General features: G+C 34.2%; 10 protein-coding genes across 13 annotated transcripts in view; 5 read left to right on the forward strand and 5 right to left on the reverse strand.

Annotated features, from left to right (window-relative positions):
• The window catches only part of LOC140859975 (beta-amyrin synthase 2), a 5,049-nt gene extending 2,015 nt beyond the window's left edge, over window positions 1-3,034 (reverse strand). The window contains exons 1-9 of one of the 2 annotated variants that reach the window (XM_073262679.1): window positions 2,827-3,034; window positions 2,100-2,332; window positions 1,516-1,701; window positions 1,297-1,386; window positions 978-1,175; window positions 790-874; window positions 507-673; window positions 112-414; window positions 1-14 (exon numbers count right to left, since the gene is read on the reverse strand). The exon at window positions 1-14 is cut by the window's left edge and continues 106 nt beyond it. In XM_073262679.1, the coding sequence (XP_073118780.1) occupies window positions 1-14; window positions 112-414; window positions 507-673; window positions 790-874; window positions 978-1,175; window positions 1,297-1,386; window positions 1,516-1,701; window positions 2,100-2,300 (1,244 nt within the window). In that variant the 5' untranslated portion in view covers window positions 2,301-2,332; window positions 2,827-3,034. Of the gene's footprint in view, window positions 15-111; window positions 415-506; window positions 674-789; window positions 875-977; window positions 1,176-1,296; window positions 1,387-1,515; window positions 1,702-2,099; window positions 2,480-2,826 lie in introns of those variants that run through there. The other variant, XM_073262678.1, reaches the window with a different exon arrangement.
• A 19,236-nt stretch (window positions 3,035-22,270) lies between these two features.
• On the forward strand, window positions 22,271-40,136 carry LOC140865342 (protein REDUCED CHLOROPLAST COVERAGE 1). Of its 2 annotated transcripts, XM_073269949.1 has the most exons (25): window positions 22,271-22,406; window positions 22,925-23,000; window positions 23,168-23,229; window positions 23,889-23,981; window positions 24,725-24,797; window positions 25,770-26,141; window positions 26,607-26,671; window positions 26,744-26,875; window positions 27,341-27,382; window positions 27,495-28,019; window positions 28,128-28,285; window positions 29,679-30,207; window positions 30,296-30,358; window positions 30,444-30,545; window positions 31,363-31,674; window positions 32,162-32,254; window positions 32,346-32,447; window positions 32,718-32,822; window positions 32,972-33,105; window positions 34,413-34,596; window positions 35,000-35,131; window positions 35,423-35,535; window positions 36,180-36,270; window positions 36,569-38,891; window positions 39,751-40,136. In XM_073269949.1, the coding sequence occupies exons 2-24, from the start codon at window positions 22,940-22,942 to the stop codon at window positions 38,753-38,755; spliced, it is 5,730 nt and encodes a 1,909-aa protein (XP_073126050.1). In that variant the 5' UTR covers window positions 22,271-22,406; window positions 22,925-22,939; the 3' UTR covers window positions 38,756-38,891; window positions 39,751-40,136. The 2 variants fall into 2 exon arrangements, with proteins under 2 accessions (XP_073126050.1, XP_073126051.1); XM_073269950.1 differs by lacking the exons at window positions 22,271-22,406; window positions 22,925-23,000; window positions 23,168-23,229; ... (2 more) ...; window positions 25,770-26,141; window positions 26,607-26,671 and adding an exon at window positions 26,967-27,020 and having other exon boundaries at window positions 26,792-26,875.
• Window positions 40,137-40,600: 464 nt separating this feature from the next.
• On the reverse strand, window positions 40,601-41,601 carry LOC140865343 (uncharacterized). The gene has a single exon (XM_073269951.1). It carries the CDS (start codon window positions 41,433-41,435, stop codon window positions 40,863-40,865), a length of 573 nt encoding a protein of 190 aa, XP_073126052.1. The 5' UTR covers window positions 41,436-41,601; the 3' UTR covers window positions 40,601-40,862.
• Window positions 41,602-55,701: 14,100 nt separating this feature from the next.
• Window positions 55,702-57,964, forward strand: LOC140865532 (uncharacterized). Of its 2 annotated transcripts, XM_073270200.1 has the most exons (3): window positions 55,702-56,588; window positions 57,634-57,723; window positions 57,823-57,938. In XM_073270200.1, exons 1-3 carry the CDS (start codon window positions 55,923-55,925, stop codon window positions 57,901-57,903), a joined length of 837 nt encoding a protein of 278 aa, XP_073126301.1. In that variant the 5' UTR covers window positions 55,702-55,922; the 3' UTR covers window positions 57,904-57,938. The 2 variants fall into 2 exon arrangements, with proteins under 2 accessions (XP_073126301.1, XP_073126302.1); XM_073270201.1 differs by having other exon boundaries at window positions 55,704-56,588; window positions 57,634-57,964.
• A 1,479-nt stretch (window positions 57,965-59,443) lies between these two features.
• On the forward strand, window positions 59,444-62,551 carry LOC140894564 (phosphatidylinositol 4-kinase gamma 4). Its single transcript, XM_073303115.1, has 3 exons — window positions 59,444-59,670; window positions 59,787-61,242; window positions 61,904-62,551. Exons 2-3 carry the CDS (start codon window positions 59,902-59,904, stop codon window positions 62,276-62,278), a joined length of 1,716 nt encoding a protein of 571 aa, XP_073159216.1. The 5' UTR covers window positions 59,444-59,670; window positions 59,787-59,901; the 3' UTR covers window positions 62,279-62,551.
• A 4,564-nt stretch (window positions 62,552-67,115) lies between these two features.
• Window positions 67,116-67,751, forward strand: LOC140860517 (uncharacterized). Its single transcript, XM_073263526.1, has one exon. The coding sequence runs from the start codon at window positions 67,116-67,118 to the stop codon at window positions 67,749-67,751; it is 636 nt and encodes a 211-aa protein (XP_073119627.1).
• Window positions 67,752-67,856: 105 nt separating this feature from the next.
• Window positions 67,857-69,547, reverse strand: LOC140894566 (E3 ubiquitin-protein ligase SINAT3-like). Its single transcript, XM_073303116.1, has 3 exons — window positions 69,262-69,547; window positions 68,479-68,865; window positions 67,857-68,389 (listed from the first exon to the last, which is right to left on the reverse strand). The coding sequence occupies exons 1-3, from the start codon at window positions 69,400-69,402 to the stop codon at window positions 68,048-68,050; spliced, it is 870 nt and encodes a 289-aa protein (XP_073159217.1). The 5' UTR covers window positions 69,403-69,547; the 3' UTR covers window positions 67,857-68,047.
• Window positions 69,548-92,474: 22,927 nt separating this feature from the next.
• Window positions 92,475-94,232, reverse strand: LOC140865531 (aspartyl protease family protein 2-like). Its single transcript, XM_073270199.1, has one exon. The coding sequence runs from the start codon at window positions 94,190-94,192 to the stop codon at window positions 92,672-92,674; it is 1,521 nt and encodes a 506-aa protein (XP_073126300.1). The 5' UTR covers window positions 94,193-94,232; the 3' UTR covers window positions 92,475-92,671.
• Window positions 94,233-98,938: 4,706 nt separating this feature from the next.
• LOC140867720 (uncharacterized) lies at window positions 98,939-110,754 on the forward strand. The gene is made up of 4 exons (XM_073272769.1): window positions 98,939-99,421; window positions 99,652-99,754; window positions 108,894-108,984; window positions 109,321-110,754. The coding sequence occupies exons 1-4, from the start codon at window positions 99,068-99,070 to the stop codon at window positions 110,492-110,494; spliced, it is 1,722 nt and encodes a 573-aa protein (XP_073128870.1). The 5' UTR covers window positions 98,939-99,067; the 3' UTR covers window positions 110,495-110,754.
• An 11,670-nt stretch (window positions 110,755-122,424) lies between these two features.
• LOC140860083 (transcription factor MTB1-like) lies at window positions 122,425-124,907 on the reverse strand. Its single transcript, XM_073262848.1, has one exon. The coding sequence runs from the start codon at window positions 124,463-124,465 to the stop codon at window positions 122,651-122,653; it is 1,815 nt and encodes a 604-aa protein (XP_073118949.1). The 5' UTR covers window positions 124,466-124,907; the 3' UTR covers window positions 122,425-122,650.
• Between the last annotated feature and the right edge of the window lie 19,272 nt (window positions 124,908-144,179).

Raw genomic sequence — 144,179 nt, forward strand, 5'->3', positions numbered from 1 at the left:
TGACTTCCAAAACTCTGTATTTCAAATCACAATTTTCCCTTTTCAAATATATATCCATCCATTTAAATCTTGAAAATGTCATGTTTGGTGCCTAGAAAATTACTGAATTACCTGCATTTTCATGCCATCTTCAGCAACCCAAATATAGTCAGGGATTCTAGCAAGATGTTTCTTGAAATAGTCTCCATTTGGATCCTCAACCCAACAAGCCAACATACACAACACCTTTTCGACACATCCGATTGTGATGTATCTGCTATTTTCATCTTCATAATGGATGTGCTTCATAGTCACTTGGAGAGCCTTTTCTCTTAACTTGTTGAATGGCCAGCGAGTCAAGAAAGGCTCGGTTAATACGTAGCAGCTGTCCCATATCAGATCTTGTATTAACGGGTGAGGATAATACAGATCCTCCTGCATTAAGGTTTAAAATTTAGAAACTTGCTTTCAAGTAAAAGGCCTAGCTAGAAGTAAGAAAGAAGATGCATGAGTGATCAATGATTTACCTTTGCACAGCGATGCCGTACGCTTCTCCAGTTGATTTGTTCATAGGGCTGATCATATAATTCTTCTCTTAACTCTAAAATGAGGGGAGTGATAGGTCCTACAAATCTCTTGCCGTATAAATAAGACATTGGCATGTATACCATTCGGCAATAGCACCACATATTCGCTGCATTTTAGTTGAGAAAAGGCATACAATAATCACATAATGAGTACTACGGAACGCGCATATACGTATGTATGTTTGTACATGTTTATATATTTGTGTATATTGTATGTCCATACCTGGATGCATAGGGAGAAAAGAAGGGAGAAGCCAAAACTCAGGCGGCATTGGATTGCTTCCAGACCAGTCAAATAATCCTAGTATCTACACGAAAGAATAATAAAACGTTATTTCGATCCTAATTAAGAATATGTAAGTCAATCTAGAAAGACACAAGTTATTGCAACATTAGAGTAATGTAACATACAGAAAGCCATGTTTTTCCCCAAGAAGGTATAGCCGTAACGGTTCCATGATCGAGTATCCATTTTCTTGCTTTTGCACACGCTTTGTTTTCCCCACCATCTGGTCCTTCTCCGAGTATACGCATACAAATGTAACTAAGTGCAGTGCAGAACATCGTGCTGTGGCCTTCTATGTGTAGACCCCAGCCACCATCTACATTCTGCAGATTGGAATTAATTACATGGAGACCATTAATTTAACTATCAAGAAAATGAATTTATAATTTCGTTAGTTGAGTTACTGTTTCATTGTATAGAGAAGATAATAATAATAATTCAGACCTGGTGACAATATATGTAACGTAGAATTTCTTTACGATGTTCTAATGGGAAAACAGAGTTGAGATGGCCGGTAATATAAAGGATCATGACCTGCATATCAACATTTTACCAACTAGTCTTTAATACAAATTATATGTTTTGCAAGAAATATATGTACATATATATATATGGTACTCTTGATCTGCATGTGACCAAATTAACATGTGACAGGAGACTTACAAGAGGTGGAAGAAAGAACAAGGGACCGGCATTTTCGGCCGGCCAGTGACCGTCGCTGGCTTGCAACGCTGAGAAGAAGTGGACGGCTCTACGCAGCGTGTCGGTGGTCGCCTCGTAAGTTATGTCTTCATCATCTCCTACCTTCACTTGGGGAATTTGTTGTTTGAAATTCTTCTCATGCAGGAACTGATGAACAAAATTTGATGATTAAACAAAAGTATTATCTATTTTTTGTTTTTTTGAAATTCTTCTCATGCAGGAACTGATTGATGAACAAAATTTGATGATTAAACAAAAGTATTATAATAAAATAGATGTGAACAATTTGCCGAATATGTTGTTTGAAATTCTTTTCACGCAGGCTCTAATTGACTTCTTTTTTTATTTAGTTTACTAGAACGTGGAAAATTAAATTAAAGCGCATTTCATATATATTATCATGAGTTGTGGAATCTAGTCATGGCTCTGTTTTTTCTCTGGAAAATTGAATATGAAATTTCAATTAAATCAACACACGCAATATACAAGGTGCATGTACTTGCTAGCTACTAGCATGCATCAATGAACAAGAATTCGGGTTGAACCTGAATCCTCCACAAGAGATCACTGCTAGGCTTGACCTTATCCCGGTTGTCCCAAAACTGCCGACGGGCATCCTCCGCTTCTCGCCGGAGCTCCGGTGACCCGTAATTCGGGTCGAACTCCCACGTCTGCCGGCCCACATAATTGTTGGTGCTGTAAAGGTAAGGACTGTCAACTCCTTCAGCAATCTTGAGTCTCCACATGATATTTCACTTTTTTAATTATTATCCCTAACCTGCAAAAGTTAAAGTTACTTGATCAGAAATACTAATTAATAACATTGCATGTTTTATAGCTGAAATTTATATGGAAAAAAGATGGTGCTTTGGCTTGATTTAATATTAGTTCAATTTTTACATGATGTTTTTTTTTTTTACACAATGTTTCGGACGTTTCATTTTTTCACCGTTTTAAGCAAAGCACGTAGCGTAGAATGTATTTTGCGTGGAGTTTAGTTACTGAAGTTGACAAGCACAAGGAACTAAACAAATTGTTAGCAACGGCACATACATGATCTAGCAAGTTTCATTCATGCTCATGCATGCCTTGGATCGATGAGCCATATATACCCATATTTCCAAATATGTTCTTATCTTTAGCAGCACTCGATTTTGCAAATATTCGCAACTTTTCATGTGAAAAAAATATATATGCATCAAATAATTAAAAGGTAATTTTCGAATGCAACGTATGAATTAACCAAGTTGAACAATAATTAGTGATATATACCTGGTGCTGAAAATTGGCTTGGATGTGAAGTTGTTCTTGTGTATAAAGAAGTGAAGCCACAGATTTGGAGGAGAATTCAGTTGATTTGGCTCCAAAGTGGGGAGTTTTTTGGTACGTTGACAAAAGACTAAAATTTGGGTGCTTTCACTCCTCTAAAAGCTTTGTGGGTTTGGCAAAAATTATATGCTTATGATGTCTTTGTTGAAAGAATATGGTGTGTTATATATAGGAGATTTGGGGTCCTAAACTATGTATTTAATATAAAGTTGATTGTATTAATATTAAATTAGAAGTATGCATGTGTTAGTATTGTATAATTATATATATATATATATATATATATATATATATATATATATATATATATATATATGCCATTTCTTGTAGTCTTTTGGAAGAGTCAGCGTATTCCAATACCAAAAATGGGTGGGAGTCAAAAATTGAGGTTAAAATTAATAATAATGTTCGGGTCAATATTGGACACCATGCACTAGAATGAGAAAAGGTGCTTTTCCTGCGCGTTTAGTCTCCATGAATATTTTTATTTAGTTTTTGCATTTTATGTACACGTGCCACATAAATTGTCAGTTTTAAATTAACTATTGATTTTTATTTATTTTGTTTATTTTGTAAGATTCAAAATGGATGATTTGTAATGATCAAAAAATAAATAAAATGAAGATATTTACGATGAGTAATACCTTCAAATTAAAGAATCTAATCACTTCTGTTCGTAGATTCCATTAATTGTCAGTAACATGTATCATTAATGGTAGATTAATTTTTGTCCGCTGTAACTCGTAAGATTCCTGAAACAAACACCACTCGTGTAGTCGTGTATTTCAAGTGAATAAAGTTTACATACAACGTAGGGGTTGATCACGTTACATGTTTGTTTTTTAAATTATAAAATTATTTTAAATATATTTTAATATATTAATTAAAATAATTTTATAATTTTAAAAATAAGATATAACGCTATGTCTAATTTTATTGTACGTGTACATATATTTTTATATATATATATATTATATATATATATTAGTATTCTCGTGCATGCGTTGCGTGATTATAAAGTCAGTATTTTTTTAAGAAAAAACAAAGAAAAATTGTATAATTAAAAATACAAAACATATAGTGTTTTCATAAATAAATAGTCACTAAAACGCAACAAATACTGATCAATTTTACCGGAGTGTTGCATTTTCGTAAATAAAAACCAAAGTTTACAAATTTAATATCATTTTGATTAATAAGAAAAAATATAATGGCTAAGAAAATATAAGGTTATATAAAATGACTAATTTGTTTTATAAATTTGATTTTGTTGTGAATTAATTTAGGATATAATGATAATTTTATCTCAAACTTCACCAATTAATTTAAATTTGGTTAATTAAAAATTCGATAATATAATAATATAATAATAAGATATGATGAGATATTTATTGATTACTAACTCTCATTCATCTCGCTCAATGGATATTATATAATTAATGAATTATATATACTCCACAACTAGCTTGTATCTTTTCGGTTCTTTTTTTTTTTTTTTTTCAAAAAATGTATCTTTCCGTTTTTAAGATCACTTATACCACACATCTACATCCTTCTAATATCTCATAAAACTTACCACAAAAAGGCATAAATTTCTATATCTTAGGAGTGAAATTTGTTGTGCCGATATAAAATAATGTATCTTTGTGTTGTTATATTAATCGGTAGCCTAGATTAATAAATAATATTTTTAAATTTTAACTATTTAAACGATAATTTAGTATATTTGTTCATCATTTATATCTCACGAAGATGATGAATATGTTATGTCATAGATTTTGAGTTTAAATTCGATACAGATGATTATTGGATATAAATATATGGAGATGAACAAAAAATGAGATATTAGACTAAAAAAATAACCACCTAGACACTTAAGCGATGTGATCGTATGCTATTTTCTACGGCTTTTTAAAACATTAATAGTAAATGTCTTTATCTAGACGCTTAAGGCGTGGATAAAATCTGCTACCTAATGTGACTTATTGCGTCAATGTATAGAAATTCATTAACTTAGAAAAAAGTGAACTCCTAGTGGAAATGCATGTTTTCCACGCCGGGGTCACCACATGATTTAGTGGAAGTTGCATTGTAACCATATATCAGTAATAATGAATACGTGTGGTGGGTGTGTAAGTTAGTTTTTCAAACATATATAATATATTTTAGTGTTCTTTTTTTTAATGGTATTTGTAGATATTATGTTAAAATCAACAGACTCTAGATATGCTTTTGATAATTTTTGTTTTTTTGCGAAAATTCATTAGAATAAATTGTCTAAGTAGGACATTAATTTTTTGTTACTCTAGTTTTTCAAACTAAATTTTTTGGGAATTTTTAGCTTATTAGATGTAATACTGAGTTATTGTTATCATTCCATAATCATGGTCGATCGTTGTTGTACACCATTTTCATTGTAGTAATTTGTACATCAATCATGCATGGGGTTAGGTTTTGTCTTCCCGTTGGAAGGATCCGTCTAAATATTAATGTGTGTGTACTCTTCATACGTATTAAGAATATTATTGGAAAGTTCAAATTTAGAAGAAAAAAAATCCGATTTCACCTTTATTCAATGGATTATCAATGTTTTAATAGGAAAAAAAATTGTTGAAATTAGTTAATATATTTAATGATAAAGATAGGAAGAACAAATAAAATAATAACAAACGAAAACTTGATTAAATACTTGGGACGAATGAAAAAAATGTAGCATTTATATTGTGGGACACGTATTTATTTTTTTGTAACCCGGATGCACCTGACTAATCCTGAGGGAGGTGCAAAATATGCAATTTATGGAAACCATTAAAATATAGTCGGATGCATGCAAATGGGGTTTGTTTTTTAGTACATGGACCTATTTACTTAGGGCTGAAATGCAGGCGTTGAGATTATTCCATTAGTTTCATGGGCTTGGGTCCAATCCAACCCAACAATTAAAAGTTTGGTTTTATTTTATGATTTTTTTAAAATAAATATTACTACCATCTTATTATTATAAAAATTCACAAAGAACACGAGTTTTTATTTATAATAACGAATAATGCCACCCACAGTGAAATTTGAAAGATTTTAAATGCATACTAAAGACAAAAGCTGGCCATGGGCCGGGGCTTGCTAGACAAGGGTACTGGGTACCAGATCAAGTGCCAGTGCTATATTGCAACCAGGTGTTGGGTTTAGTACATGTCATCCGCAGGGTGACGTGTAATCCCATGATTAATTAAAATTAATGAATTTCACGTAGGGCTCACTAATTTTAGCCAATCATGAACCGTTACGTTACCCGCAGGACACTATCATGCGGGTAGCATCGACTCAACGTGTTGTGTTGGTGCTTAAATTAATTGTCATACACGGTTTAAAAAAAAAAAAAAAGAATTTAATAGGACAATTAAAAACTGAAAGTTCTATTTTACTTGTCTTGGTTTTAGGTCAATTAACAAGTTAGACATGTAAATTCGGACCAAATTCGTCACTAATGGGAGCCAAGTTTCATTAAATAGCATAGTGTATATACAAATTTTAGAAAACTCATTTTCTCATAACTAACCTACTAAAACAATAAAACTCCATGAACAAATTAAACCAAGCATATCTTTCAGACCGTGCAAAACGAGTGACAAATATATAATCATATAATACTGTATAACCATTTGGTTTGAGTGATAGGATAACTAATACATAGATAAGTAATATAAAGTAATTAAAAATAAAAAATAAAAAATAATTAATATATTATTTGATTTGATGGATAGATTATAGTTTATTTAATTTAATTGATATAAAATTAATAATTAATAAATAGATAAATAATATGACGAGAATAATGCGATATTGAATGAGATAAGTTATACATAAATTAATAATACACCAAATCAAGCATAATTTAATCCTGGAAAAAAGATTTTTTTTTTTTAAAAAAAAAAGTAAATTATAACTAAGTTTCTAAGCAGGCCACGTGTATTTTTTATTTTTTTTTCCCATATGACGAAACTCGTGAGCTCATCAAAAAATTGCATTACGACATAATTAGATCAACATTTGAGACATTATCTCAACGACAGAGTCGTTTGTAAATTGTAACATCAAATCTTAGCATATTGATTAGTTTAATGAAGGGCGGTTACCCTTAATCTTGAATTCAACGATAATTAATCCTAAAAGACTTTGTAGGGATTGGTTTAAATTATCCAATCAGGGCCTTTGCATTTAATCCTAGTACATTTTTTTCTTTAATTAAGACACATTAAATTCTAAGGGTGATGTTACATGTACACAGATACTTACACGTTGGGTTACACATTGTACTTGAAATTACATAAATATCCTCAATTTATTTTGGAAAGAATTTTTTTCAAATAAAATTGAGGGATAATTTTTTTTAATTTTATGTGCAGTGTGTAACTCAATGTGTAACTCAATGTGCACATGTAGCATTTTCCTTACAAAAGGGTGATGTAGCATTTTTCTTTACAAAATAAATTGAAGATATTTATGTAATTTCATGTGCAATGTGTAACTCAACATATAAACCTTTGTGTACATGTAGCATCACCCTTGGAGTAAACATATATCATACAAATATATTTCCACGCACCCCCAAGATAAGTGTATTCTGTATGAAGAACATCAATCAATATTGAGTGAGCAAGGTATATAATGTAGAATGATATCCACAAACGATGTCCGAGTTAATAGAGTAGTTAATTTAATATATAGTGCGATTCTTCTTAATTACCAACACCTTAGCTTCTCGATGAGTTTATTCAACTAATGAACTCAATTTGGATAAAATACCATTTTACTATTTTTAAAGTTTCGTGTCTGATGCAATATTGTAAATAGGGTTTGGCAATAAGGGTGTCGAAACGTGTCTGATACCTTTAGTAATGGGCACTGGACAAAACACATTATAGTATATATATGACAAATGAAACGCAAATCTTGGTTAAAAAAACACGATGCATGGTTCATATATGTTGAATGTGACACAATTATTCTAGCTACCATTAATTAATTTGACTTCAAATTATTCATTATATATTACCTAGCGATCGATGGCTTTATTATAATTAAGATTGATACCAGCGAAATTTCAGGCAAAAATTTATTATCTAATTCAATATTTTAATTTATACCAGCGTTCTTGTGAACTTATATCAGCGATGTTTTGGATCATTGTACGTCCTGAGTTATCGATTTTTAAATAAAACAATAAACAATTATACTAGAAAAGGAAAATCACAATTTCATTTCGTGCATTTGTCTTTTTATAATTTTGATATTTTTATGTAGTTTTAGAGCTTCTAGATTTAATATTTTTTTTGACATTTTTAATCATTTTTGGTCGAGGTACTTGTGTGGCACTGCAATGAGCTAGTAATGTTTTACTTCTTTGAAGAAATAATGATGCAATTTGAGTGAATAATGTGCGAATTCTTAGCAATTGTCTTAAATATATATGTAATTCATTTTGTGAGATATATATGGTATTATATGTGGTCTTTTGAAAGTTAATTTGTTTAGTATGATATCATAGGAGTACTATTATCGTCATTTAACAAATAGTCATATACATCATGTAGTAAAAAAAAATACTTTCACATCAAAAACAATAATTTTATGAGTTTGGTCAGATCGAATATTTGTCTCAAAAAATTATTTCGTGAAACAAACTCACATGAGTTTTTGTGATACAGCAAGAGTTCACGTTTATCGAACAAATTCGGAATTTCATAACTTGAACCAGAACTATTGAATACAAATAAATGAGATTAAACATGTTATGATATGTCAAAATAAAAAAAATGTAATATTAATATTACATAATAATAAAAAAAAAATTAATAATAATAATAATAATAATTTACCTTCAAAAATAATAATAATAATAATAATAATAATAATAATAATAATAATAATAATAATAATAATAATAATAATAATAATAATAATAATAATAATAATAATAATAATAATAATAATAATAATAATAATAATAATGAATTATAAATTTAGAAAAAAAACAGGTGGGCGAGAAGTGGTGGATGAAAACAATCTTGTAGGATAATTTCGAGTTGGTTCCAGCAAGAAATTAAGAAGCTACTTAAATGAATTTGTCTTTTTTCATGGAATTCGTTGCTTGCAATTTAGGGTTTATTTATCAATATGTCAATATTTTGAAATTTTTGGCACTGTTCAATATTGGGTGGTGCAGAATTAAGTAGCCTCGAGGCATCGTTTTCATTAAAATATGAATGTGTCATGCATAATTCATATGACTCCAATTTGCAGTTTTTCATTAGTAGGTGGCCTGATAGCTTCATGTCACCAAAACTATATGTTTTGTGATTTTGGAAACCCCACCCACCCCCAACTTCAACCTATATTTTAACTATTTTTAAAAAATTAGATGAAACGGTCTCACTTGATCAATTTTGTAAGACAAATCTCCGACTCGATTTGAATATTTTTGGGTCAAAAATATTACTCGTTGTTGATATGGATCCGGTCTCACGTATCTATTTTATATTTAAATAGTTAATATTATTATAGTTTACAGATTTAAAACAAACAAATTAATAATTCTAATAAATTAATAATAAAACATATTAATTATTATGAATTTTTCTCACAGATATAGATCAATGAAATCGTTTCACAAGAAACGTGCTTCACTCCTCATTTATTTAAACATATATAATACGGCTTAATGAACAAAAGAGTACTTAGAAAAACAATGTTGTGAGTTAGCTTAATTTTAGCCCAAAGGTATTTGCATTAATTGTCTGATTGTATATTTGTATTGTAATACAAATATATCATTTTTTTTGTTAGGGTACAATATTCTATAAGAAAAAAATTTCCATACTTTTAAAAAATTAGGAAAAGACACGTGCGAAGCACGTGAGAATATCTTTTATTATCGATAAGGGTTATTAAATAATGAATTAAGATGAGAAGATAAGAGAATAGATTAACGTGCAATAATTAATAGTTTTCATTCTATTTTAGTCCATAGTAAAATTAAATGTAATATAATATGTATAACATGTATTATAAAATGAGTGCGAACAATCTTTGTTAAAAATTTTTATGTGTTATAAATCTAATTGAATCTATTGAAAATAATGGTTTTAATAAATATTATAATTTTGTATAAATTAGACATTGAGAAAATATAGAATTTGATGTATTGAAATATTTAATAAAATAAAATTTAAGATAAAATATAATAATAATACATAGTGTTGAAAAATTATTTTACCACTACTGATTATGTGGAAATATAGATAATGCATTACATTACTGTGTCTTTTCTTTTTTTATATAACCAATTTTTTTCTTTCACGATTTTTTCGTTTGTCATCCGTTTTTTATTCTTTATAAAAAAAATCTTGTGATGTTACTTCATCAATTATTTGTATTTTTATATATTTATTATTTGATTCTTTTGTTGGAAAACCTCTTTTTATTTATTTATTTTTTATGCAGAAAATATTTCTTTGCAAGAATATAAATATTGTCATTGTCTGCAATATTCATTCTTGTGTTATTGTATTATATTGTTTGTAAGTTAATATCGTTAATGATCAATGATATCATTGGACGTTTTCTTTTATTTTTAATTTCATATTAAGTTGTTCGAAATATACTTTTGAAATGATTTTGTTGCTAAATTTTTTGCTTTAATTTTTAATGCTTTCGATTAAACATGTTAACATTCGGTCTTTTATTGCAACCGTATTGTCTATTTTGAGAAAAAAAATTATTGTATATTTTTTTTTATTCAGTGTATCTAAAAGCTTATAGCATATTGAAGTGTTGTGGTCATATGAATAAAATAGATTTTATTAATAATTGGTAACAATATATATACTCTTTGAAAAAAATTTATTTACATATCTTAGTGATAACATCAATATAATTTTCCACGTTGCAACTATAAAAATATTTGCAACATTTTCGAACAATGTAACCCTTACAATTTCAATGTTCATCATTAGTTTATATCTATATTAATAGTTTAAAATAAGACATTTTTAATAACTCATGTAAGTTTATAGATATAATGTTTAATATATAGTTTTATCTAGTTGGCGCAATATTGATATTGAAGCATATTGTAGGACCGAGCGTTTGCCGTTTTACCAAAAACTATAGCTGGTGGTAATGGTGCAACTCAAATATTTTAAATCGCACAGCAGCCCAAACGTCATGGTTCGACTGCTCTACCAACAGAGACAATTATTACACCCCAACAATCTCTCTCCCAATAATTGCACCTCCTTGCAATCAATGAGAATCGAACTCATGATCTTGGCTCTGATATCAATTGTAGGACCGAACGCTTGCCACTTTACCAAAAGTTATAGCTAGTGATAATGATAATGGTGCAACTCAAATATTTTAAACCGCACAGTAGCTCAAGCGTCATGGTTCGATCGCTCCAACCAACTGAGATAATTATTGCACTCCCACACATTTCGAATTATTCCATCCTAAATTAGATTATATACAATTTAGGGGTTTGAATAAAATGTAAAAAAATAATAATATTTCAAAATTTATTTTATATTAATATTTTGTAATGAATATTAATTTAGTTAAAATTAACATGATATGAAATAAGTTAAATTTTAAATAAATTCGGTATTGATATGATTTCATATCCATTCTCAAAATCATTTATACAAATCATGTTTCTTCTTATATAACTAATTATAAATATTAAACAATTTTAAAAGAAAAATTAGACATTTTTAATAATATTATTTTAAATAATAGTAATATTTATTATTAATCCAACCTAATTTGATAACAATGGTTTAAACATATTTATTTTCTTAGTAATAATAGTAATAGTAAGACCATAACCACAACAATTAAGAAAAGGATAATTAAGACTATTTAAAAAACAAACTCGCATATTTATAGATAGTAGTATAGAACAAATCACGTTTCTTCTTACATAATTAATTATAAATATTAAACAATTTTAAAATAACAATTAGACATATTTTAATAATAATAATAATAGTAATGATTATTATTAATCCAATCTAATTTCAAAAAAATGGTATAGACATATTTATTTTGTTAGTAATAATAGTAATAGTAAGACCATAATCAATGCAACAATGAATAATTAAATTAGTTTTATACCCCCTTGACTTTTCACTATACAAATGAAACAACAATTAAGAAAAGAACAATTAAGATTATTCACAAATTAAACAAATTAACTCATATATTTATAGATAAAAAAAATAATGAGTAGTGAGTACTATAGAAGTATAGATATAGATATAGATATGGATATATGTATATGTATAAAAGCTTCCACACTCTTCTCTCTATACAAATTAATTTCCTTTAAATATCACATATCTACTAATAAAAGTGTTTTTAGTTATATTTTATGTTGAATAAAAATATAATATTTGTCGATGTTTGTATTCTATATGATATCAATGTTCTAAACTTAAGATGAAAAAGAAACTCGACCCATTTGAGGTGGGTATGACCAAGTTAGAAATAATTTTATTATGTTATGATATATTTAATATGAAAATATATGATTATGATTTTCTTTTGTATGAGTTGACTATATTGTTTTGTTCCCAACAATTGTTAATACAAGATTGGAAAATAACTTGGATGATTAATTTATTTTTTAAACATTTTTTTATTATATAAAAACTAAATTAAAAAATATATAATATATATCTACCAAGTCCAACTCGAATTAGATCCACCAAATTTTAAGTGGATTTTGAGTTTTGGCCTAACCCAACCAGGTCCGCTCCGTCCCCGTCGCTGCTCGTTATTCCATAAAAAAATAAAATAATAATAATAATAATATTTAAGATACATGAGTGGCACCGATCGCTTATATATTATTATTATATATATATATTATAAATTTTAAGTATATTAATTAATTATATAAAACATGCATACGCGAATTAAACAACGAACAAGTGTGGTGGTCCCAATTCGGTCCTGCAACCTGCAAAACGGGCATCTGCTGCCTTCTCAGTCCTATCACAACATCGTTGCATTGACATTTTCAAAACTTATAAATCTCTTTTACTTTGTTGCTTTTCAAATATAAATAATAATTACCGTCGTATTCATTTACATATATATATATATATATATTATATTTAGGCTCCGTTTAGTAGGAATGATAGGATAAATAAAATATAGATAAGTAATGTAATGTAATAAAAAATAAATAAGAAGTGATAGTGAATATAGTAATAGATTTAATTGATATATTATAGTTTATTTGATTTGATTAGTTAAATTTTATATAAAAATACAAAATTACTATTTTGTCCTTTTTAATAATAAATAAAATATGAATAACATTATTTATAAGTGGTAATATAGTAATTTAAATTCGATGATTTGATTGATGTAAGATAAATAATTAATGATTTGATTGATGTAAAATAAATACTTAATAGAAGGATAAATAATATGGTGAGAAAAACGTAAGATTATACAAGATAAATTATACATGGATTAATAAAAATCCTACCAAACGGAGCCTTAATAAATTAACATGCATGAATATTCACATATATTAATTAAGTAGCTTGTCCAGTCTTTTTGCTCATCTATACAGAATACTGGGCGCGTATATGTATATTAATCAAGTATATATATATCCAAACTGTCTCTTAGGATATTTGAGTAGATGGTATTGATGCATAAGCGGCTTCAGAGGAATGCCGTCTAGGGTCTCTCCTCAGCGGGGATTTCAATATTTTTCAATTTTTTTTATTATTATTGTTTTTTTTGTTTCTCTATTTAAAAATTTGGAGAGTCTCTTAATTATTGTGTTAAAAATTTGAAATTGTGTCATTTTTTTGTATCTTTTTTCTTTCTTACCAAAAAAACCTCTTTCTTTAAAAAAAATTTGATTTTTACTATGATATTTGATTGATTAAAGTTATGTGCTGCTCCACACAGGTAAATTAGGTTGTTCAAATTAGGTCAATTTTTTTTTAATCGTCGTAAAAGAAAAAAATAATAAGAATTACGTATCCAAAACTTATATCGGGGCATCGAATTTTGTACTCTATAATAGAAACACTTTTTAATGAATAAAAAAACTAAACATGCATGGAATAAATATTATATAGTTGAAGGAATTACGGGATTTTTAAAAATAAATATTACAAATAAAAAATTTTAAAAGAATATAACAACTTTTAATTTTATAAAAATTTCTAATAAAGCGAGGTCGGAGATAAGGATGTTCATCGGTTGGTTCGGTTTTAATTTTTACAAATTCGGTTCGATTTTTCGGTTTATGAAAAATGTAATCTGAAATCAAACCATTTTACTTCGGTTTGGTTTTTTACTATAATTTATCGGTTTATACGTTTCGGTTTGGTCGATTTGATCGATAATATATAACACAATAAAATGTAGAAGTGTTCATAGACCCGTTCGATTCCGTTCTCGGTTTTTTATGTCGTTTTTTTCGGTTTTAGTTTTAGAAATATATAAACCGATATCCGAATCATTTTTCTTCGATCTCGTTCAGTTTTATACCAAAATGGTTCGATTATTTCGATCGGTTATTTCGGTTTTTGATACAATTATTAAAATTAATAATATAAATATATTTTAAAATATAATATTTTATCTTTTTAAATGATTTCTTAGTAAAACTTTAAAAAATAAATTTTAAATGAATTACATGAACAAAAATCAACTTAAAATTACATTCAACAATTTCATCAATTAATCAACTATGAATTACAAAAACAATCATGAGTTACATAAACAATAATCAACTGAGAATTATTCAAAATGATTATTAATTCACTAAATATCATCTCATATATAACATATATAATATACAAATACGATATAAATAAAATTATTGATTTAATAAAATTTTGGTTTTTTCGTCGGTTCGGTTTTGAGATATATAATTCAAAATCGAACCAAATAAACTTCGATTTTAAGATTTATATCCGAATTACTAAATATATACGTTTTTCGGTTTGGTTCGATGTTTTTTTTTTTGGGATTTGGATTTACAATTTTTTCGATTTTATACAAAATTTGAAAGTCGGAGACCTTGTCTTCTTTCTCATATTATAACGAGTAGGCAAGACCTTTTCTCTCATATGAAAAAGCGAAGAACCCAATCTTAAACTTTTATTATTCCGGTCTATTTTTTTTACAGTAAAAAATAAAATGATATATTTTTATAATATATTTTTTATTGAATAAATGTAATAAATTTTTTTATTGAGATATATATAATTTAATATAAGATGTGAAAAGTTGAAATGTAATATATTTTTTCTTTAATAAATATAATATTTTTTTTATTGAGATAAATATAGTTTTTAATATAAAATGTTGAAATTTGAAATGACATATATTTTTTATTGAATAAATGTAATCTTAGAAAATGTTAAAAGTTTAAATGTATATATTTTTTATTGGGATAATGAAATATTTGATAGAGTTTTTAAAAATTCAATTGTACAAGTTTTTTTATAAAAAAAATTAATTTTTTTAAAAAACAAGGGTTGACCAGGACCCGGAACCGTCGGTTAACCGAACCGAAATCGGCGATTCACCAATCCGGACCGGAACCGGCCATGGGTGGGCCGGTTAAGGGTTGGTAAAATACCAACCCGGCCCCGGAACCGGCCCGTGGCCAGGTCTACCTAGGACCAGCTTTTCCCGCTTCTAAAAAAACTTGTGAGATTACAATTTTGGAGGCTCGTTCAGATGTGAGTCAAAACAGGCTAAAGGTCGAGGCAGAGCGTGTTCTGCCAATATATATTTTTTGAAGTAAAAAAAAATCTGCCAATTTTTTTTTAAAAATTATTATATTATTTTGTAATAGTATAATGAGTAGTTTTTAAAATTTTTATATTATTTAAAATATTTTGTGTATAATTGATGAATTTTGAATGATTTATATTATTTATATATCTTTGATTAATTTTGAAACATTGCAAATTTAAGGAGAAATACATAAATCATTTCAAATAACATATATAAATACTTCGAAATTCATTAATCGTCATGAACCATTGAAAATATAATAATTTTTTTCAAAAAATAAATTGGCAACTCAACCCGTCAGCCTTAATCCACTAACTAAATGAACCAATCTGTTTTGACTTCTTAATAAAGGGGTTGACCCGAAGGGGACCCCATTCCATATGAGTTAGAGGCTCATTGGCTCATGCGGAGGATAAATCGAGGGATGTGCACGAGCGGCAGAGACCTGAAGGAGGGAGCACATGACTCAATCCCCAAAGCATACCCCCACGATATAATTTGTTTTGACTTCTTGCTATTTTAGGAGGTGGCCAAAGTCTAGCTCAACGGGTAGATCTAGTTCAATGGATTTAACCCAAATTAACAATAACATTAATATAAACTTATTTATGATTTTCAAATTTTGTAGTAAAATTACGTTTTATTTGAAAAGATATTAAAAATGGATTGAAAAAATTTAAAATTTAAAATTGAGTTTTGTTTTATTTTTATATATAGTAGCGTCTTGCACACGCAATACGATTGTTTATCAAATTACTTTATTAAAAAATAATTTATAAATAAAACTTGTTAATCTTTTTTTTAAAAAAATAGAAACCAACTCAAGCAGGTAAACATATATGAGAGTTAATTTTTGAATTTTGAAATTAAAATATGTTAAACTTGAAACATGAAATGGTGGAAAAATTGTATGAAATTAAATTGAAATTGTTAAATAGAATTTTATTTATTTATTAGACGGGGTTAATTTTGGAAGTTCACATAAACATACTAAAAAGAAGTTACTATGACACCCCGTTGCTTCATTAAATAGTATACATATATATATTATAATATCATGTTTTCCAAATTTTAGTGTGCATGGAGTATTGTCGTGAATTTTTTGATACATTCGCTATTCATAAATTTATATTAATAATAATAATAATAATAATAATACTAATTTATTATTATTATTAATTATCTTAATTAGAATAATATAACTATTTTTTAACATGATATAAAAATAACTAAAATTTTTAATAAAATTTATTCATCATATTAATGACAATGATTTTGACATTTTGAGAAATATTTATTTTTTAAATTTTTTATAGAGCCAATAATATTATTTTTATAATATTTTTTTCTTATTTTTGTTAGTAACGTTTTCGTGCAGCCAAAATACCAAATACAACTGTAAAAAAAAGTCAAATTTACCATAAAAGATTGTTATCATCATTTAAATATTATGTCAAATGACATATAGTAATTAATAACACCGGTGAGATATTAGTTTATTAAAAAAAAAACTTGAGAATTACACGGCACACCAAAATGGTCATTGTTTATCAGCACCAATCAAAAATCAAATTAATATCCCATCATATTAGCGTATATTAGACATAAGATTATTCTATGCTACATCTGGAGTACTTTTCCCCCCATGATGTGGTCAAATATCAATCATTGGATCATCAACACATATGTCAATTTTTATAAAAATATATGGGTCTCACGTGATCTAATGGTATTGAAATAGGGGGATAAACACTCCCGGTGTAGCATAGACTAACCCATTAGACATGTCAAGGTAATTGAGGAATTGAAGTTTTGATCATGTAATAACTTTTTATTACTTCCTTAATTTTTTTTTATTTACACGAATTTTAATCATGTAATTTGCTCAAGATTTTTCTTTTTTAGTCACATGCATCATCGATCAATCGACAGTACTAATATACTTATTTGATGTTTTTTTAATTTAGTTTATTTTTTACTCGAATGATGATGTATTGTCAGACATGACAACAATGTCCGGTACCACGCCGAAAAATATTGATGACACATATTGTCATTTTTCAGTGTCATGTCAATTCTCTGAAATTGAGAAAAAAAGACATGAAAATTAATAGACTGATAATTGATTAACCGACATCGTATAGCTAAAATATAAATATGTAGTGACCCGACCCGGATCACCTATTAGTCAGAACTTAAACATACAATTAACATAATAGATAATAATAATCAGAGTAAACTGCATAAACTTAAACCAAATATACAATGCAAACCGATGGAAAAAAATCAGCAATTAAAACTGAAAACCCAAATAAATCAATAATACAACTCAATCGATCGAATAAATAAAATACCAAAAATATTCTTAAACTAAACCACCGACAACATCCGTTTCCAAGCCCTGGTCATTGACCAAATGCTGAACCTAACCCTGGTCAACCTGTAAACCTATCTCATCGAATGTGGTTTAGAGATAACAAAAAGACGTGAGTATTAGCGTCCAGTACTGTAAGGCCTCGATTCTAATCATCTAATTAGTAATAATCTATACTAAAAACAATGGAAGAATCAAGATGGGAAAACAATAAATTTTTTTTTTTAAAAGTGAACAGTGCCCGCTCGATCGGTTAATTCTTACCGATCGAGCGACCAAGGATTTTCGAGTCACTGCCCAGGAAAAAGGGGTGCTCGCTCGATCGGTATAATTCCACCGATCGAGCGAGACACTCTGCACCAGAAAAATCTAGTTCCTCTTCTTTTTCTTTCAATCCAATCTCAACTCAATCGATTCGACAATAAGATAAATTCCATTCAACATGATATATAAGTATTCAAATCTAAGTTCATACACTTCTTCAAAATATATCTAGCATGCATTCAATCTAGTTTGAACTTATACAAGATACAAAAAGGAGTTCGAAAACGTAAACGACTCCTAAACATCAAAGCCTCACTTCTATCATCTCAACCACCTAGTCATGCTGCCTCTGACTTGGTCCTGTCCCCCCTGTTGCCAAGTACACATACAAACAAAGACAACAACCGGATAATCCGGTGAGAATACAATTTCCAGTAAAAGAAACAACATGTTATATCAAATAAACATATCAAACATAAGATGCATCAATTCACCTCGTATATCAACTTCAATATAATTCAAGTAATTCATTCAAGTACTGAATTAAAATGATATGCATGTCTGTAAAACTTCTGGATTATCAGACTCAGATAATCAGATGAAATTCTTCTTTCTTTTTTTCTTTGGTTTGGGATCCCGAGGTTAAAACATCCACCAATCACACCGACTACCCTCTCGAGGTGGACGAGACATATTTTAATCCTCTAGACTCCGGAGCATTATAGAGAGTTATTTCCGCACATGTAGTAATTTGCCTACAAGGCCACTCAACTATAATTACCAGATCGTCTAATTCAAAACGAATAATCATTCGGCTCAATATGAATGCATATGTCATCTCATGCATTCAATCATAAATTCAATAACCAATTCAAATAAGCATTCAATCATGATTTCAACTAAGCAATTAATCATACAAGTATGTGATTTCTTTGAAATACTCGAATCCAGTCTAATTCGTGTTAATCGTTCCATTCAAATCTAAGTCGTCTTTTACCTTATTCGCTTCGAAGGTACTGAAATCTGAAAAATCAATAATAAGGATAATAATCAATATCCAATCAAATTCATTCGAAACACAATCAAACTTCTTCGATTGATATATAAGAAAATCGATATTGTACCAACTTCAATCTTCCAAACTGGCCAAAGCTCCTATCTCGCAACTCTGTTGACTTCACTTCAATCTAACAGAAGAAGTCATAAGGATCAATATCGACATCAAAAGCTCAAACAAACTCGATACGATCAAAGCATCGCAACGATATCCAAAACTCAAACTGACGGCATAACGACTATATTCTGATCAAATCGGAAACGCAGACAGCAATTCAACAATCCAATATACTCATAATCATCTCAATAACATCAAAACAATTCAAATCCTTCAAATCTAAAAGCTCCATTTTCGAAATTTCACAACAAAAATCATAACAATTCCAATCGTCGTTATTTCTTCGAATCGTCTTAGATGTACTATCACAGCTATCTCATAATCATCCTTTCCGAATATAAATCAATTCTAAAGACATCCAAAAATTCAAACCTCTCAGAAATAAGATAAACTTACTTCCAAACGGAGCACTCGTCGCTGTGATCGTAGATATCAACTTCAGATCAAATTCCAACGGACAGATCGAGCTAAAATGGAAATCCCAAAGCTTGGAAAATGAAAGGGGCGATTCCATGGTGGGAGGCGAGATGGAGGAAGGTGATGAAGTGAAGAATTAGTCAAATACATGCTTAAATATCTAATAAATCCATTTATTGTGTTTTAGTCCCTGAAAATTCCAAAAATTGCATTCTAGTCCCTGATCAAAATCGAATCGGCCCTCGACTTTTAAAATATCTGATTATCTCAAATAAAGTCCATTAAGATAATTTCGGGGCGTTACAAGTACGTAAATATGACTATATATGTTTTATGCAATGCATGAAATCATGATACATGAAAGAACTGGAAAACAAAGATAAAACTTTGGAATATCATGCTCAGAACGTAGGCGTCTGCAATATACGCACGCTGCTCCGAAGATCTGGTCAGTGGGTGTTACACATACTGAACTCGATCTTGAACTAACACCGTCTTGGGAAAACCACACACGCTGCTCCGTCGATCCCGTTAGTGTCACATGGTACCGGATCGTACAAGGAAAGACTAGGGCTAAGGGACCCTAGACACAAATTGAAATCTCCAAAAGATAACATGATCAACATGATATGCAAGTGCTGCATACATAACCATGAACAATAAACACATGCATCATATGACAAGAGTAATAGTGCAACATGTAATAATGCAACACATAAATATGCATACTCGGTTTGTTATCTCAGTCTGTACTTACGTACCTCAACGTATTGGTCTAATATTACAACTGTCTACAATCCAAGCTTAGAAGTCAAGTGAATATCATATCACTATAACTTATCTAAAAATCTTAACTCGATTAATAGCTACTCCCAAAAGCAATTGAGAATACATACTTATACCTGCGTCCGCCATTAGTCCGCTTTTGTCGAGAGCCCACAACTTGACAACTCCGTTACAAGCTTGGTAGCCTCCCACTTAGAGCTGTCAGACGGGCCAACCCATGGCTGGGCGGGCCGGCCCACCAAAGACCCAACTTTTGGCGGGCTGAGGGCGGGCCTACCCACCATCCCGGCGGGCTGAAAATCCTCAACTTAACCCAATCCAATCCAAGGTGGGTTGCGGGTTAGGCGGGTCGGCCCACGGGTTGGCCCACTTAAATTGTGTAGCGGATCGGGCCGACCCGGCGGGCCTAACCCACTAGTGTCCGACCCTAAAAAATATGGCTAAAACACTCGCAAATATCTAAATTTGAAATCCACACACACAAAACACACCTTAAGATATGAAATCTCGAGGTCTATTTATAGAGCACGATTGAACGCTCCAATTTTTGGTTTGGACCTTTCGAACTCGCACGATTTTAATGTGTCAAAAAGAATTTCAACAACTCATGGGACATATGAGTTCGGACGATCTGATCTGGACTTCGGAAGCTCAGAACTTTTATGTGTCCACATCTTCTTGACACTTCATTATCTGCATGGCCTAACTATTGATCTGAAGCTCCGATCTCACGTTCGGATGCTTCGATCCTACCCTCTGATTTTGAACTTGCTCATGACTAGTTCGAACTATATTTCAGACTTTCCGAACTCTTTGGTGGTTCCGAAGTCCATACTTTTGTTCTGAACTTGATTAAAGACTTGCTTAGTTCAAATAATGATCTCTTAATAATCTTTACCATTAATTCTAGCAAAACAGAACTCATGTTACTACAAAAAAACATTCAAGTTACATGCCTATATATATATATATATAACTTCCCTTTGACTAATTTTCACGAACTTGTTTCTACTTGATAACCTCTGAAAAATATAAGGTTATGTTTGAGGAAATACATTTGAAATCCATGGATTTTGATTGTAGTTTATTGTTAACAATGAAACAATGAATCAAGTCTTAAATCCATACATGACTTATTTACACATTAGCAGCACAAAGTAGACTGTATTTCAAATGACATCATTATTGAGAAAACTTGAAACTTATTCTAATTAATATCAGAAATACTATATAAACATATAAGATGTAGATGTTAAGATATATTATGATCTTACTTCTCTCCAAACAACAAAGACACATTTAAAATCCGTACCCAAACAAAATGTAATAAAACTCAACAAAATTCAAAAATACTCTTATAAAATCACCTATTCGAGAAATTAGGCAAACGTATACCATAACCTAAATGATAAACATCGAGTATGCCAATTGGACGGAAGCTGCCATATAATTCTGACCATTAAATCTCAACCCTTCCTACCTTATCACCCCCTCACCCCACCCCACCCCACCCCACCCCTCTATATCTCTTCCATTTTGCCTCTTCCCATATTCTCCCTCCCTCTCCTCCCAAGCTTCTCTTTTAATGGTGCACTCCAATATCTTCACATTATCCATATACTGAAACCTACTAACCTACCTCCACCACCGTACAACTACCTTTTCTCCAAGGTACAACCACCATATATATGATTTGTTCATGATTGCTTTCTTGCATATTATAAATGAAAACCACATTTAATTAACCTCTGCATCAATCCCATTCGGGATTACACTTGTCGCAATCTTGAATTGAATTCCGCAATAAATTTTTGGTTATCTCTTTATTACCTTGTAGTAACCAGCGCCACTGCTTCATAATATATTCTTACATACTTATATATGAATTTCACAACTATTTTTTTCTCGATTTCTTGTTGTTTTTTGTGACTTGTAATGTTATCATATGTTATTGTTTGAGGTTGGTTGAACAAATTTGATTATTTTCCTGCCACACAAAAGCTTATCTCTAAAATTTCTCGAAACAACATTAATGGCTGGTTTACCATTTCGGATAATGAATGGAAAAGCTAGGTGATTAATTATATATATCTTTGTTTTTGCTTTCGAAAAATGGGATAATGGGTGGATTGATTTTTTCGAATAATTAATTTAATTAAATTGGAATATAATTCAGTGTGTGCTTGCAGAAGCTTGATTAATTAATGGCACCAAAGAACTCTCGGAGCAAGCCCAAGGGTGACAAGAAGAAGAAAGACGAGAAGGGTATCGATTATATATATATATATATATATATATATATATATATATATATATATATATATCGTTTTCTTCCAATATTTGATTGAATTTCATGTGTTTTTATATATTTAGTTAGGATAATTATATTGAATTATATTAATTGGTTGTTTTTGTTTTGCTTTAATTTGCAGTACTTCCAGTTGTTTTGGATATCAAAGTTATCCTTCCCGATGAAACTCATGTTCTTTTGAAGGTTTGCTACGCTAGAACCCCCCGTTTATATATATATATATATTTCATTATTTGTAAAAATAAATATTTTACGTATTTGGAGGATAAGAGATTGCATGACCGTTAAAATTTTGCAATGAAAAAAAATTGACACAAAATTTTATATGGAATAGCGTACATGAAACTGCCAATGCGAATAAGTATATCGTCTAGAGTCAGTTGGTGTATAAACATAGAAGGATTGTACTTGTACATGAATATTTATACATCAATTCTTACATTACAAAAAGTTCCATACAAAAATTAAGTTCTGCCTGCCAATTTAATAAAATTTTCGTTATCATAAATATATTTTTTGTTTTCTTATAAATATATAGATATGGTACTGTTACGTGAAGTAATTATCACCACTACTTAGTTACTCAAATTGGCGTAGCATGGAATTTAGTTACCTATTTCATATAAAAGAGAAAAGTAGTTTTTGAGAGAGCTTTTAGAAAGTACTTTTTAGCTTTTTCTTAACAAAATTTCATAATTTTTCAAAATTTTGTTAAGGAAAAGTTGAGAAATGCTTCCTAGAATATCTCTCAAACACTACCAAAGACATATACAATGTCATATTTACGACATACACGTGTGTGTGTTTTTTTATTTATTTATTAAAGTTTACTTGTCGACCAGGGAATATCTACGGACAAAATAATAGATGTTCATCGACTGCTCTTAGTAAACACATTAACGTGCCATATCACCAACTTCTCCTTATGTCATGAGGTAAACTGTTCTCTCTCTCTATATATATATTTTGGTACCATGAAATATCGAATGTATGATCGATGACTTAGCTCGTCTGACAAGAAGTATTCAAACCTGCAATGAAGTATTGGTTCAAGACTCGTTTATAACAAATTCTTCTCCATCCTTAATGTATTTTTTTGACTTACTATTAACTATTTTATCATGTTTAATTTGGGATGGAGAATTCTTTGCTTGATTAGGAGACGTTAACATGGAGTTTCTGTTTTCCATATATACACACATTTTTTTGCTATTGTATATAAGTGTTGAACTATATTTAAATTTCAAAAGATAAATAAAATAAAATTTCCAAAAATAATAAATAAATAAACAAATACCTCGCGAAATCATTATAATATCGATTTCGCCAAGGAATACGATGTCCATAATATGCATTTAATTACAAGCTAGATAAATGTCATAAATAGAAAAGAAAAAAATATGGGATAAATATGATGTTCGGGCTAAGACTCGTTTCGTAACAATGGAATTCATTTGAAAGAGATATCTAAACATTCACTGAATTAACTAATAAAACAATGTAATACAAAATAAATATTTATATTAATCTTATGCTTATTTCATGCGAAATTCAATTCTTTTCTTATTTTTTTTTCTTTTCTTTCCTTATTTTTTTTCCCAATAAAACCTAATGGTATAACGATGAGAGCCCAATTAGTTTGGATGACCCATTTTCTGCCTGACCCATTGAATTACAGGTCAGGGGCCCACATCTGAAAGACACGGTGGACGTGTCCGCATTGAAACCCTGCACCCTCACGCTAGTCGAAGGTAAAAATATGATAATAACTATTAGATAAATTACTTATTATGGACTATGTTAATAAGTTATTTTTAATTTTAAAAAAAAGTTATTTTTAAAAATAGCCTTATTTATTAAAGATTATACAAATAATAATAATAAAATTAATAACATAATTGATAATGGATGTAAAAATAGTTGTATTTATGCAGAAAATTAAAAATAGATTAATATTTATATATTTCGTACAATACAAAATGATAAGAAATAAATTATTAACCATAAAATAACAATAATAATAGTAATAATAATAATTTTATTAAGGAATCTACCAAATGATAGAAAATAGTAATTAGCTAGTTATATTATTCGTCAATATTGTTAATAAAAGAAATAAGGGTGTTTAACATATTTATATTGTAGTGAGCTGAGTTAAATAAATTTTGATATGATAATTGACAATTACTATTATTATTAATTTGAAAAACTTATTGAAGAGAACAAAAAATGATTTCAACAAATTTAGATGTTGAAATACGATAATTACATATTTTACAAAATTATAATGAAATTTACTTTATTTTTATAAAAATAAAAAGCTTACACAAACTAATTCATACTAAAAATTGATAATTTTTTTTATGCTAAAAAATTAATAATTTTATTAAAGTCTTACTATTAATAATATAAATTAAATAAAGAATAAAAAAATAAATCCGCAGGTAAATACAAATACAATTAATTACAGGTATTTATAGAAGGTTTTTTTAAAAATGATCCAAAAGATATAATTGGACTTCAACATAATTAAAGACTAATTTTAAAAATTATTTCATTACAGACATTTTTAGAAGGTTTTTTTAAAAATTCTCTCGTATTATTATTATTATTATTATTATTATTATTATTACTATTATAATAAAATGTATATATGACACGTGGGACAACAAAATATGGACTTCCTATTTTACCCCTAACAATTGAATTTATTCCCATCTCAGAGGACTACGATGAAGAGAGCGCCACGGCGCACGTCAGAAGGCTGCTGGACATCGTCTCCAGCACGACGGCGTTTGGGCCGTCGGGTAGCAAGGATCCTTCCTCCTCCTCCGCCTCCACATTTACGGCCGTTGACGCCGGCAAGAATGTGCGAGGTGTGCAGGATGCCAAGGCCTCGAGGAAATCGAGCAAATCTCTTCGAGCAAACGGTAACAAAGACAGCTCTTCCCCTCCGTCGTCACTGGCGGAGGCGGAGGAGAAGTACGCATCCTCGGCGTTGGTGGACGGAGAAGCGGAGATGAATAACACTTCACCTAATCTGGGGAACTTCTATGAGTTCTTTTCTCTCTCTCATCTCACGCCTCCGCTTCAATGTAAATCTCTTTCCTTCTTCTACCACTTCTTAATCGATTCTATATTGCACTGCATGGGAGTGAGCATGGATTGGAATGAAGTGAAAAAGATTGATTCATTTAATTAGTGTGTGTATCCTTGAGGCTGATAACTAACTTGCTCAGTTTGGGCCTACCTCTATTTAATTATTACGTGCATGTAAGTTTACTTGTTCTAAATATATATTTCTTCTGTTCGCAATTATTTAAATATAGTTGTGATTATCTTTGAACGAAAATTTCAACCCTTCAAGGGGACAACAGTAGATGTGTGGAGTGTGCAATTTATAAGTGTTGGTCTTTATCCAAACTTTTGCCGAACAAGCTAGTGTTGAAACTTGGAAGTTGCTAGGGAAAAATAAGTTCCTTGTTTTTTTTCTTCTTTTCTTGAATTATTTCTGGCCTTACTGGGGATGTGCACTTATGGAAATGTGATGATCATGTCAGTTATAAGGATGGCCGTGAAGAAAACTGGTGGAGTTTTAGGGGCTGATCATCTTTTCACTCTTGAAGTAAGCCCCTTCAAGCTTCAACTTAAATGGGGGCCTAATGATAACATAATGTTCTGCAATGTGTTTTTGCAGGTGAAGTTGTGCAACGGGAAATTGATTCTTGTAGAAGCTTCCAGAAAAGGTTTTTGTAGCACTGGAAAGCAGCAACTTCTTTGTCACAGTCTGCTTGACCTGTTGAGACAACTCAGCAGAGCCTTTGATAATGTCGGTTCCATACTCTTTTTGTTATCTTTCTTATGTTAGCCCCACACTTGATTTCTGTTATCCTTAAAATGCTCCACATTGATATTTGCAGTTATTGGTGCTTTGCTTATGTTATTAACTTTATACTTCCATCAAGTGGCTAACTGTGAGCATGCTAATCCCTTCAATCATCCTTGTTATGTCCTGTTTTAAGTTGTAATTTTGTAATATTTTTTATAAACTGGGCTCTGGCAGCACTTCGTCACAGATTATGGTGCATTACTGTGGCGAGATTCCTACTGCTTCTACAATAGTTGCCCTCAATATCTAGTGCTCTCCCATTAGGGTGCATTTCTGAAGATGGCTTAACATATTTTTAACAACTGTGATTCACTTGTTTGTGAAGAGAAAACTCGCTTCACGTGTCCTCTTTTGGTGCCTGAAACAATTTTTGAGACCTGATAAACCTTCTAATATCTATTTCAGGCTTACCGTGTACTCATGAAAGCATTTTCAGAAAGGAATAAGGTAAAAGCATCACTACTTTGGATTCTCTGGATCGGTAGCCTTTTGCCATGTCTTTTCTTTTTGCGCCAGGTTTTACATCATTCACAACTGAATTACCTATTCTTTACTGCAGTATGGGAATCTCCCTTTTGGCTTCAGATCCAACACATGGCTTGTCCCACCTGCTGCTGCACAATCACCATCTACTTTTCCTCCTCTGCCTTTAGAGGATGAAAACTGGGGAGGAAATGGAGGTGGTCTAGGCAGAGGTGGAAAAAGTAATCTGCTACCTTATGCAAATGGATTCTTGTCTATTGCATCGCTGCCATGCCAAACGGCTGAGGAGAGGCAGATACGAGATAGAAAAGCTTTTCTTCTTCACAGTTTATTTGTAGATGTTGCTATTTTTAAAGCCATTGCGGCTGTGAAACATGTCATGAAAACTCGAGATTTAACTCATTCTGCTTTGGATAGTCAAATTATCCATACTGAGAAAGTTGGGGATTTATGCATTGTTATAGCGAAAGATGCTTCTAATGCTAGCTGCAAAGTTGATACTAAGATTGATGGAGAAGCAGCTATTGGGATGGAAACCAAAAAATTAGGTGAAAGAAACCTGCTTAAGGGGATAACAGCTGATGAAAATACTGCCGCTCATGTAAGATTCAACGGACTTGAGAAAAAAAAGCTGTTTATTCAACATGTTATGTATTGCTTACGGTTTGTCAAATCTTATAATCATGAAGTTTGTGCATGTTGGCTGCAGGATATTTCCACCCTAGGGGTTGTGAATATAAAGTTTTGTGGTTATATAGTGAGCGTGAAAGTGCAAGGTATTGACAATGTAAACGCAAATCCTAATTCACAAAGCCTGGAGTTTCTTGATCAGCCAGACGGTGGCGCTAATGCTCTCAACATTAACAGGTTTATTTATTAAATGCTCCCTTAATTATGCTAATCAGCATCAATTCCAAAAAGAGACTCATTTGCTAATTCCTTTATAGGCAAGGCCACGCCTCCTCCACTCTGCACTCTGTATTAAGTGTTCCTCGTTGAACTGGATTAGCTTATATTTATTCTGGGGTTTAGTCCATGCCATTAGTTTACAATTTATAGCATCTCGTGATCTCTTTATTTTTTTTTGATAAGAAACGTAAGATATTATATAAATAATATAAGATTGATTACAAAGGTGAACCAGTGGTCCACAAGTAGTACTAATCTATTACGAGAAAACAAACTACTTCAATACTAAACTCCAATCTCTATACAAATCTGAAATCACAAACGATCGGAATTCTGATAAATTATGTAACCAAGCTGCTACTGTTAACTTAATCATGTCCCAAACTTCTCCAACCGAAACTTCTTTATCCTCGAAGATCCTGCTATTCCTTTCCAACCAAACTGACCAACAAACGCAATGAGTTATAGCTGCCCACAGAATTCTGCCCTTGCTACCCAGGGAGTCCCCCAAATCTGCCTTGAACAGATCCCTGGTGGACTTTGGTGTCACCCACGACAATCCTAACTCCTTAAGCACCAGCCACCAGAGAGAGCTTGAGAAAGGGCAGTGGACCAACATATGGTCCTGACTCTCTCCTCCTTTCTTGCACAGCACACACCAATTAGGATTGAGAGAACATTTTGGAAACCTCCTTTGGATCAAGTCGCAAGTCGGCAGTCTACTCAACACCGCAATCCATGAGAAAACCTTTACTTTGTAAGGTATCGGAACTTTCCAAATAGCATTAAAAAGATCAAAATTAGGGAACGATGCTTCTGGAAAAAAAAGAATCAAAAAAGGATTTCACTGAAAACACTCCTGAAGCGTCCCGAACCCAAACCCTCACATCGTCTACTCCCTCCTCTAAACTAACCCTGTCCAAAATCTCCATTAAACTGATGAACTCACTCACCTCCTCATCTCTAAGATCGCGACGAAAAATTAAATTCCAGGAGAAAGAATCTAAAGAAGAAAGTGAAATTCTGGAACGGAAATGAGAAATGGGCTTATTATGACCTCGAGAGATCTGGAATAGCAGAGGGAAAAGCCTATCAAAAGAGGACAGCCCCACCCAACAGTCCTCCCAAAATCTAACTCTATCCCCCCTTTAACCACTAACCTCACTGATTGAATAAAAGCCGGATAAATTCTAGATATGAACTTCCACGGGTTTCGAAAGGTGTTATGCCTGGCCAACCATGCGTCCCAACCGTTGATTTGCATCCCGTACTTGCTTACTACAATCCTCTTCCACAATGTATACCCTTCACTTAGAATTGGTTTTGTGACTTTAATCTTGTATATTTGCAGTTTGAGGCTACTTCTTCATGAAAATGAGATTCCTAAACAAAATAAGTTACCCCAGAATTCCCTGTTAAAGTGTGACGATCTCTGTTCTTCCCAAGCTTGTGTTGAGAGGATATTGGAGGACAGTCTTTCAAAGCTTGGGGAAGAGGAAACTCATACAGATGCTTTTGTGAGATGGGAACTTGGAGCCTGCTGGGTACAGCATATACAAGATCAGAAAAAAACAGAAAAAGAGAAGAAGACATCACATGATAAGGCCAAAAATGAGTTGAAGGTTGAGGGACTAGGAACACCTCTTAAATCCCTTAAAAGTAAAAAGAAGACTTCAGATAAAAGTACCGCAGTACTACAACCTGAAACTTTCAAGTCGACTGCAGATGAAGTGAAGGACGATGCTGAGAAGGCTGTGAAAATTGTGACAGAATCTCAGTTTCAGTCTGAAACACCTGAGAGTGAACTTATGCTAAAAAGTTTGTTGTCTGATGCTGCCTTTTCTCGATTAAAAGAGTCGGAGACTGGACTCTACACTAAGGTATCATGTAATACTTTGTGGTTTTTAAGTAAATGCTATGTGCCATTTATTTTTGGAATCAGTTTGCTTACTTTCTTGTTGTTGGTAGTCGGTGCAAGAACTAGCTGAGTTATCCCAAAAGTATTATAATGATGTTGCCCTGCCGAAGCTGGTATTTTTGTTTTTTCCCTTTAATATGGAATTATATATCTTACTGAAAAATAGCATCTCTAGTCAATCTAAATTATGCAAGACAGGTTGCAGATTTTGGTTCATTGGAACTATCGCCAGTGGATGGCCGGACGCTAACTGATTTCATGCATACTAGAGGTCTTCGGATGCGTTCTCTTGGACAAGTTGTAAGTTCCTCGTAATGTTATTAACTCCTCTGTCCATACTACATGTTTGTCACGTTAGATTTTTGAGTTATTGTTTTTATATACCAAAGGAAAGGTCATTGCCTTTCAATCCGAAATCAATTAGGGTTACGTTTGAATTAAAGGATCTGAATCTGAGAATTTCATATCCATGAGATAGATGGAATCTCTGCTAGTTTGGAGTATTCTTAAATTTATCTATGGGTTTCAATATTTTTCTATCTTATCATTCCATTCTTTATATATTTCCAATTTAATTCAAATTCTCCATATTTGAAGTGATTTGCAATCCAGTTCTCCAAATCGATCATTTAATCTAAATGCAATCTAAACCTACATTTGGGGATTTGGATTTAACATGAAAGTTTAAGTAAGAGGATTTGAAGTCAATTGATATGAAGTATTACATATATTATGGAAATCTCAGGTGCCCATTAGGTGAACGATAAACATACTAGATTTTAATGGTGGGTTTTAAGTTCTCAATTTTTTTCTCATTCTATTTTAAATGGGTCGCAATATAGTGAAGAGTGCACGAATTGCAGCATAGGATTTACTTGTCCGGTCATAAGAACCTGCATAAATGAAATCAGATAATCTTAGTTGAGATGTTGAGTTCAAGAGTAATGCTACATATGATTTGATTAACTTTTGTTTTCTTATTAGAAAGCCGACATTATTAATTCCTTTCAAATATTTTGTGATGTCAGAATCCTAGAAATTAGTTCACATTTTACATGCAGTATGGTGGGGAATAAAACCACACATTTGACTAAGAATGCTTATCGTATTTTAACAGGTTAAGCTTTCAGAGAAGTTATCACATGTACAGTCTCTTTGCATCCATGAGATGATAGTACGGGCTTTCAAGCACATTATGCAGGCAGTAATATCTGCTGTCCACAAAACTGAAAACATGGCAGCAAGCATCGCAGCAACATTAAATTTTATGTTTGGATCTCCTGAAAATAGACAGCCAGATCAGCATGTACATTCCCTTGTGTGGGGATGGCTGCAAGTGTTTCTTAAGAAGAGATATGGATGGGATCTAATCAGCTCAAACTATAATGATGTGAGAAAATTTGCAATTCTTCGTGGTTTGTGCCATAAGGTATGCTGAATTTAAATAGCCAAAGATTGGCTTGATCGTTTTCTTTTAGTTTCTGAAGTGAATCCTTAAGATGGTGCTTTACCACGTGATGATTTGACTTGCCTAAATATATTTTAGCGCTAGATAATTATACATATTGGTGAAAGAACCGTATTTACTGAAAAATGTTGGACGTTCTCCATGGGAGAATCCCAAATGCAGTTCATTTGTTTAACAACTGGGCCAATGTATAATTGAGTGCAAAATAAATTCTTCCTTGCGTGATTGTTGTATACTGCCTGAGATAGTGGCTAGCGATTTGGCTTCTACTCTCTCTCTCTCTCTCTCTCTCAATCTTTCAACATGTTAAAAAAAGCAAAAATTTACACCTTTTCTGGCTGTCCGGCAAGAAAAAACATAGATATGGACCTGTTTCATTTATTTCTTGTCATATTGTCTGGAGATTATGTATAAAATATTTTCAAGGTTTTCTATCCCATGTTTCTAGGTGGGTATTGAACTGGTATCAAGAGACTACAATATGGAATCTGCATGGCCTTTCCGAATGGAAGACATTGTTAGTCTAGTGCCAGTGCATAAGGTTATTTCAGACCTTTTTTTCCTATGACGAGGCACATTATATATTCTTGGTGTGTTGTAGATGCAATAAGATTGTCATTGGTTTCTTACAGCAAGCAGCATGCTCTTCTGCTGATGGACGCCAGCTCTTGGAATCTTCTAAAACAGCTCTAGATAAAGGAAAACTTGAAGAAGCTGTCACCTATGGAACAAAGGTGGATTATATATAACGTTCAAAATAATTCCTTGTCCTTTTAATAACAAGTTTAGTTAGGTTTCTTTCTGACAGCTTTCTGGGTGATATGATTAGGTTAGGTCAGTAAACAATCTAGAATCTGTGAGAATTTTTTTTTTATTCATGAATTATTATTTTCATGTTTTCAAATCACAACTTAAACAAAATTCGTGGAAATGGCCATTGTAAACATTTCTTGAGTCTAGTCTGAAGGTTAATAATTAACTGAATGACCGCAATATAATCTCAGGCCCTTGCAAAGTTGGTTGCAGTATGTGGACCCTATCATCGAATGACAGCTGGTGCTTACAGCCTTCTTGCCGTTGTTTTATATCACACTGGAGACTTCAACCAGGTACATGCCCAGTCGCATCTAAGAAAAAACACTAACAGCATGTTGTTATCCTAAGGCCCAGTAGTATATGTAAATCACCTACCTATATTCTCTAATGTTTCACTGCTTAGAATATCTGCAATCCACTTTATTTTGTTGATCATACACAGGCAACAATTTATCAGCAAAAAGCCTTGGACATCAACGAACGAGAGTTAGGATTTGATCATCCAGATACCATGAAAAGTTATGGGGATCTTGCTGTCTTCTATTATAGACTCCAACACACCGAACTCGCTCTCAAGTATGCGTTATTGATTTACAGTTACTGTAACCTTTAAATTTTGTCAAGTGTGATTTCTTTGGCGAAGTTAATTTTCGTTTTTATATTTTAAAGAAAAAATTAAACCTTATGCATGTAAATGATGCCCGTTCAGGCTATAAAGGTTGTCATCATTTCATTAAATGGAGTATGTAGCCTTTTGTATTGATATGAAAATAACCGTATGTTCACTCGTTTTGGCTTATAAAAATCGTTACTCTTTTTGTGTGAATTAACTTTGAAAACGTGGTGGAGTGAAGAATATGTGTAAATTATTGTAAATGCGGATATCAAGTTTAAGACGTTTCTTCTAGGCTCATCCTCCAGATTTATCTTGGCTCAGGTTCCAACTGATATGGCTGAACATTGGAAAAGTGTATCATCTGAATAAAAATTGGCATTTTTAAGGCAAGTTAGATCCAGGGACAATGAGTGCTTGGATTCATGTTGACAAGTTAGAATGGAGCTCATTTTATGCACGTGAAATGACAAAATTATTCCTGACATGAATTGAACAAGTAAATTGTGATGATTCTTTGAATTCACTAAGAAGACTAATTTTCCACTGGTGACTGGTCTGGAAGCATGATTGAGTAAAAAGGTAATTAGGCTGGGAAAAGGAACATGCCTAAAATGTTAGATCTGTTTATGTAACCTGACTGAGTTACAATCCTTCAATCTACTTGGAGCAAGGCCTTGATGAAGTGGGATTTGGTTTGAGTTGTTTCTTAATCTACTTGGGATTTATTCCAACGAGATTTAGGCTGTGAGTTGGGAAGAAAGGGACGGATTTTCTGGAATATGGTAATTCATTGCATCTGTTGGTCTGTTTGGTGGGAGAGAAACAGGATGATTTTTTATGACCAAGATGATTCGGCTAATGATTGTTGGGAAAAAGATTAAGTTTAGGGTTCCTTGTTGGCTTCAATCGACAACGGATTTTATATCATTATCTGTTTCTGATCTTTCTAGGGATTGGAGTTTTATTTTTTGTTAGTTGGCTCAAGTTTCTATTTTTGGTAGTTCTTTGTTTAATAGACCTCTGGTCCACCTGCTCTTTGTAATTATTTTTATTTCTACTATTAATGTTATCAGTTTCTTTTTCTTTTTTCTTTTTTTAAAAATAGAGTTACAATCCTTCAAGCTTCATTTAATTGTTGTAGAAGAACCATAATACCCATGTAGATATGTGCGCGTGTGTTATTCTTTTGTGCTTTCCCTTTGTGAAAACAATGCTTTCTCTTGATGTATTTAGTTATACTTATGTGTTTCTTTTTTTAATTGTTTAGATATGTTAAACGGGCATTGTATTTGTTGCATCTTACGTGTGGCCCGTCACATCCAAATACTGCTGCAACATACATAAATGTTGCTATGATGGAAGAAGGACTTGGTAATGTGCATATTGCTCTAAGATACCTTCATAAAGCTCTCAAATGCAACCAAAGGCTTCTTGGACCAGATCATATTCAGGTCCTTGCAAATTTTGCTGAGATTTTTTCCATTTCATTTATAGAGATGCTAGTTGTAATTTTGTGACTTACCACTGAAAGCGTCACTTTCAGAATGATTACCTCCTTGCCTCATTCTAAAGCATTATGCTTTGTAGTGCTTATGTGTATGTGAATAGGGATTATAAGCTTTTGTTTTTTCATTCTTCCTTCCAAACATACAAAGAAAATGAACACAAGCTTACAACTGTTGTTTGTTCTCTTTTATGGATTCTTTTGGAAATGCTGCCTGGGTTTGAATTTTTCTATTTTGTCAACTTCTAATTTTTTGGCCTTTTGTCTTGAATTATTCTTGTTCCGGTTGTTATGAGGCTGGTGCTAGCATGGTTTAAAAACGATATGCTAATTAATTTAATGTTTTCCAGACAGCTGCTAGTTATCATGCCATCGCAATTGCCCTCTCCTTGATGGAAGCATATCCTTTGAGTGTTCAGCATGAACAAACAACCTTGCAGATACTTCGGGCAAAGCTTGGACCAGATGATCTTCGAACACAGGTACTTTTGGTTTTTTCGAGTCCAGAATTATATGATGATCACAAAATTTTGAGTTCTAGGCTTTTCGTTGCTTGATAGCAGTAGAGGATGCGTAGACTTTGTATGGGTGCTTAAATGTTACAAGTACTGGTGCTGATCACCATAATTTACCTTTTTACGACCTTGACATTTGTTATAACTTATCACTGAGTTTTTAGCAATTATTTGGAGGCTATGAAGGAAACATTCTCTCTGTGTTGATCCCTTCAAGGTTTTTACAATACATGTGGGCCTCATTGATTTTTCCTGCAGGATGCCGCTGCATGGCTTGAGTATTTTGAATCCAAGGCATTTGAGCAGCAAGAAGCTGCTCGAAATGGGACACGGAAGCCAGATGCTTCTATAGCCAGCAAGGGCCATCTAAGGTAAATCAACATTATCTGGGTGATTTTTGAAATCGATGCATTTGACCTTGCCGCAATTAGTTGTAGCCCCATTTTTACCTCTCTGAAATAGTGGGAAACTTTTTTATCCTTCAAAAAACATTATCAATCAATAAGTTGACTGGTGGACTCCGGCTCTGGAATGCGTCATGTTCCAGGATCAATATCAATTTGATGGGAATCATTGCTTTATCCATGTGGGATGTGATATTTCGCATTGTACCCGTTTAGTTTTATTACCTTTGAGTGAGTCAGAATCTTGAGTTGTGGCTTCAGTTCTACCTTTAATGACATGCTACCTGCATGTTTGGTCCCTGGAAGCGAGGTTTCTTTGTGAAATTTTGAACTCGTTGCTGATAAGGGATGTGCTCTAAAACCAATGTGCAATTACAGCTTAAATGAGCTTGAAAACCTGGTAACCCTAGCAGAAAATGTGAGAAACGGTGATACCTTTCTGTTGATTGGAAATAACTGCATTGCATGCTTTACGATTTCTGTTGGTTTCACAGTTGCAATTTTTTTCTTAAAATAGACCTACCTTCAACAAATTGCATAATGCCTTGGAGAAATATTATATTTGGGAAGCATGGATATTATTTCGTTCTTACCGATGATTTCTCTTCCAGTGTATCAGATTTGCTTGACTACATTAATCCAAATCATGATGCAAAAGGGAAGGATGCTATGGGAGTAAAGAGAAGAAATTATGTTGCAAAGGTTAAATGTTTTGCTTCTTTTATCGTTAAAGTAATTGATTGATTACAAAATACATGCAAATACGCTGGACATATCTTGATGATTACAAACTTAAGCTAACTAGCTATATATTCTGAGTAAGTGGCCATTGTAGAAATTAAAAGAACTCCTGTCTCTATGACATTCATGGGTTTTGCCGAAGCTTGTTCTCATACTATACAGAGTGCCTTTTCTAAAAAATGATGTGCACTTTGACTTGATCGCCAAATAACCATTTTTCAAAAAAACGCCTATGTTTACAGTTGTGTTTCATTTTTAGGCAAAGGAAAAATCCCTGCTACAAAATCTTGACTCAGATTCTGAAGTGCTCCTGCTCCCGAAAGATGTCCGTAAGGAGGACTCAGATGAGGACAAACAAGTCGCTAACTCTGATGTAGAGCCCGACTTGGACAGCGTATCTTCTCCTCTGCCAATCCAGTCAGAAGAAAATACACAGGTACATACGCAGGAAAATCCCACTCAGCTTGAACAGCCTTTGCCAGAGAAACCTGCAGAGAAAATGCCAGTGATTTCAAATGATATACCACCTGAAGCTCATGTTGAAGGGGAAGATGGATGGCAGCCAGTTCAACGACCCAGGTCAGCTGGCCTGCTTGGAAGACGAATAAGGCAGCGACGTCAGCACGCAGTTAAGATGTTTGGTCATCAGAAGAAAGATTTAGTTGCTGAAGTGGATCATGGTAGACTTAAGAATAACCATCGAACTGGTAAATATTATGTGTTAAAAAAACAGGGGACTTCTCCAGAAAGTTTTGCGGACTATTATGTACCGAAGAATCCATCACCTGGAAATAAGTTTGGTAGGAAAATTGTCAAAACTGTGGCATACAGAGTGAAGTCTGTATCTTCATCCCACATGGATGCTGCTGTAGAGTCTGTTGATAATGAAGGTAAGACATCATACTCTCCATCTGATGAAGGGTCAACTTTTCTACCAAAAGAGACTGGAACAGTGGCAAAGAGAAGTGCAATTATTAGTGTGGGTGAGTCCCCATCATACAAGGAAGTAGCCCTGGCACCACCAGGTACCATACCTATGTTGCAGGCAAAACTTCCCCAGAGTGAGATCCAATACAATAGGCAAGTGAAAGAACATGGTGAGCAACAATGTGAAACAGAAGAAAAATATGAGTCTCTGGAATTTAATGCAGAAAATCAGGAAGAGAAAGTTGTGAATATAGTAGTTGATCACACAGAGCAATCAAAAGATGATACCGAGGCTTCAAACAAAGAAGAGGAATTTCAGGCAGATGATGCTAAGAAGGATGAAAACCTTGTGCTTGCGACTCAGAGTATTGCACCTGTTCAATCCAGCGGGAATGAGTATAATCAAATGGATGAGCAATCTTCCTTGGCAGATAGCATACCCGATACTGTACATTCTCCAGAAATCGGTACTTGTAGTGCAGATTCATTAAACACTACAGGACACAATGATGACACAAAATCTAATTTCCAAGGGTTTGAAGAACTGAATGTAAAACGTCCAGTGACAGGTTCGAATGACTCCAGAGAAGTTTCCAACAGGAAGTTGTCTGCAGCAGCACCACCATTCAATCCATCAGTAGGTGCTGCACGTGTTGCACCTTTGCCTTTGAATATTTCTCTTCCTTCTGGTCCAGGAGCTGTTCCACCTGTTGGGCCTTGGCAGATGAATATGACCCTTCATCCAGGTCCTGTTACTATTTTGCCCAATTCAATGTGCTCTCCCCATCACCCATATCCGTCTCCCCCACCAACACCTAACATGATCCACCCACTGCCATTTATGTACCCGCCGTATAATCAGCCCCAAGCTATACCACCCAGCTCTTTTCCAGTAACTAGTAGCCCATTTCATCCAAGTCATTTTCCTTGGCAACGGAATATATGTTCCAACGGTTCAGAGTTTATTCCTATCACAATTTGGCCTGGCTGCCATCCACTAGAATTTCCTTCCTCACCAACTGTGGTGGAATCAATTTCTGAACCCATAATGGAGACAAAGACACAATCTATCAACTCTGACAACCTAAATTTGGCACCTGATTTACCTTTGGATCTTGACCCCGAGAATGAGTCTAAGAAAGAATTAGTTCTTTCAGCATCAGAAGCACTGGGAGACATGAAAGAGATGGACGAAATCAAATCAGAGAATGTAAACAATATTCATTATTCATTTAGTTCCTTAAACAGCAGTAATGGTTCCAATGAAAATGCTGGCAGACACAACAATCAACCTGTGCAGAGACAGCAGCAGAAAGCTGACGATGACAAGACCTTCAATATTTTAGTTAGAGGGAGAAGGAACAAAAGGCAGATACTGAGAATGCCATTAAGTTTGCTGAAAAGACCAAATAATTCACAGTCATTCAAAGTTGTATACAGTAGAGTAGTAAGGGAAACAGAACTTCCTAGATCTACCAGTTTTGACTCTAGTGAGACTAGTACTGCTGACGCGACGTAAGGTTATTTTACTACTAATTATAGTTCAAGCTGATTAAAAGGAAGTGGAAGTTATGTTACAACATACAAGTGACAAATGCTGGCTTTGGTATTTGGAGGTTCGTTGGATTCCCGAGTGAGTTGCTGATTACTTGCAGGTTGGTTCCTTCAAGCATTCTTTTTGTTCTGATGTCTCTTTCCTCTCTCTCTCTTTGGTGGATGAGTGGAACTGGTTTTCCTCAAAATTTATATAGTTTGATTTCCAACTATCATTGTTTCAGTTTGTTGAGATTCACTGAACTGATGCACGATCCACTGGATGAGAGAAGGAAGGTTAAGGCTAATTGACCTGAGTGGCTATTCGTATATATGCCTGCATGATTAGTATCATCCTCACATACTGGTTGTTTGTATGGTTGCATTTTACAAAGAGTTGCTAGCTGATTTTCTTAAATTTTATAAAGAGAGCACTTCATCATGCTCTTGGTAACCGGAGCAGTCTTGGGGTTCTCGTCATTTTCAAAGTTAGCTTGGCTACGTTCATGGATGCTACGCATTAGATGTGACGTTTAATGTAAAAGTTAATTGTAGCATATTGTTATGCATTTTTTTTTCTGGATACAATGGGTTGGTGGGGACCATAACACAAGACGAATTTGATCTTTGGGTAACTGTAGTCACTGGACCTAGGGACCCTTGGATATTTCTATGTTTAGACACTCAGTTTGTGCACTGCTGGACAAGTTAAAGTTTTGGGGCAATCATGTGAAGGTAATACTGATGCAGAAATTAAGGTTGTACCATAGTCTTCATTCTTGAATCATGTTAAAAAGAGTTTTTTTCTAAATCACCATGACAGTAATACTTATTAGTGTTCCCTTGACAGTAATCTTAATATTTAAGGAATTTAAGTTTTATGAGCATCTTTTTCTTGCCAGTTGCCACAATTTGAGGGGGAAAAAACACATTTGTCTTGTTTTTTTCCTCGGCTGATCTATGTCTTCTTTAAATATGTAGGTTTTTTGGAGATTCATATCTGGAATAATGGAGGTTTTTTTTATACGATCGTTGCCTCTTCATCCGGGAACAAATTCGTAAGCACATCATACAAAACTTGAAGTCCATGGTACTCATTCGTTTATAGACAAGGAATTTGCTATATTTTGTTGTCTCCAATAATGTTCCTTACAACACAATGTGTTATTCACACTCCACATTGTATTGTCATCTAATTCGTTAACATGGTGTAAGACAACTAGAAAAATGTGGAGGGGGAATAACGCTATTGTTTTTTGTTTTCTTTTGTTTTGTTTTTTTACAAATTTCAAATGGATTATACAAGTGCTAGATCTTCATTCAATTTTGGAATTTTAAATACTATTTTGTACCCGAGTTAGCTTTCATTCGTTTTATTTAAGGTCACATCATTGATCCGTTATTCTTTGGATTACACAAGACTGCTCAATTCTGTAAACTATCTGAAGAAATTATTTTGTGGGAAGTGTGGTCTAGAAAGAAGAGATACAGAGCATAGATTTTCTCTACAAATTCATAGCTGGAAAAATGGTCTGAAGCAGTACTTGATAATGTTGAGGTAAGTCGATATAGTAAAAAACTCGTATGAGATTGTCTCAAAGTCAATTTTGTAAGGTGAATCTCCAATTCTTCCGACTACTTTTTTATGTCAAGACTATTACTTTTTACTACAAATATGGATCGGATCGATTTGTCTTACGAATATAGATCTTGACACCGCCATTCTCTGTTATAGAAGCTGAATTTGCTGATCAAACACCTGATTTCACTTACCACGGTTTGAAGTTGAACCGCGTTATATTTATCAGTTATGAACTTAGATTCTCCCAATAAATGTTTTAACAGACAATCCAGTTACATCCCAAGTACACATATGCCCCGTAGATTTAATCCCATTTTCCCCCACCCCACGCCCTTCCCTCCAGTCAAAGCTTGTACAAGATGTTGAAATTTCGGACTCTTGGAGGCTTTCTCTCGATGTTGCGCAGTTTCTTACTCCAGTCGAACGAGTTGCAAGAGTAAAAAACCACGTCTTCTCACACGAACCAACCGAAGTAACAGACCTCTAATACATGTATGCTGCATAAAAAGTCTCATTGTGATCTTGGCATCCTAAAGATGTGCTCTTCTCCACTCTTTTCATCAACTTCAAAAACCCATTTGCTCTTGTCACCCCTTTTCATGATCCTCTTCCTCCTCTCTGTGCCTCTTTCTTTGCTCCCAAGGTCATTACTTTTGCCTATCATTGTAATCTCCATACCTCTTCCAATAGGATGTTTAATAGACCTTACTTCAGTCTTATTTTCCACCCCTCTCAAGCGTCCTTCCAACCCTTTTCCTCCTCCCAACAGATTATTCGCCACCACCACCGATCGCTTAGGATTCACGTCCAGCTTTTCGAGTAACCTTCCATAGTTATCCGCCTTGCAATCTACTAAAGAGAAGTCTATGTTCTCATAATCGTGCAACACATCTACAGGGTTCCCGGTCTTGAACTCTACCATGTCGTGTAGGCCTGAGTCGTCTATTGCTTTCTGGGATCTGTCGAGTTTTGGCTCGGGAAGGATGCACACGAGTTTTCCTCCGGTTTGTCGCGCTGCTGCTGCTAAAGCTACCGTCGATGAGGACACATCGGATGTCACCTCTACTATTAGTTTTGCACTCATGCCTGCTGCCAAAGCGGATATGAATTCGTTGCTTTCAGGTATTTGTGCTTCCTCACATGAACTGCACTCTTTCTTGCATTTTCCACACTGTTTTCAGACAACAGGAGTTGTGTTAGAAAAATTTAATGAGAATTATGTGTTTGTATAAAAAGAACAAAACAAGCCAATAAACATATGGATGGAATCCTAGTTAACGTTGGATTTACTTGAAGACAAGGAAAAAAGATACACAAAAAGATAAAATTGCATTGTTCAAAAGCTGCATATCAATTGGAATCACGAGAGAAAATATTAATCTTATCTGATTTTCTACATAAAAAATGAAATCAAGTCAATCCCAAATGAGAATGAATATTCATTTATTATTAGACATACCCACCAAATCACCCAAACATCTGCTAGAAGCACATGCATGATGCAACCAATATCTATTTTATGCATGCATGAAGATAAAAGACCATATAAATTTTAATGAGGCATAAACAATACCAGTTTGAGGGCATCAAGATATGCATTTGTAGCACTTGTTGTAGACCATTCCATCCTATTTTCTTCGAATCGATTGGAATCGTGCCCGAAAATGTGAACTTTTTGCCTGGAGAAAAATGAAATCTGGTTGAATCGTGGAAAGGGTTTTTCGATTTTCTTGTATTGTTTCTATATTTTCTTTACTTAATTTGAAGGTTAGTTGTCATGTGGGAGACAATTAAGGGGATTCAGCAATTATTAGAGGGATATGGTTTTACGTTGAGAAAAGTTGGTCGGATATTCCTAATTTATTGGAATACTTTGACCAATCAAGACATGGGATTTTAGGAGTTTTTGAAGAAAATGTCGGATCAAATTATGCGATAACATGTCATTTTCATTAGCTTATCCAAGAGACAGCGAGACCCGTGGAAAATATTATTTTTTATGTAAAAAATATTACTTTTTATTATAAATATCGGTCGGGCCGACCACCTCACGTATATAGATATGTTAGATCGAAGCTTACTTTTTTGTGAGATGGATTTCCGACAAGACCCGACCCGACCCGACCCGACTCATAATTTTTTTTTACTTTTCAATACAAACATGGATTAGGTCAATCCGTCTCACAAATATAATTCCGTGAAATCGTATCACGAAATAACTCTACATTATTATTTAACTAAATAACCTTTGTTTGACCATGATTTTGAAATATAACATTCTCAATCTTCTACTTTTGTTTAGTTTTTGTATTTCCTTTATGTTTGAAGGTCATTTCACAAATTTTTGTTGAAAGAAGGTCATACATAAAAAAAAACTTGTTTGATCAATGTCATCTTTCAAACTATATCCATTATCTATAATAATATGCAAATTCATGAAAATTTTATTTTTTGCATATCTTTACTATAAAATATTATACAAAAAGTTATACTAAAGCAAACTCAACCAAATCGTGTGGTTATTTTTCCTTATACTCAAATCCAGTATTAAAAAAATAAAAAAATATTGTAATAAATGATATTGGTCAAACTAATTTTTTGAAAACCAACTTCATCAAGTGTATTTGAAGTGTTTTTAATACATTGGAGAAGGTTTTTTTTTTTTTTTTAAATAAAATAAAATAAAATTTGACCAATGTCATTTTGTAAACTATCCATATAAAAACATGAAGTTTGAAACGATGCAGCGACCCGTTTCGGATCATCTATTAGTGAAAATTTAAGCATGCAATTAACCTAAAACGATAAAACATAGTTAGAGAAATAACTGACGAAAACTTAAAACCAATTATACAAGTAAAACTCAAACCGACAAAATACAACCGGTAGCAACTCTAACAGCAAATATAGTTATATAATCATATTGAATCAATTGTATCTGAGCATCCCAACATAAAACAACTGAATCAGAACAGAACCTCCCAAGTGGTCATTGGCTCCCCACCTAATTAACCTTGCCTAGAGCATCATGTCTCGTGCAACCTAAGACCTGCCTCGTCGAATGAGGTATCCAAGATAAAGCCAAGGATGTGAGCGATTAACGCCCAGTACGTAAAGTATGAATATACAAAACGATATGACGATATGACTGAGTAATTGGTCAACTATCGAATCCTGCTCAAAATTAGGCGCCAAAAGCGAGTAGTACTATATGGGGTCAAAGCCTATTGGTAGCTCACACATTCATCTAGATCACCGTAGCCTCGATCCTCATCATCACGGTAGCTCCCGATTTCAGACAATATAACAAGAGTGTGGGGCTGAGTGACTCGACTAGAAATGCTATCTCGAATGAGATATAGACTCAACATAAAACATGCACACACACGCACGCACACACATATATATATATACTAGAAAACGTGCACGTGTATTGTACGTGGAGAACATACGATGGAATAATTAAAAGTTGAAACAAAAATAAAACAAAAACTCCAGTAAGACAGTCTCATGAGTCAAATTTGTGAGACTGATTTCTTATTTAGGTCACCCATGAAAATTTATTAATTTTTTTGTCAAAAATATTATTTTTATTTGTAAATATGAGCAAGATTGACTCGTCTCAAAAATAAAAAACTGTGAGACCGTCTCACAAGAGACCTACGCCAAAATTAATTAATTCAACAAAAGATAATAACAATACTGTTAAATTTCAACAATTCATGTTATTACACATATTAACCAACTTGAAAAAAAACATGTTTTTAATTTTTTTAAAGATTTGAACTACTAAATTCTTTCTTATATCTGTTTTTATCGTATAATTTTTTTTTTGTCATATTCTTATCGTAATGATTTTTTACCGTGCTTTATTAAAGTAATTTATAAATGTAAATCACAAGAAAACATTGGTTGGAAAAAAATGATCACAAATTAAAAAATTAGAAACTCTAAAAAAATCGTATCAAAACGATCTTTTATTGTGTTTTATTTAAGTAATTTATAAATAAAAATCACAAAAAAATGTTGGTTGCAAAAAACTTTAATGTAAACACATAAGTTAAAATAGACCCGAGATTCTCATGCCTAAGTGCAACAGAGTTTCCTGAGTTATTCAATCTATATTTGAGTGTTTCAAGCCATATTATTGAGGGCTAGCAAGGAGCAGTGTACTACTGAGGTCGTAACGAAACTATGCTCAGTTGCGGAGCTCTCGACTTCTACAGACTAAAGACAGATGAAAGTATAGTCTCGAATACTTAATAGTTATTGGGAGTATCTATTGGATTAATTGAGACTGTTAGATAAAAAAAATAGTGATATGATGTTCACTTATCTTTAGGTTGTGACTTTATAGACTCTGTGCTTATAAACCAGTTTTTTTAGAGATATGTAAGTACTGACTGAGATCCAGCTGAGTATGCATCTTTATATGTTGCAGTATAATATGTCATATGATACATGATTATCCTGTAATGTATGTATGAATATGTGCTAATCACGTTGAGTCTGATATCTCTTGAGATATTCAGTTGAGTAGGGTTGCTCAGCTCTTGTTCTTGTAACCGTGTGACACCCACTGGATCCATAGAACAACGTGTGCGGTTATCCAAGACAGTTTATGTCCAAGATCACGGTAAGTATTTGTGGCATCCAATGGATTTTCGGAACATCGAGCTCATACTGGGGTGCCTACACTCTAAGTATGAGTTCCAATTTTTTTTATCTCGGTTTATCAAAGTAGTCCTGCTTTATGCATTGCATATAAACTTGTGTACTCATACATTGCGTACTTGGAAAATTCACTCACGTCCTTGCTTATATCATGGACATCACATTCGATGGTGCAACTTGCAAGTTGTTCAAGAGGTAAATCAATGTTCAGTCAATTACCAGGACCTAGGAGTAGAGGGCACCTTTGGTTTTAATTTAAGGATATTTCTATTTTTTTTATTGTAATTCGATTGGATTGTATAATTAATTCTCAGTTTTCTGTTATATTAAGTTATTTATATGTTAATATTTTAATTAAGTTAATTACATGTGTTATCGAGTGATTAGTAGTGGATCCCGAACGTGACGAACATACGTTGGAGTAATTAGAATTCGAAAGAGAATTAAAAGAACAACTCTTATAAGACGATCTCACAAGTCAATTTTATGAGATATATTTCTTATTTAGGTCACACAAGAAAAAAATATTAATTTTTATGTCAAAATTATTGTTTTTATTTGTAAATATGAACAGAGTGTACTCGTCTTAAGGATAAAGATATGTAAGACCGTCTCACAAAATACCTACTCGAAAATTAATTAACTCAACATAAGATAATTAAAATAGTATTAAATTTCAAAAATTCATGTTAAATATTACTCATATGTGACTAATTTGAAAAAAAAATATTTTTTAAAATAATTTAAAATATTTGAATACTCAATTTTTTTCTCATATTTGATTTTATCGTATCATTTTATTTTGTCATATTCTTATCACAATAATATTTTACCATATTTTATTAAAGTAATTTATAAATATAATACATAAGAAAATTTTGGTTGGAAAAAATGATTACAGATTAAAAAATTAGAAACTCTAAAAAAATATATCAAAATGATCTTTTATTTTGTTTTATTAAGTAATTTATAAATAAAAATCACAAAAAATGTTAGTTGCAAAAAATTTTAATTTAAACACATGAGTTCAAATATACGCGAGATTTTTATATAATTGTAACATAGTTTTCTAAGTCATTTACTTTATATTTAAACGTTTCTAACCATATTATCGAAGGCTAGCAAGGAGCAGTGTACTACCGAGGTCGTAGAGAAACTGTGCTCAGTTGAGGCGCTCTCGACTTCTGCGAACTAACAATATATGAAATTATTGTCCTGAATCCTTAATAGTTATTTGTAGTATTTATTGGATTTAGCGGGATAATTAATGAATACGTCCCTAAATTTTCCTAACTTTCCCAAAAATATACTAAAACTTTTTTCGTTCCCATTACGTCCCTCTTTTAATAAAAAGTTTCTCTGATATGTCCTCCAAACTAAAATTTCCTATACTACCCTTATATTAATATTTTGTATTAAATTTTCCCCATTGCTAAAAAATTTGGTATCAAAGCGTGGTGATAAAAGACAACTTTTTCACCCAAAAATGAAAGATTCAAGAAGGTTTGGAGAAACCATATTGAAGATAATAACATAACAAGAACTCCAAACAGAGGTATGGAGCTTCTCAAGGTAACTCTGAATCACAGAGATATAGAGTTAGAAAATAAGGTATCTCTTGAAGAGTCTAAAAGAGGCTCAAAGAAAGTTATAACAAGCATCCTTAGGCATGGTGGGATAGAAATCAACTCAAAGTCAGTCTTATTCTAAAGGAAGTCAAAGAGTATGAATTCGTTAGATATAAGTCTATCCCAACGAACATAACAGATCAAAGGGATATGAGGATGATTATCAAGAAACATTTGGACCTTGGTTTAATCAAAGAATGAGTTTCACCATATTGCAGCTCAGGCTTTCTGGTCAAAAATCATGGTAAAATAAAAAGGGAAAAACCCAAGTTAGTTATTAACTACCAAGGTATTAATAAAATCCTGGAGTTTGATGGGTATTTCATACCAGTAGAGAACATCTAATTAGCAGTGTACGAAATGCTAGAGTGTTCTCAAAATTTGATTGTAAGTCTGGATTTTACCAGATTCGGATGGAAGAAGGCAGTAAGAAATTTACAGTCTTCTCTACACCTCAAGGACATTATATCTAGGAAGTTATGCTTATGGGATTGGCTAATGCACCCCAAATATTTCAAAGAAAGATGGATAATATTTTTAAAGATTATTTCAACTTCATGTTTGTTTATATTGATGATATTCTTATAGCATCAAAAAATATAGATGAACATGTTAAACATTTAGAGATTTTCTTTAAAATTTTTAAACAAGAAGGACTGATTTTATCGGAAAATAAAGCAGTCATAGCGACAAGGAAAATTGAATTCCTTGGTATTGAGATTGATGAATTTGGAATAATTCTACAACCCCATATTGTGAAAAAGGTACAAAATTTTCCAGATAAACTCAAAGACGTAAAACAACTCCAAAGTTTTCTTGGAGTAGTCAGCGATGTACATGAAGGTGTTCAGTCCTTTATTAAAAAAAGATGCTAGGTTTATATGGACCGATGAACATACTAAAGGGGTAAACCAACTAAATGAGATATGTTAAAAACTCCAGAAAATGGCTATACCCTTAGATGAATTGATTTGGTGTTATTTACTGATGACATCGATGATTGGTGGGCTGCAGTCCTTACTAAGTTCACTCCAGATGGGGAGGTACCATGCAGATACTGTAGCGACCTTTTTACAGAATCTGAGGGTATCATATGGAATATCAACGAAAAAGAATTTTACGCAGTTAAAAAGGATTTTGAGAAATGACCTTTATTTTTACTTGCTAAAAAATTTACTTTAAAATTTGATAATACCCAAGTAAAAACTTTCTTAAAAAATAAAATTTAATCTAAACCAGAGAAAGCTAGATTATTAAGATGGCAAACTTTATGTCAAAAGTATATTTTTGATATTGTTATTATTAAATCTCATGAAAATATTCTTGCAGATTTTTTAACAAGAGATAGAAGGCGGTGACGTAGATTTCATCATGAAAATGCAGAGGCATCTCAAGGAACACCTTGGGTTGCTTCAAACTGAGTTCAACCAGTTAGCCATTAATGTTGAAATGACCGGTAGGTTACAATAAGCTGATCGGATCAAAGTATCTAATCGAATTACAGGATGTATGCAAGCTCAAAATCAACTATGGGTTGCTATTCAAAGGCCAATTGTGAGGTCTATAGAGAAATCATTGGTTTCTCATAAACAAGAAATGCTAAAACCATTGGTTTTACAAGAACAAAAATACAGCCACCGGTTGTGAAACAAGATGTTGAGGATTCCAAAACTCAAGAAACAAGTGCTAATCTATCATCAGCTTTTGATGATCTAGATAAAGCAACAATTGATGAGGATAACTCATCAAGTCAACCTTCCGCCTCTTGGGAAAAAGATGAAGAGATCAATCTTAGGCCCAATACATACTAGGGAAAATCTAAGATTGATACTAACCCAGCTGTTATTTCTCCATTTCAGGTTTATCAATAAAGGTGGGAGAAATTAAGTACAAAAAGTGAAATTAACCCGAACACTTGCAGGGTTGATGTTGCAGGGATATATCCAAGATTTTGGCTAAAAAATAATGTCAACACTAAGGATGTAAAGCTATGGTATGAATTTGGGGCTCTAGCCTCAGTTTATACAACTTCACCAGGCTTCCAGGAGATATCACAGCTACCAAAATGAATTCAAGAAGCAGTCCAAGAAACATGGGCAAATAATGACCATTTGTCCAGAGGAGATGTGCTCGAGTTATACTTCTTTAGTGCAGCTCCAGAACCAATAGGGAAAGGATCACACGAGTCCTTTCATTTCATCAAGCTAAGGAGATCTGATATGAATAATCAAATATTCATCAAGGATCCTAATTTGAAGAAATATCATTGGTGTCCACTTTCGGAGAGAATGAAATCTCAACCAGGAGCGCATGGGGTATCTGGGTCTGTCTCACTGAGATGGAAAAGGTCAAGTTTCCGTTCAAATTTTATCAAAATTCGGTGAATGGATCATTACTGTTAAATACAATGACAGGAAAAACTACGACTTTTGCGAAAGAACTCTTCGAAAAGAAGAGAAACCTTTTGTGGAACAACAAGCTACCGGGGAGTAAAGAAACTCGCCGAAAATTTTGCAATATGGCTCATATCGGGAGATGGTCAGAAAATATCTGCCCAGAATGTCCTAACCAAAAGGAGCCAGAATTTGGAAAAACCTTCAAACCCCGAACGCATCGGAGGAATTTTTTCGAGACTAGCAAAAGTGGACAAGGACCACTAAATACGCGCTTTCACAGGGCCCACTTCAAAAGCAAAAGATGCCCCGACAAAATTAAAGGATACATGTGATGATAATAAAGCCAAAAGAAAGTGGCAAACATGTGACTCCTCAACGAGTAAAAGATGCCATCAATAATGACATAAATAATTCAAGACAGCTGTCATCAATAATGACATAAATAATTCAAGACAGCTGTAAGATTCCCTGAATTTTCTCTGTGAAACGAATAGAACTTCAGCTATAAATACAGGTAGTTGAGGAAGCTGAAGACATCGATCATTCCCTTCAATTTTCTTACAAATAAAATCATTGTAATATTTCTCTTTCTACGTTTTTATTAAGTTTCTGTAATTTCATGTATTTCAAAAAACAAGGCTACTATGAGTAGCTAAATTAGTTATCTCCTCATCTTCAAAGGAGGTTGATTTTTGTAATAATATGTTGTCAGAATAAATTTTCAAAGTTCTTCCCTATCATGTTATTTTCATTTAAAAATTAAGCTTTTACTATACGCCTTAAGGTAGGAAACGAAATAAGGCTGTGCTAGCAGCTGCTGAAGGAGTCTGTGTCAGAAATCATCGGTTGCGATCGCGTGGTTCGGTTGTGAGGAGCAACTTGTAAAACCCGGTGGACATAACCCGACAACAGTGTGGTCAAAGAGGTAATTTGATTTAATTTACTTACGGAAGCATGATGAGCTAAATATTTTTATTAATAAATTGGAAAATAAAGGGCAGAATAGATATTATTTAGTTTCAAGGACATGTTCGAGACATTTTTAATTAATAAGGGATATTTTTAGGATACGAAAAACAAAATGGATATAATTGGCTCGATAACGAAACTATAAGGATATATTTAAGAATTATCCCGGATTTAGAAGATACTTCTAGATTAAAAAAATAGTGATATGATGTTCACTTATCTTTAGACTGAGACTTTAGACTTTTTGCTCATAAACTAGTTTTTTAGAGATACGTAAGTATTGACATATGTATCCAGCTGAATATGTATGTTTATGTGTTGCATTATTATCTATCATATTATGTATTTTAATCTTTCATGTTATGTATGAACATGTGATAATCATGTTGAGTCTAATATTTCTTGAGATAGCCAGTTTAGTTGGATAATGACCGCTTAATTCGGTGTCTACTAGTAAGTAAACTAGGTCAAGTAATAGTAAAGTGGGCAGAGAGTCCAAGTATCGATCCCACAGGGTAGGGTAACAAGTAAAATGATTTAAAAATTAAAAACTTCAAACAAAAAAAATCACATTAATGTTTTTGAACTTATTTTATTTAATTGGTTTTTAAATACAAACCATAAAATAAAAAATAAAAAAAATTAGATATCGAAAACTAAGCAACATGATATAGGTAATATTATCATTTAAATATATAAGTATACCAATAACATTATTATTAATGACTACAAGTAGAATAAAGATCAGCTTAGAAAATTAAAAACTCTGAAAAAACATATAAATTTTATATTTTCACATATAATTCGTGGCTAATTGCTAAAAATAAAATAAAGAGATTATAGAATTATAAAATTTAAAAAAAATCGTATCACAATGATCTTTTATCATGTTTTATTAGGTAAATTATAAAAGTAATCCAACCAATTGTTGCAGAATTTTTTTAAAAAAAAACATATTAGTTGTAGTCAATGCCACAAAATATTTGTAACAAAATTTATTTAAGAATGCATAAGTTCTAGATTTATTTTTAAAATAATCAATGGAAATAGAGACAAATTAGGTATGAGGAAAAACCAAACAAACCATGCCAAAAAAATATGAAAAAATGAAAAATAAATAAATAAATTCTAGCCTTATTTTAAAATAATCAATGGACTTGTCAAAGATAAAGTGTTATGGGAAAAAAAAAAAAGAAATGCACAAAACAATTAATAAAAAAAATAATTAAATTAATTTGTAAATTTAAACTAAAAAAATATTGGTTGCAAAAAAAATTATTTGAAAACATAAGTTTTAGCTAACAATCACAACTAAAGAGATAAAAAAAAATTAATTCATATGAGAAAAAAAAAATATAGCTTACAATAATTTTTTCACCATGGTTTATGCAAGTAATGTATAAACATAAATCATATAAATTAAATTAATTAGAAAGCCACAAAAAAACCTCATTAATGAAAGTCATTAAACAAACTAAGGTATGTTTGTAAATTCACAATGGAACTTGTATATTTATATATAAAAATAGAAATTAAATTAATTAGAAAGTCACAAAGAAACCTCATTAATTAAAATCATTAAACAAACAAGGGTATGTTTGTAAATTCATAATGAAACTTGCATATTTATATATAAAAATTAATATTTAAAATATAAGTTTTAGCTAAAAATAATAACTAAAGAGATAAGAAGTAAGAATTCAAATGAGAAAAAAATAGCTCACGGTAATTTTTTTCAACATGTTTTATGCAAGTAATGTATAAACATAAATCATATAAATTAAATTAATTAGAAAGCCACAAAGAAACCTCATTAATTAAAGTCATTAAACAAACAAGAGGATATTTGTAAATTCACAATGGAACTTGCATATTTATATATAAAAATTAATATTTTAAAGCATAAGTTTTAGCTAACGCCTAACAACCACAACTAAAGAGATAAGAAATAAGAATTCAAATGAAAAAAAAAATAGTTCACAATAATTTTTTACAATGTTTTATGCAAGTAATGTTTAAACATAAACCATATAAATTAAATTCATTAGAAAAATAATAAACTTCATTAATTAAAGTCGTTAAACGTACAAGTGCATGTTTGTAAATTAAATTCATTAGAAAGTAATAAATCTCAGTAATTAAATACACAAGGATATGTTTGTAAATCCACAATGTAAATTGCATATTAAAGTCATTAAATAAACAAGAGGATGTTTGTAAATTCACAATGAAACTTGCATATTTATATATAAAAATTAATATTTGAAAGCATAAGTTTTAGCTAACAATCACAACTAAAGAGATAAAGAATAAGAATTCAAATGAAAAAAAATAGTTCACAATAATTTTTTCACTATGTTTTATGCAAGTAATGTTTAAACATAAATCATATAAATTAAATTCATTATAAAGTAATAAACTTCATTAATTAAAACCATTAAACGCACAAAGACATGTTTGTAAATTAAATTCATTAGAAAGTAATAAATCTCATTAATTAAAGTCATTAAACACACAAGGACATGTTTGTAAATTCACGATGAAACTTGCATATTTATATATAAAAAATATAATAAAATATAATTTTTTTCACCATGTTTTATGCAAGTAATATTTAAACATAAATCATATAAATTAAATTCATTTGAAAGTACTCCATCTGTCTCATATATATTGTCCTCTTTTCTTTTTCACACAGATTAAGAAAAAGTTATTGGAAAGTAAATTTTATATAGACTTTCTATTTTATCCCTATTTAATGTAAAAAAAATGATTGCACAATTTTTCAAGGCTTAGTTAATAGAGGTATATTAGTAAAGAAGTGTAAAAAAATATTACTAAATATGGTATATGACTATATATTTGGGACAAACAAAAAAGAAAACGTAAACAATATAATTGAGATGGAGGGAGTAATAAACTTCATTAACTAAAGTCATTAAACGCACAAGGACGTGTTTGTAAATTACATTAAAAAGTAATAAACCTTATTAATTAAAGCCATTAAACACATAAAAATATATTTGTAAATTCACAATGAAACTTGCATATTTATATATATAAAAATAAAAATAAAATAAATAAATAATAATAATATAATATAATATAATATAATATAAGATATATATATATATATATATATATATATATATATATATAGTTATTTGCACCAAACACCCCTGTGAAATATTGAAATTACACATTTCTCCCCTGTGAAATTTTAATAGACATCTTCAACCTTGACCTTTTAAAAAATTAGCACACTCGCCCCTTCAGATGAGTGATTGTTGCGCACGTGCCCCTCATGCGATTGGACAAAAATTTTGATATTTTTTTTGCACCAAATACCCCTGTAAAATATTAAAAATGAATTTTTGACCCCTGTGAAAATAATTTTTAAATATATTCAACCCATAATATATAATTTTTAATAAAATCCAAATATAAATATTTAGCAAACATTTTTTGTTTTATTATTTTTTATTTTTTATTTTAAATGTATTATCATTAATTAATTATTTTATAAAAATATTATTAATTTATCTTGTTATCATTATTTTATTAAACTCACTTCGTATTTCCAAATTTTCCATTAAACATGCATTCATAAACAAGTATTTAAATAATCTCAAATACCAAAATATTGAACTAAACCGATAAGTTCAAACATATTGCTTTTTCTATTTAGGACTATATATTATTGAACCAAAATTTAAATTTTTTGAGAATATGCATTGCACAATTTGTAATAAATAATAAAAAAAGTAACATGCTTATATAATTCTAAATCGAAAAAGTAACTTTCATGAACTTATCATTTGGTTCAATATTTTGGTATTTTTAGATATTTAAATCCTTATTTATGAATCATATTTAATGGAGAAGTTGAAAACACAAAGTGATTTGATAACATAATGATAACGAGATAAAGTAATAATTTTTTAGAAATAAATTAATTATAAATTATAAATTTAAAATAAAGAAAAAAAATAAATAAAATTAAAAATGTTTAAAAAATATTTTATAATTAGATCTTAATAAATATTGTGTATTATTATTTAATTCAAATTCTGCAATGCATTTTAAAAAATTTAGATTTTGGTTCAAAAATCTATAATCCTAAATTGAAAAGTAATATGCATGAAATTATCATTTTGATTTAATATTTTGGTATTTTTAGGTTTTTAAATCTCGTTTATGAATGCATTTTTAATGGAGAAGTTGGGAACAAGAAGAAAATTTAATAAAATAATGATAACAAGATAAAATAATAATATTTTTTAGAAAATAATTATATAATCATAATAATTTAAAAATTAAAAATAAAATTAATAAAACGAAGAGTGGTTGCTAAATATTTTATAATTACATTTTAATAAAAATTGTGTATTATGGGTTGAATAGATTTAAAAATTATTTTCACACGGGTCAAATATGCATTTTTAATATTTCACAGGGGTATTTGGTGCAAAAAAAATATCAAAATCTTTGCCCAGTCGCATGAGGGGTGCGTGCGCAACAATCACCAATCTGAAGGGGCGAGTGTGCTAATTTTTTAAAAGGTTAGGGTTGAAGATGCCTATTAAAATTTCACAGGAAAGAAGTGTGTATTTTCAATATTTCACAGGGGTGTTTGATGCAAATAACTCTCTCTCTATATATATATAACAGTAAAATGTGTATCATGAGATGACATATAAAATACAACATATAAGCATGAATACTCTTTGGATACATCAGTCAGTACTTATACACCTCTACTATACAGGTCGAGTACAATCATGGTCTAGGGTTAAAGCCTACAGTCGCATATCACTAACACTAATCTAAAAACATTAACTAAGCTACTAGATACTCTTTGCTGCGATGCCGGAAGCGTCTTGCTATCGTTCGACCCTCGAGTATACGACTTATAAAACACGCGGAAATATACATTGTATCAAACTCACACCTCAAAACACACACTGCTGTGAGGATTTCTCGGCCTATTTATAGACAGAGTTTGGAAGCTCTGAAAACTGTAATATGCCACAACTTTGGACACTTGTCTTCGGAAGCTCCAATCATCTTCGGACGGTCCGATCAGCACTTCAGAAGTTTCGAACTCACATGTAATACACGTATCATCACGTGTTGGCACCTAGAATCTGCATGATCTAACTTTGATCGGACGCTTCGATCCCACGTTTGGACGATTTGATCTCTCCGATGCCACTGAACTTGCTTCCGATAGTTCGGTGCTTCCAAACTATACTTCGGAAGGTCCTATCCTTTTGGTGGTTTCCAAAACATATTTCTTGGTTCTGTACTCAATTAAATACTTGATTTGCTTAAATAATGACATCTTGATCACGTTTAATATTTTAATGTTGACTTAAAATGGTGTTGGATCATTACAAACGAAATATTGAGTTCGAAATTATAAAAATCTCGTTTCAACTCAAAAGAAAATCAAATCCTCAAACCAACACGAAATCCATATAAAAATAGTAACTACTAACCAATTATATTTTTTTCCTTCTTATTCGGAGTGAATATGAATATATGTTAGTTACTACTTACTCGTATGAGACGATACCAAGTTTTTGTTTCACCCATAATTTCGAACCTAAATAGTAAATATTCAAACTAGGCAAGTACTAAAATATCAATAGCATATTCTTGGCCCAGACGATGGATAATGCCTGATGAGTGGGGCATGTTTCGAGCATAAATCATCAGAAAATGGGGAAATATAAAAAAAAAACGAAGGGAAAAATCTTGCCCACGAGCAGTGTTAAAAAGACTAGTGTCCTCTGTTCTTTCACATTCCTCAGAATTCTCGAAAGTGTAGGAGCTTTGTTGCTCTGCTTCGATGCAGACTGGAACTGAACCCAATCAAGAAAGCTTTATGGTTCTGTTCTCATGGGCTCCCTTGTGACGCTGCACTCTCCATTCAAGGCTTTGAGATTTTTCAATTTTTCTTGTGCTAGATCGGTGAGTTTTTCCTCCCTACCCGTCTTCAAATTCAAGAAAGTTTCCATCACCGCAAATTCCTCGATTCCTCATAACCCTAACTCAGTATGGGGCAATTACATCCCCACCATCAAACCCTTTTCGTATTTAATCCCATTTTTTCAGAAAGTTGGGACCTTTGTGGTTGAATCATCGAAGTCGAAATATGCCTCTGTATTCAAGGATTCAAGTGCCCAGGAGACTGAGTGTTTACAAAGTGGGGCGTTTGGTATGGCGCTCATGAGTGTGACGGCTACGGCTAAAGTCAAAATAAGTCCTTTTGTGGCTACATTGGCCGCGAACCCTGCGTTCGTTTCGGGTTTATGCGCATTGGCTGCTGCACAATCTATGAAGGTTTTCCTCAATTTTTGTGTGGACAGGAAGTGGGATTTTAAGATTATGTTTGCCTCTGGTGGAATGCCTTCTTCACATTCTGCACTGTGCACTGCATTAACCACTTCTGTGGCCATTTGCCATGGGGTGGCGGATTCCTTATTTCCTGTTTGCTTAGGTTTCAGTTTGATTGTTATGTATGATGCCATAGGTGTTAGACGGCATGCTGGGATGCAAGCTGAGGTAAATTTCTTCTACTTTGGTTTGTCCTCCATGATCTGCTCCTTGATTGTTAATTGTTGTGTTATCATTGTTAATTGTTTGGGATGAGAAATATGTATCGAATTCTGAATGACTCTGATTGTTTTGTATGTTCTTCTTGATATATGGCACTTTACGTAAGCGGTTTTGGGATTTGTATTTAGAGCTCAACTGCGAGTTAAAAATACTCCTGCTATTGATAAGGCTTGTCATGGAAAGGTTTTGGAAGTCAGGACCATTAACTTGAGGGTTATACTAACCCTTACAAGATTTTCGAATTTGGCATCGGCTGAATAATGGACAAGTTACCTCTCCAGGTCTTACATCTTGTTTTAGTTGCTTGTCTTAAGAATATATGCCACCGTTGTGGTCCTGCTACAAACTTGTCTGTTGGATCATTTTTTTAATGTTCCGACCTAAATGGGTTGATAGACAGAAACCAGCACAGGTCTCAATTAGATCACATAGCATGCAAATGGGTCACATGTGAAACAAGAAATAAACAATGCAATCTAACTTGAATGTCTGGCACATCGTACTGAACTTAAGCTAAGCATAACATTGGCCCATAACTCGTTGGTAAAGACAAGCATTGAAGTCTCACTTATTCCCACCTACGTTTAGGCATAGGCACTTAAGCAAGGATTTGTCTGGTATTAATGTATATCATCTATAAGTGGTATTGGAGCACGGGAACTTCTAATATTGAATGAATCCACCTAACAAGCTTCATATTCTTAATGAATAGGTTTTTTCTGTATATCTGCGGGGTGAAGGAAGAATTTGTATATATAGTTATATTCTTCGAATTGAATTCAACCTGAACGGGCGCCACCCCTTCCCACTTGTTTATTCCTGTATTTCACCTCGACTTACTTTTGCAAATGAATGGTTTCTTGATGTATAGAGGAGCTGCAAATCAAAAATTACAGTGCAGTGGGCTGTCTTGAAATATCCGCATTTCTTGATACTGTTCTTTATTTTTAAGTACACCAAACTGTACTCAGAATTTTTGTAATCTCTGTAGGTCCTCAATCTGATAGTTGAAGATCTATTCCAAGGGCATCCAATAAGCCAGAGAAAGCTCAAGGAACTACTCGGTCACACTCCGTCGCAGGTCTTTGCTGGAGCTCTGCTCGGTATCATCGTTGCTTGGATATGCTCTCCAGGTTGCTTTATCGCAATCTGATCATGTGTTTTCAATTATATTTTGCAGTCAAAAGGCCGTAAATGCTCGTGTTTTGCTCAGGGTTCAAAGAAAACATTATGGCTCCTGAACATTAACCTTGAAATTTAACTGTCTCTAAATTTTTACCTCGATGCTACATATTTTCTGGTCATTCTATTTATTAAATATAAGTGCCTTGAAACTATTCTTCTGTCTTTGGTGTATTCATCTGTTCACTGTTCCATTTTCCAAGAAGCCCGAGTGGGGTAGCATAGACTGAACCCATATAGATAAATGATTTTTAAAAAAAACTATTAGATAAATGATAAGCATAAGATTGATGAACATAACCGAAATATTGGATCAAGTGAATATTGATTTATTTAAAATGAAAATGAAAATGACAATGAAACTTCGTCACAGTATCCAAATCAACGATAGGAAAAGAATTGTCAGAGCACAACTTCATTTACTTCTCGAAACTATAAATTCCATAACGGAAAGCGAAACGGACCATCAAACGGCATTTCTTTTTCTCCTTCAATTCCAAATAATACCCCCCTCTTAAATTATTGATTTTTAAGAATTAATTTCTTTCAATCAAATAGTTTTCATGTAATATAATATGGGTAACACAAAAGAAGTAACAAAGTTATTAATTTTATCATTTCATAATAAGTAAGTTAAATATTACCTATTGCTTATATATACACATTGATAAAAATGGATATTCCAAATTGGGTATTTCAAAAATATAATTTAATTTACTCAAAAATCTTACTTTCTCTTCAAGTAATAGTTATTTGGTATCAAAGGAGATTAGTTTAGGGTAATATACGTGTTTCTAATCAATATATCTTACTTCATCTTCAAGTAATGATTACTTAAAATCGAATCGAGCAGATTAGTCTAGATAATATATATTGGAAAAATATGATTTCTTTTAAAAAAAAACTTTTTTTATCAAGATCCAAGTATGTCCCTAATATAATATATATAGGCTCAGTTTGGTTTGAATGATATGATAGATAGATAAGTAATATAATGTAAATAAAAATAACTAAGAAATGATAGTTAATTTAGTATTTGATTTGATTGATAGATTATAGTTTATTTAATTTGATTGATTATATTTTATATAAAAACGATAAATTATCATTTTGTCTTTTTAATAATTAATAAAATATGAATAATATTATTTATAAAGGGTAATATAGTAATTTTAATTCAATAATTTGATTGATGTAAGATAAATAATTAATGATATGAATGATGTAAAATAAATAATTAATATATGAATAAATAATACGTCGAAAAGAACGTATGATTGGATAAAATAAGTTATATCGAGATTAATAATAATCGTACCAAACAGAGTCATATGCTGTCACCAACCGTGCCCACCTCTGTGCCCACCATGTATAAAATACTCAACATTGTACATGATGGACACAGAGATTGACACGGTTAATGGATAATATATATATATATATATATATATATGCTTAAAAGCACAAAATTTTAGATATTAAACAAAAAAGAAAAAAAAAATAGTATTGCAGTCAAGAGTAGCCCCTTTGTGTAACGGCGTTAAATAGGAGTCAAAGTTTTTAACGATATATGTATATATTAATGAATGAATAAATGAATTAATAATTTACGCCAAAAACGCGTTAGCTTTCTTCTTCTCCAACCAACCAATGAATTCGTCAGGCTGACTGTGCAATGCATAAAAATAGGTCCCAAAGAATCATCCATTTTCCTTCTGCCTTCCACCTATTCAAAACAAGCTAATCTCCTTTATTTCTATCTAATTGCTCCCACTCCCAATTTCAATTCTTCCTCCGTTGTTTCCTCAGCCGAGGGGCGCCGTTTTTCATCGGTTCCCGCTCTCTGGTAATTTTTTTTTTTTTTTTTTTTTTTTTTTTTTCCAATTAAAATCTGATTTATTCCTCGAAACGTGGATCTGGGAATTCATTTTTCTTTATCGGCTTTCTTGATTTTTAATTCAGGCCTGTGAATGATGATGAATATCACGCATATGAAAATTCGTTGAATATTTGTGTTTTGGTGGGGGTCCGATTTGGTATTTTAGGGTTTCAGATTTGAGTTTGTGGGGGTGCCATAATGTCTTCGGCTGGATTGGTTTCCATTGTCCCGAGTCGCGAGGATAATGTGATTTTTTCGCCTCCCCAATCCCCTCAACTTAGTCCGGAATCTATTTTGATCTATGTTGCTATGTCGGGCTCGATGGTTCCAATGCGGGTCCTGGAGTCGGATTCCATTGAATCGCTGAAGCTTCGGATTCAAAATTGTAAAGGGATATTCACGAGGAACCAAAAATTGGTCTGTCGAGGTAGGGAATTGGCACGGAGCAATTCCCTCATGCGGGATTATGGCGTGAGCAATGGAAATGTTCTGCATTTGGTCCTTCGCCTGTCTGACCTCCAGGTCATTAATGTGAGGACGAGTTGTGGGAAAGAATTCACCTTTCATGTTGAGAAAAGCCGGGATGTTGCTTATGTTAAACGTCAGATAGCAAAGAAAAAAAATTTTGAACATATTGAGGATCAAGATGTCTTGCTTAACGACGAGTTGATTGAGGATCAGACGCTGATAAACCATCTCTCTAAGAATAACTCTGATGCCGTGATTTATTTGCTTGTCCGGAAATCAGCAAAAATCAGGGCTACCCCGGTGGGAAAGAACTTTGAGCTGTCCATTGTAGCACCACAGGTTAATGACCCGAGAAAGTGTGGGGATGATTCGAAGCATGACCGTGATCTTTATGTTCCAACCAAGACCCCCGTTGTGGAGAGAGTACTGGAGCCCGTTATTGTTAACCCAAAGATCCAGCTTTTTCCAAAGATCAGTGATTTGATCAATCGTACCATGAAGGGTCTGGACAGTGGAAAATGTCCAATTAGGTCATCAGAAGGTACTGGAGGAGCATACTTTATGTTGGATTCTTCGGGTACTAAATGTTTATCAGTTTTCAAGCCAGTTGATGAGGAGCCTATGGCTGTGAATAACCCTCGTGGGCTTCCTCCGTCAGAAGATGGTGAAGGATTGAAGAAAGGAACCAGAGTTGGAGAAGGTGCGATCCGGGAGTGTGCTGTCTACTTACTAGATCATCCAATGAGTGGTCGGCGCTCGTTTACTGGAGAGCTTAGGGGCTTTGCCGGAGTTCCTCCTACTGTTTATGTCAAGTGCCTTCACAGTGGTTTTAATCATCCTGATGGGGTTTCTGTTAAGACCGGGTCCTTGCAAATGTTCATGGAGAATAGTGGAAGTTGTGAGGATATGGGGCCTAGCTCCTTTCCAGTTCAGGAAGTGCACAAGATAGCAGTGTTGGATATGAGGATGGCCAACGCAGATAGGCATGCTGGAAATATATTGGTGAGTAAAGGTGAAGACGGCCAAACCATGCTAATCCCAATTGATCATGGCTACTGCTTGCCTTATAGTGTAAGTTTTGTATCAATTTTTTCGTTCTTGTTTTTTTCTTAATTAACCATTTTTACTTGTCCGCATAGAATTTGTACGTTACTCTATCATTTTGTGTGCAATGTCATCTAGTACCAGAAATGCCCTCCCAAAACTTATAAAATTCCTATCGAAATTTTAATTTTCGCACTAGATAGGCAGCTTCAATGCATGCTCGTTATAAGGAAAATTTATGATTAAGAAAAATAAACTATATTCATCTAGGATCTCCTTGCTCACATGACCATGCTGCTCACAAGTGTATGATGGCTAACTCGAAATGGGTTGCAATAACCACAGTTGTTTTCTGTTACAAATAAATTAGAGGTCCAGACGATACATTTGCGACAATACAGAATATGTACCATTTCTCGCTCAGTCCTTCCCCCTGGCCTCTCACTGTTCCTGCGTGTCAATGTCATGTTGAATAATTTTTAAACTTAAATATATTGTCAAAAATTATCCATGAGTATCTTCTTGGTCAAATTATTCTTGTACATAATATAGCCATAAATATGTTTTGTAGCGTTTGGCATTCTTTTGTTTTGATACATGAAGAAAGATGCAATTTTTTTACTGATAGTCTTCCAGCTTCATCCAATCTAATCACTTTCCAACCGTATTGTTCTTCCGGTCCTTGTAGTTTGAAGATTGCACATTTGACTGGCTGTACTGGCCCCAAGCTCGCCAGCCTTTCAGTGCTGAGACCCTAGAGTACATACAATCACTGGATGCGGAAAACGACATCGCCTTGCTCAAATTCTATGGTTGGGAGCTCCCGCTTGAATGTGCTCGCGTGCTACGTATATCAACCATGCTTCTGAAGAAAGGCACAGAGAATGGCCTGACTCCATTTGCCATAGGAAGCATGATGTGCAGAAAAACCGTGAGGAAAGAGTCCGTCATCGAGGAGATCATCCAAGAAGCTTGGGACTCCGTGATCCCAGGCTGTAGTGAAGCTGCATTCCTTGATTCGGTGTCCTCTATTGTGGATAGCCGTCTGGAGGAGATGGTCTAACAATTTACCAGGTTCTGCTTTTAAAAATCAGTACATAGATGTGTATGATATCTACATATGCACATACAGTTGGTTGTGAATGCCCGTAGTTTAATTGTCGAGTCGCAAAGATAATTTCTATCTGATCATCTATCTTCTATTTGTTCAGCATTAACTGGAAATGACTTGTAGAGCTCTGTCAATTTCTGATTCTCATTTGTTTTTTCTTTGCGAGTCCTGTTCTGCAGTGTGCAAAAAGACAATTATGTCACAATGAAATTGATGAATTTTAGATTTGAAGTGTATTTTTTCTTTTTCTTTTTCTTTTTCTTTTTCTTTTTCTTTTTCTTTTTCTTTTTATGTCTAACAAAAAATAAAATAAAATAAAATCATGGAATTTTCGAAACCAGAAAGTATTAAGTGAAATTCCTCCGGTTGCTGTTAGTTGATTTTGATAAAGAGCACAACGTTGTAGGGGAAATAACACAGTCGACTCTAGGGATGTATATGAACCAAGAAGAACCAAACAATATCAAGTTCAAGAGCTCATTTAAGGTTTATATGGGAGCTCGAGCTCAATTCAAGCTTTTGTCATGAGGTCTCATTTTGAAATTATCAAGTTCGTGAATAGCTCGAGCTCAGTTCGTTAAGAGCTTGTTTGTCGTGTTTAATGAACTTGGCTCGAGCTCAACTCATCTTCGAGCTAGAGTTTAAAGCTTGATTCAAGCTTGTTAAGCAAGGATAAAATTCGAGTTCAAACTTATTTTTGAACTCGTTGTTTCGGAAAAAGGTATCTTACAGAAATCCTAATATTCTTGCAAAATTTATAGAGGTTAAATTACCACATAATCATTCATTATATATTATTCTTGTATATCTTAGATTCAATTGCTATTTCATAGGGCTGCCTCAAAATTCCGATCCATCATACTCATGTCTCGAAAAAAATCTCGACCCAACGTTTTCTCGATCTAAATTATCGGGATTTCACGTCCTGATTAATATCGAAAGAGGGTTCGGTAATAAAATATCTTCCCAACGGGATTCTCGATCCGATCTGAATTAATATTATTAATAATTTTATAACATATTGGGCTACATGTTACTGGGCTTTCGTCCATACATAAATTAATCGTGTGTTTATTTCACATAATAATTTATTGTTGAAATGATCATATATTACAATCACAAAATTACATTTTATTCTTGTGTAGATTTTTTTAAAAAATAACTATTTAATTATAACAAATATACAAAATAAGATATGCAATTTGCATTTCATCTAGTTAACAAAATTTATCTCATACTTTGTATTCAGAATATTTTCTCAATAATTATTCGGTGCACAATTAATGTTCTTGACAAAAATGTGAAAATACATAAATTTTTTATTTGAAATTAGATTTTACATGAACACATTGTGTGACGAATTTGTTTAATCTGCATATAACACTTGGAGTTTTAAGATCATCAAATTTAATAACGAATATATATATAATGATATTGTTATTCATTTATATATTTCTGGTTGAATGTTTTGTTTTTATTGGGTGTAATAATTGTATGTGCTGGGTAGAGTGATTGAATAATGACGCTTTGGGTGACCTTTTGGTAAGTTCTAGTGCATCAAGCTGTTGACATTGTGCTGTTTGATCTGGTTGGCTAAGTGGATCGTAAAAAAAGGACACTAAATCTTAACGGATAATACTGTCTTTGCTGGGGACAAGGCCGATGATAAGGAAAGGATAAGACTGATCTCTAAAGGATATGAGACGGCACCAGCTGTAAGGTTCACCCTTCTCTGGACTCATGAGCTTAACAACCCGACCCCTCTGCGCTACTATAAGTATAAGAAAATAAAGTTGCACATTGGTAAAAAGCTACAGCTTTTGGCCTAGTGGTAAGAGCTTGATCCCAACAACTAGTATCAGAGCACATGTCATGGATTCGATTTTCATTTATTGCAATGAGTGCAATTAGTAAGAGGGAGATAGTTGATGTGCAATAATTATCTCTGCTGGATAGAGTGATTGAACCATGACGTTTAAGCCGTCGTGCGGTTTAAAAGATCGTTTTGCGGTTTAAAAGATTTGATTTGCATCATTACCAACAGTTATAGCTTTTGGTAAAGCAGCAAGCGCTCGATCCTACATTTTTTCTTTTGAAATATAAGTTTCTGAGATTCCGTTTGAACACGTGCTTTCAAAAAATTTTAAATATTTCATCAGTGAAAGAACTTAAAGTATGTGTTTGGACAATTTTTTTGTATAATGCTCTGAAAAATATTTTCAAAAAGTGTTCTCCAAGTATAGTTTTTAAAGAACAAATGAGATATTTTTAGAATGGAAGACAATGATGAAAATTAAAACATTATCTTTGAAATGTAAAAATCTTTTTAACAGAATAGTTGTTTAAACATATATTTATTTTTAAAACAACTTTTAAAATATTTTATAATTTTTTAAAAAATATTTATATAAAAGTATTTTATAATTATTCGTCTATACGTAGCACAAGTTGTTTTTTTTAAAGAATTTATTTAAAAAATAGAAACAATTATTTTCAAATTTTCTAAATAAAATTTTGAAGCATTATCCCTAATATTTTAATATTATATTATATATTTCTAGTTGAATGTTTCTTTTTCTTTAGGCATATGAGTTTCTAAATAATATTTTTCAAAAAATTAAACATTTTTTTTTGGTTTTTTGAACATGAAAAAAAAAATATTTGGATATCTCTCTCTATCAAGTAGGATCCCCGAATGTAGCGATCCGACCTAGACCACCTATTAATTACTTGTCTAGCATGTTAAACAACTAAAACTTAATCAGAAAGTAACTTGCGATAATGTAATCAATACCAATGGGCAGTATACACCCGACACCAACTGAAAAGTCATATATCAGTTATACAATCATATTGAACTGTATCTAAAACTAAAATAACAACTGAAAGAGGAAATGTGCAAACTTCCACTTGAGGTCACTGGCTCCACCACTAAACATGTCTCGAGCCTTCTGCCTGGTCCAACTTGAGACATGTCCCATTGAACGTGGTATCCTACATAATACTAAGAACATGAGCGGATAATGTCCACTACGTAAAGTATGAGTATACAAACAGATATGTGCATACACAATGATGTGACTGTGAATACTAGGTCAACTAGATCAATCCTGCTCAAATTAGGCGTCATGAACGAGTAGTACCATCTGGGGTCAAATATCCTGAAATTCTCACAATCGACTAGATCACGGTAGCATCAGTATTCGTCATTATGGTGAATGGGTGTCAATTCAGGTGGGTTCGAGGCTGGTTGACGAAAATATTTTTAAAAAATTTCTCAACCCGAACCCGAACCAACCCGAAAATGACCAACCCGAACACGAACCCGACTAACCCGATTAACCCGAATCAACCCGAATTTATTTTTTATTTTTTTACAAAATAATTAAATAAAAATTCAAAACACACAATAATAATAGTAATATTTAATTTAATCACATAATAACAAAATCTAAGTTTATATGTAATTTAAATTTGAAAGTCTAGTTGTAGAAATTTTAAAGTATAATTACTACAAAAAATAATAAAATTATTTTTAAAAGTAAAATAATAAAAAATAAATATTAAATGACGAAAATCTATTATATCAATATACACTAAATTTTTTTGAAACATGCAATGTATAAAAATGTAGTAAATCTTTCTTAATTTTATATAAAAATAAAAAAAAATTTAAAATCACCGAAAATTTAAAATCATTCATAAATCATCGAAAATTAAAATTTAGTGTACCAAGACAAAACTTTGTAAAGTTGATGGACCAAAACAAAAAATGGACAAATTAATAGATAAAAAAAATACTTTTCCTATTTATTTATTATGTTTACTTTTGAAAGATGTTTCGGCATAATATATACAAGTTTATTAAAAATTGCAATCGGCTTAATAGTGCAAGTTCATATTATTTTAATGTGTTTAAATTTTTTTTAATGAATTATTTGGTATATTTATGTTGAATTTTATTGATTATGTTAGTTTTTTAAATTTTTTTTTTTTTGATATAGTAATTTATAAATTTACTTAACATGCATATGGCTTAGTGGCGTAAATTTTTGGGAAAAAAATTAGTTGGTGTATTTCTAGTAATTAAATTATTGTATTTATAGTGTTTTACAGAACATTTCATTATCATAACAAGTTAAATTCAAAAATGCAATTGTGGCTAAGTTGAGTAAATTCATATTCCACTCAACAAAGTTCGAGCTCACGAGCCATATAAATGAGTATATTCATGAATATTTAGATGAGTCAAGCTCGAACCAGTAACGATCCAAATTCAATCTTGAGCTTACGAGCCATATAAACAAGGCATGTTTGTGAACAATAAACGAGTCGAGCTCGAGTTTTGACTCGTGAACATGCTCACGAGCTTGTAAACAAACATGTCTCCGAACTCACAAACTAAATATTCTTAAGCTTGAGCTTGACTCGATAAAAAATTATTGAACTCAAAATCGAAGGCGACTTCGATTCGATCAAGTTAACGAACGATCTCAAATGAGTTTTTTATCCGGCCAAACTCGGAACTCACTTAGTAAAGACTTGGTTGTTGATGATAAAAACTTATACTTTAACATGGTTTCGAATCATCATTACTAAGGATGAGCCACTTAATTTTATTTTAATTTGAATTAGGATACATCGTGATTGTGTGAAATGTTATTTTAATTCTTTCCTTGTCTTATCATAAAAGTAAAAGCCGATACTTTATTCGAAAACCCCTCTTTTACCTCCCACCTCTGTCTCTCTCTCTCTCTAAGCTAATCTAAAAGAAAAAGAAAATATGAATATGAATGAGAATCAATTTCTTCGTAGATCTCACCATTCCAAATCCAGCAGAGGCCGTACGAATCTAGCATCATGCGCAGTGGCCACCGCCTTCCTCCTCGCCATCGCCGTCGCCGCCGTGGCCGTATACTTCTTCGTCTTCAAGCCCAAGCAGCCGGTGATCGCTGTTAACGCCGTTCAGTTCCCGACCTTCTCCGTCTCTAACGGCACCGTTAACTTCGAGTTCTTCCAATACCTCACCGTAACAAACCCTAACCGCGACGAGTTCTCCCACTACGACAGCTCTCTGCAGCTCGTCTACTCCGGCCAGCCCGTGGGACTCGTTTTCATCCCCGCCGGAAGGATCGGCGGCGGCGGGAGCCAGAAAATCTCGGCCAAGTTTGATCTGCAGGAGTATCCGTTGGCGTCGCCGTCGAAGGCGGCGATCGTCGACGGCGTTAACGGTAACGGTAACGGTAACGGTAACGGAGGCCTCGCGACGGGCGGGAGTGGGACGGCGATGGAGATAGAGACTCGCATGAAGTTGGTAGGTAAAGTTCGGGTGCTGAAGGTGTTCATGCACCGAGTCATTAGCGGAGTCAAGTGTGAGGTCATGATTGAGTCCACGCGTGGTACTGTTTTGGGTTTCCGCTGTTGACGTGGCACCTCCCATGTATCCTTTTTTTTATATATAATTCAAAAGAAAAATTCCCAAGGACACTTGAAAACAAAACATAACATGCATATGAGATTTTATCAGGAGTTTTTGTTAACATCGATCTCGTACGAATACACCGACGATATTTAGCATAGAATCTCCCATTATAATGTAACCCCACATCCACATACATGATGTCAAAATATCTAACAAGAATTGAATTTAGCTAATTAAACGACGCCACTCGATCGAACGGACCAAAAAAAAACAGCCTGAATATAATATATGATCATGAACTACAAAGATTGATCTGAGTTGGTGTGTTCTTTCCATATTCGACCAGTTACACGAAGCCTAAGCTCTTTCTTGTCTCCTCCAGAAAAAGACAGTGCTATATTCCGTTGTATGATGAGGCCATCGTGACAGTCTCGTACCTTCCGGTGACCGTCTCTGATGCTGCGAGGCGTGCCCTCCCATATAAGCTTCCGACCATTCCCTCCCACCTCCAAACTGTAGCGGTAGTTCCTCCCCTCCGCCTCGTCGCCCATGAACCGAACAAACGCCATGTAAACAGGGGCGTTCCCGATTTGAAATGCTTCGAAATGAAGACAGAAATATCGACCAAAGCAATGAAAAACCTGGATATATAAAAAAAGTGATCATGTCATGACCATAACTACTGTTTTTTTTTTTTTTTTTATGGAGAAATTATATAAACAGCACTCACCGTGAGCATCCATGTGGCGTTCTCTACGTCTCGAGGATTAGATTTGACGTAGCGATGGTTGAACGTGCAGCCGGAATGCATGTCGACCTTGTGATCATCTCTCAAGTGAGTCACAAGGCTTTGGACGTCCCCGACTACCGTGCATTTCGATCCGGCATAAGGGCAGTTGTGAGGCCGAAAGTTGCAAATGGCTTCGTGTTTCGACTTGCAATAATAAGGGAAGATCTCGGGGCATCCAAGGGGGCCATGCTTGCACGGAAGTTCGATCGATTCGGCCAATTTCTCCAGCGCTAAGCATCTTATATCGCCAAGCTCCAGTCTACAAGTCGGACACTTGTTGTGAACCTTTGCTTTACAAGTAGAACAAAGGGTGTGCCCATTTTGGCACTGCATGTAATTTATCAACTCGATGTTAGAATACGTACTTTTCAAACTATATAAATTAATTACCTTCATCAAATCATATAAAGTTCACTTATATACGATCGACACATAGATCAATTGACTGTATTAATCCTTCTATATACTACTGGTCGTGTAATGATTGAAGCACTACATCTCCTCATGATTCTCTACTAGAGGCTTGATTGACAATATTGGTGTATTAAATGAAAGTCGTTTCTTGGGATCATCAAGTTCTTTTAGCACGCACATGAATATTAATTTTGTCAAAAACCGCAAGAAACTGTTCAAATCTTGAGACAATCAAATAACTAAATAACCGGCCAGCTGAAGTCAGAGGAAGAAAACAAACAAACAAACAAAACGTAGATGATCGCTGACCTGGTGGATGGGAGGGTACATTGAACTGGTACAGACAGGGCATTCAAGGAGGTCTTGAACATTATGAGATGGTTTCGGAACAGAGCGATCGGAGATGATCTCATCGTCATTGGTATAACCTTCAATATTGTCGGAGTCCATTCTTGACAAAAAAACAACAGTGTTTCCAGTGTTTTTTTCTTAATTGGGTTTGGGTTTTCGCTGACTATGGAAGTGAACACGGAGGAGAAATAAAGGGGATCGAGGATGTTGTTGGGGCTGGGGCCTGGGTCTGCCAGCAACAAGGTCCTTGATTTTCTTGATGAAGCCACCCTCTTGCATTAATGTTTGTTTTTTATGTATATATTTTTACCATTATAGTGTATATATTATCTATAAAAAAAACCAAAAGATAGAGGTTAAATGGGTTTTTTCTCTATGAAAAAGAATTAATATGGGACGATGCTGGTATTGAATAGCTTGTTGTCCTAAAAGGTGGTATGCTTTGAATTCGATAATGAATATGTGACCGTCCTTTGCTCAGTACAAGGTTCTTTGGCTGTGTTTTAATGGGGATGACCGGACAGCATAAATGAGGTATTCATTTCCTGCAACTACCGTCTTGAATTCTGACTCGGTGGGGGTGGGGTATGTTTTAATTCCAAGTTTTGTTGAAGTTTAAAACTATATCGAGTAACAAATTGGTATAATATAACAATGTTTGTTACCTTGATTAGTTTTTGACATGTGTCTCTTTCTTCATCACATCAATATTTAATTTCTCTCTCCATCTACACATTGCAAGAAGTGATTGGTGTAACACATAATGTAACATCAATTTTGTAAAAGATGATTTTTTTTTCCCGAGTACAAGTGTCCGATCTGATAGGTGGGACAGCCCACCGCAACCCACTAAGTCTGTCATTTCAGGCCGGCACGCCCGCTGCGCCAAAATCAGGCGGGGCGGGCTGGCCTGAATTGATGGCGGTTGGGAATACCCCAACCCAACCCGTCATGAGTTACGAGTTGGACTGACCAACCCGCAAAAAAAAATAAAAAACATTCAAATTAATATAATTGTTTTTTTAAATAATAAATAAACAATTAAATACATATTTATAAACTCATTAACAATAAATAAATCATTATAAATAATATACATTTTTAAAATTAATCAATTAAACATAAATTAGAATAAATCATTTATAGCTTATAATCATTTATAAAAAATTTGACACAATATAAATTGTTCAAAACTTATCAATCATACATAAAATATTAATAATAATATAATTTAATTTTTTTTAAAAAAAATAAAATAACAATTGGCGGGTCGGCCCTGCCTTGGCCCGCGGCCCAAAGGAGAAACCCCGTTTCATCCCGTCTTCTGAGGGCTGCCAAAAACATAACCAAATCAGTCTTTTTTAATGGTGGGGCGAGTTGCCCCGATGGACCAAACTAGAATTCAAGGGCCTACAACCCGTTGTAATGTACAAAATGATGCGGCCGTAAGACAGTCACGATGTAAGGTTCGAGATAATTTAATTTTAATTCGAGAATATTTAATTTGAGAATTTTGGAGTTTAGATTTGAATTCTAATATTCTTAAATTATTTAGAATTAAAATTGAATTAAAAAGATTTACCGATGATTGATTTGCAAATAGTGAAGATTTCAGGGGCCAAATTGCAAATATGAGATTTTGAGTGGGACACTTGCTATCATATATATCTATCAACGTGTAAGTTTATGTATTTCATCAAATTTCAGCAGCCAAGGTCGAACTTCAGAATTCCAAAGCCATTCTCATCTTTCAATCTTTGATTTCTTAAGATTCGATCGTCCGATTTCAAAATCGAGCCTAGTTTTGAAATTCTCTCTTCAAGAACTACGAAGTGATGTAAGAATTCTTTTGTTTCGACTGGTTTCAAGATTTTGTATGTTGGAGAATTTAGAATTGATCATGAATATGTGTTTTAGAGTTGATATGTCTTGCAATATCGAAGTCGGATCGAAGAACGAATGTCGTTTTAAATTGATATGATTTTTTCAGATTTATTCAAAACCTAGACCTACTGATATGCTGATATTTTGATGATATTGAGCGGATATGAGATGTATTTGAGTTGTAATTGATTGATAGAATTGATAGATTTCAGTTTCGGTTATCGATTTTCAGTCGTTACGCCGCCGGTTCGGAAATTGTTAAAGTTTTGGCATGTTTGAATGATCTGGACATTTCTTGAGTTGGGATTTATATTCATAGCTTGTGAGCACTTCATTTCAGATTATTGTTGAAGTTGATCGAGCTCGGAAATTCAGATTCGAACCGGGAAATATTTGATCAAGGTTTGAAGTTGTTCTATCTTGAAGTTTGAGGTGTGATTGAGCATATTTTTATATGAGTTTGTTGTTGTTGATTCTCTAGATTTGGAGCAGCTCAAACTCAAGATTAAAGGTATAAATCAATAGCAATTCAGATGGGACAGAACATTCGAGATAACTATGATTCTCGAATTTCTAAATCACATACTTGAATATTTATGTGTTCTTGCTTGTTTTAAATGCTTAGTTGTTGCTTAAATGTTTATTTGGTTGCTTGAATTAGCATGTATTGTATTTATGGTTATAGCTAATGCATCAAAATTATGTTGCATTCATCTTGAGCCATAACCTGAAAAGCATAGACGGCCGAATGGCCTAGATTGCAAAAAACATTTGGAGGGCTATAGATGAGTGGCACGGAATGTAGATTTACTTTCAAAGCTAGATGACTCACTATAGTTGCACCAAAGTCAGGGGATTGAGATACTTGACGCCACCTCGATTGGTAGAGTCGGTGGTTTGCTTGAGATTTTATTCCCCGGGATCCCAAGAATCGAGATTTCTTTGCTAGCAGATTTTTAGCCATGATTCATACATGCATTGAATTTATATTTATTTAGATTGCATGTATGTTGCTTATACTGGAAATTATATTCTCATCGGAGTTATTCGGTTGTTGCTTTGTTTTGTATGTGTGCATGGCAACAGGTGGGGCAGGATCTGGTCAGAACCAACGTGGGTAGCTCGAGTTAGAGTCTTAGCCATGGGACTCGGGTTTATGTTTTGTTAGCAAGATGACATGTTCTTAGCCTTTATCAAACATGTTAGGAAACATGAGATGTTGTATATGTTTGCTCATTGAATACTCGTTTATGTTCAAGACTTCATGTATTTCGGATAACTAAAGTAATGTTTGAATGCATGTATTATATGTAAAGACTTGTTGAGGGAGATATACTTTTTTCATTCCATTTTCCAGATTTGAAGCTTTTGAAATTTTGATTTTTATAGCAGGGCACGGACCCCGGACATGCCTCCGTGCATGGGTCCGTGTAGTCTAAGCTCGAGACAGTAGCTTCATAAAATTTGAGTTTTGTGCACAGACCTAGGCACGGAGCGTGCACGGAGTCCGTGTAGAAAACAGAAACTTGAAGTTTTAGTGTAATTGATTCGCACGGACCTGGACACGGATAAGGATAAGGATCGCTCGAGTTTGAGACTAGCATTTGCGATGCAGAGTACCACGTTTCATTGGTAGGGAACATAGAGATGTTCGAAGCATGCAAATGGATATTCATATGATGAATGATCGAACTACCCTATTCGGACTTTCCAAGTGGTTATCACTTATCGAGTGGATAAAGTCCGCGTTTTTGGTTGTACACCATTAGTCTTTATTACTTGAAACATCATTGAGACTCTATATGCTAGTACTATGCTTTGACTCGTTTACCGACTCTATGGGGGTCATCAGGTATCGGGATTGGGTACATTTACGACGCATATAGGAGTCGATACTTTGTTGTCAAGGATTCACCATATACTTGCGAGTGTGGATATCCTATGCGATCTGAGGAGATATTAGTGTGACGAATCTCTGGCCAGAGTACATGATGTGTTTTAGGTTAATGGTTATCCTAGTAACACATGCGATGTCACTAATAGATCTCCAAGATGTTGTGCATAGTTATCGAATCTCGAACGACTCTCGATATACCAATGGTTGTTGATTCGATCGGGATATATGGATGAAGGGACCGTACTGTACGCTAACCAAAATCTACTGGTTCTTGCAGGCACTATCAGTAATACCTAGGGAATCATGGGGCGATGTTGCTAGACGCTCTTACCATGATTCATTGGGTAAGTCGGAAATTGTTGTTCCGAGTCACAAGGAGTTGTGAGCCCACGGCTAGCTGTATTCCTGAACCATTGAGGGTTACACAAGTAATGGATTACTAAAACCCCGTAGAGATAGTTAAATTTAAAGAGTTAAATTTAATGAAAGAGAAATTGGATTTCTCAACTAAAGGGAGTGGAATTTCCTAAAATGACATAGTGATGGGCATTTTTGGAAATCACTGAATTCGGATTCAAAAAAATTATCTTGACTCTAAAAGATGCAGAAATGGTTTCTGTGCACATTGGTGAAATCAGTTTATCAATCGGAGTCACGATGAATTTTATATTAATTTCTATAACAACGGGCTTGGCTTGTTGGGCTTAAGTTATGGATTGTGGGCTTTAAGGAGTTAGAGTCCTGATACAATTATAACTAGAAATTATCTATAAATAGAGGTGTTGGGTTCGAAAATCAAACACTTTGTGTCTTATAATTTTCGAAATTACACTCTAAATATTCTAAGGATTTTTCGAAATCCTTGTCCCTCCCGGAGAAAATTCAGACTTGTGATTTTTGTGAAAAATTACAATTTTGAATTAACAGATCATATCTGTTTATTCTCTACGCAAAACTTCTGATTGATTTCTAGTGCAGTCAATCAGAGGGTTTCTGTTTTCTGTTCGTGGACCTTATTCCGGTGATTGATCGTGACGCCATCGGTTCCCGGGATATACAAGAAGAGCAGATTAAATTCTGTTGGTGTCCATAATCTCGCTTCGAGATTGGAGGTAAAATATTTAATTAATTATTATTTATTTTACTTGTGTGATTTAATCGTTAAACGTTTTGATACCCATGATATGAAATTGTTTCATATCAAAGAAAAATAAAATTTTTAAACTTCCGCTGCACCGGGTATCGATTCAATTGATCTGAACACGGTTTTCCAACACGATGATGTGGATGCTTTTATTGATGATTATGTGGGCGGACATAAAGAAAAGGCAGGGGTCGGTCCAACGGGCAATGCATGAGTGTGAATGCTTTAGAATTAAAGATGTTTTAAACATTTTTATTTTATGAAAGGCAAACAAGGTTTAATTTTTAATTTGATGGCCATGTTTGGCAAATATTTTTGGATGCTATTCTATTTTTGTGCACTTATTATACGTTCTTTTAATAAAGAAGATGATGCTTTTGCAAAATTTTTATTTTTTTAAAATTTTAAGTATGTATGTTTGAGTAACGTTTCGATTGAGAAATTGGGACGTTACATTTATAATAACATTTATATCTAGTTTTATTGGTAAAGTGTTCGTGTATGAGTTTTTTTTTTTTTTTACGGTGTTCGTGTATGAGTTTTAATTTAATAGATGTATGTATTTTATCTCATTTATTTGTCTATTTTTTTAATTTATTTAATTTATAATATAATAAATATAATATAATATAATATAATTTAATTTAATTTAATTTAATTTCAAATTTATTGTTTATTATTACATATAATAAACATATAATATCGTTATATATATATATAATATATATATGTTAATAACACAATATATTATCTTAAAAGTGTAGATTAAAATTATAAAATTAAACACTCAAATATTATTATTACATTACACAAATTTATCATGATCGATGGTTACAATTACAATTATGCAAGTGACCCTCGGTTCCACAACCACGTGGTCTACGTCTATGCGAACCTCTACGCGGTACAAAATCTTGAGGATTATTTTCAACCACATCATCATTGCCTTCACTGATCTGGGTTTGTTCATTTGAATAACCTGGAAAAATAACTGGTTAAATAACATTTCTTTGAGGTGCCGACGTGTTATAAAAACCATGTGGGTGAGGGGAAACATTGATCAGTTCTGTAAAACTTTGGATGTTGTTCCAAAATGGAGTTCGATAATCATCATCATCATGTGCACCAGATGGCTCCATATTTTCAAATGTACCTGATGGTCCTGCATTGTATAGCCCACCCAGATGACCTTGGAAGATATCCTAAAGATGACTGATGCATATCATTAGCAGGAGTACTGAAATGTTGTGGAATATAATGTTGTCTAGCAGCAAATACATTGTGTGAATATGAACGAAAACCAATCCCACTGACTGTAGGAGATATAATGCGAACAGTTATACGCTCATACCATGGAAAGAAGTCATCATCTGTTTGCCTAGATCTTCCATGCAATTCACCCTGGACAACATACTGCATCATTCTGTTCTAAAAAATAATGGCATTTTCATGATATTCTCTCCAGTCTGTGTTGCGATGACCTATTCTGGTGATGTTGTGGAGGTCATCATTGTCAATTGCAGGTCTTGGAATAGGTTGACGCATTTCAAATTGCCTCAACACTCGATTCGGACGATGCATCTCTACAATTTCAAAGCACATCACAGGACAAACACATCGCCAAATATTAGTATCGTATGAATATGTTATTGTCCTAACATCTGGATCAATTCTCTCGTACATTATCCAGTTAAACTGCAAAATTAAAATGCAAATCTTAATTAAATTTTTTTATAAATAATTTCATTGTTGCATTGTTTATATATTTTAGTATTATACATCATCATGATTCATAAGATCAAAACAATCTCTTATAATTCGAAGAGTGTGTGTCGGTGCATGAGTATAACTGAAAACATTGTTCCACCTACAATAAAAAAAAATAATTAAAAATCGAGTAAAATAATCAGAGTTCATATTATGACAATAAATTTTTTTACCGTGCACCATAGAGAGAAAATAGCATAATTTCATCATCAGAGTTCGGGGCCACGACAAGAGATAAGCCAGTCCGATCAGGATTAACACATTTAATAATGCTCCATGCCCATATCTGTCATTATTTGTAACACCCGGTATTTTTAATTACATAAATCCGCCTGCATAATTAGGATATTTAATTAATTAAATTTATGATTTATGGGTTAAATAATTATGTGAATTATTTATGCATGATTTAATTTATTTCTAAGCATTTAACCCATAATTAGTGATTTTTATGATTTTTAGTATTTTTATTATTTAATCGCGTAGACGGGACCGTGGACGGACGAGATGACAACTTTCTAGCCAAATTATTTTATGAGCCTTTTTGGAGCCTTAAAATATTATTTTGAGTTTTATTATCTCAAAATTTTAAGTATTTAATTTTATTTAATTTTAGGGGTCATTTTTATCCAAAAATTAGTCAAAATATTGACTTTTTAGTATTTTTAAAATTCCCCTAAATTATTATTTCGAGATTTATTTTATGTTATCAGATTTCTAAATTTTAATTAAGAGTTTAAGTTGTATATTAATTATTTAAAACCTTTTTATTTAATTATTTAACCTATATTCTATTTAACACAAAAATAAATCAACCCTAATCTACCAAACCCTTCTAGCCGATTGTTTTCTCCCCCATCAGCCGTCACTTTCATCCCACCTTCTTCTTCATCGATCTTCAACCCTAGGAACTCCATAGAAGGTCGGTTTCAAGGTTCCAAGCAACCCAAGGTCGCCCCGTCGTCCTGAAGTCCTTCCTACGCGTGTTAAATCCATATTTACGGTGAAAGGCATGATTCTTCATTCTCTTTTCTTCTCCATATTAGTATATGCATGTGTGGTCGTGTATACATCAGATATTCCAAGAATATTTTTCAGAAAGTTTCAATTTTTAATGTTGCACCTTGTTCTTGCATTGTTTTGGGTTTCATACTCACGTTTTCTTGCATGGATGGATCATGGCTGCTGCTCCTTAGTTGGATACATGTATCAAGGTCCCTTGGGTCGAGTCAGGTCGGGGCTTGAGGCTAAGGAAGAAAGGAAACGAAGCCTTTCCTTTCTGAAGCTTCTGTCGCGCAGGTTTAGGGTTCTGGGGAAGAAGGCTGAGATCTTTTTCCTCAGGCCACTATTTTGGGTAAGGTCGGTTGGGTTAGAACCCCCTTTGAGTTTTCTAAGTTTTTGCAGAAGGTTTCATGGGCTTTCGTGGTCGGAGCTTCGAGGACGAATGGTTTTCCCGCAGCTGCTCGGGTCTGCGCGACAGTGCAGAAGGGCCGGGTTGCAGAGCTTCGTTCTCACTCCATAGTCGACGGTTTGGGCTGGTTCTTGGCTTGTTGGAAAGGTCTGGATGTGAGCTAAGTCCTAGGGGTGGCCCTCCGGCCGGTGGGTGGTCGGAGCAAGGCGGCCGCCGGGATTTTCGGTGGCTGCTCACTGTGGCCGAACAGTTTTGGGAAGGGGGGATCGGGCTAGGGTTTTGGCATGTTCCGGGTCGGGTCAGGGGCTCGGGTCGGGTCAGTAAGTTAGTGGGTCGGGTTAAGTGGGTCCGGGTCCGGGTTTGGTGGGCCGGGCTCGAGTCTTTTTATTTTTAAAATATTTTATGAATTAATGGGTTATTGAGTCAACTAAATTAAAATAAAATTATTTGGATCCCAAATAATTTTATTTGAACTTTTAAAATTTTAATTAAGTTAGTCCATTAATTTTATGGGCTTTTGGGCCCATAAAAGTTAATGGGCTAGTCTTTGGGTTTTTGGGCCCAATGGGCCAGTTTAAGTGTTATTGGGCTTAGTGTAATTTTAATGGGCTTAATTAATTTAATTGGGCTTAGATTAATTAATTGGGCTTAAAGTTTAAGTTACTGGGCTTAAGTATGTTAATGGGCCAGATTTAAGTTAATGGGCTTGAGTGTAGGGCCAGCAGTCCAGAACCATCCATGAGAAAATTGCATGTGTCCTGATTATATATTTAATTATTTTTATGCATTTAAGTTATTTTAATATTTATATGTTAGTAAGAAAATTAAATTAAATATATATGAAGGACACACAATTTATTTAAGTACATGCATTCATGAAATCAATTTTTATGCTATGATTTAATTTCTATGGTTGAGCAAATAAAATATTTTAGGTGGAAATTGAAGTAGTGTGGCCATTTATGTATGGGCAGTTTCTGCCATTTATGTATGGGCAGTTTTCTGCCATTTATGTATGGGTGGTTCGCCACCAGCCTCGTACGATGGTTTCTTAGACTGATCAGTCGCACTATGGGTCACACTTACGGATAGGACCATTCGATGTTAAGAAAATAAATGCTCAACAACTCAAGTATGTATGTTATGTATTATGTATTTATGTTTATTTAAGTAAGTTATGTTATGTAATTTTTAAGCATGATCATTCATGTATATGTATGTATTAGTATTAAATTGTTTTAAATTATTTTGAACCCTTGTTAGTATGCATGTTGGGCCTCTAGGCTCACTACACTGATATGGTGCAGGTGAGTACGTAGAGGAGCAGGTTACTCCTACCGGTGGTGAGGACGTATGAGCAGCGCTGCAGTAGCCCCGTGACCGTGACAGCTTCTGAGTCACCGTGCATGATGTCATGTGAAACATTTTATTATATTTTTAGTGGTTGAGGTTTATGGGAATATTTTATTAAATGTTTTAGTGCATGCACATATTTTAATTATTTTATTTATGCAGTATATTTTTAATTCTAGGGTTGACTCAGATGTTTAATTATTTTAAAGAATGCATTTTTTCTTAAGTATTTAATTGTTTATTTATTTAGTCATGTATTTATTTTAAATATTTTATCCTGTGCATATATGTATGGGCATATATGTACATATTTTATTTAGTAGTATAAAAAAATAAAAGAAAAATTTTCCGAATATTTATTTATTATAGAGTTAGGGTCGTTTCAGTTGGTATCAAAGCACGGTCCTTGGAGGGGTCACTACTGCTTTGCGAGCTCAGAAATCCACGCTACCGGTCTGTAAGTTTTAAATGTTTATAGTATGATTTAATTTCTATAATTTAAGTTAGCCTTAAATTTTAAACACTTAGTTATGCAAGGCGATTTACGTAAATAAATATGTGGTGGTGCAGAATGCCTCCCAGACAGGTGAATCGACGTGGGAGACCTCCACATCCACCTCCACCTCCACCGCCACCTCAGCAGCACCCCATGACAGCACTGGAGCAGGCCAGTGCCACGATGATGGCGGGTATTACTGCCTTCCTGGAGCAGCAGGCTGCCCGTCCCAGACTGTCCCACGAGGAGGACGTCGCAGAGAGGTTTCAGAAGAAGGGGCCTAAGGAGTTTGTGGGGACCACCGATCCGTTGGTGGCTGAGGGATGGATTCGATCTCTTGAGTCCATTTTCGACTATATGGGGATCACAGACGCCGACAGGGTGAGCTGTGCTACGTATATGATGCGAGGCGATGCAGCCATTTGGTGGGAGGGTGCAGTCAGAGGAGTCCATCTACCTACACTGACGTGGGCTGAGTTCAGGCGTATCTTCTACGCCAAATATTTCACTGAGGATGTGCGCAGTCGCATGATCCGAGAGTTCATGAGTCTCCGTCAGGGGGACAGATCTGTGGTGGAGTACGTGAGCCAGTATGAGAGGGGCTGTCATTTTGTGCCCATGATTGCTGATAGTCCGCAGGAGAAGCTGCGACAGTTTGTTAAGGGCTTGAGGGCTGAGATCAGGCATGACGTACGTATGGCAGACGTCTTTACATATGAGTCTGCAGTCAGCAGGGCCTTGCGTTCCGAGGAGGGACGGAGGGAGATACAGAGAGAGCAGCAGGGTAAGAGGCAGTTTGTGCAGACAGGGTATCAGCGACCATCTTCGCAGCCACCTGCGAAGAAACAGTCTACAGGGCCATCTAAGGGCCCGAATCAGCAGAGGCCTCAGGGGAAGCCACAGCAGCAGACTAGGGGCGGGGCCCCTACTCCAGGGAGATATCCAGTGTGTCCGAAGTGCCAGAAGATGCATTCCGGGCAGTGTCTTATGGGAGCAGGAGTCTGCTATCATTGCAAAGAGCCGGGGCATCAGATTGCCAACTGCCCGCAGAGGCAGAACGTCAGTGGGCGAGTATATGTGATGCAGGCAGAGGAGGCTGACCCAGATACCTCCTTGATCACCGGTATACCTAACCCCTAGACCTTTTTCAATTCCTTGCTTTTGTTTATTGCGATTATATTTGAATGCCTGTTACTTGAGTTTAACTATCAGCATGCTAGAATAAGAATTTTGTTTCTTTGTGATTAGAATTAAGGGTTGTAGTGTTTTAACCTTGGGAGCGTAGTGGTATGAATTGTTGGGAATCTTCTGCGTGCAGGGAGAATTCTAGTTGGAGGCAACTCCACGTTTGCGTTGCTAGATTCAGGAGCCACGCATTCGTTTATCTCCCGAGATTTTATCAGACGGATAGGCATTACACCGGAGGTTGTCGACTGTGGTTACGATGTTACCATGCCATCCGGACAGACTATCACTACCACTAGTGTCATCAGGGACCTGGAATTGGAGTTGCAGGGACACTCCATTCGAGCAGATCTAGTGGTTCTTCCATTGACTGGGTTTGACTTGATTCTGGGTATGGACTGGCTATCAGTTAATGGAGCTTCGATTGATTTCCGACGTAGGACAGTGTCAGTGAAGCCAGCAGGAGGTGAGATGTTTACTTTCTTTGCATCTCAGTCTAGCAGTATTCCTCAGATGATATCACTTGTTCGTGCGAGGAAACTGTTGCGCCATGGATGTCAGGGTTTTCTTGCTAGTGTGGTCACTACCTCAGATGTTTCTAGCAGATCTTTATCAGATATAGAGGTGGTACGAGACTATCCAGATGTTTTTCCTGACGATGTTGCAGGAGTTCCACCAGTGAGAGAGGTGGAGTTCAATATTGAGTTGTTGCCGGATACTGTGCCTATCTCTAAGGCACCGTATCGACTTGCTCCTACAGAGATGAGAGAGTTGAAGGAGCAGATTCAGGAGCTGTTGGAGAAGGGTTTTGTTCGTCCTAGCTTTTCTCCATGGGGAGCTCCAGTGTTGTTTGTGAAGAAGAAGGACGGCAGCATGAGATTGTGCATCGACTACCGAGAGCTCAACAGAGTCACAGTGAAGAATAAGTATCCACTACCGAGGATAGAGGATTTATTCGATCAGTTGCAGGGAGCTTCGGTATTCTCCAAGATCGATCTGCGATCTGGTTACCATCAGCTGAGAGTCAGGGATTCAGACGTGTCTAAGACTGCCTTTAGGACACGATATGGGCATTACGAGTTCTTAGTGATGCCCTTTGGGTTGACCAATGCTCCAGCAGTTTTTATGGATCTCATGCATCGTGTCTTCCAGCAGTATCTAGATCAGTTTGTCATTGTATTCATTGATGACATATTGATCTACTCGAGGAGCATTGAGGAGCATACACAACATTTGCATACAGCCTTGCAGACTTTGAGAGAGCATCGACTGTTTGCAAAGTTCAGTAAGTGTGAGTTTTGGTTGGAGCAGGTGGCGTTTCTAGGCCACATTATTTCTAGGGATGGGATTGCAGTGGATCAGTCCAAGGTGCAGGCAGTGAGGGATTGGGGGATTCCAAAGAATGCTTCGGAGATTCGTAGCTTCTTGGGTTTAGCAGGATACTATAGGAAGTTCATCAAGGGTTTTTCCTCTATTGCAGTACCCTTGACTTCCTTGACCAAGAAGAACGCGAAGTATAGTTGGAGTCCAGATTGTCAGAGGAGCTTTGATCAGCTGAAGGATGCACTTACTTCAGCACCGGTGTTAGCTATGACAGTGCCACATGAGGAGTTAGTGGTGTACACCGACGCGTCTAAGTTTGGTTTGGGCGCAGTACTTATGCAGAGTGACAGAGTCATCGCTTATGCGTCGCGACAGTTGAAGATTCATGAGCAGAACTATCCGACGCATGATTTGGAGCTTGCAGCAGTGGTTTTTGCGTTGAAAATCTGGAGGCACTATCTTTACGGCGAGAAGTGCAAGATTTTCACCGACCACAAGAGCCTCAAGTACTTCTTCACCCAGAAGGAGTTGAACATGAGGCAGCGCAGATGGCTTGAGCTTGTTAAGGACTATGACTGTGACATTAGCTACCATCCGGGTAAGGCTAATGTAGTGGCAGATGCTTTGAGTCGAAAGTCGTCAGTGGTATCATGTTTGACTGTACAGTTACCACTACAGACCGAGATTCAGAGGTTTGGGTTGGAGTGCTATCCGAGCGGCCATGCACCGAGCTTGTCAGTGTTGACGGTGCAGCCCGTTTTGAGAGATCGGATTAGAGAGGGACAGTCCACTGATGAGGAGCTACAGCGATGGAGACAGAGAGATGAGGCCAGAGGTAGTCTCTTGTATACAGTGGAGGATGGCATCGTTCAGTACCGTGGGAGGATGTGGGTACCGAACGTTGATCAGTTGAGAGCCGAGATTCTAGCAGAGGCTCATGCATCTCCGTACTCCATTCACCCCGGAAGTACGAAGATGTACCGAGATTTACAGTTATTGTATTGGTGGCCTGGGATGAAGAGCGACATCGGGAGACTGGTGTCAGAGTGCTTGACTTGTCAGCAAGTCAAAGCAGAGCATCAGCGTCCAGCAGGACTTCTTAGACCTCTCCCTATTCCGGAATGGAAGTGGGAGAATATTACGATGGACTTTGTGGTTGGCTTACCGAGGAGTACCAGAGGGTGTACAGCGATTTGGGTGATTGTGGATAGACTCACCAAGTCAGCTCATTTCTTGCCGGTAAGAACTACTTACACTTTGACACAGTATGCAGAGCTTTACGTCAGAGAGATTGTTAGACTGCATGGCATACCAGTGTCTATCGTGTCAGACAGAGATCCGAGGTTCACCTCAGCGTTTTGGAAGAGTCTGCACACAGCTTTGGGGACTAGACTTTTGTTCAGTACAGCATTTCATCCCCAGACAGATGGTCAGTCCGAGAGAGTGATCCAGGTTCTCGAGGATCTTTTGAGAGCTTGTATCATCGATTTTCGAGGATCTTGGGAGACTAGACTGTCATTAGTGGAGTTTACCTATAACAACAGCTTTCAGTCGTCTATAGGTATGGCTCCATATGCAGCACTGTATGGGAGGAGATGCAGATCTCCGGTGCATTGGGATGAGGTTGGTGAGCGGATTTTGTTGGGTCCAGAGATTGTGCAGCAGACAGCTGTTATTGTGACGCAGATTCGAGACAGGATGAGGACAGCGCAGAGTCGGCAGAAGAGTTATGCGGATGCCAGACGACGCGATTTGGAGTTCGCGGTAGGTGATCACGTATTCTTGAAGGTGTCACCTATGAAGGGAGTAGCGCGTTTTGGGCGGAGAGGCAAGCTTAATCCGAGATACATAGGGCCATTCGAGATCTTGGAGCGAGTTGGCACGTTGGCCTATCGTTTAGCTCTACCACCAGGGCTAGCGGCAGTGCACAACGTTTTCCATGTATCCATGCTTCGGAGATATGTCTCCAATCCGTCGCATGTATTGGATTTCGAGCCCTTACAGTTGCCACCAGATCTTGTTTACGAGGAGAGACCAGTGCGGATCTTGGCTAGAGAGGAGCGGAGGCTTAGGACGCGGGTCATACCGATGGTCAGAGTCCAGTGGCTGAATCACTCGGAGGAGGAAGCTATTTGGGAGACCGAGGAGGATATGAGGACTCGCTACCCGGAGTTGTTCGGGTAAGTACTTTAATTTCGAGGACGAAATTCAATTTAAGGGGGGGAGAATTGTAACACCCGGTATTTTTAATTACATAAATCCGCCTGCATAATTAGGATATTTAATTAATTAAATTTATGATTTATGGGTTAAATAATTATGTGAATTATTTATGCATGATTTAATTTATTTCTAAGCATTTAACCCATAATTAGTGATTTTTATGATTTTTAGTATTTTTATTATTTAATCGCGTAGACGGGACCGTGGACGGACGAGATGACAACTTTCTAGCCAAATTATTTTATGAGCCTTTTTGGAGCCTTAAAATATTATTTTGAGTTTTATTATCTCAAAATTTTAAGTATTTAATTTTATTTAATTTTAGGGGTCATTTTTATCCAAAAATTAGTCAAAATATTGACTTTTTAGTATTTTTAAAATTCCCCTAAATTATTATTTCGAGATTTATTTTATGTTATCAGATTTCTAAATTTTAATTAAGAGTTTAAGTTGTATATTAATTATTTAAAACCTTTTTATTTAATTATTTAACCTATATTCTATTTAACACAAAAATAAATCAACCCTAATCTACCAAACCCTTCTAGCCGATTGTTTTCTCCCCCATCAGCCGTCACTTTCATCCCACCTTCTTCTTCATTGATCTTCAACCCTAGGAACTCCATAGAAGGTCGGTTTCAAGGTTCCAAGCAACCCAAGGTCGCCCCGTCGTCCTGAAGTCCTTCCTACGCGTGTTAAATCCATATTTACGGTGAAAGGCATGATTCTTCATTCTCTTTTCTTCTCCATATTAGTATATGCATGTGTGGTCGTGTATACATCAGATATTCCAAGAATATTTTTCATAAAGTTTCAATTTTTAATGTTGCACCTTGTTCTTGCATTGTTTTGGGTTTCATACTCACGTTTTCTTGCATGGATGGATCATGGCTGCTGCTCCTTAGTTGGATACATGTATCAAGGTCCCTTGGGTCGAGTCAGGTCGGGGCTTGAGGCTAAGGAAGAAAGGAAACGAAGCCTTTCCTTTCTGAAGCTTCTGTCGCGCAGGTTTAGGGTTCTGGGGAAGAAGGCTGAGATCTTTTTCCTCAGGCCACTATTTTGGGTAAGGTCGGTTGGGTTAGAACCCCCTTTGAGTTTTCTAAGTTTTTGCAGAAGGTTTCATGGGCTTTCGTGGTCGGAGCTTCGAGGACGAATGGTTTTCCCGCAGCTGCTCGGGTCTGCGCGACAGTGCAGAAGGGCCGGGTTGCAGAGCTTCGTTCTCACTCCATAGTCGACGGTTTGGGCTGGTTCTTGGCTTGTTGGAAAGGTCTGGATGTGAGCTAAGTCCTAGGGGTGGCCCTCCGGCCGGTGGGTGGTCGGAGCAAGGCGGCCGCCGGGATTTTCGGTGGCTGCTCACTGTGGCCGAACAGTTTTGGGAAGGGGGGATCGGGCTAGGGTTTTGGCATGTTCCGGGTCGGGTCAGGGGCTCGGGTCGGGTCAGTAAGTTAGTGGGTCGGGTTAAGTGGGTCCGGGTCCGGGTTTGGTGGGCCGGGCTCGAGTCTTTTTATTTTTAAAATATTTTATGAATTAATGGGTTATTGAGTCAACTAAATTAAAATAAAATTATTTGGATCCCAAATAATTTTATTTGAACTTTTAAAATTTTAATTAAGTTAGTCCATTAATTTTATGGGCTTTTGGGCCCATAAAAGTTAATGGGCTAGTCTTTGGGTTTTTGGGCCCAATGGGCCAGTTTAAGTGTTATTGGGCTTAGTGTAATTTTAATGGGCTTAATTAATTTAATTGGGCTTAGATTAATTAATTGGGCTTAAAGTTTAAGTTACTGGGCTTAAGTATGTTAATGGGCCAGATTTAAGTTAATGGGCTTGAGTGTAGGGCCAGCAGTCCAGAACCATCCATGAGAAAATTGCATGTGTCCTGATTATATATTTAATTATTTTTATGCATTTAAGTTATTTTAATATTTATATGTTAGTAAGAAAATTAAATTAAATATATATGAAGGACACACAATTTATTTAAGTACATGCATTCATGAAATCAATTTTTATGCTATGATTTAATTTCTATGGTTGAGCAAATAAAATATTTTAGGTGGAAATTGAAGTAGTGTGGCCATTTATGTATGGGCAGTTTCTGCCATTTATGTATGGGCAGTTTTCTGCCATTTATGTATGGGTGGTTCGCCACCAGCCTCGTACGATGGTTTCTTAGACTGATCAGTCGCACTATGGGTCACACTTACGGATAGGACCATTCGATGTTAAGAAAATAAATGCTCAACAACTCAAGTATGTATGTTATGTATTATGTATTTATGTTTATTTAAGTAAGTTATGTTATGTAATTTTTAAGCATGATCATTCATGTATATGTATGTATTAGTATTAAATTGTTTTAAATTATTTTGAACCCTTGTTAGTATGCATGTTGGGCCTCTAGGCTCACTACACTGATATGGTGCAGGTGAGTACGTAGAGGAGCAGGTTACTCCTACCGGTGGTGAGGACGTATGAGCAGCGCTGCAGTAGCCCCGTGACCGTGACAGCTTCTGAGTCACCGTGCATGATGTCATGTGAAACATTTTATTATATTTTTAGTGGTTGAGGTTTATGGGAATATTTTATTAAATGTTTTAGTGCATGCACATATTTTAATTATTTTATTTATGCAGTATATTTTTAATTCTAGGGTTGACTCAGATGTTTAATTATTTTAAAGAATGCATTTTTTCTTAAGTATTTAATTGTTTATTTATTTAGTCATGTATTTATTTTAAATATTTTATCCTGTGCATATATGTATGGGCATATATGTACATATTTTATTTAGTAGTATAAAAAAAAAAAGAAAAATTTTCCGCATATTTATTTATTATAGAGTTAGGGTCGTTTCATTATTAAAAAAATATAATTCAATAAATATTAATTTAGTCTCAGTTAAATAAAATTAAATTATACCTGTAAAATATGTAAAGGCCCATATATTATTGATTTTCATATACGTGTTGCATTGCACAACTCACGGTATATGAATGCTAAAACTGCACCTCCCCAACTGTAAGATTTTATTCAATAAATATCCGGAGCAGTTGTAAAAAAATCAATCTATCTGATCCTCCTTGATAATCTGGAAGCATTATTACTCCAATAATCATCAAGTGTTCACCTTTGAAATGTAAGGCTAATGGCGTAAATCCCAATAAATTGAGACATATGTGTTGTCATTCTCCCACTTTGTGCGGAGCATCTACACAAAAAACAGGCTCACCATCAATTGGTAAACCCCAAATAATTGAAACATTCTGCAATGTGATAGTCGCCTCACCGCATCTAAAATGAAATGTGTGAGTTTCACGTCTCCATCTTTCGACCAGAGCAGTAATCAAATGATTATCATAAACACAAAATCCATATTGCAGAACACCTAAAAATCTTATACGGTGTAAATATGCTTTCACACGACTATGCAAGCCATTCTCCAGATACAATTTCCAAATCAAGTTGTCCGATCATTTGGCTCGAATAATTTCATCGATAGTTTGCGAAGAAACTACTGATGATATATGTGATGCTTGCAAATACAACACGCTGGGATCTTCTATTGTCGACATTCTGAAAAAAAAAATCGACAATCATTAATCAACAAAAAAATTATATAATAAACAATTGATACAAATTTTTCAAATATTATTATATACTTATCAAGTTACGTACCTGAAATGATTCCCAAAGCTTCGCAGCCAATCAAACAAAGAAGAAAAAAAAATAATTCCGAAAGCTACGCAACCAACCAAAAAAAAATATTAAGAAAAAACTTCTCCAACTTTCGCAACTTCTGCAGACAACACAAAAAAGAAAAAGGATTATAATAAGGTAAATAACAAAAAAAACCAAGTGAAGGAACGAAGTTCTTCAAGAAAAAAAAAACCAAGTAAAAGAATATATATATATTAAAAACATGCATCACGGATCTGCAAAATAATGCAGGTCCGTGATACAATAATGCATCACGGACATGCAAATTAATGCGTCCGTGATGCATGAACCAAGCAGCGGAGGACGCGTGGCAACGTCCTCCGCTACAGGCACGGCAGCTTGGTCAAACCAGCGTCCGCTGTTTTGTAAGCGGACCCTGCTCTGCCAACGGAGTTTTGAAGTAGTTTTGAAATACCCTCGTGCTTTCATTATTTGTGCAACTAAAATTTTTTTAAAATTAAATTTAATAAAAACCCTACTTGATATACGATTTCTAGACTTGACAAGTAGTTCTCGTACTAAGGGAGTGTTTGCAATCACTAAAAAAAGTGATTGTTAGATTTTGGCTTTAAAAAATCACTTTTGCGTGTTTCTTAAACCCAAATTATGTGTTAGCTTATGTTTAACTTAATTGAAATCCAAAAGCTAGTCATATGGTGATTATGATTCTCTAAAAGAGATTCTAATAAAAAAACAATGTTAAAATCATTCTACTCACTTATTTATCAAACACTACTTAACTTTAATTTGATTTTTAGATTTTCACATTTGTTTCCAAACACTGCCAACTTTTGATGTTTCTTAACTTTTTTATAATCTATAAATGTAAAGATTATGTTTTTGTAGAAGTGATTAAATTTATAGATTATAAAAAAGTTAAGAACAATCAAAAGTTGATAGTGTTTGAAAATAAATATGAAAATCTAAAAATCAAAGTTGAATGGTGTTGGATAAATAAGTTATTAGAGTGATTTTAACATTGACTTTTTTAGGAATCACTTTTGGAAATCATAATCACCATATGACTAGCTTTTAGATTTCAGTTAAGTTAATCATAAACTAACACATAATCTAGGTTTCAGAAACACACAAAATTGATTTTTTAAAGTCAAAATCTAACAATTTTTTTTTATTGATTGCAAACACTTCCTAAAAGTATGTGATGATCCAATTTTTTTGGAGAAAATGATGGTCAGAGACTCAGAGGACAAACACACTCAATATAATATATTTATTAAAATGTCATATATTTAATATTTATTATTATTATGATATGATTTTTTAGGGAATATAATATAATATAATATAATATAATATAATAGTTTGGTTGTGGGCTAAATGAAGAGCTTGGGCTGTGTATTAATGTGTTCGGCGTGGCTCCCTTCGATCGAATATTGGGCTTGTAAATTGTATCGACTCCATGTGTTTACTGAAAATAGGGGAATATTTCTTGTTAGGGTGTTAAAATTTTGATTAAAGTAAAAAAAATTGTAAATCTAAATCAAATCGAAAACTTTATTTTTTTAATTTGAATATAAATGTTAAAACTAAATTTATATGTTTGGTTTCAAATTATATATGTCAAAAGACTCAAAGCCAGACCGATCGAAATAAATCGAAATTCCATTGAATTAACAAATTTATTTCTATTTCTATTTCTATTTAGATTATATATTGTGAGATGATATTTGGTACTGAATTAAGATTCAATTGAATAAATTTAGTTGACTGTTAATTATCTAATTGTTTGAGATTTTATATTTAAAGATTTTACTAAAAAATTATCTAAAAATATAATATATTATCTATAAAAATTAAAAGTTGGATGGTGTTTCATAAATAAGTTATTAGAGTGATTTTAACATTGATTTTTTTTATTAAAATTACTTTGGGAAATCATAATCAACATATGAATAGCTTTTAAATTTCAGTTAAATTAAACATAAGTTAACACATAATCTAGGTTTAAGAAACACATAAAATTGATTTTTTTAAGTCAAAATCTAACGATCAATTTTTTTTAGTGATTACAAGCACTCCCTAAAAGTATGCGATGATCCAAATTTTTGGAGAAAATGATGGTCAGAGGACAAAAACACTCAATATAATATATTTATTAAAATGTCATATATTTAATATTTATTAGTATAAAATCACAAATAAACTCATATATTTAAAAGGATATAGATTATTATTATGATATGATTTTTTTAGGGAAATAATATAATATAATATAATATAATATAATATAATATAAGTTTGGTTGTGGGCTAAATGAAGAGCTTGGGCTGTGAATTAAGTTGTTCGACGAGGCTCCCTTCCATCGAATATTGGGCTTGTATCCACTCCATGTGTTTACTGAAAATAGTGGAATATTTCTTGTTACGGTGTTAAAATTTTGATCAAAATAAAAAAAATTGTAAATCTAAATCAAATAGAAAACTTTATTTTTTAATTTGAATATAAATGTTAAAACTAAATTTTATATGTTCGGTTTCAGATTATATATGTAAAAAGACTCAAAGCCAAACCGATCGAAAAAAATCGAAATTTCATTGAATTAACAATTTTATTTATATTTCTATTTAGATTATATATTGTGAAATGATATTTGGTACTGAATTAAGATTCAATTGAATAAATTTAGTTTACTGCTAATTATCTAATTTTTTGAGATTTTATATTTAAAGGTTTTACTTAAAAAAATATCTAAAAAGATAATATATTATATTCTAAAATATATATTTATTACTGATTCAAATAATTGTCAAAACCGAGTAAATATAATAGAAATAATCAAAAACTTTTGGTAGAAAATTGAACCGAATCGAATAAAAATGGTTTCGTTATCAAATTATATATTTTTAAACCGAAAACCCAAATAAATTATATAATACCGAATTTAACCAACCAATGAACACTCCTATTTCTTGTCTAAAAGAAAAAGGATAGAAAAACAAAAGAAAAAAGAAATTGGTATGTCATTAAAATTTTACTTGCATTGTTGCACTAGTATAAAACATTTTTCATTGCATTCTTTAGATAGTTTTTATGAGCCACGGGCTCTGCTTCGCTAAATACTTTTTAAATACTTTTTTATAAAACATTTTTCATTGCATTATTTTTAATTATACATTTTCTTAAATAGTTTGTTCAAAACACCTCTCCATTTATTTTATCTCAGGAAAGAATATAATGACATGGCACAATATAAGGATATAATGTCATGATGTGTCAAACAATTTTTTAAGAGTACATCAAATCTCACATACATTTTAATTTCTAATATTCCAATCACTCTACAAAATATACACCATAATATAGATTGTTTTGTATGTTATGAATATTATGGAATTCAAAAGACCTTTTTTTATTTAAAATTTAATGTGTATTATATTTAGCGATTTTGTTCATGTCATCCGCAGGGTACTACCCTGCGGGCGACGTGTAATCCCATGATTGGTTAAAATTAGTGGGTCCTGGGACCCACTAATTTTGACCAATTATGATCCCCACGCTACCCAAGGCATTACCCTGGGGATAGCATCGAACTAACCATATTTAGCATGGAAGACTAGCTATTTCTTTTTTTGAAATGGGACTAGCTATTTCGTGATTTCCCACAAATATAGCAATTTAGTGTCATGACTCATAACACGCATTAATTAACTTTATTAAAATAATATAATATTAATATATTATAGACCTGTAAATCAATGCGCATTTAGCGCCACGGAATGTTTTTTTGAGATCTGTAATAAATACATTATTTACAAATGTACGAGTCGGATGTTTTGTGTTTAAAGTCGTAATTATTTTGGAGTAGTTGTAATATTACATTTTTCAAAGGGACAGGGTGGAATCTGCGTGTCATTTTTTAATTTTGCGCATGCTAAACTGACAAGTCCCGCAAGGATAACATATAAAATATACATATATTTTACTCTTTAAAATTAAAATAATATCGACTTCACGTAGCTCCTCTTTATCTACGCTCATGAATTTAGAACTAGTTTGAATTTAGAACCACCTTTTCAACAAGATTTTAAGTGGCCATTGATATTAATAAGGATTTGATTGAACCCTTCAAACTCTTTGGACCTTTTAGAATGCAAACGAATAGCCCGTTTGGATTTTATAGAGATTTTTTAAAATAAATACTTTTAAAAGTTACAATTTTTGGCTTTTAAAAAAACTCAAATTTTGACTTTAAAAAATGCTTATTTAAGCACTTTTTTGGTCAACCAAACACTTTATTAACTGAAAAATACTTAAAAAGTGCTTTTTTGATCTAGCTTCTGAAACCAAATGGGACCGAAGTAAAAGAATCACAATTTAGTTATCATTTTCACCCTTCTTATATTAATGTATTTAGAGAGTGTTTACAAAAGATTATACTTTTGTAGATATGATTAAATTTATAAATTATAAAAAAAATTAAAAAATTAAAAATTAAAAAATATAAAAATCAAGGTTGAGTAATGTTCGATACATAAATGATTAGAATGATTTTAATATTGACATTTTTATTAAAACCACTTTTGGAGAATCGTAATTATCATATGATTAGTTTTGAATTTTAATTAAGTTAAACATAAACTAACACATAATTTGAGTTTAAAAACACACACAAAAATAATTTTTTTAAACTAAAAAATAATAATCACTTTTTTCTAATGCTTAGAAACAATCCATGGAATCCTTCGAATCTGAAATATTTATCTGAAATATTTTTCCGCTCTTACGTGAATCTTGTCTCGTTAGAATCCGAGGGACTTTTTAAATTCATATCATAATATCTTTATGTCCGAGCTAATCCTTGGAAAAAAAACCAAGCTTCCACAAGCTGCAAAATATATCATTTGGCTTTCTATTACAACAATTAGAGCAACTTTGTTACCATTCTTTAGTGTCTTCTTCCTTGAACCCTAAATTAAATTAGTAGTACAACACAATGGCATTTATTTCAAACACAACCCCCGGGTGCGAACCCGACCCGTTTACTAGCCAAATCGAACACAACCCGGAAGCCCTGCTGCTGAATGTTTCCAATAATGGACAACCCGCTCGCGGTACCCGCGAAAGCAAAGCAAAATGTCCCCTCACTGTCCACCGGAATCAGGTAATTCGACGCCGGAAGAGAAACTTCAGCGCCGGTGAAATGGAAAACCACCGTCGGCACCTTCACCACCGTCTTCCCCGAGAGATCGAAGCAGGTGTCGAAGAGGGAGAAGTCCGAGGCCCGCTTCAAGTTCGACGCCCCCGAACGGAATGCATCCCTCAGCGCAACGTAAACGGGTCGGGTCAACCGGGTCACGGAGGTGCCCGAGTCCATTATCACTCCGCCATTGCCGCTCCGGTCGAGCTTGAAGATCGACGCCGTGATTCCCGGGACTCGAAACCCTCCGACGGAAATTCCGTTCAGGCCCACGTAGTAGAACGTGTCGAGCTTCGGATTCGTTACCAATGGAGTAAAGATGGCTTTTCTGGAGACGGAGGATTCACCGAACATGAGATACGACGGTTTCGAGGAAGCCGACCGGTCCACCAAACAGTAGGAAAATTTATCGCCGAATCGACGGCCGGCTTGAGTGGGAAAAGACAGTTTTCCACGGCCGAGGCCTAATAAACCGGCGGCGCCGACGAACAAGCCTTCGTTGTCGTGTCCGCAACCGAGGGCGACATTCTTCACCCTCGTTCGCCGAAACGTTAATGTTTCTGTCGAAAATTCTCCGACAGTGAAAGAACCGTCGCCGTAAGAAACCTGGTAAAGGCATTTCTGCCGATTAGCAGTGCAGCCAGGGGAATCGAGGCGGCGGCAGAGGGGAGACCCACACGAGACTCCCGAGAAAGAGCTCGACTTTCTCGGGTCGAAAACCGGGTCGGCTTGTCTGTAACATTTCTTGCAGGGGGAGCACTGGATCCAAACGACGTCACTTCCAGTGTCGAGCACCATGTACGCATACTTGGCCGGAGTGCCTATCCCTAAGCGTGTGAAGTACTCCCCGCTTCCGTGCCCAAGTCCCGAAATCACCGAGCTGCTAAAATCACGCGGCGGGTTTCTCGAGGCGTTGGCCGCAGCAACCGTGGACTGCAGTGCTTTGACTCTAACGGCGTCGCGTCGGAGGCGTAGATTGAAAAGGGATTCCGGCGTAGCATTCAAAGCCGGTGAAAGATTGTCCACGTGGTGTAAATCCAGTGACAAAATATTCCCAGATTCGGGTGAAGCCTCATCTTCAACTTCCAGTCCGAAATCTTTCTGGGTCAGCGGCGAAAGATCTTGGGGTCTGGGAAGAGAGGTGAGGACCAAGGTTTGATGCTGAAGAGCAGCGGAAAAAGACACGGAGATGGCGAGGAAAATGGAGAGGATAAATTTCCCTTCCATTTTTACAGAGTGAGATTGGGAGAAAACTCTGGGGATCGATGTGTCTCTCAGATAGAGATTGTGTTTAGAGTTGAGGCGGTTCTGGATTTTTTTTCCAAGCATGCATATTTATGTTTTTGTTGTATTTCTTGTTTTTTTATAATAATTTGTCAGATTATGACATAACTAGTTCAGTGATGAATCCAACGTAGATGAGGCCAAGATGTTTGAATTATATTAAAATAGCACATTTTTTTTCTTTGGTGGTTTAATTTTTAGATATACGTCTATTTTTCAAACATATCAATCACATTGCCAAATTTTTTAAAATAATATTTTAATTTTTATTTTACCATAAATTTAATCAATACAAAAACTTATATTACAATTCAATTTTATGAGAATTGTGATTGATTTAATTATATTCAATGTCAAAAGTATTATTTCATTCTCTATATGGATCAGATCGACTCATCTCATGATTATAGATATGTGAGACCTTCTCACATGAGAAGTGTCGAAAACATGTTAACGAGACGAATCGACCCACCTTTAGGCAGGTTGAGAAAAGACTAATACAACCATTTTATTTTAGGTGATTAGACGAGCCAACCCAACGAGTTTATATGTAATTTGACGGGTTTTGCGTAGCTCGACTCGCAACCTGCCATAACTCATCATTAGGCGCGACCCAATTTTTAGGCGGGTTGAGAAATTGTCAACCCAACCCACCTATTTCGTATGGCAGAACGAGCTGATCTGACGAATCTAACTCATTTTGACCCTTTTACATAGACGCACTCTTTAATGGCAACTGGAATGTTCAATATAATTGAATGACATTTTTATTGCTGAGCTCGAACTTGAAATTTTCTTACAAACCAATTTCAAATACTAAAATATTTTGTCGAGTTTGAGTTCTAATATGGTGTTGCTCAAGCTCAACTTGTCAAATTTAAAGAAAATGGAGTATATTTTTTTTAATTTTTTACAATTATTATAATTCATAGTAAAGATGAACATCCATTTTGATCATTTTTAGTCATCATTTGGTTCATAAATGAGATGATGATGGATAAATAACACGAGGATGATAAATAAATACACTCAAATAAAACAATGGTCTATGAAACTAATCATTAGAGAAACTTGAGTCAAACACTAGACAAAACAATGATAAGGAATCAATCAAAAAGTGTTATCACCGACTACAAACGATTTCTTATAATATAGATAATCGTTGTTTACAAAAATTTGATGAAATTGATTGCTTACCAAATTGCTAAAAAAAAACTAATAATGACCATGGGATGTTATGTTATGTATTCGTAAATTATGCTGGATATATACAGCACCGTTTTGTTTACCATATTACTAATATATGTATAACTAATCTCATCACATCTCACATTTTTCTCATCATATTATTTATCTATATATTAACTATTTATTTTACATCAATCAAATAATTAATTATTTATCTCACATCAATCAAATCATTGAATTCAAATTACTATATTACCCCTTATAAATAATATAATTTTTTATTTTATTTATTGTTAAAAGGACAAAATAGTCATTTAACATTTTTATATAAAATTTAATCAATCAAATCAAATAAATCATAATCTATCAATCAAATCTAATACTATTTTAACTATCATTTCTTATTTATTTTTATTACACTATACTACATATTTATATATTACTTATATCATATCTCAAACTAAACGATACATTAATTCGCAAAATTAAACAAGTGGCCGGTGTCATGCATCATGGAAGTCTCACGTTAGTATCTTCTAAAAGTAATTTCAGTTACAAATCTTGTGAATTAATTATTAGTACTACTCACGTATTGTTTGTGTATTAAAGAATGTGTTCCTTAAAAAAGGAATTCAGACATAATCATTCAAAGTCACTAAGCTTCTCTAAACACAACCACTCTCAAGACCACCCTATCCTAATTGCCTCCACAAATATTCGAAAGCTCCTTGAAAAGCAGTGGAGTTTTTCGGTACAACATAATCATATAAGTAATGAGATATTAGCATGTGAATCCGTAGTCCGTACCTTACATTACATTCAAGAATTAATTTTAATTTTAATCTCACATGTTTCGATCAAGTGTTATGAACCCTCCATGAATAGAGATGTTAATTTACTCTGAATTCGATGGAGAATCCGATATTCGATCCCAATGAAAAAGGGTATGAAGGGACTTTTTGGACCAGATTAAATAAATGAGTAATCAAGTATGATGATTTTCGGGTTTGGTAATAGAGGCGGATGTAGTAACATCCTATCCATATCCTATTCGAATACCCGATTATATATATATATATATATATATATATATATATATATATATATATAGAGTTTCTTTCAAGTGCCCACCTATCATGCCACCACCATGCCCACCAATGATGTGACACTATTCTATTGGATGTGATAAAGATGTGATAAATTGTAGGTCCAATAGAATAGTGACACATCATTGGTGGGCATGGTGGTGGACATGGTAGGTGGGCACTTGAAAGAAACTCTACATATATATATATATATGTATATTTAATTATATTAAATAAATGTTAATTATAATTTAATTTTGTTGACCGATGGTAAATTTTGTTATTTCTTATATGATGTTTAATTTTTTATTTTTTATATTTAATTTTATCTTATTGTTTCTTAAGAATTTGATAAATAAACTCAGTTTTATCGAAATAATTCAAATTTTTTTAAAAATACAATTATAAATGATAATCGAGTATTTGGGAAGAATATGAATATCCGATCTTCTGACAAGATTGGAGATAAAGATGAAGATGAAGATGAAAATGAAAATTGAATACCGAAAAAGATATAAACATAAAATCTTACCCGAACCCGATCTTTTTACACCACTAGACATGAATCAAATAGATTAACATCACCATCTAATAAATACTTGCAGATCGGCACAGAAATTAAAAGGAAGGAGAGTATTAATTAACATAAAGAAACCTGAATGAATTAATTTGGTCAGCCTCCATAAATTTTTCTGGGTCCGATACAAATAATTATGTTTTTCTTTAATGAAATTTTCACTTTGCCAACGGTATTTATGGAGTGTCTCACCCACCAACGGGGGGAAATAATAATAATGGAGCAACTATTGATCTTCCGGAATCGAATAGAAACATTTATTGGCAGCTACAATTACCGAAATCAAACGGCCCCGAGATAGTTTTTTTTTTTTTTTTTTTTTTTTTTAACGTGGAAATCCGCAGCCGCTAGCCCGCTACTTTTTGGTGCGCTCTGGGTAAACCCCTGTCCTAACGCAATAGTATGTAAATTATGCTCGTCAGGTAAACCACACTAGGCAAGCCTTGTCTGACAGGCTAGTGCAAGAAGATGTTGTCAGGGAAAATCGAACTCCTGACCTATGGCCAAGAGTTCACCTACTCCACCAACTTGGACATCCCTTTAGCTATTCTTGTGACACATCCGACCGGTCGGGTGTGTTCGTTCTAGTATAAAGATATTATAATATAAAATCAAATTATTAAAAATTGATTTGAACAACCGATCAAATTCATAAAAATATATGAATTTCACGTAACCAAATTGAAATTAAACATTTAAATGTAAAATTGATGTATTATCCTTATGTTGGTATCGACTTAACCCTCGTTCAGCACGTGAATGGGCCAAGTGGGTCTCGTTTCTTAAGATTGTTTTATCATTAATGTGGTCATACAAAGCAATCGACCTCTACCTCCTCCATTTAATTACGCATTAGAGATTCGTCCTTTCACTATGCCTTTTTGGGTGCTAAAGTTTGTGCATTAATTTTTTCCCACTATGAATTTTTGGGGTACTATTATTATGTACTAAAGATAGGGGATTTCAACAAGGGCCGAGCGTTTCGCTCTCATCAGGGTTCGAACTCGCTAAAGTATTATTTGAGAGAACTTCTAGTAAGCACTTCTCAGCTTTTTTTTAACAAAATTTTGAAAATTTTCTAAATTTTATTAAAGAAAAGTTGAGAAGTGCTTTCTGTAAGTTCTCCCAAACACTACCTAAAAGTAGCGATGATTCAATACGAAATATGTATTGTTTGATCCTATACATGAAATAAAATTAGAAATTAGATACACAACTCAAGAAGTTAAGAGTGTTGAAAATGTTGATACACAAAGATGCAACATGTCAGGTCGTCTATGCGTCAAGAATCTTTTGGCCCAACGACGAGTAGCTGGAAGACTATGAGTTCTTGGGTTCAAATGGACGATAAATCGATAATATAAGTAGTGTAACTGGGAAATCCCAACATGCTTTTATCTATTTATTATATATATATATTTTTTTAAAAAAGATGCCACGATGTTAGGGTCATTTACAAAATGGGTTGCCATTTAAAAAAAAAAAAGATGCCACGATGTTAGGGTCATTTACAAAATGGGTTGCCACTACCGGCAGCTTTCTAGTTTGTGTACCCTCTGGTCTCGAATTTTATGCAAGAAGATGCTTTCCAAGGGCAGTTCTCCGTTTTTGGCTGTGGCAAAACACGTGACCCAAGAATTGCACAGACGAAATGTGAAGAAGTGGACACTTGCTTGGTGGCAAAACATGCATCTATATATTATTATTATTATTATTATTTTTTATAAAAAAGTAGGGATCATATTAAAATTTTGAACTTCAAAGATGATCTTGCCGCTACAGTATTAATACATCATTATTTAGGAGTCAGGCCATATGGACTAAAGCCCAATGGCCCAAATAGCAAATGGAAACTCTATTTTGGTTCAATTTGGGCCCGATGTATATGTTATGGGCTTTCTCGACGCTGTATTTAGGATGAGTAGATGTTATATTTTTCTATTCAACTAATGACCTAAAATTTTTGGTTTGATTATGAAGATACATGGGGTGGGAGAAGTACCCAAAATCATTCTGGCTTGGCACTGAGAATATCCACTTTCTTTGCCATTTTGGAAGAATTATTGGTCGATGGATGGAAAGTGCTTGAATGCATCGAAACGGCCTAAGATTGAAGCAACCGTGTTGCAGATTCTCGAAACATCGGACTTGGAGACGGCTACGGAGTCAAGTATCCGGGCCGCCGCCGCCGAGCGGCTAGGATTAGACCTATCCGGAGTTTCCGAACGGACGTTCGTCCGAGGACTCGTTGACTCTTTTCTGCTCTCGACGGCTAAAGCCATCCTCAACACGACGCCGTCGCATCTGAGTAAGGACGATGACATCAATCAAATTAACGGTGTCGGGAATGAAAAGAAGCGGCCGCGGGAGCAATTGGGAGGCGGCGGCGACGAATTGCATTACGATGGCAAAATCATCTGTAAGGTTAGTTGAATATTGTTGGATTTTCTATTAATGGGTTCTTACCCAAACACCTGATGATGGAGGAAAATATTATTTATCTTCTTTTTGTATGGTTAATTGATTTTGTCTGTGAACTATAAGAATAACAGAAGATGATTCAACGAATCTCTATCACTTGAAAATGTCCATTTTCTTGATTTGGCTGCCACAAAGTTCTGTGCTTCTTGTTTTAAAGCATTTCTGGTATGCAGCTGGCAGAGAATAGAATGGTGAGCATCTATGATCACAGTGGAAGAACCTTTGTTTCAATCCGGGATTTTAGTATAAAAGATGGAAACATGGTCCCTAAAGCAGGTGATGATCTTCATATTTTTTTTCTCCAAAATATACTACCATAAATATATAGGTTCACTCGAAACAGTTCTTAGTATAAATGACTGTGTTGTATGGGAACAAAATCCTCTACTACTTCAAACCATGCTACACATTGCTCAAACAAGTCCCTTTTGCGCATATTATTAAAATTTAAACGCACTAAACAACATGGATGAACAAAATACAATCAATCATGAATAAAACCAGTGTTCGAAAATTCGGCCTAGGCGGCCGCCTAAGCGCTAGGCGGTCCCTGGCCGCACCGAAAAGGTGATAATCGGCCGCCCTAGGCATAGGCCGCCCTAGACGGCGCCTAATCGGGCTGTGCGTCCTAGGCGGCTAGGCGTTGGGGAAGGGAAATTGGGGAAGGGAAGATGCACGTTCAGGTTGTTTTTGGGCTTTTAGATTTTTTTTGCTTTTAAGTTTTTTATTGGGTTTTTAATTAAAAGCCCAATAAAAAAATGAAAGCTAATGAGGCCTCAAACTAAAGTCCAACAAGCCAAAATAACTTGTTGGCTTGCCCTAACCATCTTCATCCTCATTTGAGAGGAATCCAACGAAGCGGCCAGAGTCAGAGAAAATAGAAAAGGTTTCTACCCAGACCAATCTTCATCTTCATTTGCTGTACTTCTGATTTCTGAACAAAGAAAAGAAGCTATATACTTGAAATTATTTTTAAATTTGATGTTTTTTTTGTGTTGGAGTTATCTAATGTGATTTTTTTTGTTATACCGCGGAATCCGCCTAGCGGCGCCTAGTCCCCGCCTAGGCGGCCTAGGCGTTAGGCGCTGGTCGGGCGCCCGACGAGCGCCTAGCGAATTTTAGAACCTTGAATAAAACATTCGATTAATCTATTTTCTAATTACAAAAATCATTAATATATTGTTTTAATAATTTATCTTGCATGAGATACAATTTATTTTTTTAAAAAATAAATAAATCGAATAATGATTAATTGTATTTTGTTCATACATGGTGTTTCGTTCGTTTAATTTCTAAGAATTAATAATTTGTGCAAAAAGGGCTTGTTTGCAGCACAGTTTGGAGCACCAATTGTAGTAGAAAATTTCGTCCTGTTGTATGTCTTTCACTATTAAGAATCGTGGCACCATAAAAATGGTAGAATTACCTAAAACAAACTTAAATTTCTGCCTCAAGAAAAATTGCTATTTGAATTTATTATTTTTCACAATTGTTAGGTAGACCACCGACACTAGTCCCCTCCATCTGCAAAAAATGAAATAAAAGCAAAAATATCAAGAACCGTATCTTATAGTTATTTCTCATTTAGCTCTATAGCACTGCTCCATGTGGTAAATTTTGGCCTCTCATTCTGCGGAATGTAATTTAAAATTAGTTGTTATAACATCTTGAGAGGAAATGTCACTTGAAGAGTTGAGGAAGATTATGGTCAAAAAGTCGAAATTGATAGATTTTAAAAAGACAATGTGGATTACGTGATTTATTTATGCCAGAATATGGTGAGGTACAAATTGAAGACTTTATTGTCAATGTTTTGAGGAGTAAAGTAGAAGTGGTAAAATTGTTAACAATGTCGAAGAAGCTTATTTATTGCATTGTCAATATGCACATTTCAAGGGATTTAATGTGAGGTAGGATGGATCAACTATGTTTTACTCATGCTAATGAACTTCAATGAAAAGAATTTAATTGTTCATGTCCAGGTTTGAAAGATGAATAGAGTTCTTGTAAAAGGATTTAACTTTATCAAAGTCGGTCACTAGAACTAATGGTGAAGTCACATTGAAAATTAAATTATATTGTAAGTGTAAAAGTGGTGAATGGTGGGTTGGTAGATTTTTGGAGGAGCATGACCAAGAGATGTTTGCACTTGATCAAACTCATTTGATAAGATCGGCACGCAATTCATCACATGCAAAAAAGACCACTCTATAAGCGTTGGAAAATGTTGGAATATCTGTTTATAGTGCGTTTTATTTCATGGAAAATGAAGTATGTGCACCAGAAAATTTATGTTCTGTTAGAAAAATGCATATGACCGACCATATGAATCGGCTGAAAAAACATACCAAAATTGAGAATAGGGATGTCATTGAACTTATTAAATATTTTATAAATAATGCAAATAAGGAGTATTATTTTTATTGAAACATGTAATTGGATGATGACGACATGTTGATGAATTTTTTCTTTAGAGATAATAGATTTGCGGTTGATTATGAATATTTTGGTGATGACATATGGATTGGTTCAATTTATAAAACAAATAAATACAATTTGATTAATGCTCCGTTTGTTGGTATAAATTACTATATGTAGAATGTGATATTTGACTTGGCCATTATGTCAGATAAAACCGAATGTTCTTTTAATAATTTGTTTACAAATTCTTGATTTTATAAAAGAAAGACAATCTCAAACTATTTTTTCAGATCAATGACAAGCCATGATGAATACAATTTTTCACATTCACATCATCGTTTCTGGCGATGACATGTAAATCAAAACGCTGCTTTCACACTTTAGGAGTTTAAATAACGATTTAGCTTTTAAAATTTGGAATAAATGCATGACTTATTGTGAATCTGGAGATGAATTTGAGGCCACATGGAAATATACGATTGATACGTATAACTTGTATGGCCATAAATAGTTGAGTGAGATATACAACTTAGAGAAAAATAGGCTACGACTTTTAGTAATGGAAGGTTTAGTGCGAGACTTGTGGCTATTTCGAGGAGGAAAGTCGCAAATATGGTTTTAAAAAAATAGTTAATAGAATGAGTTCTTAGTATGAATTTGTGATGAATTATGCAAAAATTCAAAATAATTGGCTGGATAATGAGAAGATTGAGTACTCGTTGTGGGCGTGATAAACCTACACTTTTAAAAAATCATCTATTGTTGATTAAAGCTGCTGATGTTTATATGATTTTCATATACCAGTTATTTGAGATTGAATTGGTCAATTCTTTGATTTGCATATCACTTGAACAATCATCTTATTTTGGTAATGATTGGAATTGGATTGAGTTGGAAGTAAAGTGTCATAATGAAAACTCATGGGATAGGCATGTGTTCTTCAATAAGAAGAATCATTAAATAAAGTGCACTGCTTTCAGTTTGAGGCAATGGAGATTTTGTATAAGCATGTTTTGATGGTGTTTAACTCTATGAATGCGACTATTTTACGCAACTATTACTATGAAGGAGGTAAGAAATATAGTTAACTCTGATTGTCGAAAAGTAGTAGTGGTGTTGCTTGTCATGTATCTTAGGGGAAATTCTATGACACCCCAAGGGTATTGCCCTGGGGGTGGCGTGGCAATCCGTGATGGGGCCCATTGATTTTAACCAATCATACTCTGCCACGCCACCCCAGGGCAGTGCCCTTTGGGGTGGCATAAAACTTCCCGTATCTTAGATGGTAGTTGACAACCAAATAATGAGATCGATATATGATTTAAGTCAACTGAGCAACCCTCACAAGGATGCGAGAAAAAGATTATGTAGATTGGTTGTGGTGTTCTAAATGGCGGGAGGCGGTGTCGGGGCGGTCTGTGACCGCCTACCGCCTCGGCCGCCTTGACGGTGCCTTGGCGGTTGAATTTTTTTTAAGCATTTTTATGGGTAATCATATATAGTCATGCATAAAAAAAATCTTCATAAATATAATACCATCTATACAAGGTGCAAATAAATATATAAACTCAAACTAACAAGATAATTAATAAAGATTCATCATCATATTAATACTAACATTGTAATATAATTACTTTGACAAAAACACTAAGTTTAAAATTCAAAGTTTCAATCCACTAGGACATTATGTCAATAAGTATTAGACTAAACATAACTAATCTTCTAAATCATTCACATATGCACACCATCAACAACATTCAGAATCTTCTTATCGGACTCAAAATCAATATCTCCTTCTTTCTCCTCCTCCGATGTATCTAAATCCTCATCAAGTTCTCTAATGGGGATGTTCATTGCACTCCTTCTTGGTTGTAGCACTTCATCGGCTCCGGAGGCCTCCTCTACCATTCTCCAAGTAAGTTCGGAACCCGGCTCGACCTCATCTTCATCACCACCATCAACAAGCCAACCTTGAGCTTCACTAGCTTGAGAGGATAGAAGCAAATCTCCACCCATTTCTCTTTTACTTTTCTTCTTCATAAGATTGGCATTGAATTTGACAATTACAAGATCATTCAATCTGGATGTCTCGAGTCTATTCCTCTTCTTAGTAGTTAGTATGTATCTAAACATTTAAAGTTTTAAACCATTGTTATTAATAAAATAAATGATCGATAACATAATTTATGAATTACTACTTAACATTTACCCCTTCAAATTGGCCTAAATTTCTTTCCCATCCCGATGAACTACTTGTCAAAGAGAGAAATCTCATTGACATTTTCTGTAAGTTTGGAGTGTCACCACCATAATTGGACCACCATCCAACTTCAAAAATTAAAGTGGTAAAAAAATTAATTAAAATTTAAACCAAAGATGGGTAAAAAAACTACTATATGTATGTTAGTGAATAGAAATAAAGGAAAGAGATTAACCCGGATCAAAGTAATGATACACATCTACCTTCTCATATGCCGTGATCGCCATTTTTCTTCCAAAGTTACCGAATTTACTCTTATACTTCAACAATTCATCATTAGCAATGGTAGATTGCATGTTCTCATGTGGGAAAAATGATCTCGACACAATTCAAGAACTCATTCATAATCTTGGTGTCATTTGACATGCTTGAATCTTTGAAGAAAAAGACCGAATTCAACAAGTAAGCGGCATAATGCAAAGGACTATCAAGTCTACCCTTAGACTTCTCATCAATAATCTTCAAAATAGGGGTGACATTTTGTAACTTTGTAACTTTGTTTTGCTCCACTCTTCGGATGTGAACATAAGTCTCAATTGATCTTTCTTGTTTTTGAGACTTTCCAAAGTAAAAAATGAAGTTGCAAATCTAGTCACCCCGGGCCTCACAATGTCCCTCTTCTTGGTATATTTCCTCATAATAGCCAAAGGTCTATGATGTGCATAGATGAATATGGTTAAGGCCTTTGTTTTCTCAAGCATTCCACTAAACTTTGGTAGTTTTCCAATTGCTTCAAGCATGAGGTTGATTGTATGGTAGCACAAGAGGTCCAAAAAATTTGAGGTTGTGTAACCTTCAATAAATCCGCTGCCGCCATATTGTTTGTGGCATTGTCCGTCACTACTTGAACAATATGTTGCGGGCCAATCTCAATGATATATTTTTCAACAAACTCAAAGATGTAAAGACCGGTGTGTGCCTCCATGGATTCTTCAATAGAACCAAGAAATGAAGTACCTAGCTTGCAATTAACACATATATTCATAATGTTTCTCCTCTTGCGATGGGTCCATGCATCGGTCATTATTTAACATCCATTTTTCATCCACTCTTCTTCATGTTTTTTTAGAGATAATTTGGTCCTCTCGACTTCTTGCTTCAAAAGTGGCTCTCTTAAAAGATATTGACTTGGAGGTTTGTAGCCCGGACCGGATCCTCTACAAGTTGTCTAAAGCTTTGATTATCAATTGCATGAAAAAGAATTCTCGCTTCATAAATCAATCTAGCAACATACTCATGCACATCATTTGTAAACTTTAACTTCGCGGCATCATTTATGTTTTGTTGTCTTGCCTTTGTTGGATCAATTGCGGATGTCCACTTATCAATAGGCCCGAGGTGCTTTGACTTCTTTTTTGAAGAATCTCATATCACTTGACAATCACCATCCTCTTCATCAACACCTATGTTTACCTCCGCTCTCTCTTCCTTTAGTTCTTCCATTCTTTCTCGCTTCTTGTTCTTGCTATTTTCAAGATAACCTTTCACTCTTTTTTTGTCCTCATCGGAAGCTTTAGGAGGACAAGCTTCAACATGTCCTACAATACCCGCAATATGAAGTTCCATCCTATAAACTCCTCCTTTAATAAGCTTCTTACACAACTTGCATGTGATACAATCTCTTTTTTCTTTATTATACAATATCCCATAATCCCAAACAATATCTTTTGACTTTGGCTTAAATTCCAACTCCGGTTGGTTATCGTTTTCTGCAATTAATCCTCAACATATAAAAGGAAAAAAACAGTAAATTTGAATTTTGAAATAAGAAAATCTGAAAATGTATGTAAAAGTAGGTGAAATATGCAAAAACTAACCTAAAATGCTTGCTGGTGGCGGCGGCAGGCAGCTTGAGGTGTGTGGTGGAGGGTGGGGAGAAAAAATGAAAAACAAAAAGAAAGTGGCTAGTGTTTTTGAAATGAGTCAATAACTAGGGTTTAAAATGGGTAGACTTTGACTAGGATTTAAAAATTTATTGACTTTTGACTAGAATTTTAAAATTAGTTGACTATTGACCTTTGACTGAATTTAAAAATGTGTTGACCGTCTTGGTTGCCTCAACCGCCCGAGCACCCGCCTCGCGTTCGCCTCGCCCGCCGGACAGCTTGGGCCGCCTGAAAAAGCCGCCTCATGCCAAGGCGTGGCGGTTGAGGGCCGTTGGTGCCTTGGCGGCCGCCTGCCATTTAGAACACTGATTGGTTGACAATGCAAAAGATGAATCTCTATCCTTGTCCAAAATATGAGTGTGAATGACGATGAGACACCGTGTGATGATATTCCTAATGATGGTCACATAAATGAAGCATACATATGTAACATGGTTACTCTTATTATTGAAGGAGCTACAAATGAGCATCTTGAATCAACAATAGATGGTTTTTCAAAATTTGTGCAGACTTATCATTCCGAGTATCAACCTTCAGCTTATCCTGCCATTTATTTTGAATATTTGCATAATTTATTACAAATTTATGCAAATAACTCATTCTATTACTTTTTTTTTACCATATTTGTGACCTCACTCTTCGAAGTAGCCAAACGAAACCTTCCATTACTAAAAGAAGTAACTCATTTTTCTTTACGTTTGTACATCTCATTCAACCATTTATGATCATGCAAATTATACGTATCAATCATATATTTCCATGTGGCTTCAAATTCATCTTTAGATTCACAATAAGTCATGCATTTATTCCACAATTTTTAAAAAGCTAAATCGTCATTGACCCAAAGTGTGAAAGCACCATTTTGATTTACATGTCATCGTCATAAATGATGATGTGAATTTGGAAAACTATTTCAATTGTATTTATGGCTTGACATTGATCTGAAAAAATACTTTGAGTTTGTTTTTCGTTCATAGAATCTCTAGAAATGTTGTACACAACCAATTAAAAGAACCTTCGGTTTTATCTGACATAAAAGTCAAATATCACATTGTGCATGTGGTGATTTATACCAACAAAGGAAGCACGAATCAAATTGTACCGGTTTGTTTTATAGGTTGTACCAAGCGACATAACGTCACCAAAATATTCATTATCAACCGCACACCTATAGCCCTAAAGTAAAAGTTCATCACCCTTTCGTGCACATTCTTATAAAAATAATTCTCTTTATTTGTTTTATTTATAAGATATATGTTTATTTAGTACAATGACATCTTCATTCTCAATTTTGGTATGCTTTTTTCAGTAGATTCATATTGTCTTATGCATATGCATTCTTTCAAATAAAACCTAAATTTTCTGGTCCCCATTTTTCTCCATAAAAAAACCATCACGAGAAACAAATATTACAGCATTTACCATAGCTTTTAGAGTAGACTTTTTTGCATGTAATATATTGTGTGCTGATCTTAACAAGTGACATTGATCTTGTGCAAACATATTATGGTTATGGTTCTCCAAAAATCTTCTCATCCATTTTGCACTTTAATTTTCAATTTGGTTTTATAATTCGTTGATCGACTTTTGATATACTAGAATTCTTTTACTAGAATATTTTTCATACAAGCAATTAAATTCCTTTCCTTAAAGTTTATTAGTATGGAAAAAACATCATTGATCACACTTCCTCGTACTAAATCCCTTGGTATGTGATACAATAAATAAACATTTTCGACACTGTTAACAATTTTAACTACTTTACTCCTCATGACATTGACAATAGAGTTTTTAGTTTTTACCTTCATTTTCTGGCATAGATAAATTCAGAACTCCACATTGCCTTTTTTAAATGTCATCAATTTCGGTTTCTTGACCGTAATCTCCTTCCAACTCTTCAAGTGACAACGAGTTGTCATTTTCCATTTTCAAACAAGAAACCAACTGGATCTAATTTAAAAAAACAAATTATATGAATGTACTTAAAAATGAATAGTTGGAATTTCAACATATGGTTCTTGTTTCTTAGCCCAAAAACTGTAAACTTTGTTGCTTGTGACATTGACGGTATATATTAACTAGGGAGTGAGATCAGAGCTTGTGCAAACATTTCAAAAGCTGAGTCTGCTCAAAGCAAAAAAATCTTACTGGTACCCTCGGTTTGCAAATTACTTGGGACCATCTCGTTTCGTTTTTAGCAAGAATGAATATTTAAATGATAATATCCTCCAAAAATATACAAATAATTAGATATGAAGGGATTTCACGGTAATGATTAGCGAATCTCTCGTGAAAATTTCCAGGGATTTCAACCTTTATGCGCAAGTATTTAACGAGTAAAAATTAGCAACTTCAGATACCACCAATTAAACAATAGATCATCACATCTCGATATCACAAGAGATGCAAAAAAACAATACTCTTTTAAATGGAAAAAAAAAGGATTTAAAATGTTTAACCTTGGAAAAAGAATACTCTTTTGAATGAGAAAAGAAAAGCCTGTAACTGAAAGAGGGGTTTAAGATTTGTAACCTTGGAAAAAAATGGTGGAAGCTTTGTCTAACAATAGTGGTGGTGGCGACGGCGTTCGTCTGTGAACGGTAAAATCCTTTGACGGTTGAAGCGCAGTGGTGTGTGCGGGAACCAAAATTTGAGGTTTAGATCTAAAAGGCAAACCATCAATAGTGGTTAGGATTACGGAATTTTTTTTAAATAAACAATGTTTTTTAAAAAATGAAAAAGCATTTACACGTGGCATGTCTGAGAGCATCAATGCACTATCAGCGCTGGCATGTCCTTCATTTAATTTGTGTTTGATGCCTTTATGTACTTATTATTTTCAACTCAGGTGTCAGCTTGATGCCTGAACAATGGTTCACATTCAGAAAGAGCTTCCCTGCAATTCAGGAGGCCATTGCAAAACTAGATTCTCGGGTGAGGTTAGGCTTCTTTTTTATTGCGATGGACCACAAATTTTATTCTTGGAAACTTGCACACTTTTCCTGGATCTGTGCAAAAGGAATCTGAATTTATTACGCATTTCATTTATCAAATCAACTCAAAGCTCAATGCAAGACACTTTCACTACAGAATTACAAGGTGTCTTACTGAGTGTTTGTAAAACTTATGTTAGACATAAGTTACACTATTTGTCTGCCTCAAATGTTTGAGTCACCATCTACTTCTGTCGTTAATTTTTTCTATAAAGATATGGTTTCGCATTGATTCAGAATGACCTTGTGTAACATGTTATCCATTTACTGAGTGAATCATAGATCTAGAGTTGCTGCAGAGCAGAGTGAAGCAGAAATGACGAATTCAGTGGCCAGTTCTGCTATTAATAATAAGCAAAGCGAGATCGGCAATTCTAGTTGTATAAGTACTGGTTGTACTCATATCGAGAAGATACAAACTGAGATGGACATATCTACATCAGTGATTACCTCCAACTGCGGAGAGCAAATTGTTGCTGATAGTAAACAAAAAGAGGCTGGTATTTCTGGCTTAGGTAATCGGGAACAGGTTCCTGCTGAAATAAAACAAACTGAATCTGATGTTTCAGTTTCAGCACCTGCATTTCCTACACAAGGACAATTTCAGCATACAGCTAATTCCTTCCATTACGAACAACTTATTCCCATACAAACCATGCGTCTTGAGGGAAGAAATTATCCTTCTTGGAGGCTGCATATGCAATTATTTCTGAGCCGTTCCAACTTTGCATATGTGCTTGTCGAGCCATGTCCCAGCCTATCATTGAACTCTGAAGTTAGTTTTAATGAAACGGCTAAAGTCAAAGCTGCCATTCAGAGGTGGATATATGATGACTACATCTGCCGCGAAAACATCTTGAAATCTCTATGCGACAATCTTTTCCATTTCTACTCACTTAAAAGCTTTTCTGCTAAAGAGCTCTGGGAAGAACTAAAATCAGTGCATGATGAGGATTTTGGAACAAAAATGTCTCAAATCAACAAATATATTCATTTCCAGATGGTGGACGGGGTATCAGTCCTTGAGCAGGTTCAAGAACTTCACAAGATTGTCAACTCGATAATGGCTTCTGGTTCCTTTATAGACGAAAACTTTCATGTTAGTGTCATAATATCCAAGCTCCCACCTTCTTGGAAGGAACTCCGGAATAGATTGCTTCACGAGGAGGATTTATCATTGAATGGGTTGATGCATCTTCTTCAGGTTGAGGAAGAGTCTCGTGACTGCCATAAGAAAGAACATATCATCCATAAGAATGGTCATACAGTGGAGTTTAAGCATGGAACAGCAATTAGAGAAAGGAAAAGGATATGTTTCGGTTGTGGCAAGGAGGGGCACATTGCCAAAACCTGTCCTGATCGGAAATCTGAAATCTGTGAGAATCACAATGAAAAGGAGAGTGTAGTTGTATCGCTGCATACAAGCTCGAACGTTGCTGAGGTGGCAAAAGACTAGTAACTCAACAGCCATTATATTGGTTTTCTTATGGCATGTACAAGTTCCTAGAGTAATCTTCATTCGTGGTTTAGTTCTTAGAAGAACACCGTTGGAGTTTTTTTTAGGAGTGATGATCACCAAGGATTTTGTAAAGTAACTTGGATGTTATCTTTTCTTACATTATATTGTGTGATCGATGTTGAGTGTAAACAATGTACCATGGGTGATGCACCCTTTTCTTTGAATTAATGTCTTATTGATAATTTTCGACTGTTAAATGTGCGCTCAAATATGTTACTTTTGGAGCATGTACTTTAGAATAACGATGACATGTTTGCAGTTTTGCCTCAAATTTTGTAAAAGGAGACCAGATCTGGTTCATGTCTGGATGATAATTTTGCTTGGTTACTAAGAATAACCCTTCCGTTTCCCAAGGGGTTATAGATTTAGTGTCTACTTTAGCTTATTATGCCAAGTAAATGAGATTCCTTGTTAAATTATTTATTCGTACTCCATTTGACACTTCTGTTCCAATCCTTTATGAAGAATATGGGTTCAAATTTATTCGTTTTCTTTCAATGTTATAGAGTACTAGCCAAATGGTGATTCGAATCAATGCAGACATATACGTATAGAATAGTTTGATACAGAGCATTATTCTAACATACAACTCATTTGATTTGATTCACGTTTCTGCACGATTGCTGTTTTTTTTATATATAATAAATAATAAATTTGTTCACATGTCTGCTACTCGCCAATCAATCATTCACATGCACGAACCTTCTGGGCGTCATATTCTTTTTTAATATTCACATCTGTTTGATTAATGTTTTATGAGGAGGAAGTCTTGCAAATTAGTAGCTATCAGAAATCAATATAGAGAAAAGATTAAAAAATATGAATCTTCATGTATGTGTGAAGAACACCGAATTCCATTGATATAGAGCAAAGCTTTGCTTTCTGCTTTCTGCTGATACAAAATATGAAAATATTTTCTAATTAAGAAAACTAAAACTAATTGTCTATGTATACAATGGAAATAAGAAAGAAAGCGTGTCTTTTTTATCTAATACTACTAACTAATATTTAGCACTTTTTCTCCAACTATTTTAATACTCCCCCTCAAGATGAGGAATGAATATTGATAATTCCCATCTTGGACAACAAAAAACGAAACTGAGCTGCCATTAATGGCTTGGTGAATAAGTCCGCAAGTTGCAATGTAGAAGAAACATGTAGAACTTTGATTATTCCAGCTTGAAGCTTTTCGCGGACTAGGTGACAGTCAATTTCGATGTGTTTAGTACGCTCATGAAACACGGGATTAGAAGCAATATGTACTGCTGATTGGCTATCACAAAACAAAGTAGCTGGTGCACAAAGTGAGATATGCAGATCTTTAAACAATGAAAGAAGCCAGACAATCTCACAAGTGACATTGGCCATAGCCCTATACTCAGCCTCTGCAGAAGACTTAGATACAGTCTGCTGCTTCTTTGACTTCCAAGAAATTAAAGATTCACCAAGTAGAACACAGAAACCTGTTACCGATCTTCGCGTATCCGGGCAAGAGGCCCAATCAGAGTATGAGAAACAATTGAGTTTGAGATCAGAGGATGAACTGTAAAATAATCCTTGACCCACAGTACCTTTGATGTATTTAAGAACTGAAAATGCGGCTTGCATATGTGCAGCTCTCGGCTTAGATATATACTGACTCAACTTACTCACGGAGTATGATAAGTCTGGTCGTGTGATGGTGAGGTATAAGAGTCTACCAATTATCCTTCGATACTCGGAAGGATCCCCCAGCAATTCACCATCATCCTGGTTAAGCTTGGAACCAAAATCCATGGGAGTTGTGCGTGATTTGCATCCAAGTAATCCAGCATCAGTAAGTATTTGAAGAGCATAATGTATTTGACATATTGAGATACCTCGAGATGACCTTGCAAGCTCAATGCCAAGAAAATATCTCAACTCCCCCAGATCCTTCAATTTGAACTGTTTATGTAAAGATTTGTCAAAGTTGCAGCTTCATCTTTGTCATTAGTTGCAACAACAATATCGTCAACATAGATCAGCAAGGCTAAAAACACATTGTTACGAGTTCGAACAAATAAAAAACTATCTGCAATGGATTGAGTGAAACCCATCCCAAGTAAGGTAGAAGAAAACTTGGCAAACCATTGTCTCGAAGCTTGTTTGGGTCCATATAAAGATTTCTGTAGCTTGCATACAACAGTAGCTGGAAAAGACTCCCCATGGCCTTGATAACCAGGAGGTAACTCCATATACACCTCTTCATCAAGGTCACCATGGAGAAATGCATTATTGACATCAAGCTGCATAAGAAACCAACCACGAACAGCAGCAATGGCAAGTAAAGTTTTGACAAAATTTAGCTTGGCAACAGGGGAAAAGGTTTCAAGATAATCAACCCCTTCTTGTTGCGTATATCCTTTAGCAACTAAGCTAGCTTTATACCTCTCCAAAGAACCATCAGCTCGAAACTTTGCTTTGTACACCCATTTACACCCAACAACACGCTTATTAGTGGGTAAAGAAACAATAGACCAAGTGTCATTGCTCTCTAAAGCTCGAAGTTCTTCATTCATGGCTTGTTTCCACTCCGGTTGAACAACAGCTTGAGCAAAAGTGTGAGGTTCAACAATAGAGGACACAATATTGACAAAGGTTTTATAGGAAGGAGATAATTTCTGGTAATCAAGAACTGAAGACAAAGGGTGAGCATTGGAAGTAGGAATAGCAGAAGAATTAACAGTATAACATTGATAGTCACGCAAATGAGCAGGTTGGATGGAAGAACGACGCGGACGAGTGGACTGAGGTTGAGCAGGAGGATCATCTGATCTAGAGGAAGAAGGAACATGAGATGGCAAGGTAGTTTTAGAAAAAATATCAGAAGATTCTTGGCTCAGGGAACTGTTTTTGAGAGGAAAAATATGTTCATGAAAAATAACATCTCGAGAAATATATACTTCATTTGTGTCCAGATTGAGTAATTTGTAAGCTTTATATCCTTGAGGATATCCAAGGAAGACAGACTTTGTTGCTCGTGGAGAGAACTTTGTTCGACCATGTGAAAGAGTAGAGCCAAAACATAGACAACCAAACACCTTCAAGTGTTCACAGGAAGGATGTTTGTGATACAACAGCTCAAAGGGAGTTTTGTGAGAGAGTATAGGAGATGGTGCACGATTGATCAGGTATATAGCAGTCAATACACAATCACTCCAGTACACAAGAGGAATTTTAGATTGAAAAACTAAAGCTCGAGCCACATTAAGAATATGTTGATGTTTTCTTTCCACCACGGAATTCTGTTGTGGCCTCTCAACACAAGAATGAAATGCAACAATGCCTTTGGATTTAAAAAACTCTGAGAAGTTTAATTCAGGTGCATTATCTGCACGGACAGATTTAACATTCTGACCAAATTGTGTAAAAACCATAGTGCAAAATTGTGGAAACACAGTTAATACATCAGATTTGGCTTTCAACATATATACCCAAGTAAATCGAGAATGATCATCCACAATAGTCAAGAAATATTTATATCCTTCAACACTAATTGGATGAAAAGGGCCCCAAACATCAATATGAACTAAATGAAAAGGAGTATCGGAAAGGAAATTGTTTGAGCTAAAAGGTAATCTCTTTTGTTTAGAAAAATGACATATGGAACAAGGTTCTAAATTGTTGTTTACTGGGATGAAATGTAACTCATTTCCTATAACAGATAACCTAGTAAAAGAGGGGTGACCCATACGACAATGCCAAAGTTCAGATTTATTTGAAGAAACAGTACAAACTCTTGGAAGTTCAAGAACATAAAGATCTCCAACTCTTCTACCCGTCCCAATCATCTTGCGTTTGTGTGAATCCTGGATATGACAAAGATTTGAAGAAAATGTGACTGAGTATGGCATGTTTTGAGTTAGTGCACTGATGGAGAGAAGATTAAAACGAAATTGAGGAACACACAACACATTTGTCAACACCAAGTCATGTGACAAAAATACCGTGCCAATGTGCGTAACAGAGACAGTAGAACCATTAGGCAGTGTGACTATAGAATCAAAGTTTTTATGGGAAAGAAAAAAAGATAGTGAACAACAAATGTGATGTGTGGCTTCTGTGTCGAGCACCCAACTGGAGTTTGAAATAGCATTAGAACCAAGGGATAAGGAATATATACCATGAAAGCAAGAAACATAAGGCTCTTGCTGTTGTGAGACCGGAGAGGATCCAGAGTCATGGTGAAGCTGGGAGTTCAAAAGAGAAATGAGGTGCTTGACTTGTTCTGTGTTAAAAATTGATTCTCCAGCAATAGATTGTGAACTTCCATGTGCCACAGCAGCGCTTCCTTTATGTTGTTGCTGCTGTGATTTATACTTCGGATGTCCAGGAGGATAGCTGTGCAGCTTGTAACATCTATCAGCAGTGTGTCCAGGCCAATCACAATGTGTACAAAAATATTTACTCATCCTACCAGTACCACCAATTTCCTTACTACCTTTCACATATATCTTAACAGAAGCAACAACATTAGAAGATGAATTAGCTAAGACATTCAAATCATGCGGTACTTTGGAAGCATCTTGATGTATCAATCTTTGTCTCTCATCTTGAACAACGATTGAGAAAATCTTAGATATGACAGGAATAGGGTCCATCATCAGTATTTGAGCGCGAACTTGAGCATAAGATTCATTTAAACCCATCAAAAATTGCATCACACATTCCTGATTTTGATGATCCACCCATTTCTTCATTGAACCACAATGACATACTAAAATCGGTTGAAAATCTTTTAATTCATCCCACAGTATTCTCAACCGAGTGTAATATGTACTTACGTCCATTGATCCTTGATGTAAGCTAGCAAGCAGCTGCTTGATCTAAAAAATCCTCGGTGCGTTACTTTGATGAAAGCGGTTTCGTAGATCCACCCATGCTTCAGACGCAGTAGGAATATACATCAAGCTATCACTGATATCCTTCGTAACAGAATTCAAGATCCAGGAGAGTACCATACTATTGCATCGTATCCAAGATCCAAAAAGTAAATCATCTGGAGGTGGTTGTCGGATAGTGCGATCGATAAAACCTAATTTGTTCTTCGCTGTGAGCGCCATAGTCATGGCTCTGCTCCATATGTTGTAATTTGGTCCCGTGAGATGATTCGGAACTAGATTCAAGTTAGGATGATCTGCATTTGACAAATAAAATGGATTGCTCGAATCCTCAACACTGAATTTGCTGCTGGAAGCATTCGATCCTTGAATTTGGTTTGGAGGTACAGATTGATTTCCTCTCGCCATGATCGAACAAAGAAAATACAGAGATTACTGCGGAAATTAACTCTCTGATACCATATCATAAATCAATATAGAGAAAAGATTGAAAAATATGAATCTTCATGTATGTGTGAAGAACACCGAATTCCATTGATAAAGAGCAAAGCTCTGCTTTCTGCTGATACAAAATATGAAAATATTTTCTAATTAAGAAAACTAAAACTAATTGTCTATGTATACAATGGAAATAAGAAAGAAAGCGTTTCTTTCTTATCTAATACTACTAACTAATATTTAGCACTTTTTCTCCAACTATTTTAATAGTAGCTGATTTGACTAGCTATTGGATTGCCAAGTGCGGGTACTGTAGAGTCGAAATAACCCAGATCATGTATGGTTGGGCTGGGTTCATTATATCCGGCCCATGCAGGCAGCAGACATGACATGTTTTGAATGGATCATCGCATTACCTATAACCGTGAACCGTTAGGTTGGTTGGGTAGCTCGGAGAAATCCACGGGATTTTGCCGATCTGTAGGAAGGGGCAAAACGTATGCCATTCCTAGATAATTACTCTACATTGTTTAAAAAAGATTGAATTTTGGGTCTAATTTTATGGGATGATCCATTCTCCATGCATCTTTCATGTGAAAACAACTCTGCAAAATTATAAAATGAAATAACATTTACATGAATTTTTTTTTAGTTAATCCAATGGTAGTCTTATCACACCACCATCGTCCTAGAACATTTTGTGAAGAAAAAATCATAATCATTTTTTTAAAACATTTTCATAGCTTAAATTTGGATTTTTTTAATGTATGTCCTAAACACCTAAATAGTTGATCCCCCACATGCTACACATTTTTTAAACGCTATGCTATTAAACACATGTTTGCATGTATTCCTTCAAGGTCCAAAAACCGGAATATTGGAAGCACAACCCCACGTCCTCGGAAAATGTTGGTACCCTGTTCCAAAAAAGATTTTCTTTTCTCTTTTTTTTTTCCTTTTTTTGAATAATTTTATATATGTATGTAGTGCTCTCACAAAATAAACCTGCAATTGAAACAAATATTTAGCTGTACTTATGAAAAATTCAAAGTTCTGTTTGTACATATATCTTAAAAACGGTTTTAGTGTGAAACCCAAAACCTTGGCCTCCAAGTTATTTAATTATGGAAAAACTCTCTCAATCATGAAAATTGTGCTCTTACCTTTTCCCCAAGATTTGATGGTTGAAATTTTGGGTTACTAAATCAACTTATATTTTGCAATTAAGCGAGAGAGAAACCTACAGATTTTTCCTTCCCTAATTTTCGAAATCAAAGCATATTTTGTTCCTTTTTTTGGCTGATTTTAGCCTCTTATTTAAGTGCCAAAAAGCCGTATCCTTCATCTCCATATTTTCGAAAGAGAGCTAGCAAACTAAACCAAGACTTCTGCCCAATTTTCTTTCTTGTTTCCGAGAACACCAAGGTTGTAGTTGTCAGAAGAGGAATCATTGCACTTCCACTCCATAATTGTTGCATCGAGCTAGTGTGGTATGTATAGATTTGTCACTTTCTTCCTCAAAAATTTAAAAAAGGTTAGGCTAGTGATTAAGTCTCCTTAATCTGATTTTTTTTTAGATTTCGAAGACCAAGTGTAGCAATTAGGCTGCCCATAAATTCTGGAGAAATCAAGGAAGAATTTTCGAAAGTTCTCATCTGATTTTCGAGAATTTCTTTTAACAGTTGGTTCAAGCTTCGTTTATTTGAGATATTGATTTTGGAACTCATCAACGGTAAGTGGGCTTTTATATGTATATTTCTTGTTGTGGTTTTTAAAAATATTCATTGATGAGTCATGGTATTTGGTATTTGAAATTCGTTCGAGCATATGTCTTTTGTTCGTGTCAAGTTGGTTCATGTTGTGTCATGCATGTTGTCAAGCACTGTTATGATTCGAATGAATATGATAATGATATGACCCTTATACGGTGTGATTGTAACCGTTGTATGGCCTCACTCCATAGAGGATTAACATATTGGACATGGCCTCGCTCCTTAGAGGATTAACATATAGGAGACAGTAAATCATGGAAAGGAGATGAATTTCAGTGCTTATGTTTATGTGTTGAAAGCTTATGTATCATGATGATGTTATGGCCGATGGCCCAAGTATTGAGTTATATTTATGTTTATGTTCATGATGTGTTGTGTTCCTATGATTATGCATATATTTGTTACATGTCTCGAACGGCCCCTACTTGCTGAGTGTTTTCCAAAACGCTCACCCCCATACCTTTTTCCCCTCCCAGATGATGAAGATGATGATGTAGAAGTTCGTGAACAAGATATATTTTGGGGATGGTGATAGATGATCAATAAGACTAAATTTTGTTATTTTTATTATTGCGATTTTCACATTAATATTTTGTTATTAAGTTTTTAGACGCTTCCGCATTTGTTTCGTTATTTTGGATTTATCGAGTTGTAAAGACAATGTTTTGGATTTTATTTATGATAATAGACAGGTTTGGTTTATACTGTACTACGATACTGGTTGTTTTATAATTTGTGTGAATTTGAAACAACGCCGGTGGCACGTCTCGGTCTCGGGGCGTGACATTAAAGTGGTATCAGAGCCGCCAGGTTCATAAATCCGGATGGGATTCCGTATCGAAAAAAATTTGACGTTGTCAAATTTCGACCCAAGCCCAGTTTATCCTAACCCAAAACAAACCTCTTAGTCAAACTCATACTTTGTATGAACAGTTACGCTTTTAGCCCAAATTCGATCGTTTGAGCCCTCGTATTCACATTTTTGCTATTTTTGGAAATATCGGTATTGCCTTTAACTTTTTGTGGGAGCTCGGAATTCGATTCCGTCGATTGTTTCATACTCCTTATGATCAGTAGTTTCAATCCTAGGAAAAATCTCAAAAAAATTTACATTTTTGGAAAATTTTCCCGAAAATTTTGCTTGATATCAATACTGTCTGAGTAACCTATGATAAATTGTTTCATCAGTTTAAATTCTGATCTTAATTCGTTATTCTTCATTTTTGGAAGATGACTATCCCTCGCACTAGAGCTACTACCTAGATTAGTTCTTTTATTCATCATTGTTTTGATTTTTATTCAGCATGGTTTGGATATCTTGGTATTTTTGAGACTTAGCTTGTTTTGTTTCGTTCACCTTCATGACATTTTGGGAATCAACAAAATATCTTTTATTCCTTTGGATTATTTATTGATTCATTTATTCCGCTATTTCCTTTCTTATTTAAGTATCGTGTTTCAACAAACTCTTAGAACTCATTTCTGTAGGAAATGGCCGGAGAACCCCCAAGAACACGCAACAACAATCGTGGGGATAATGCGAATCCACCTCCAGGAATCAGTCTTAGCAGAGAATACCTTGCGGCTATCGCAACAATAGTGGCGACGACCCTCCAAGGGATGGGAAATACAAATGGCAACGGCAACGGCAATGGCAATCCGCCACCTCCGCCACCTGCTCAGAATGGAGTCAAATTCCATTATGAATCTCTTCGCAAAAATCGAACTGAAATGTTCAAGGGAGATGCTGACCAAGAGGTGGGAAGAAATTGGATAAAGAAGATGGAGGACCAACTGCATTTACTTGAAGTCCCTGAAGCACTTAAAGTAGAGGTGTCGATACCTTTCCTCGAAGACAAAGCACGTAAGTGGTGGGAAGCTGTCTCACCAGCCATGTTAGCGGCGGGACCAATCACATGGCAACATTTTTGTACTGCGTTTTTGAAGCAGTACTTTTCAGCGGAGGTTCGAATACAGAAATTGAGCGAATTTGAAAACCTTACGCAAACACCAGATATGACAGTGGTGGAGTACACTTCCAAGTTCAATGAGCTCGGGTCTTACGCCCCAACTATTATGGGAGATGATAAGCTAAAGTTGCACCGGTTCAAGAAGGGGTTGAGCAGCAGAATCCAGTCTGCATTAGCGGTTTATCAACCTGCCAACTTTGCAGACTTGATGGGAGCAGCCATCCGAGCTGAATCGGATATCAAGCGTCGAGAAAATAACTTCAACAACAAACGACCTCTCTCTGGCCAATCTTCTTCGAACGGGCATGTGTCCAAGAGTCCAAACCATTCTGGTGAATTATCCAAGGACACTCTTTCTGCTCCAAATCATCCACACATCAAGCTATGCCCCACCTGCCACCTCCGACATGAAGGGGAATGTCGTCGGAACAATGGCGCCTGTTTCAACTGTGGAAAAATGGGACACCGAATTGCTCAATGTCCCGAACCCATGAAGTCAAAGACAGGACCAAATGCTAGTACTACTACTCAAGGCCAACCAAAGGAAAATAAACCCAATGCTCGTGTCTATGCCATTACTCAAGAAGAAGCAGATGGTGCAAACAAAGTCATGACAGGTACCATTCTAATCAACAATGTGTCTACATATGTTTCATTTGATTTTGGTGTCACACATTCGTTTACATCTAAGAGGTTCATAAGAAGTTAGGGCTTATTCCTGAGAAACTGACTAAACTATTTAGAGTAGCGACCCTAAGAGAAAGTTAACCCAAGTTTCGAGGACGAAACTTTTCTTAAGGAGGGAGGAATGTGAAACCCAAAACCTTGGCCTCCAAGTTATTTAATTATGGAAAAACTCTCTCAATCATAAAAATTGTGCTCTTACCTTTTTCCCAAGATTTGATGGTTGAAATTTTGGGTTACTAAATCAACTTATATTTTGTAATTAAGCGAGAGAGAAACCTACAGATTTTTTATTCTCTAATTTTTGAAATCAAAGCATATTTTGTTCCTTTTTTTTTGACTGATTTTAGCCTCTTATTTAAGTGCCAAAAAGCCGTATCCTTCATCTCCATATTTTCGAAAGAGAGCTAGCAAACTAAACCAAGACTTCTGCCCAATTTTCTTTCTTGTTTCCGAGAACACCAAGGTTGTAGTTGTCAGAAGAGGAATCATTGCACTTCCACTCCATAATTGTTGCATCGAGCTAGTGGGGTATGTATAGATTTGTCACTTTCTTCCTCAAAAATTTAAAAAAGGTTAGGCTAGTGATTAAGTCTCCTTAATCTGATTTGTTTTTAGATTTCGAAGACCAAGTGTAGCAATTAGGCTGCCCATAAATTCTGGAGAAATCAAGGAAGAATTTTCGAAAGTTCTCATCTGATTTTCGAGAATTTCTTTTAACAGTTGGTTCAAGCTTCGTTTATTTGAGATATTGATTTTGGAACTCATCAACAGTAAGTGGGCTTTTATATGTATATTTCTTGTTGTGGTTTTTAAAAATATTCATTGATGAGTCATGGTATTTGGTTTTTGAAATTCGTTCGAGCATATGTCTTTTGTTCGTGTCATGTTGGTTCATGTTGTGTCATGCATGTTGTCAAGCACTGTTATGATTCGAATGGATATGATAATGATATGACCCTTATACGGTGGGATTGTAACCGTTGTATGGCCTCACTCCATAGAGGATTAACATATTGGACATGACCTCTCTTCTTAGAGGATTAACATATAGGAGACAGTAAATCATGGAAAGGAGATGAATTTCAGTGCTTATGTTCATGTGTTGAAAGCTTATGTATCATGATGATGTTATGGCCGATGGCCCAAGTATTGAGTTATATTTATGTTTATGTTCATGATATGTTGTGTTCTTATGATTATGCATATATTTGTTACATGTCTCGAACGACCCCCATTTGCTGAGTGTTTCCCAAAACGCTTACCCCCTTACCTTTTTCCCCTCCCAGATGATGAAGATGATGATGTAGAAGTTCGTGAACAAGATATGTTTCGGGGATGGTGATAGATAATCAATAAGACTAAATTTTGTTATTTTTATTATTGGGATTTTCACATTAATATTTTGTTATTAAGTTTTTAGACGCTTCCGCATTTGTTTTGTTATTTTGGATTTATCGAGTTGTAAGGACAATGTTTTGGAGTTTATTTATGATAATAGACTGGTTTGGTTTATACTGTACTACGAGGCTGGTTGTTTTATAATTTGTGTAAATTTGAAACAACGCCGGTGGCATGTCTCGGTCTCGGGGCGTGACATTTAGTATTTTATAAATTGAAAAAAAAAATGTGTTTGGATAAATTTTTGTGAAATGTTTTTAAAAAAGTGTTCTACAAGTTTTTAAAAAATAATTGAGTGGTGTTTTTAGATATTTTTAGAATAAAATTATGAATGACAAAAATGAACAATATTACTTTTAAAATATTAAAATGTTTTTATAGAATAGTTATTCAAACACATTATTCTTAAAACAACTTTTAAAATATTTTATAAAAAATTTCTTTAAAACATTTACAAGTACATGTCCAAAAGAAACCGAAGTTTTGAATCACACAGAACAAACCTACCATTCAAACCAAGCATTGGCAATGTTTCATCTTCTCCTACACATCTGTGAGTTTGCTAAATATCATGCAATTGATCAAATGTGCGTGATTTCGGATGCATAGCAAGCACTTCACTAGCAACTCGAGAATGAGAACAAAGATTATGACAACCAAAATAATGCAAGGCGCATATGCAAATACCAAATAACAACAGAAGGATAAAAATGAAACATACAGAAGTAGGAGCAAGGGAATTAATGAAAGCTCTCGTTGAACTTTATATATTCAATGGAAATGTATACGTACTATAAGTCTATAACAAATAATGTTTTGTTACCCTAGTGGGCCAAATTACAAGTTTTTTCTTCTAATGCTAGCATTATCTGCTGTATAGTCTGCAAAAAGGTTTTCCATACTGATTTTGCCACATTGTAAATTTGACAATGGCAATATTTGTACTTTGTAGCATCCAACAGATGACTACTGCTGCCAGGAGTTGGAATCATGGGGATATGCTTTTATAAGCTTCTCCTTGGTCAGTGGTTCCGATCCTACTGATTTTACGACGAATGTGTGAAACATTTTTTCGCTCCCAACAGCCATTTTAGCATCAACTATAGTTGCTTGCGCATTCTTGATAGCTTGGACGATCTTGGACACGGGGTGAGCGTTCAATTGGCAGCTCACCTGCACCGTAACGTCGTCATGGTTGGCTTGGATGTCGATTCTTGGAACCGATTCTTGCATCTCCGTGCTTGGGGAGATGCTTGGCTTAGCTTCTAAAACTGATGCTTCTCTTGGTGTGTTTCTAGATCTTTCCCTCTCTGATTCCATGTTCTTAAGTTTTGTCTGCAGTTCGGTTATGTAAGAAATCGCGTCTCCAAGGAGAGAAGCTTTGTCCATCTTGGAAATATTTGGCACAACTGCTCGCAGTGCATAGAAACGTTGGTTAAGCTTCTCTCGCCGCTGCCTCTCTGCTTCTACATGATTGAGAGCCTCCATTCGTCCATTGGCCGGCTTCCTACCACGCTTTCTTGGCCTCATCTCTGTCGAGAGCCCATTCTGCTCTTCCTGGCATGAGACCTCGACATCTGAATGCTCGGAGTCAACGCTGCGCGTCTGGGAAACTAATGGCCGTGAGGTTGCTCCAGTAAAATCAATCTGCATCTTTGCTAGTTTTTTATTCTGAGTATTATTTAGCAGAAACTCTTGCCTTGGCCCACCGATAAGCTCCTGAAGATTTTTGGTTACAGGATGAGGGCTATAAATCTCCGCATGGTTCCCTGGCTTTACATTATTGTACTGAGTCCAAGTTGTGCCATGAAAACCATTTCCAGTTTTTGCAAATGGCAACCTGAGCCCATCTGCATTTGCATCCCATGTCCTGCCTTCCACTTTCTTAGCAGTGAGTTTTTCAATGAACTGCATACGACCTGAATTTAAATCCTGCCCGAAAATCTTGGGAACAACTTCTGAATGGTTTCCACTTACCAAAGTAGAGATTGAATCATCCACATCTTTTTGGTTGGCCACAGCCTCAACTTTCTTGGCACTAAGATGTGACGAAATCGAGGAAAAGGATGATCCAATCTCTTTCAAGATCTCTAAACTTTCCGGGATACATTTTACTGAGCCTAATTCAACCACCCCAATGTCTGTTGGAATTAAAACGACAGTTTGTATACCAGCCGACTTTGCAAGAAAGGATCTCACACAATAATCAATCGGAGACTTCAAAGCATCCAACAACCAGACATGCTTATTCGACCCAAAACATTTTCCAGGCCCCCCTTCTCCCCTAGGAAAGGAGAAGTACATAGAAGCCAGGAAGAACATCTCCGTATCCGTAACTTTATCCAATCCAAAGGCATAACTATCCTCATCAGTTCCCCCAAACAAGGTGTGCAACTTCTGGAGGACCCTTTTCCTCATTCTTTGTTTGGATTCATCTTCAAGTCGCATATTGTGAATCTGGGTGAATTCAGACTCCTCGTCATCGCGAGGCTCACGACAGCACCCATCTCCCCAGCCCAACACCAAATCACCGGATTTAGACCTCGAAAGCTGCCAGAAAATGGCATAATTCCAGGTACAATTAGAGGAATCTGAGCGTTCCACTAGATCTGACAGCTTATTCTGCAACTTCTCATCATTCCCCAACGCCATCAACGAGCATTCGGCGGAGACGGAGCTTAACATCAAGTGATCAAAAGCCTTGGCTCCTAAAACCGCCGCCGCCATGGCTTTATCCTCAACATTCCACCCAACAGCCTCCATCCCGTATTCAAATCTCATCCCACAAGACTACCCACTAAACTAAAAACAAAACCAAAAAAAAAAAATCAATCTTTCTGATCAATCCCAATTTCCCAAATCACACACACACACCGAATACGATGAAAACCAATCAAACAAATCCCCGTCTCCACTTTCCCACGAAATCCGCAGAAAACAAGCAGCCCACGTAACTCATAGCTCTCAGATCTCAAATCTTACCAATCCAAATAGACATGCAAGACCCAAAATCACAGAGAAAAGAAGAAAGAAGACCCCGGTATAAAACATAAAGAAACGAGAATGAAGAAAATTACCGAGCAGTGTGTATTGAAACACAAGATGCACAGTTGATGGAGAAGTAAAAAAGAAGAGCTTTTTCTTGGGTCGGAGGACAGGAAAAAGAAAGGAGAAGCATCCGAAATTGGTTGCCCGGATTCCAACTGTGATGCATGTGTGTGTTTGAAGTTTTGGTTGGGAGTGAAAAAGTAACCATGGTTAGGTTAAAGGGGTGGTGCTGTGGTCAGCCTAGCCCCATGTTTTTGTTATTTGTCATCTATTTTGTACTTTTCTTTTCCCCCATGATTTTATCATTTTTATTTCATACCATATGGAATTTTTATTATTTTTATTTTATTAAGGTTTCTTTTATTTTCGAGATATGATTGTGTAGTAGATAGATTCAGATTTTTATTAAATTAAAAAAAAATCAAATTTCTGCCCTGTAAATATGATAGAAAGGAAGAATGAATGATAAATTTAATAGTTTTTTTTTTCATTTTCTTTCTATTTATGTAAATGACTAAAAATAATGTTGAAAATCCAATTATCAACGGGTTTTTGAGTTTAAGAAAACTTTTGTTTTTTAGGTAAATAGTAAATTGGGATTAATAGTTCTACTTCTATCACATGTTAATAACTCACTAGATCCCAATTTAAATGCAATCTAAATATGTGCATGAATGATTGCAAATGACTCGTTTGATTTATGTCGTTTTATATTCAAAATTTTTGAAACTAGTTTATAATCAATAAAAAAAATTACAGAACAACTTTTTTTCGGTTAATTTATAATTGGTTTGATTAAAAAAAATTATACAGGAAATAAATGTGCTTAATTAGAAACTGCATTCTTGATTTGGACAAAATAAACAAATCGAGAGAAAAAATTTTCTGGTACACCACTAATATAATGTTTGGAAGAACATTTAGGAAACATTTTTCAACTTTTTTTTTAATAAAATTTCACTAAATTTCAAAAATTTGTTAAGTTTCTCGAAGTTCTCTCAAACACTATAAATCACGCAACTCATTTTTGTCAAAATATCATAACTGAACTATTATTTTCTCAGTTTTACCCTTCCAGGTTTTATAATCATTTTTAATTGCAATTTAATTCAAAGATTTGATTTGGACGAAGATATTTTCGAATTGGCTTTGTATTTATGTTTGAGTGTATTTGATATACGTCGTAACTATGATTGAAAATATTATACAGTAAAGTTGAAATTTTATTGAATTAAGGTTATCCAAATTAAGTCGAAAAATACAAAATCTTTAATTTCCAATCCATCAATCTAATTGAGAGAAAGATATTATTATTATTATTAGTATTATTATTATATTATAAAGAATGAATATGTTAAGATGACAAGAACTATGATATTATTTTTAATATGAATCAAATTAATTAAAAAATATTGATTAAGTTTCTCAAAAAATTCAAAGACTCTACATACATACATGTACATAGGAACACTATTACATCAATATTAATATTATTATTATTATTATTATTATTATTATATAATGTTTGAACCTCTTAGAGTGATTAACTTAAAAAAAATTAATCACTTTAATAAACAGACAAAAATACACATATTTTCATTCAATAAAAAAATATCACGTAAAATATGTAATGAAACGATCGCCGCTTGATAAGTGAGAGACACGTGTGTGAATGGTTAAGTTTTGTATGAGACACACCTTTCACGTTGGAGCAGAAGAATCAAGAAACCGCGTTTAAATCACGTGTTTGGACCACGTGACCTTCTTTTCTTTTCTTTTCTTTTCTTTAATCTTTTGTTTCTTTCTTTAACGCGTGCTCTGCGTGTGCTTTTCTCTCTCTCTCTCTTTTCCTCTTCTTTTTTATTAAGTTAAATTCATTTATTTTCTCCCCTTAAACACGTTACCCTCTTTTTTGATAGTGACGCTACTATTTTTCAGATTTTCCTTCAAATTTTGTAAAAAAAAAAAAAAATTTTGCAAACACTATCTAAAGATTTTATGAAAATTTTATATGTCCCAAATCAATTTTGGACGTATCATTTTACAGAATGTGAGCATTAGTTGGTAACTGAATTTGGTCCAAAGTTATACCAAATTTATGTATATATATTAGTTTTGATCTCACATACTTTAGTGTGTAAGTTTTTTATAATCTCTTTAATTGACTCATGCTAAAAAAAAAACATCTGATTTCAATTGACTTATTAGCTTTTCGTTTTTATCATCACATGTGAAAGTTAACTTACGCACGCTCATTGTGTCGTCCATCTGCTAGAATAAAATAATCATTCTATCTGTTATGGGATATAGCCATATTACTATTAATCTAATATATGAAAAAAAAAATTACTACAGATTATAAAACTGTGTTTGGATTGATGAATTTCAATTGATTTTATTATTTGCAAGATACTATAGATTAAATATTAAATCCACGCTTTTATTTTTTTTTTTTTTGTTTTTACACTTTATAATTGAAAATATAGTGGATTTCAAATTATATTGTTAGTAAGTGAACTTGAAATCTCCCAATTAACATAAAATATTATATAAAAATATATAAGAGTGGACTTAAATTTTATGTTCTTTCCTTATTTGAAGGACAAAGTACATTCGAATGTATTTGAAACTCGTAGATTGAAATATATCAAATCCACAAGCAACATAAGATAATTAGAATTTTTATAAATAATTATGATATTAATTTTAAATCTTTGCTAACAAATTACGCTGACATATATACATCAATCCAAACACAACAAACAATTATGAAGAAAATAAAATAAAATTACGCGAACGTAATTTCTAGCCATGACACTAATTTATCGTCATCGATATTTATTCATTTCAAATTTTCTTTTTTGTTCGATGGCAGTTTTAAACACACAAATAACACTAACCAAATCCTTGGGTCCCTACAATTATTGTGTGCAAAGTTTGGGTGAAAGCCCAAAGGTTTTATTCACAGCTCATAAAATCTTTCCAAAAAGTGAAATGCAGGCCCAATAAGGCCCAACCTTATCTTTCTCGCGCATACCCCCACAATCTCCAAACGCCACTTGGCCTTTACGTTGATTGATGCAGTAAATGGGGAGCACGAAATTTTATTAATTTATAGAACATTAATTAATCAATAAATTAATAATTAATTATTTTAAAGAGTGTATTTTTTATACAAATAATAATTTATTATTTACGAAAAAACTTTTTATATTATCCAGGTGAAAATGATGCACATGAACATGTATAAAACTTTAAAAAAAAATCGTAGGTAGCATAATTGAAAATTTTATTAACGATGAAGTTGAGGATGGTGCAATATCAATAAAACCAGTAAATTGAAAGAAAGCACTCATATCGACAATAACACTTTCACAATTTTTTGTTTTGGTACCATCGGAGTTGTTTTGGGCACGGGTGCACGTGAAACCCCACTCACCCTAGAGTGCGTATATATATATATATATATATATATATATATATATATATATATATATATATATATATTTATATTTATATTTATATTAATATAAGGGTATTTCACAAATTCATTGTCTTATTAATTTATCAAAATTATTTATTTAATAAATTTTCCCAAGTCGGAAATTAAAAAAAATATTATTTTAAAGAAATTATTAATTTTATCGAGCATTGATTTAGATATTTTTTGTATTAATATTTTTGTACACAAAACGTAAAATAATTGATACGGTACAAATTTATATATTCTATAGTCTAAATTAAGTTTGAAAGGATCTTTTAAAAATAATTATAGAGAGTTTAAAAATAACTAGGGTGTTTTAACTAAAACAGACGAAATTTCATCATACGAACCAAAATTTTGTTATTCTAATAATATCCCCATTAATTGACAGTAATAGATATATGTTTAATTGCGACTGCGTGGTTGGAGTGTGAGGAGCACTTCGTACAACTCGGCAGGTATGACCCGACGACATTATGGTAAAACAAGTATTTAAATTTAATTCATCTTACGGAAGCATGTTGGACTTTAATCTGGAGTATATCGGCTGGAAACCTTGCGTAACTAATAGTCTTGCATGGCCGGGACTGGTTCGATAGGTATAACAAAGCCACGTACAAAGGATTAGTTTTAATTATATTTTAATTCAAATATGGGGACCACTAGAGAGTGAAAATAAAGAAAGAGGTGGGTAGAAAGTTAAGTTAAAGAGAAGTTTGGTAGTGAGGAGTTTAAAATAATTTGCCCAACTATTATCAAATCTTATCATTGTTTAATGAAAAAAATTGATTTGGAAATATATATAATAATAGATTTCAAATGATACTCGGATTCCAAATTCAGCTCAACAATCATTAATTAAATTTACATACCAGGAGTCATAAAACTTTGTACTTAAGCCTAGAGGTACAAGATTCGATTCCTGGGTAGGGCAAAAACCCACTGCCAGGAGTGGGGAGGTCATGAGTGCGATGCCCGTCGAACCATGCGGTCCGAGCCCATGCTATAGGCTCGGGAGGGATGCGGTGGAAGGATGTGGGTCGTTACAAAAAAGGGCGCCCTTTTATGTAACGACTCACGTCCTTCCACCGCATCCCTCCCCAACCTATAACATGGGCTCGAACCGCATGGTTCGACGGGCTCAATGGTACCAGGAATGATAAGAACTTGTACTTAAGCCTGGAGGTGCAAGGTTCAATCCCTGGGGAGGGCAAAAACCCACTGTCAGGAGTGGGGAGGTCATGAGTGCGATGCCCGTCGAACCATGCGGTCCGAGCCCATGCTATAGGGTGGGGAGGGATGCGGTGGAAGGACGTGAGTCGTTACATAATAAAATCCGTTTGAAAAAGGATTTTAAATCCTCAACTAGTTAGTTTATGAATCAATGTGGCGAATTTCAAATTCATCTCGATATTCATCATTTCATTTTTTTCCGATCCCCCCTCATATTCCTTCGAATCCAAATGTAACATAAATTGTGTTCATGGTGAGTGAAAGTGATACCATTCGATTTCACGATAAATTTCATATATATATATATATATATATATATATATATATAGGATTTTTCAGTTGCCCAACAATATTTTTTCACCTCGTTTTCGACCACTAAACTTTAGTTGTTTTTTTTTCGCATAACTAAAATACGGTACCGAGTTTTAGTGGTCTGGGACGAGTTGTGCATCATTGGTTGGGCAGCTGAAAATTTCTATATATATATGATGCGATTATCATAAAAATGGATACCCGAGGGTGGGTAAATTCCCAGGCGAAACAACAAGCGAGTTCCTCGTCTTTTTGAAGATATAGTCTACACGTTGGAAAACAAGGAAACTCGTAAGTGGAGAGCCGGAATTGTTTTCGGCGTCGTCATTTCGATGCTTAAGTCAGACTTAGATGTATGGAGTGGGCTTATGGTATTTGAGAGAGTGAGTGTGCGGAAAATGATAATGATAAGTGAAAATACTCTAAAAAAGTTACATGGGCCAGGTGCCCGAGCCTGACCTTTATACTCGTCCTCCCGGGTCATCAATGATTGTTGGGTATGGACTTACTGACAATTTTTAAGGTGATGGGACGGCTACCACGTGTGATTTAGACACCCTGTAATCTCAAGAAAAAGCCCATTCCATTGAAAACGTGATTAGTCATGATTTGGTCTGTGCTCAGAACCTGAAATACTCCAAGTAGACGTGGCCACTTCCTGGCCCTAAGAATAGAAAATCTCGGGTTCCACCGATCTCCCGGGATTCTCGAGACTTCCCGGGTGATAACACCCTCCGGGGTTTTCTTTTACCACACCCGGGTCCCTCGACTTCCCGGATGATTAAACCCTCCGGGGTTTTCTTACACCCGGGTACCTCGACTTCCTCGGTGATTAAATCCTCCGGGGTTTTCTTACCAGGATATCACCACACTCCCTAAAAATATTCGGGCTAGGACCTGCTCCGCTGTCCCGAGGAATAAGTGTCATTGTTCCTTAATTTCCCGGGTGATTAAACCCTCCGGGGTTTTTCTTACCAGGATATCACCACACTCCCTAAAGATAGTCGGGCTAGGACCTGCTCCACTATCCCGAGGAATAAGTGTCATTGTTCCTTAATTTCCCGGGTGATTAAACCCTCCGGGGTTTTTCTTACCAGGATATCACCACACTTTCTAAAGATAGTCGGGCTAGGACCTGCTCCGTTGTCCCGAGGAATAAGTGTCATTGTTCCTTAATTTCCCGGGTGATTAAACATGTCAGCCTGACGTCAGCCCTAACCGCTTCGTAGTGCGTGTGTCAGAGTTTTGCTAGAGGTCGCTTCAGCTTCTTGAGCACGCTTCGCGCATCGCTGCCGTTTATTTTGAAATATACGGCCCAGATTGTTCAGCCCCTACGAGTATTTAAGCTTCGAGACCCCTCATTTTTCTTCTCATCGTCTTCTCCTTTGCGCAATTGTGGTCGGTTTCCTTGCAATTCTTCCCAAGTGCCCGTCGCTCATTCCTTGCACTCCCTTATCTCGCTCTTCATCCTGTAAGTTTTCCTCTTCCCATGTTTATCGACTACCGGTACATCTTCTACCTCTGGGGCGAATGCCAAAGGCTCGCCTAGAGATGAGGAGGCAAGTGGTAGCTCGAGCGATGCTCGCTCCGCCTCTGCTCTCCCTTCCCTTCCCGCCTTCCTAAGAAAACCTTTCGCCGTAGAACTAAAACTTCCGCAGTGTCCTCTTCTCACCTTAAGGGAAAAAGGGAAAAAGAAAGTGAAGAACCCTAAACCCCTTGCGTTTGCCCCACCTGCCCTTGGATGGTACACTTATCTCCCCTGCACTCTGTCTCAAGGGGCTGCAGAGGAGCTACGATTTTCGGGAGAGATCCCCCCTTCTTAATCCTTATTTTGTCCACTTCCCGGGAGTACTCCCGATACCCCTCCAGCCGACTGTTATACCTTTTTCCGGGATCAAATTTGCGGTGGTCTTTGATTTTCCATACCCCATTTTTACCTGGCAGTTGCCGATTTTTTTGGAGTCCCTGTCAACCAATTACACCCGAAATCTTTTCGTATTATGGCCTCCACGTATATTCTTTTCAAAATGCATAACTTAGCCATTACTCCTCTTATTCTTCATTATTTTTTTATCTGTCGGTTTAATGAAGGGGATTTCTCTCTAGCCGCCCGGCTGAACGCCCGCTTCCTTTCCGAACTGCTAGCTCCATCTACAAAAATTCTCCATACCTCCTCCTGGCCGAAAGTGATAACCTCGGTCAAGAATTCAGACAAATCTTGCGCCTTGATAGCTGCCCGAGGCTTATATTCTACGTCATATTCTCCTAACTCCACTGCCCACTTTACCAATCGGCCCGAGGCATCTGGATGAGTCATCACCCGGTCCAAAGGGTTATTGGTTAAGACCGTGACCGGGTGAGATACAAAGTAAGGTCTGAGCTTCCGAGCTATCAGGATGAGAGACAGGGCCATCTTTTCCACTTCACGGTATCGGATCTCTGGCCCCTTCAAAGCATGACTCACATAATATACTGGTTTTTGGTCTCCTTCTTCTTCCTTTATTAGCATCGTGCTCACTGCATATTCTGTTGTGGAAATATAAACCCATAACCTCTCTCTCGGGTTTAACCAGGATGGGCAGATTTGCCAGATGCTCCTTCAGTTCCTGGAAAGCTCGTTCACAATCTTCGTTCCATCCGAACCTTTGAGCCTTCCTCAACACCTGAAAGAAAGGATGACTCCGATGGGCGGACCGAGCAATGAAACGATACAAGGCGGTGATTCTCCCGGTCAGCCGCTGGACCTCCCTGACGGATGAGGGTGACGACATCTCTTTCAAGATCTTTACTTTCTCCGGGTTCACCTTTATCCCTCTCTCGATTACTACAAATCCCAAAAACTTTCCACTCTTGACTCCGAATATGCACTTAGCTGGGTTCAGCTTCACCCCGTACCTTTGCAAGGTACCAAAAGTTTCTTCCAAGTCCGAGATAAGATTGTCCTGGGTCTGGGACTTCACCAAAATATCGTCCACGTATACCTCCACATTCCTGCCCAATTGGCTTTGGAAAACTTTGTCCATCATCCTTTGATATGTGGCTCCTGCATTTTTTAACCCGAAAGGCATAACCGCATAACAAAACGTTCCTCCAGATGTAACAAAACTGACCTTATCTTGATCCTCCCGAGCTAAAGGGATCTGATGATATCCCTGATAAGCATCCATAAAACAAAGCAGCTCAAAACCGGAAGTAGAATCCACCAATTGATCAATCCGGGGCAGAGGATAGCAGTCCTTGGGACAAGCCTTGTTCAGGTTGCGGAAATCAATGCACGTTCTCCACTTCCTTGTACCTTTGGGTACCAACACCACATTAGATAACCAAGTAGGAAATTGTACCTCTTTGACGTGTCCTGCTTCTAACAGCTCCCGGACCTGCTCGGCAATGACCCAATCCTTCTCCGTCCCGAAGTGTCTTTTCTTTTGATTAATAGGTCGAGATCCCGTGAGGATACTTAGCTTATGCTCAGTCAAGTGAGCCGGGATTCCAGTCAGCTCTTTGGGAGACCAGGCAAACACATCCATGTTTTGAGATAGGCAAGCTTTTAACTGCTTAGCCAAAGCGAACTCCAAACCTCGAGCAATCCGAGTAATCTTCCCCGACTTTCCGAGCACTAACTCCACCTCCTCATATTCTTCTTTCACTTCTCCTACTGCGCATACCTCCTCTCGCCTAGAACCGTCCCTTCCTTCTTTCCCCCGGGCTTTCTCATTATCCACTCAGACGGTATCCGCATAACACTGCCGGGAAGAATGTTGATCTCCTTTTACTTCACCAACTTGATTGCCCACCGGAAATTTAATCTTTTGGTGATATGTGGAGGCGACAGCCATAAAGGCATTTAGGGCCGGTCTCCCCAAGATAATATTATAGGAAGATGGGGCTTCTACCACGGTGAAGAGAGCCATGGCGGTCTTCTTTATGTCCCCCGATCCCAGAGTGATTGGTAACCACACTTCCCCTCTAGGTCAAACGGTATGTCCAGCGAACCCGTACAAAGATGTTTTGACAAGATTGATCTCGCATCCCTGCAAGTCCATTTGCTCGAATGCTTCTTGGAAGATGACATTCACAGAACTCCCAGAATCCACAAACATTCTTCTTACATCATAGTTAGAAAGTCGAGCCCGAATGAGCAAAGCGTCGTTGTGAGGTAAGCATACTTCTTCTAAATCTCCCGGCCCAAAGATAATGGCAGGACAGGGATCTAGCCTCCGGGTCTCTACTCCCAGAATTTTTTTTTTACTCCAAGATTTCGAGCCCTATTAGAATCTCCATCCGTAGATCCCCCCGAAATCATGTTAATCACCCCTTTGGAAGATCCTTCTCGGGGTTCTTTGTCTTGCCTCCGAGGTGTCACTTCCTGGGTTTGGGGGGTCGGGCCTATTGATCCGTGGGACGTCAGGCCTTAGCGCCCAGGGGCGTCCCCACTGATTTTTCTCCGCACGTCTTGCTTCCTCGGGCACCGACCGTTTTGGATCCACTAGGAGCCTCCGGCATTCACTGGTGTCGTGGGTGTTTACTCGATGTACCGAGCAATATTTTCCTGGTCTTTTGGACATTGTTTTCAAAACTGGATCGGACCGGCCGGTTCGATCGGTTCGACCGGAAACCGGTCACTGGTTCGGTCCGGAATACCTCAAATAACCGTTTTATCGGTCAGACTGTTCAGAATCGGTCATGAACCGGTCGAAACCGGTCGAACCGACCAAGAACCGGCCAAGAACCGTTTTCAAGAACCGGCCAAGAACCGGTCCGACCGGAATTTTGAATTTTTTTTAATTTTTTTTTAAAAAATTAGTTTTTTTAAAAAACATTAAAACTTTAATTTAATATTTTATTATATATATACATTATTAATGGAATTTGTACATTCTTAAAAATATTATTGTACTATTATTAGAGTTTTTTTAATTTAATTTTAAAATTATATATAACTATAATTAATATTTTGAATATATTTATATTGTTATTTATTTTTAAAACTAGGATAAATATATTTTTTTGTCTATTTATATACATCTTTTAGGTTTTAAATTTTAAAATATATTATTAATTTTATTATATTATATAAACGGTTTTCCGGTTCGACCGTTCGGTTAAAACGGTCTGACCGATTGGACCGTTTTTTCAAGGTAAACCGGTTCGATCACCGGTTCGATTATGAAAATATTGATTTTGGAGGCAATGGTTGAGCATTCTCCTCACACAGATGGACCCCCTGATCCCGAGCTATCCTGTGAGGAGCGTAGGCGGCAAGCCTCCCCGGTTGATCCTGCCTTCTTCTCCCTTGATTACTCTGATTTCCCTTCTCCCTGTGTCCTTCCTTCCTGTCTTTCTCCCTCTTCTGTCGTTGGGCTTCCTCCATATTGATATATTTCTCAGCTCGAGCCAAGAGGTCCTCAAAGTATCGGGGAGCCCTCTTGACTAAAGATCGGGAGAATTATTCTTCTTTAAGTCCCTGTGTGAAAGCCGTGATTTTGGTTTCCGGAGCACACGCAGGTACTTCCAAGGCTACTCGGTTGAACTTTTTAATATAGGCCCTCAAAGATTCCTCGCCAAGTTGCTTTATCTCAAAAAGCCTGAGAGTAGTTTTTTTTTATTTCGCTTGCTGCTGCTGAAGTGTTGTAAGAAAACTTCCCGAAATTCTTTGAAAGTTTTAACACTACCCTCTTTCAAGTTCTCGAACCACCTTTGAGCGGAGTCTACCAAGGTGGTTAAGAATACTTTGCACTTGATTTGATCACCATAATAATGTAACATGGCTACATTCTCAAATCGAGTCACGTGCTCCTTCGAGTCGGTGCTGCCATCATACTCCTTGATTTTGGCAGATTTGAAATAGATCGGCAATGGCTCCCTAATGATCTCCGGGGAGAAAGGGCAGCCCAAACTTTTGACCCGAGAAGATTCCCGCGGGTCCGTGTTCTCCAGTTTTTGTATCTTCTGTTTTAACATTTCCAGTTCTCCTGCCATAGTGATATTTGCAGACCCAGCATGTGAGTTCCCCTCCTCTTTTAAATGTATGCTTCCTTTGTTCTTTTCTTTTTCAGGCCTCGGCTCCTGTTCTTTTTCTCCTTCTAGCACTTTTTCGTTCTCCTTTCCTTGGTCATCCCTTCTTTTTTCTTGTTGTATAGCCAAGATTCTTTGTACAGCAGCATCTACCATAGCGTTCATTTGTTCTTGAATTGCGGCATCTGCTCAACGAGAGCCTTCTGGATCATCAATGATGATCATATCTACGTCTTGAACTCACTTTCCCACAGACGACGCCAATGATGCGATTATCATAAAAATGGATGCCCGGGGGTGGGTAAATTCCCAGGCGAAACAACAAGGGAGTTCTCGTCTTTTTGGAGATGAAGCCTACACGCTGGAAAACAAGGAAACTCGTAAGTGGAGAGCCGGAATGGTTTCCCGACGTCGCCACTCCAATACTTAAGTCAGATTCAGATGTATGAAGTGGATTTATGGTATTTGAGAGAGTGAGTGAGTGTGTGCGGAAAATGATAATGATAAGTGAAAATACTCTAAAAAAGTTACCTGGGCCAGGTGCCCGAGCCTGACCTTTATACTCGTCCTCCCTGGTCATCAATGATTGTTGAGTATGAACTTACTAACAGCTTTTAAGGTGATGGGACGACTACCACGTGTGATTTAGACACCCCGTAATCTCAGAAAAAAACTCATTCCGTTGAAAACGTGATTAGTCATGATTTGGTATGTGCTCAGAACCTGAAATACTCCAAGTAGACGTGGCCACTTCCTGGCCCTAAGAATAGAAAAGCTCGGGTCCCACCGATCCCCCGGGATTCTCGAGACTTACCGGGTGATAACACCCTCTGGGGTTTTCTTACACCCGGGTACCTCGACTTCCCAGGTGATTAAACCCCCCGGGGTTTTTTTACCAGAATATCAATATATATATATAATACCAATTTTCCACGAATTTAAAATATATCACCATCGTTCATAAATGTACGAGGTTAAAAGATTATGGATTTGAAACTTATCTAACTTTAATCAATCCAAAAATAAATTGATTTATTTAAAACACGTAATTTCAAATACATGAATCCAAATATAGGCTTAAACTTACAACGTGACTATCGATTTATTTATTCCAACTTAATTTTAGTGAATCAATATAATGTTCAAACTTTCAAGATCATAATTAAACAAAAAAAATAGCTATAATTAACAGTAATTAATATATGATGAGAAAAAAGGGTTCCATCTTGGCCGCCAGCATCTGGGAACACACTAATATAATGCTAATGTTGAAACTAAAGCAAGTGGCGGCCATGCTTTTCATATGAAACTCAATTGTCGTTTATTAATCACAATTATTATCCACTTATTTTCTATTTTATTATATTAAATAATTGATTAAGCCAGCTTGCAAGTTAAAAGTGATGCTAATGTACTAAATAAATAAATGAATTGCTTTTCTCATTAAATGTGGTTAGAATAGGTCTTTTTAAAACGAAATGGATTCATATTCGTGAGATGGGTCGACGTGATACAAATCTGCAATACAGGATAATATTTTTGACATAAAAAATGATATTCTTTTATCAATCGGATCAATTTGGAGATTTTTCTCACAAAATTGAATCGTGAACAGTCACATGAAAAGTTTTTGCGATATGGTTAATAATTCCATGCTAACATCATGCTAATCACATGCATGCGTGTGATTTTTAACAATTTTGCCAAAGTTTATTACACAATATATACATGTATCTAGGTTCACATATTACGTGTGTATAATTTTTTTAATTTCATTAAAATATGAGTTATATCGTAATTATGAAAATAATTATAATTAGAGATATTAATATAATTTTGAAAATTGTTGTTCATACCACGAGACCAATTGTATGTCTCATCGGGGAACCTTGATATAGTGTACACACACACATGTATATGTGTGTCCTAAAAGGTGGAGTCTTGGACCATCTAGATATATATTAGGCATAGATGTTCATCGCCTTGATTTTTGGAAAGGCCATGACTCTGGACATTTTTACATTAATTGATCGTCTAGATTATTGCATAACATTTTTTATTTTAAATTTTTTTTGAAAGATTATTTGACATATATGCTTATCAATTTGTATCGGATGAAGATGTGGAATATCTGAATTTGAATTCAATAAAGAATAATTATTACAAAAATATTAAGACGAACAAGAACAATCATATATTTAAGTTAAAAGAAAAAAAATCGAAGATACCTAAACGTCTAGTTGCTAGATGGTAAGTGACAATCCACCTATCGCTTTTCATAACACTGTTTTATATATATACTAGTAATTCACCCGTGCGATGTACGGACTATATATCATGTATAATATGGTTAAATTGGATAATATAAAAATTTTGAATATGAAATTAAAATATAAAAAAATTTAATTTTACAATAAGTAATAATAATAATGTTAAAAAATACTTTTAAAAACTTTAAAAAAAATCTTTAAAAAATGTGTCGTGCGATGCACATGATGTTATTTTATACAATTAATGATAAAAAAATAGTAAGATTAAACATTTGAACGAACATAAATAGAACATAAAAATAAATCAAAAAAATTTATGTATACATCAACATCTTAAAATATGGTTTTATCGTGTGCTATCTAGTAGATCTTAACAACATACTAACTGTGTTTCAACGATCAATGCTAGTCTGAAGGGCATAGTTCACGAATAACATTAAGCAAATGTGTCATTTGGTTTGCAATTGATTGGTGACTGTTTTATTGAAGTAGTTGATCATGTTAAATAATATTTTTTGCACATAAATATATTTATACATTAAGTTTATTCAAACCAATATTGGAAATGCTCGGTCAGTTTTGTTAAATTTTAAAATTTTTAATTGTGTGCAGAAAAATCTAGGGATGCGATATCGAACCAAAATATCGACTTTTCGAGATACCGTACCAAAATTTTTTCGATATATAAACATTTTTTTGATATATCAAATTTTTTTCGTTATCTCTACGGTATTAGTATGGATTTTTTTCATACCAAAATTTTAGAATTTCGATATCTGTACCGGTATGAATTTTTTTATACAAATATTTTTATACGGTATACCGAAACTCCACCCCTAGGAAAATCATGATTGTTTTTTTAAAAAAATTAGAGGTGGAATTTTCAATTTTTTGGAAAGAAAATATTGTATGTGCATATAAATATATGAATGTATTAAATGTGATTTTTTTTCGAATCTTAAAATATGATTTTAATTTTTTTAAAAAAGAAATCAATTATCGTATACGGAATGCTGAAATCTTGGTTAAGATGTATACATATATGATAAATTAACAACATTGTGTAATCTATATATACATGTATATTTAATATTTATCGGGTATTTTAAATGTTTTATTAATATTATGATATATATTTTATATATAAATATATTTATTCATATATGGTAAATATGAAACATTCTGTATTTCTTAGTATTGTTTTTTCACATTAGAACCATTATCTAATTCATATATACATGTATATTTAAAATTTATCTGGTATTTTAAATGTTTATTGATATTATGATACATATGTTTATAAATATATTCACACATACATGGTAAATTAGCAATATTATTTAATATATATTTTAAAAGTGCACTTTAATTGTAATTATAAGTGTTTTCAAATTGAAATATTATATATTTATTAGAAATGTGGAATTTTAATTGTTTGTAAATATTTTTCGTATTTAAAATGAATATATATGTATATAAATAAATGTAAATATTACAAATTTTTAATTTTATACATGAATATTGTGATTAGATGAAGAATTGTTGATGTTTTAGAAAGCAAATATTACGGGATGATATTTATGTATATTAATTTATGCAAATATTAAGAAATTACATTTATATTTAATAATAACATTTATAGATCTTAAAGGTGTATGTATATAAATTATATTATCGAATTCTGTGTGTGTATATATATATATATATATATATATATGTCTATGTATAAATTTATATTAAATATTTTTCGAATCTTATGTTGGATTTTTTAAAAAATTTAATTGATGAATTTTATATATTTTGGAAAGCAAATATTATGAATGAAATGTTGAAATAATGAAATATTTTAAATATTTCTGTGTAATTTAAATGAATATATATGTATATAAATATATGTAAATATTATAAAATTTTTAATTATATGAATAATACGATTCAATTTAGAAATATAATAGTTTGTAAATATTTTTTCGTAATCCAAATATGCCAAATATGAAGAATTATAATTTGAAAAGATATAATTTTTTAAAACAATTTATTTTCCGATTTTCACAAAATTTTTGTTTAGAAACCAAGTTTTGGCGGGATTTTACTAAAAATGACAAAAAGAAAATTAAATAAATATTAGAAAGGGAATGCTGAAATCAAAGAATAATGAAAATAATCATGTGTAATTTTACATGTATATATATATGTATATAAATAGTTGCAAATATTATGGAATTTTTAATTACATGAATATTGCAATTTAATTATGGAATTTTTTATTTTCGTTTTTAGCAACACATTTTTGTCAGAATTTTGCCAAAATGAAAAAAATTCTACTTATATTTATGTATGTTTAATTATATGAATATTTTGATTTAATTTCGTAATCAAGATATGAAATGCTTTATATTTTGGTTAAACCTAAGTTATTCTATATTTTTCTTAATTTTTAGATTTTGTTGTATTTAAGAATGACCGAGAAGTTAGTAGTGATTTTTTATAGTTTTAATTAAGGTAATGATTTTGTATGCTTCTAATTCGCAATTATAGATAGTGATTTTTTTATAGTTTTAATTATAGTTATGATTTTGTATAGTTTTTTTTATACAAAATTAAAAATTAAAATATTATACAATTTTTCATTACGTAATATTTTGATTAAGCCTGAAATTTAAATTTTTGAAAATCCTCCATAATCAAAATATGCTTAATTTAGAATAATTGATTTAATATAATTTTAAAAAGTATGATTTTTTAAAACTATTTTTTCCCATTTTTGTTCTGAAAATTTTTTATTTCCGAATCTTATGTTGGATTTTATTTTAAATATTTATTTTTTATTTTTTTTAAAAGCAAATATTATAAAAAAGAATGCTGAAATTAGGGAATAATGTAAATAATTTTGTGTAATTTTAATTGGATATATATATATATATATAGATGCAAATATTATGGAATGTTTAGTTATATTAATATTGTGATTTAATTTAGTAATTAAAATCTGAAATTTTTTCTATTTTTTACGGGTTTAGAAATAATTAGTGATTTTTTTATAGTTTTTATTTTATTTACAAATTATATATATAGACAAAGATTACGTAAATATACATAAATATTGTTTGGAAAAAAAATATTGTAAATATATGTATATGTATATGTATATAAAAGATGCAAAGATTATGGAAGTTTTAATTTATATATATGTATATATAAATATGCAAAGATTATGCAATTTTTAATTAAGTTAATATTGCAATTTAAGTATGGAATTTTTTATTTCCGTTTTTGGCAATATAGTTTTGGCGGAAATTTGCTAAAAATGGCAAAAACTCAGTTATTATATATATATAGATTGGAAGGGTGTAAAAAAACCAAAATAAACATAATTATAATATTTATCTAAAAAACTGAAATATTCATTTCTAAAATATATATCTATATTATATATTAACTAAGAGGATTTTAGTTGGTCTTTTGGTATGCCCACAAAAATATAAATATATATATATATATATATATATATATATATATATATATATATATATATATATATATAAACACACACAATAAACTGTTTCCCTCCACGATTTCAATTTTTTTTAATTTAACTATTTTTCTCATTTTTTTCTCTCAATTTTTGTATTTAATATATAGTACAATATTTTATCTGACAATTTTAATCGGAATTTAATTTTATTATAAAAAAACGGATTGTTTAGCACGCAATGCGTGTAACAAGACGCTAATTATTGATAAAACAAGAGATCCTATTATTTAACTATATTTTGGTAAACTCATTTTCATAATTCCAACATTACATTTTGAATTTAATGGGAAGCTAATTAACTTATGAAAGACTAACTTAAAAGACGTATTTAATAACTAATAAAATTTTTAAATCATGATTTTATTTGATAATTAGAAGCTAAATATAATATAAATTATTAAAATTTTATATAATGCAAAATATAATACAATTTTTATAAATTATAGTTACTAACTTATTATCAACGCACAACGAGTGTGCTTTGGTTATTGATATAAATAGAAGAATGAAAACGTGACTCCAGCAAATCTAGGAATTTAAATTGGGGGATATATTGAGCGTATCCAACGGCTGGGGAAGCCTGGTTAAAGGTCAAAAGGTCGTCAAACTGTACGGACAAAGGGTGAACCCCAGCCCCATAAAAAGAATCTAGCTTATATTCAATTTAAAAGCCTTGGAAGAAGGAATCTCACTCCCAAGTTGTGATTAATTTAATGGCACATAATGACTATAACTATATATGCGATGCACGTATCACTAATTAAAGTTTGTTTACTATACATATATGCTAACTAGATATCATAGGCGGCTTCAAGGAGAGAGATCACCTTGGCAGTCGTTTAGGCCCTCCTCTTAACGGAGGCCTCATTTTTTTCAAAATAGTTATTATTATTATTATTATTATTATTATTATTATGGTTTTTTTTTATTGAAACCGTGGAGAGTTTTTTAATTATTTTTTAAAAAATTTGAAATGATGGTCAATTTTCTGTACTTTTTCTTAAAACCTCTTTATTCTTTTTTTAAAAAAACTCTTTTTCATTAAACTGCTTAAAACCTCTTTATTCTTTTTTTAAAAAAACTCTTTTCCGTTAAACTGCTGCACTCACGTGAATTAAGTTGTTCAAATTGTCTCAACTATATGTCATTTTTTTTTATTAAATATGATTTCCTATCTAGTTGTATATTGTGATTGTCGTTTTTTATTTTTTTATAATTTGATTTGGTTTTTGGTCCATGAGAGTGTAGGATATTGTGACTTGGTTATTTGTTTTTTGAACTGATTTTTACTCTATTCCATTACATAACTATTCCTTGCACTTGTTAGTATTTAAATTACAATTTGTATTTTTTTTATTAGATTTGTTGTGACAAAAATAAATTATTTATGCTTCTTTAGTTTGATTATTATTTTTCTATTTGTATATGCATTGATTCATCAATGATTCATGAGATTAAAGATTTCATTGAGTTTTTTTTTTAGTTTTAGTTTTTTTTCTTTCAAAACATGAATCTTTTATGTCATTATTTTTAATTGCAATAATTTGACATTTTGATTATTAAATGAAGTAATTGTGTCGATATTTAATTGAAAAAATTATATAGGACATTTTCTAAAAAATTCGCCTAGAACCTCCAATTTTATAGAAACGACCTTGCTTAGTATTGCAAATACGTGTAAATATCATCGTCTATTGAATACATATTTAAATAAGAATAAAATAAACTGATTTTTTTTTTATAAAATTTATTTTTCCAATGATTTGTTAAATCTTTGTGAAGAAAAAACAAATCTATATATTTTAGACAAATAAGGTAAATTTATATGCTTAAGCAATCCGAAGGTAATGTTACAGAGAATTAAAACCACACGTGCGTACACGAATTATTCAATGGGCCAAAACAAGTAAAAAAAGAGATGGAAAATTGGAAAGAGAAGATTCCAATGAGATCAAAATGATTCCAATTTAACATTTTGGTATTGGGGAATTGGAATTGGAAATGATACTCCATCGAATGGGTCCATGGAAGCATTTTATCATTATCTGAAATTTTGACAAAAACTAATAAACTATAAATCTTAATGGAACCAAAAATTAAATAAAGATTGTTGAAGATCTCCGATAAGATTGCCTCAAATTAATTATATCATAATTTCGGTTGGGCTTTTTCAAAATAGTAATTAGCCTTTTATTTGGTGGGACAACTGATTTATTCTTTGTTCCACACTAGTCATTAGCTACTTCGTGGATCTCCCTTTTTTATTTTTAAATCAAATGATATTTAATATTAAATAACTGTAATTAATTTCAATTCCGGCCATTCTAATCTATATATATATTCTTTGCTATCATTTTTATTTGAAAACTAATCATATGATGAATCGAAATAATTGTTAAAAAATTTAAAAACAAAAAACTATACAAATAAGTAACACGTTCAACGACACACTAGTATATTTATATAATCGTGCCACTAGAGTTTCTTTTAGAAGAGGTCAATGTGGTAGCTTAATGTTACAATGTGCAAAGTTGGAATCATATCCGTTCTTTAATCGAGTTAAGGCATCAATTTAAAGTTTGGTTTTTAAAATATTAG

The sequence above is a fragment of the Henckelia pumila genome, chromosome 4 (assembly GCF_033568475.1).
Source record: "Henckelia pumila isolate YLH828 chromosome 4, ASM3356847v2, whole genome shotgun sequence".
In the NCBI taxonomy this organism is placed as follows: domain Eukaryota; kingdom Viridiplantae; phylum Streptophyta; class Magnoliopsida; order Lamiales; family Gesneriaceae; genus Henckelia; species Henckelia pumila.

Excerpts from the sequence above, each read along its gene's own strand:
- LOC140867720 (XM_073272769.1), top strand. The coding sequence starts at position 99,068 with ATGGATGGAAAGTGCTTGAATGCATCGAAACGGCCTAAGATTGAAGCA. Across the intron at positions 99,422-99,651 it reads ATGGCAAAATCATCTGTAAG|CTGGCAGAGAATAGAATGGT; the intron begins GTTAGTTGAATA and ends TCTGGTATGCAG. Across the intron at positions 99,755-108,893 it reads AAACATGGTCCCTAAAGCAG|GTGTCAGCTTGATGCCTGAA; the intron begins GTGATGATCTTC and ends TTTTCAACTCAG.
- LOC140865532 (XM_073270200.1), top strand. The coding sequence starts at position 55,923 with ATGGGCTCCCTTGTGACGCTGCACTCTCCATTCAAGGCTTTGAGATTT. Across the intron at positions 56,589-57,633 it reads ATGCTGGGATGCAAGCTGAG|GTCCTCAATCTGATAGTTGA; the intron begins GTAAATTTCTTC and ends TAATCTCTGTAG. Across the intron at positions 57,724-57,822 it reads TCGGTCACACTCCGTCGCAG|TCAAAAGGCCGTAAATGCTC; the intron begins GTCTTTGCTGGA and ends TATATTTTGCAG.
- LOC140894564 (XM_073303115.1), top strand. The coding sequence starts at position 59,902 with ATGTCTTCGGCTGGATTGGTTTCCATTGTCCCGAGTCGCGAGGATAAT. Across the intron at positions 61,243-61,903 it reads GCTACTGCTTGCCTTATAGT|TTTGAAGATTGCACATTTGA; the intron begins GTAAGTTTTGTA and ends CGGTCCTTGTAG.
- LOC140865343 (XM_073269951.1), bottom strand. The coding sequence starts at position 41,435 with ATGAGTGCAAAACTAATAGTAGAGGTGACATCCGATGTGTCCTCATCG.
- LOC140865531 (XM_073270199.1), bottom strand. The coding sequence starts at position 94,192 with ATGCTTGGAAAAAAAATCCAGAACCGCCTCAACTCTAAACACAATCTC.
- LOC140865342 (XM_073269949.1), top strand. The coding sequence starts at position 22,940 with ATGGCACCAAAGAACTCTCGGAGCAAGCCCAAGGGTGACAAGAAGAAG. Across the intron at positions 30,546-31,362 it reads TGCGTTCTCTTGGACAAGTT|GTTAAGCTTTCAGAGAAGTT; the intron begins GTAAGTTCCTCG and ends GTATTTTAACAG. Across the intron at positions 33,106-34,412 it reads CACACCGAACTCGCTCTCAA|ATATGTTAAACGGGCATTGT; the intron begins GTATGCGTTATT and ends TTAATTGTTTAG.
- LOC140860517 (XM_073263526.1), top strand. The coding sequence starts at position 67,116 with ATGAATGAGAATCAATTTCTTCGTAGATCTCACCATTCCAAATCCAGC.
- LOC140894566 (XM_073303116.1), bottom strand. The coding sequence starts at position 69,402 with ATGGACTCCGACAATATTGAAGGTTATACCAATGACGATGAGATCATC. Across the intron at positions 68,866-69,261 it reads TGTACCCTCCCATCCACCAG|TGCCAAAATGGGCACACCCT; the intron begins GTCAGCGATCAT and ends AATTACATGCAG. Across the intron at positions 68,390-68,478 it reads ACGCCACATGGATGCTCACG|GTTTTTCATTGCTTTGGTCG; the intron begins GTGAGTGCTGTT and ends TTATATATCCAG.
- LOC140860083 (XM_073262848.1), bottom strand. The coding sequence starts at position 124,465 with ATGAGATTTGAATACGGGATGGAGGCTGTTGGGTGGAATGTTGAGGAT.